This window comes from Budorcas taxicolor, chromosome 19 (genome assembly GCF_023091745.1).
Source record: "Budorcas taxicolor isolate Tak-1 chromosome 19, Takin1.1, whole genome shotgun sequence".
In the NCBI taxonomy this organism is placed as follows: Eukaryota; Metazoa; Chordata; class Mammalia; order Artiodactyla; family Bovidae; genus Budorcas; species Budorcas taxicolor.
The window spans coordinates 34052013-34187078 of NC_068928.1; the positions used below are offsets into that span (position 1 = coordinate 34052013).

The window sequence follows — 135066 nt, forward strand, 5'->3', positions numbered from 1 at the left end:
TAGAGAGGTAGCAGAGCCAGAAATTTGTCACCCCACCTAGAACTGCCCAGGCAAACTCTGTCTCAGGTAACTCTTTTGCAACTCCGGAGTCTATTGGAGGCTTGTAACTTCCAAGTAAAGGTTTGGAGAGAAAAGGGTGGCTAATCAGAGTAAATTTTAGCTCTTAGCAGAATAGCGGTTCCCACCTCCTACCCACCAGTGCTGTGGCGGGCAGCTGTGCATGGGTGTTTAGAGCAGCTTGTATGAGATTGGCAGGAGCCAGGCAGAGGGGAGAACCACATTCTTCAGGAACTGCACATCTGTTCTCTAATCACCGATTGCTGCTTCTGATTACAGATGTGCAGACAGGGCTCTTGTTGCTCCTCCACCTAGTGTTGCAAACCACATCCTCTCTGACTAAAGCGACTTCCAGGGAATGGAAAGGACCAGGCCTTTTTCCCCCTTCCTTTATTTCTTCTCTTTTCCTCATTTTGTGACCCAGACATTGAAAAATAAGACATCCAGGAGTTCCCTGGTGGCTCAGCGGATGAGAGTCCACCTGACAATGCAGAGGACACAGGTTTGATCCCTGATCCAGGAAGATTACTTCATGCTGCTTGGAGCTACTAAGCCGGTGAGCCACAACCACTGAGTCTGTGCCCTAGAGCCTGCCAGCCACAACTACTGAAGCCCGTGTGCCTCGAGTCTGTGCTCTGCAACAAGAGAAGTCGCCACATTGAGAAGCCTGTACATCACAATGAAGAATAACTGCTGCTCACCTCAACTAGAGAAAGCCCATGCATGGCAACAAAGACCCAGTGTAATTTTTAAAAAAAAGAGGATATCCAAAAACAACTGCAGTACAGAGGAAATTAGAAAGTCATTGTGCATGCCCAAGGGAAAACACAGAGGTGGTCTCAGAGGATGGGGAAGATTTAGACAAGCATATTCCATGGACCTGATCTTTGGAACTATCTTTAGTTTTTTAACAAAGGTGTTAAGCCCATGGGAACCATACCATCTTTTGGGGTTTTCATTAAAGTAATCAACTAAAAGAAAACGCTATCCTGAGCTTCCCTGGTGTCCAGTGGTTCACTCTGTTTCCACTGCAGGGAGCACAGGTTCCATTGCTAATTGGGGAAGTCCCGCATACTGCACAGTGCAGCCAAAAATAAAATAAAGCTGTCTTTAATGTCCTTGTCCGGAGAAGGCAATGGCACCCCACTCCAGTACTCTTGCCTGGAAAATCCCATGGACGGAGGAGCCTGGTGGGCTGCAGTCCATGGGGTCGCTACGAGTCGGACACAACTGAAAGACTTCACTTTCACTTTTCACTTTCATGCATTGGAGAAGGAAATGGCAACCCACTCCAGTGTTCTTGCCTGGAGAATCCCAGGACGGGGGAGCCTGGTGGGCTGCCGTCTATGGGGTCACACAGAGTCGGACACGATTGACGCGACTTAGCAGCAGCAGCGGCAGCAATGTCCTTGTCTGCTAGCTTCAGCACCTCTGTCATTCTGGATCTGTTACTAGTCATTAAATTTTTTTCCTAGTTATGGGTCGCCTTTTTCTGCTTCCAGGCATGCCTGCTAATTTTTTATTGGACATTGGACACTGTAGGTGTTACTTTTTTAATATCTGGACTTTGGTGTCTTCTTTTAAAGGGTGTTGGACTGTGCTCTGAAAAGCAGTTAAATTATTCGTGATGTGTTCAGTCTCTTTGAGATTTTAAAAAATAGTTTATTTCAAAATAATTATGGATTCACAGGAAATTTCAAAGATCATGCAGAGTGGGCCCATTGAACCCTTCACCCAGTTTTCTTCCACAACTGTCTGCTGTACAGTATCAAAGTCAGGAAATTAACATTGATACAATGTATGTATAATTTTGTGCCATTTTATCACATGTATAGATTCATATGTGGTTGTCTTCCCTATAATGGTTTTACTTTCCACGGTCCTAAGACACTGAATAAGAAAATTCCCAAAATGAATAATTCATAAGCTTTAAATCGCACACCATTGCGAGCAGCATGATGAAATCTCTCGCCATTTTGCCTGGGATGTGAATCATGCCTTTGTCCTGTGTCAGCTGCCAGACCAGCTGCCGCAGTGTCACAGACCTTGTGTTCAAGTGACCCTTTTTTTTCTTAATAACTGCCCCCAAAGCGTGAGAGTAGTGATGCTGCAACTCAGATCTGCCAAAGAGACACTGTACAGCGCTTCCATTAAGTGAAAAGGTGAAAGTTCTCAACTTAATAAGGAAAGAAAGAAATCATATGCTGAGGTTGCTAACATCTACGGTAAGAAAGACTTCTTTTTTTCAATATTTAGGAATAGTTGATGTACAATATAAGTTTCAGAAGTACACATAGTGATTCACAGTTTTTAAAGGTTATATTCTGCTTAGTCATTATAAAATATTGGTCATTTTCCTTGCACTGTACAATATATCCTTGTAGCTTATTTATTTTATATGTAGTAGTTTTGAACCTGTTAATCTCCTACCCATATCTTGCCCCTCCCCTTTTCCCTCTCCCCACTGGTAACCACTAATTTGTTCTCTGCATCTGTGAGTCTGTTTTAGTTATTGTTGTTATCTTCACTAGTTTTATTTTTTAAAGCCCACATAATTGATATCATACAATGTTTGTCTTTGTCTAACTTAATTCACTTTTCATGATACTCTCCAAGTCCACTATGTTATTGCAAATGGAAAATTTTCATTCTTTTTGTGGCCTAGTGATATTCCACTGTGTATTATACATCTTCATCCATTCCTCTGTCAATGGGCATTTAGGTTGTCGGAGATTTTATTATTTTCCTGTTATTGACTTCTATTTTGGTTTTATTGTGATCAGAGAACACATTCTGATTTCAATTCTTTTAAATTTCTTGAAGTTTGTTTTATGGCCCAGGATGTGGTCCACCTTGGTATTTGTTCGCCATCACTTGAAAGCACGTGTAATCTCCTGTTCTGTTGTTACGTGGCATGTCCTATAAATGTCTGTTGGATCGAGCCGGCTGAGGGCAGCTTTGGATCCTTCAGTATCGTCTCTGGTTTCTGCCTGAGGCTTGTTTCAAAGTTTTGCTAGAGGAGAGTAGATTTGCTTCCATCTGGGGGTAGTTTGGATTTACTACTCAGGTATGCTGGCTCCAGGGTGTCCACCCCATGGCCCCTGCCATCACTGGGGAAGCTCCTCTGGGTGCTCAGAGTTTGAACATCTTTCCCTGTTAACTCTGGGGATTTGTCAGCTCACAATTCCCTGGCTGTTCTGCCTCTTTGAAGAGTTTTTCTCTGTACATGCAAGTCACATACTTGGCAAACTCAAAGGAATTCCACACACAAAGCAATGCCTCATTCTCCCCAGCCCTGACTTCCACCCCCTCCACCTGCCGAGACCACCAGCCTCTGTGCCATCCCCTCATCAAGGATCGTCTCCACACACCCAACCAGGGAAGATCCCACTTTTCCCGGAGTGTCCAAACCCCCAACCCCTGATTGTTCAGTATCTGCAAGGGGCTCTTTGATAGGTTTTGCCCAGTTCCTAGGCAAGGAAGGTTATCAAGGAAGGTTAAGTGCGATCTTTATACCGTATCATGCTTGGAGGAGGAAGTCTGTTTCATATATTTAACATTCTGAAAATAATGCTTTTACGTGGCAACACAGGGAATTGATGACAGTGGAGTTTTAAGTTCCTTTTTGTTTTAAGTGTTGCTAAATAGGGAGAAAGAAAAAGTTACAGAGGCAGCCTGATGTCTAGGAGGAAACAGTGGGTTGAACTCCAGCATCCTGCCTGCTCTTCTGTCCTGCCTACCTCCCTTCCACCTCCTTTTGTCCAGAGAAATCAGACCTGTGAGTCTGATGTGACCCTCCTTGGGGCAGGCTTCCTTACCCTCCACAGGCAGAGTTCATGGGCCTCTTCTTTCCCAGCTCCTCTCCCACCTTGCGCCCCTCCCCCACCCTAGAGTTTCTCTCTCCTTCTCCTCCAACACCTGTGACACTTCACTCAGATGGTCAACACCACCTGGAAGTAGATGAGCTGGTCTGGGAGAATGTGTAGGAGAATGAAGATCATAGATCATATCTGGAGAGCCCACAGCCTGGAGGAAAGCAGAGGAAGAGAGGAGTCCAAAGTGGACGTGATGAAAAATCAGAGAGGTCAAACATCTTCCTCAAGGCCACACAGCACATTGACCTTGCATGCCTCGATGTGCCTTTGCAGCAAAATCAAAGGCGTCCACTCTCACTGAGCTGTGTGGCCTCTCCTAATTGGCTAGCATCCACTCTGAGTAAGACCTCCTCCCCTGGAAGGTAGTGTTTTTATCTACTTACATATGTGTACTCTTGTCACCCAATGTGAGCTGAGACTCCAGGTCCTTGTTCCACTATAGCGTCAGGAAGAGCCGGCAGATTAGGCAGAGAGAAAAAAAGGTCGTAATTCTTGAGTTTCAAATCGTTTGGGAACTTCCTCACAGAGCAAATGGTTTGAGAGAAAAGGGTTTAGTGGCAGAGAGGCCTTGGGGTTACAAAGGCCTCCTCTCCTTGTGATTTAGAGTAGGGAATACACTAGTGAGCCAGATGATTTTCCATTCCACCAAGCCTCTAAAACAAGAGGACTTTCTCTGGGCTGGAGAGAGAAGCAGTCTGGAGCGGAACAGAAGGGCACACCAGGCTCCTGCGAAGGGTTCTGCCCCCCGCTGAGCTGTGGAGCAGGCCAGTGTGGACAGTGGGTGAATGGAGACCCCGGATAGCTTTGGACTGCCTTGGAGCAGGGAGAGGCAAGACCCAGGGGTCTGAGTCTACCCTGTGGAGTAGAGATAGTCAGGGGGCTGGCACCGAAGGAGTGGGCACAGGGGAGAGGGCACAAGGCATTACACAGCCAAAGAGGTAGGAGGGTACACAGCGTGATACACAGAGTAGTCCTTAGGGATCGAGGCCATGAATGCACTGTGGATGCCAATAATGTGTGTAGAAGCAGACACAGGCCCCTGGCCTAGTCCATGCTGGGCACCATGTGACCCTTGAACGTCGATGAAGCAGCAGTAGTGGACAAGGCTGTGGTTGACTGAGATCCTGGAACTGCATGGCTTCCCTCTGCTTGAAAGCCACAGAGTGAATGCATTCATGGCATTATGTGGCTGTCTGGATCTGTCCATGCAAAAGCAAAGAGGTGTTGGGAGTCTGGGTGCAGAAGAATCCTAAAGAAAGCATCCTTTAGGTCCAGCTCTGGGAATCAGTTTACAGTCTCTGGAACTTAGTCAATATGGTGTTGTTACTGTTGTTGTTGTTCAATTGCTAAGTCTCATCCAACTCTTTTTGACTCCATGCAATGCAGCACACCAGGCTTCCCTGTCCTTCACTATCTCCCAGAGTTTGCCCAAATGCATGTCCATTGAGTTGGTGATGCTTCAGTATCAGTCCTTCCAATAAATATTTAGGGTTGATTTCCTTCAGTACAAATGTGGCTAAATGAAAGTCACTCAGTTGTGTTCAACTCTATACAGTCCATGGAATTCTCTAGGCCAGAATACTGGAGTAGGTAGCCTTTCCCTTCTCCAGGGAATCTTTCCAATCCAGGGCTTGAACCCAGGTCTCCCACAGTGCAGGTGGATTCTTCACCAGCTGAGCCACCAGGGGAGTTCCTCAGGGGGACTATCAGATGAACTGGAAATACTGCCCCATTAACTGCCCTTAAAACCAAGCTGGACTCTGTGGGGCTCCCAGGCATGGAGGTCTTTGTGTCCCCCATTTCTTGTAGGTAAGACTTCAGCCTCCCTGACCTTCCTGGAGTTCCAAAAGGCAGATTGGAACAGTTGCTAATTTAGGGAGGAGCAGCCAAGAAACAAGCTAAGGCAAGATTAAAGGAACTCAAGAAGCTCATTGAGATTGGGAGACCCCTGGTCTTGTCTGGCCCCACCTTTGGCCCACTGCCATAAACCCTCATCCAGTTCTCTGAAGTAGACGCACACAGGCTTTTTGAGGAGAAGCCTGGTGTGCCTCCCTTTGCCTGGCAAGGCAATAAAGCTGTCCTTTTTGACTTCATCCAAAACTCTGTCTCTGGGATTTGTTTCAGTGCTAGCGTACAGAGAAGCTGGGCTTTCAGTAACATCCTCAGGACTTGAACAAACCTGTATTCTCCACTGTTTTTTATAAGCAGAATTGTTGCAGGCAAGGGGACTCCTTCCAGGGCCCAAGAGTGGGCTTTTGTCTAACACAAGTGAATTGTCCAAATGGCAGGGTCATAGCCCATATTTTAAGAACTTGGTTATTAGAAGTTGGATACCTTGTTAGGCCTCAGGTATCAGAGTCTCTTGCATGGGTAATCAGCATTGGGTTTAACAGGCTCTGAACCGGGAGCAGATTAGTAGCTTTCCCAAGGACTTCAGCATCCCAGACAGTGGGGTCCACTTGAGAAATAATGTGGGCTGGAATGGAGACCTCCTCTGGTTGGGACTAAGGCAGATTGCATGGCTGGGTGCCTTCTCTGTGAGGGTCTCCAGAGTGGCGTATCATTTGGAATAGAGTGGTCCCTTCCCAGCAAGCAGCTTCATTCTTTCTGGAGCTATTAGTAATTGTCCTCCATTCTTCCCCAGTAGCATACTGGACACCTTCCAACATGAGGGCTCATCTTTCGGTGTCACATCTTTCTGTCTTTTTATACAGTTCATGGGGTTCTCACGGCAAGAATACTGGAGTGGTTTGCCATTCCCTCCTCCAGTGGACCATGTTTTGTCAGAACTCTCCACTATGACCCGTCCGTCTTGGGTGGCCCTGCATGACATGGCTCATACCTTCATTGAGTTATGCAAGCCCCTTCGCTATGACAAGGCACTGATCCCTGAGGTGGGGTGGCACTCAGGCATGAGCAGAGACTGATGTGCAGAGGTAAAACCCTAACAAGCAGCTGCACGGGGTGGGGAAGAGGGGATTCTGAATCGCTTGGTTTGAGGCCATACATCATTCCTGAGAATCAGACCGGATTGTCCAGGGAAACTAGTCAGCACAGAGCAGGCTGCCCCCGTACCTAATAGAAAATAATCTTCCTACCTGCCACATCAAGGGCTGCTGCAGCTCCCCTGGAGAATGACCAGGTGTCCTCTGGGAGCCAGGGAGGGTCCTGGGCCCTGTCAGTCTTCTGGAGCCCTGAGTCCCCTTCAGGACTGAGGGCAGTCCTGCTTCCAGTGATCCTCCTGTTTGTATTTTGGACAGGGTCCTGGTGGCCCTCTTCCCCACGGGTGACATTCATCCTTCCAGTAGCCTTCCTGGCTGCACTTCACACACATCCCTTCTCCACAGGGCAGGGCTCCAATCCAGGCTTCCTGGACCCTGTCCTTCCCATGAGTTTTCACAAGGGAAGGTAGCCCTGAGGTGGTGCAGGCATGGGAGCTGCAGTTTATTTTTCTCCCTGATAGCCCACTAGGACTTCCCTGGTGGCTCAGACAGTAAAGAATCTGCCTGCAACACAGGAGACCTGAGTTCGATCCCTGGGTCTGGAAGATCCCCTGGAGAAGGGAATGGCTACCCACTCCAGTATTCTTGCTTGGAGAACTCCATGGACAGAGGAGCCTGATGGGCTACAGTCCATGGGGTCACAAAAAGTCAGACACACTTTTACTCTTCACTGATAGCCCAAAATGTAAGAAAGGAGTGTGCTGCCAGGGACTTTAGTGGGTGGGGCTCTTCAAGGGATTGTCACAGAGATAAGTCCTATAGGCATTTATTGGCCTGACCCCAGAGTTCCAAAGAATAGCAAGGAGAAATAAGAAAGCCTTCCTAAATGATCAATGCAAAGAAATAGAGGAAAACAATAGAATGGGAAAGACTAGAGATCTCTTCAAGAAAATTAGAGATACCAAGGGAACATTTCATGCAAACATGGGTACAATAAAGAACAGGAATGGTATGGACCTAACAGAAGCAGAAGATATTAAGAAGAGGTGGCAAGAATACACAGAAGAACTATACAAAAAAGATCTTAATGATCCAGATAATCACAATGGTGTGATCACTCACCTAGAGCCAGATATCCTGGAGTGTGAAGTCAAGTGGGCCTTAGGAAGCATCACTACTAATAAAGCTAGTGGAAGTGATGGAATTCCAGCTGAACTATTTCAAATCCTAAAAGATGATGCTGTGAAAGTCCTGCACTCAATATGCCAGCAAATTTGGAAAACTCAGCAGTGGTCACAGGACTGGAAAAGGTCAGTTTTCATTCCAGTCCCAAAGAAAGGCAATGCCAAAGAATGTTCAAACTACCATATAATTGCACTCATCTCACATGCTAGCAAAATAATGCTCAAAATTCTCCAAGCTAAGGTTCAACAGTACTTGAACAGAGAACTTCGAGATGTTCAAGCTGAATTTAGAAAAGGCAGTGGAATAAGAGATCAAATTGCCAACATCTGTTGGATCATTGAAAAAGCAAGAGAATTCCAGAAAAACATCTACTTTTGCTTCATTAACTATGCCAAAGCGTTTCACTATGTGGATCACAACAAATTGTGGAAAATTTTTCAAGAGATGGGAATACCAGACTACCTTACCTGTCTTCTGAGAAATCTGTATGCAGGTCAAGAAGCAACAGTTAGAACTGGACATGGAACAATGGACTGGTTCCAAATTGGGAAAGGAGTACATCAAGGCTGTATATTGTCACCTTCCTTATTTAACTTATATTCAGAGTACATCATGTGAAATGCTGGACTGGATGAAGCTCAAGGTGGAATCAGGATTGCAGGGAGAAATATCAATAACCTCAGATATGCAGATAACACCACTCTTATGGCAGAAAGCAAAGAGGAATTAAAGAGCCTCTTGACAAAAGTGAAAGAAGAGAGTGAAAAAGCTAGCTTAAAACTCAACATTCAAAAAATTAAGATCATGGCATCTGGTTCCATCACTTTATGGCAAATAGATGGGAAACAATGGAAACAGTGACAGACTTTATTTTCTTGGGCTCTAAAATCACTGCAGATGGTGACTATAGCCATGAAATTAAAAGACATTTGCTCCTTGGAAGAAAAGCTATGACAAACCTAAATGTTATGTTAAAAAGCAAAGACATTACCGAAAAAGATCCGTATAGTCGAAGCTATGGTTTTTTTGGTAGTCATGAATGTGAAAGTTGGACCATAAAGACAGCTAAGCACTGAAAAGTTGATGCTTTTGAACTGTGGTGTTGAAGAAGACTTTTGAGAGTCCTTTGGATAGCGAGGAGATCAAAACAGTCAGTCCTAAAGGAAATCAGTCTGAAATATTCATTGGAAGGACTGATGCTGAAGCTGAAACTCCAATACTTTGGCCACCTGATGCGAAGAACTGACTCATTGGAAAAGACCCTGATGCTGGGAGAAATTGCAGGCAGGAGGAGAAAGGGACGACAGAGGATGAGATGGTTAAATGGCATCACTGACTCTATGGAAATGAGTTTGAGCAAGCTCTGGGAGTTGGTGATGGACAGGGAAGTGCTGTCCAGGACTGGTGTGTTGCAGTCCATGGTGTTGCAAAGAGTCGGACATGACTGAGTGACTGAACAAACTGATCAGGTTAGGGGATCGAGGCAGAAGAGGTGTCTAATTAAGCAGGGGAAACTGGGCTTGTAGCCATCAGACCATGAGAAAAGGTTTGTCTTACAAAGACAACAGCGAGGGCCCTGTAAGCACCCAAAATCAGTTTGGTGAGCCTGAGGAGACCCCTGGGGTTAGTCAAGGGGAGGAACAAGAGCCAGAAAAAGTGACTAGAGTCCCAAGTCCTACACCCTTCAGGGAGAGAGGGAGGAGACCTAGGCCCTGTGTCACTAAGCAGATTACCTTCATTTTTGGAGAAAGAAAAATGTAAACAAAGAGACTTCCCTGGCAGCTCAGACGGTAAAGCGTCTGCCTATAATGCAGGAGACCCGGGTTCTATCCCTGGGTCGAGAAGATCCCCTGGAGAAGGAAATGGCAACCCACTCCAGTACTCTTGCCTGGAGAATCCCATGGATGGAGAAGCCTGGTGGGCTACAGTCCATGGGGTCGAAAAGAGTTGGACACGACTGAGCAACTTCACTTTCACTTTTCAAACAAACAGAGCTGCAGGGTAGAGCAGAAGCCAGAAAGTGGAAACAAGACAGGGTCAAAGCCCTCCTTGGGAGGTTGTCCTTGTGCTGTTGAGGATGGACACTTCTTTACATGAGCAGGACAGAGATAACTTCCACCCACTGGGAAAGCTGGCAGGGAGGTGCAAGGACCAGTAAACAGGCTAAGAAACCATAAGGGGATGAGAGAAGGAGGATATGAGAGAAATCCAGGGCAAAGAGAGAAGGTGCCCAGCCAGGACGCTTCCTCAGCCAGAGATTCACAGGCCCCCTGAGGAGGGTGATTGATCACTTCCTCTGCTCGGGGGTTGATAAAGTCTGAGACCCTCACATGTAACCAGGGGTGCAATAGGCTGTGAGCCCTGAGAGGCACTCAGAGAGGGCCGGGCCACAGATGTACTGGGAGACTCCCATTGTCTCCTTATTTGGGCCCCCGATGCCGTTCTGACATTCTGGAACCGGGTCAAGACTAAGATCGAGGAGGGAGGAGGAATCAGACTTGAGGAGCCGTGAGGGGAAACTGACCCAGTCAGGCTGCCAATTGCCACAGTCTTAATTTGGAAGTCCAAGTGGTGGACCCTGTGGATCTTCTCAGGCCCGAAGAACTGGAGTGATGGGGAGAATGACAAACATGAAGAGAAGAGCCTTGGGCTTGGTGGACTCCTTCAGGGCCAGAGAACTGGTCTCCACTAGATCTCCCAGGCAGCATTAGCTGCCACCTAATGGCTACTCAAATCTTCAGGACTAATTCCCAGTCGTCTTCTGCAGTGGGCAGCCACAGCCTAGTAGATCGATCCAGGTTATGCCCTTTGATGTCCCTTTCGTGACTGCCACAAAAGATGTTGCAGGAGAAGGGTGGGGAGGAGTGAACAAGGTCTCTAGAGAGTCACCAAGTGAGGGACCTTAGCTTCACACAGGAAAGAATTTAAGAGTAAAGTGGTTGGAGAAGGGGCAGGATTTCTAGGAACCAGGCCACTGCTCACTTTTTGCCCTCTTATGGTCAGCCTCAAAACTGTCATGCTGCCTGTGTGTGTGTCATTTAGATGCTAATGCATTACATTGAGCATAGACTGAGGCTCAGAGTCTGCTGGAAGTCGACTTTTCCACTATCTTGGACCTGATTGGTTCCAACTAGCTTTTGTTGTATCCTCAAAATCTGCTGTTTAGTTGCTAAGTCATGTCCGACTCTGCGACCCCATGAACTGCTTTTAATTGTTGTGCCCTTCCCCTTCCTACCTGTCTCAAGAGGAATAACAACCTTCTCCTATCTTTATGACAGGAAGTAATTCTGCATCTTAGAAGGAGGTTCTTACACAGTGACAGACACTTGGAGATATGGCTACTGGATCCTTCACATTTCTGTTTTTAAAGTGATGGCTCCCAGGTTCTTGACAAAGACATTCCTGGGTCATAAACTTGACAAAAGGCCTATCTAATCTTCAAATGGATTTATATATGTTTCAAAGAGATGTTGTTAATATCTATCTATAGCATCATTCGGAGAAGGCATTGCCACCCCACTCCAGTACTCTTGCCTGGAAAATCCCATGGACAGAGGAGCCTGGTAGGCTACAGTCCATAGGGTTGTGAAGAGTCAGACACAACTGAGCGACTTTCACTTTTCACTTTCATACATTGGAGAAGGAAATGGCAACCCACTCCAGTGTTCTTGCCTGGAGAATCCCAGGGACCGGGGAGCCTGGTGGGCTGCCGTCTATGGGGTCACACAGAGTCGGACACGACTAAAGTGACTTAGCAGCAGCAGCATAGCATCACTGGCTCAATGGACATGAATTTGAGCAAACTCTGGAAGATAGTGAAGGGCAGGGGATCCTGGCGTGCTGCAGTCCATGGGGTCGCAAAGAGCTGGACATAACTTAGAGACTGAATAGCAACAACAACAGACATAACCAAACCAAGCCTGCATCTGTTCACCTGATGCACGGCAAAGTCAACCTACTGGCACCAAGTGGTACTGAAGGAAAACGCAGCCTTTACTGCAGGACCAAGGTTACTGCAGCTCATGCTCAAAAGACTCAACTCCCCAGTGGCTTTTGGGAAGGCTTTCAAAGACAACATTAGGGGTGAGGGTTCAAGGGTGTGTGATCAGCTCGTGATCATTCTTCTTAGTTGGTGGTGGTAACAGGGTGGCGTTTTGGGAATCTTGGTTATCAATTTTTTGGCTTTAACCAGTGTGGGGTCTACATGTTGGTGGTCAGCATGCTGTTAACTTCTTCCACCTTGTGGGGGTTTCAGTATCTGCACAACAGCTCGAGGATATGGCTCAGGATTTTATATAGAGCCCTTGAAAAGGAACTAAAGGTTCTTGACTTTCTTATGGATCCTTACTCTCTCACTGTCTTTCCCTGGACTTTTCTGAATCAATTTTGAATCCATTCACTGGCACATTTTAGCCACATTTGTTACAATATTTTGGAAATTGCTTGACATTGTAAAAGGTAAAGTGTTGTGGGTACAGTGAGTACTGAAAAATCCAGAGCTGTTAAAGAAAAAAACATTCAATGACACAGTAAGACAGATCTTATTCAGTGGTGGGAGGCGAGGGTGTCGGGGCACATGATTTCAATTGGTGTAGGGACCACTGGCATGGAACCTTGCAGTTTGGGAGAGAGGTTATGCTCAACTCTGAATACAGCAGAGGCAGTGGGAATTTATATAGCAAGGAGCAGGATGAGGTGGGTGGATGGAAAATTGCGAAGGGAAACATCAGGAAACAGGGAATTCTGGCCGAGCTGACTAGGCCTGGGGGATCAGACATCACCAAGGCTGGTAGAAGATGAGGAATCCAATCAGATATGGAGAAGTGGGCTGTTCTGTTTAAACTGACTTAGCAGGATTCTTCCTGAAATCTGACAACACAGAGACAAAAAGGAGTCCAAAAGTCAGCCTTCCTTCAGTTAGAGAATCTTCATCAGCTTGTTCACTATATTGTGCAGACCCTTCATTTTATTATTCTTAACAATGGTTTAATGTTAAAATGTTAACATATTGACAAACTCCAGGAGATAGTGAAGAACAGAGAAGCCTGCCAGGCCTGCTGCAGTTCAAGAAGTGGCAGAAAGTCGGACACGACTTGGTGACTGAATAACAACAACGGTTTTTATTTATTGAGCCCTTGCTGTGTGTCAGGCACAAAGTCAAGTGTTTTAGATATATCTACAAAACCTCCCCACAGCCCTGTCAGGAAGATATAGTTATCTCCAACTCAAAGATGAGAATATGAAACTCAAAAAGCGAAGTGACTGGTCTAGGGTTCCATATGTGCAGAGTAATAGTGTTGGAGTTGGAACCCCCCTTTGTCCTATTTAAATGTCCACTGTGGTAACCTGTAAGTAGGACAATGCAAAAGACAGATATAAGCAACAGAATTCACCTCTTAACCTCTTGTCTTCCCGGAAACCTCAGCCCCTGGCCTGCAGCCCCAGGGGATGGCACTCTGCCCCCTGGCCCAGGTGAGCCAAGACACACCTCGCTGTACTGGGCGAGGCCCGACCCCGCGGTAGCCAATAGCGCTGGCTCCTCTTGGGGGCGGAGCTCTCCCGTTTCCGCGTCCTGATTGGGCTACTCGGGGGCGCTCCAGGATGCGCGATCTGATTGGGTGTCTCTGGGGCGGGGCCGGGGCGGGGCGGGGCGCGCCAAGTTTGGGAGCAGGTCTGGAGCGCAGATCACGTGGAGGCTAGCGCGCGGGTCCCAACTCTGGTGGTGGTGGCAGCAGCCGGGAGCTTGGTGTTTCTGGCTGTGCTTCCTCCCCCGCGGCTTCGAGAAGCGGGATCGGGTGAGTGCAGAGCGCCTTGCTGGCGCCTGGGGTGAGGGGCCGGGGCGCGCGGCTCCAGGTCGAGACCCGTGCGGTTGGGTTGACCGCACCTCGAAGGCTCGGTGCAGGTGCCGGCGGCAGCCTTCCTTGTGGAACTCTAGATATCAGTGCAGCGCGTCACCTTGTCCCAGTATCTTTCCGGCGCGGCTGTGTCCAGGTGTTTCCCTGTAGCCCATTTCGCAGACGGGGAAGGGGAGGCTCAGAGAGGGGGCCCGATGGAGCCCGCGCGGTCCCATTGCACTTGCGGCCGCCCTGGGGATGGTGGTGGGCGGCGAGCCTGGCCTCCCCACCCCTCACCCCGGCCTAGGAGACAAGCGTTGTCCTGTGGGGTTCGTGGCCCAGGGCCCTGAGCGTCGAGGTCCAGGAAGTTAAGCGACCTTTGGTCAACTGAGGCAAGCACAAACGCGATTAGAGCTGGCAGACTGGAAACACCAGTTCACGTTCTTATGGGCTCATAATCTTTTTACTTGACGGAACGGGCAGTGGACGTGGGCGATTATGGTTTTGTTTAGCACTGCTGCTGCCAAGTCGCTTCAGTCGTGTCCGACTCTGCGACCCCATAGACGGCAGCCCACCAGGCTTCCAGGGAGTCAGGGAAAAGAGTTCAGATTCCTTCTGTCACTATTATATGCCACCTATTATATGCCACTATTATATTATAAGTAGGGCACACACACAGACAGTAATCTCCTCAGGACCAACAAGGGGCTGATCCCATTGTGTGACAAAGACCCAGGAAAGATCTGGGGGTGTGGGAAGGATGGTAACCCTGGGAAGTGAATTCACTTACTCGGATTGTTTCCCTGGGCTTGAGGTGTTGATCATGGACAGTGTCACAGGTAAGTGACATTTCTCTAACAGAAACACCAATAGCATGACACAGTGACAGCTGCAGCGGGTTGTGTTTCCCAGGGTGCTTAGAGGTAGTTAAGATGGCCCTAAGGTACCCAAGTCTCTTTAATAATAACAGTAGCTGCTCTCTGTCTCTCTCTTTTTTTAATCTCTTGACCACACCACATAGCATGTGGGACCTTAGTTCCCCAACGAGGGATGGAACTCATGGCCCCTGCAGTGGAAGCATGGAGTCTTAACCACTGGACCACTGGTGATGTCTTGTAGCTGCTGATTGTTGAATAGTCACTCTGCCTGGTCCTGTCTGAGTGCTCTGTGTTGTATACCTCATTTAACTCCAACCAGCTCAGGACTGTGGTCATCCCTGTGTCATGCACAAGGGGACTGAGAAACAGGTGTCCGCAGCTCGTTAGGAAGTGGAGAGCGGGACTCAAACTCTGCAGGCTGGCTCTGCAGTGAGTTCAGTACAGCTCCCTTGGATGTGACCTTCACTGATGGGAAGTGGGGCATAGCGGGGGTCCGACCCATGGAACAGCCACTGCTCTCACGAAAGGAACCTTGATCTTCTCCAGTCGGGTTTCTCTAGTTGTTAGTTTCAGACAGGTATTTCTCAAACAGGTACATTGGGAAACGACATGAGACCTAGGTCCTTGAGCACAGTTTGAAACCTGTGAGCTCTATTCTGCCAAGGTGAGGATCTTATCTCATCCCTGGACTGGACTTTAGGCCCTCGAATCTCATCTCCTCGTCTCTGTTGTGTTCCTCATTTCTGACCCTTGACAACTGAAACCTCTTCCCATTTTCGGGCCTTTGGACTGGTGTTTGCTCTTGCCCCCTGTCTCACAAGCTTGGCTCCTTTCCACTGTTCTGATCTCAGCGCAGGCGCTTTTCATGGCAGGTCTAAACAAGCCCTCTGACTGTTTATTACCCTTCTAACAGTCATCACCAGAGAAAGCAATGGCACCCCACTCCAGTACTCTTGCCTGGAAAATCCCATTAATGGAGGAGCTGCAGTCCATGGGGTCGCGAAGAGTCAGACACGACTGAGCGACTTCACTTTCACTTTTCACTTTCATGCATTGGAGAAGGCAATGGCAACCCACTCCAGTGTTCTTGCCTGGAGAATCCCAGGGACGGGGGAGCCTGGTGGGCTGCCGTCTATGGGGTCGCACAGAGTCGGACACAACTGAAGCGACTTAGCAGCAGCAGCAGCAGCAGTCATCAGTCCCTGATGTTATCTCTTGTGAACTTATTTACTTTTTTAGATCCTGCTTCTCATAATGGCAGGGCCTCTGTCTTGTTGACCCTTGTATTCTGAGCTCCTAACTCAGTGCCTGGGACACAGGTGTCACTTAATAAATATTTGTTAAAGGAACGAATGAATCCATTGTAGGTTAATGATAGTGAAGTAAAGTTCCTAAATGTCAAAAGCTTATTTCTCATTAAATGTAGAATTACTGTATGACCTGGAAATTCCACTTCTGGGTATAAACCCAAAAGAACTGACAGTAGGGACTGGATATTTGTGCACCTGTGTTCACGGCAGTGTTCCTTGCAATAGCCGGGAGATGGGAGCAGCCCAGGCATCAGATGGATGGGTGGATGGATAAACAAGACGTAGTCTCTCTGAACAGTGGACTGTTATCCAGCCTTTAAAAGGAAGGAAACTCTGACACGTGCGCCAACACAGTTGAACTTTGGTGCCATTGTGCTGTGTGAAATAAGCCAGCTACAAAAGGACAGATATTGTGTGACCTCATTTACAGGAGGTCCCTGAAATAGTCAAATTCATAGAGATAGAAACTAGCATAGTTGCTACCCTATGCTGGAAGGGAAGGGAATGGAGCATGTTTAATGGGGACACAGTTTTAGTTTAGGAAGGTGGAAGCATTCTGAAGATGATGGTGGTGGAGCTGCATGACAGCGTGGGTGTTTTTAATGTCACTGAGCTGTGCACTTCTGTCACAGTTCAAAAAAAAAGTGAGAAAAGTGCAAGGTGTCCTGTTTCTCAGCCAACATCCAGACCTGAAGGATAGATGCTCAGTGTATCTTCCGGTCTTCCCTCTGATGTAAAAGAGGACAGTCTCGGGATCTTTGTCTCACTTGTTTGCCAGCTGTCAGGGCATCCCCCCAGGCCCTGCCAGGTTGATGTGTGAGCTAATCATCATATTCAGGATCTCTGCCTTTCTTACTGTAATTTAGAATGCCGCAAGATATGCATTATACTGTAATAGATATTACAGATTTAACTGAAACAAAACAAAGAATACTGAAGTTATTGTTTTAATGAAGAATTCAGACTTATTTGATTTTTGGTTTTTTTTTTTTTAAAGAACTTTAAAAAGAACTCAAGTTGGATGGATTTAATGAATGTGAACCGAGCACTCCATTTGTGGGTGGGGGTAACTTGACCTGAGTGGTAACAGGATGCAGGGTGGGAAACACCCCCAGAGAGCGGCAGCAGGAGCAAGGGGGCCCTGCTAGTCTTGGAGGGGGGCCAACCACACAGACACCCCTCACCCAGGGGTTGAGAAGGAACTGGGACTCCCAAGTTCACATCTTAGATGAGAGGAGGGTTTGTTGGCACTTCCTGGGTGGTCCAGTGGTTAAAACTCTATGCTCCCAATTCAGGGGCACGGGTTTGATCCCAAAAGATCCCACATGCTTTGCGGTGCGGCCATAAAAGAGAGTTTGCTATGAGGGCAAAGGGCTGCGGGTGGCGATGCTGACAGGAGATGCTGAGGCCACAGGTGGAGGTGGAGCGGAGTGGATCTGAGTGCCTCTAGGAGCTGAGGCAGATCTAACTTTCCTGGGAGAGGGGGGAGAAAGCATTCCAAAGGGACTTTAGTTACTTATTTGGTGCTTGAGAAATACTTGCTCTGTGTTGCTTGAATCCTTTTTAACCTTGAGCAGTTGGAATTTCAAAGAAACTTTTCTCTTTGAAAAAACTGTAGGACGAGTGTACCCTTTTGGTCTCTGGTTTTCTGTGGGTTTGCCACCACCTGCTGAGGGCACATGGGAAGCAGCCATTGAGTTCAGAGAAGCCATAGCCAGGTGTCCAGACCACCTCGTCTCCCTGCACCTCTTGGGGGTGTGGCAGAGGCCCTGGCACGGGGGTTGGGGCCACTTCTGCCTCAGATGCATTTGTGGCCAAAAAGTCCTGCACTCACTGCTGGTTTTGCAGGAGTGGCCATGTTTCTGATCCCGTTGTGCTTATGTTAAAATAATGGCTGCTTCAAAAACCGCAGTTTGGGATTTCCTGGCTAAAGCTTCCTGCTGGTAGATATTTGCTTTCCCAGAGATTAAGGAGGCTGCTGTGACTGGGGACTGTGTGGCTGGTTTGTTTAGTGAGTATATGTGTCTAGCAAGTGATACTGCATGTGCGCCTTGTGCAGGAGAACCATGCTCTTCCTGCTGTATCTGCTCTGCACTCTCCCAGCTGCTGTTGATGGCACCTGTGACACCAGATGACCAGCCGGCTTTCCCTCACCCAGCAGTGCTGCCCCACTGGCTGGTGTCGCTCATTTCAGCTCAGTTCTGATATGAGCCAGAGTGAGCACAGACCTACAGGTTAATCCCACCAGACAGCCGCCCTTCCCCACTTCAGATGCCAGTCACAAGTATCAGGTCCCCAAGGGACCCACAGCTTCTGTCCGACTTGGCTCCCAGGACCCTCCTTGAACTCAAACATGTTCTAGAAGAGCTCTCAGAACCCAGGCAGACACTAACTTACGTTCACCAGTTCATTAAAGGATATGACAAAGGACACAGATAAGCAGCCAGAGGAAGAGATGTTCAGGGCGATGGCTGGGAAGGTCACCGTGGAGTTGGGGTGCACCACCCGGAAGCTCCCTGAACCCTGTGAGGGGGTCATTAACTCCAGCCCCTTTCCCTCTCTGGAAGAGTTGAGGGGGCTGGAAATGCTTCTCATCATGGCCTGGTCTTTCTGGGACCAGCCCCAACTTGGTAGCCTCCCACCCCGAGTTGCATCATTGGAACAAGAGATGCTCCTGTCACTGGGAAGTCGCAGGGACCTGTGTGTGTGTATAACTATTTATATTCTCATGGTGCTCTCAGTAGACTGCGTCTGGTGGGCCCCTTCTCAGCCTGGTGTCCTCTGGTCGCCCCCAGCGCTTGTCCTTGTGGGCCCGCTTATCTGTCTGCATTCAGTGTGCTCACTGCTTCCTGCTCACCTTCCCCCAGGAAGCCCCATGAAGGTTCGGTCTGTTTGGGTCTCACTGTGTTCCCAGTCCCGACCTGGGGCTGCTGCTGAGGGGAAGGGCCTCAATAAGTAACTGTTAAGGGAATGAATTTGAAACGAAAGCTTATCTAATTAATAGAAAGTACTGAAAGTTGCCAACCATCGATTAAAGGAGGTCAGTTCCTGTAAACATTTATGCTGTTCCTTTAGCTGAAATACCACTGAGCTCAGACTCTTGTTCTTTGTGGGGATGTATGTGAAGACACAAGCCTGCTGTATTGTGATGATGCCGAGTCCAGGTGTGTACCTCTGCCTGTGGACCTGACCAGAGGCCCAGGGTCAATCCAGAGCGCGTCCTGCAGCCCCAGCCACGGAACACCAGGTGGAGCCTCTGCGGGGTTTGAGACTCTCCTCCAAGGCCAGTGGGCTGTGCAGCCCTCCATTAAGATACTTTTCTGAGTCTCATTTTCACTACTTGAGAAATAGAAAAAGTAGTACATAAGTCAGCAATTCACTTGTTCATTTGGCAAATATTACTCACATATGGCTGCGCTGGGTACTGTGGGAAATTTTTTACAAAGTAACCATCAGCCCTTGCCTTCAGGAAGCTGGCTTAGTTGGGGAGCTAAGCCACAACCAGGAGAAGTTCAGGTAGGAAGAGGGGGTGCTGGGCTCCCCGAGGCTGGAGCAGCCTCGAGGCAAGGAGGGCGGGTCTCCTGAGGAGCCAGTGACCTGCAGGGATCCACAGGTGGTCCCACGTGGTGGATCTGCAGCAGAGTTCTCATGTTCTCCAGGCGGTTCTGGGACAAGGCCCACACGTGTGTCAGTACTTCAGCAACTTGGGAACTGACAGGTGATGATGAGCTGTGACTGAGTTTAATATTTGAAGCTTTTCCATTTTTAGGTGCCTCTGAACCAGCACAATGGCAGCTCCAGTCAACAAGGCACCCAGAGATGCCGATTTGTGGTCCTTGCATGAGAAGATGCTGGCACAGCCCCTGAAGGACAACGATGTCGAGGTGAGGCTGTGGGTGTTCTCACAAGTTTTGCTGTTGGAGGTCCTTGTTCAGGCCTCTGATTCTCACCAGAAATGAGCTGTGTTTGGGACAGCCTTGTGGTTTGGATACAGGACAGGTTTATAGGCAGTGGCTGCAAAGTGGCTGCAAGTCCTTTGAGGGTGCATTTAAATCTGAGTTTCTGTGAAGAGCAGTGTGCTGGCTGCTGCTGAGGAAAGGGGAAGGGGTGGGGTCACTGAGACTTGACCCTCTTCTTACAGTTCAGGGGAGCATTTCTAGAAGCATCTTTTATTTATGTATTTTTACAACAGCTTTACACGTGAGATAAGTGAATGCACTTAACATACAAGTTGCCCATTTAAAGTACACAATTCAATGGTTTTTAATGTATTCATGATTGCTTTTAGAACATTTTAATCCCCCCAAAAGAGACCTCAAACCCATCAGCAATTGCCCCCCTCCATCCCCCAGATTCCCAACCCTCGGCAACCACCAGTCTGTTTTCTGTCTCTGTGGATTCATCTAGGTATCTGTTATTTTAAGGAAAGGAATAAGGAACAAAGTTCAGGAGGGAAACTTGGTGAAATCTAGGGATGAAAATAACAAGATGGCGCAGAATTTTAAAATTCCGTGGGATGCGTGTTTTAAGGATCATCTTTTCTTCCATCGTTTTGTTCTCCTTAATTCACTTTCTATTAATTCCTTCCTAAAAGCTTTGAGGAGTATTTCCTTTGTTCCTCAGGTGCTGTGAGGGTCATCTTATTCTGGTTACACTTGGCTTCTGAGGGCAAAATATGAAAGGATAAGTGTCTCTTCTCTTTGCTCAGTTATTGCTCAGATCAGAGCAGATGTTAAACTGCAGTGTCCCCATTCCTGTTTTCTTCTTGTCAGGTTTACAACATCATTAAGAAGGAGAGTAACCGGCAGAGGGTTGGACTGGAGCTGATCGCCTCCGAGAACTTTGCCAGCCGGGCTGTTCTGGAGGCCCTAGGCTCTTGCCTGAACAACAAGTACTCTGAGGGGTACCCAGGCCAGAGGTATGTGAGTGTCATCCAGGCCAGCCTCCCAGGAAGGGAGTGGACATTTCAGAAAACAGCCAGGTTCTCAATGGCAGGGCTTCCTGTCTCCTCCTCTCTTAACGATTCCTAGCGGGTGGTGGCACCGCTGTTCTGGGGGCAAGATACTTGGGGTCACTTGCACAGTCCCCCTGGGCCTTTCTAGAATAACAACCAGGCCCGAAGGAGCAGCTGCTGGCTGCAGCTGAGCCTCCAGAGGAAGGTTGTGTGAGCAGGGACCCCAAGATGAGACTGACCCACCACACTGGAAACTGGGTCAGTGTTTTAAATGCTGGGTTTACCTACAAGAGATTTCAGTCAGCTTCTCCTCTTGAGAACCAGGAGAAGTCATATTCATTTGTGTTTCTTACAGTTGTCATCAGGCAGAGATGGTGATGACAGAATTTAACACGTGGTTTTTGCAAAATTGCAAAACTTGTGTCCCAGAGGATATAGAAAAGGGAGGGTCACCTGCCATTCTACACTGATTAGAGGGTCATAATTTTTGGACCCCCACACCCATCCCCCTGGAAGGGGGTTGTAGGATCACATGCCCTCCTGAACCTTGTCCTGTTCACAAATTGAGTCCTTCACAATAAACCAGGGATCATGAGTGAGGCGCTTTCCTGAGTCTTCAGTTTTTCAAGTGAATTACTGGAACTGAGGGGGTCATTTGTAGCCAACTGGGGCAGCAATGCTGGTGGCCCAGTGACCAGGGACTTGCCTTTGGCATCTGAAGTGAGGGGCAGTCTTGTGGGTCTGAGCCCTCAGCATGTCGGTCTGCACTGACTCTGGGTGGTCAGTATGGGAACCAGGTGGAATTGTGGGACACCCAGCTTGTGTTCAAACCCCAGGCTGCCTGGGGTCCCAGTGTTTCCAGTTGACCTTGGAGGAGATACTTTGGTGCCTCTTCCCAGAGATGTGGTGCTGCAGTCTTACTGCTTCTTGCTGGGACTGAGGGCATGGTGACCGTGGCACACCACCCCTGCCCCCAGCTCTGTTCCCACAACAACGGCAGGAGAGAGGGGCACCCATTTTCTGGCAGGTCAAGTCGACTTGAAGAGCATGGCTTCCGTCCCAGGCCAAAACTAGTCACAAATAATAAAAAAAACATAAGTGCATGATACATTGTGATATGCAATTATTAAACAAAAAATAAAATTTTATTAGAAATGCAAAGTAAATCCCCCAAAACCAGTAACTCCCTCTCCCAGCCCCTGGAAACCACTGTCCTGCTCCACATGCTATGAATTGATCCCTGGGCAGCTGGCACAGGCCATCACATGGCTGTGACAGTGTCCTCAGGGTTCATCCGAGTTGTGGGGTCAGACCTCCCCACGGATGGCGAGACACAGCCACCTGGGCCTGGTTCAGGGTGCGTGTTCTCACCCTTGCTCCTTCGTCCCACTAGGAGCCTGGCCTCTGTCCTGCATGCAGAAGTGGCGCCAGTGGGCCTATACCTCCCGCCTTCCTCCACAGGTACTATGGTGGGACGGAGTTCATCGATGAGCTAGAGGTCCTCTGTCAGAAGCGAGCGCTGCAGGTCTATGGCCTGGACCCCGAGTGCTGGGGGGTTAACGTCCAGCCTTACTCAGGTAATGGCCAGGTCCAGAAAGGCCTAGGTGGTCCCCTTCCTGCCAGCGTCCTGGGGCTCCCTGAAAAGGGGAGTATAAGCAGGACACCCTGCCAGATGGGGGAGATGAGGTCCCCCATCACCCTCAACTGCCTACTGCACGCATGCCTCCTGGGTACCCCACCCCTATCTCTGAATGTCCCTGCCACTTACTCAGGGGCACCTGGGTCCAGGAGAGGGCATGGCAGCAGCCAGGCTGTTGCGGCCACTTGTGATCAATGGCCTTGTGGGCAGGAGTAATTGTGCCTCTCGGGTCTGTCCACTCCAGGCTCCCCAGCAAATTTCGCAGTGTACACGGCCCTGGTGGAGCCCCATGGCCGCATCATGGGCCTGGACCTGCCGGATGGGGGCCACCTGACCCATGGGTTCATGACTGATAAGAAGAAGATTTCTGCCACGTCCATCTTTTTTGAATCTATGCCTTACAAGGTACGGGTGTGTGTGTCTCCATTCTGTGGCTTGATTCTCAAAGCTTCCTCACTGGCCGTGCCTGTAGGGATAAGGAGCTTCATTTCCAAGGCACCTCAGGAAGTCTCGTCATCACTGTCTCTCATCTCCCTGCTCTGGGGACCCTTGGATGTTCATGGCTCGCTGGAACCCCCCAGGGCATCCTGTCCGAGAGTGATGTACCTAACTGTTTTAAACACTTGTGCCTGTCTTGCCCTCGAGTCCTGGTCAGGGGTGAGGGCTGCAGAGGGGTCTAGGCAAGGGGAGGGAGTCCTCTTACCCTCAACAGATGGGTGTGCTCTGGCCCGTGTGGAGTGGCCCGTGTGGCTGGAGGGAGCAGCGTGAGCCTGGTCTCCGTGACATCCACAGGTGAATCCCGATACCGGCTACATCAACTACGACCAGCTGGAGGAGAACGCCCGCCTCTTCCACCCGAGGCTGATCATTGCAGGTGAGAGCGGGGCAGGGCCCCAGCCCCCACATGGGAGGTGTGCTCTTCCACCACATGCTGGTCCCTGCAGGCTCTGCTGTGCAGCCAGGCTGCTCGGGTCTGAGTATCTCCGTCTCTCTCGGGGCTGTTAGTATTGCCCTGCTTTCCAGAAGCATCTGGACACACTGGCCCCTGTCGAGCTGGAGTGGTAACAGTGGGGAACCTGTCCCCCCGACCCTGTGACACAGGAGCAGAGGGCAGGGTTGCCTTTGGCACAGATGGGATTTCTCGAACCTTAGAGGGAGCAGCCCTGGCTTTCAGGCAGGCACCCCAGGTGGGCAGGGTCGGGGCTCTGCTCTGCACTGGAGCTGACTGCCAGTCAAGGTCTCTCCAAGGGTGACTGCACATCACCCTTGCCATCTCAGGGACTAGCTGCTACTCCCGGAACCTGGACTACGCTCGGCTGCGCAAGATCGCTGACGACAACGGGGCGTACCTCATGGCTGACATGGCACATATCAGCGGGCTGGTGGCGGCCGGCGTGGTGCCTTCCCCCTTCGAGCACTGCCACGTGGTGTCCACCACCACCCACAAGACCCTGCGGGGCTGCCGCGCCGGCATGGTCTTCTACAGGAAGGGTGCGCTTATCCCTGGGGGGTGTCAGGGTCCCGTGAAGAGCAGGGGGCGAGAGCACAGCAGTCCAGGTCATGGGGCAGGAGGGTGGGGAGGGGTCTGGATGATGGAGCCTTTGTTTGGGGTTTCCGTTCCCGAGATGCCAGATGAGGGTCCCACGGTCCTTCAGCCCTTGATGGTACCAGTGACTAAGCTCCATCAACAGAGACAACCCCCTCTGGGGACCGAGTCTTTTTGACCCCTGCAAGACCCCCTTTCCCAGCCCCTGGGTAGGGCTGGACACACCATTGCCCACTGGGCCTCCAGGGCCCTGCTGCTCCTTGGAGGCCCCTCCCCAGCTGCTTTAAGCGTTCCAAGGCCAGCAGCCTTTCCCACCCACCTGGGAGACATTTGTTTTCCCTGCTGTATGTTGGTGATGTTTGACTGACGCAGTCGCAGAGCAGGGCCTGGCTCTGCCTCAGAAGCGCTGTGTGGTCTTGGGCTAGTTGTGCAGCTCCTCTGTGCCTTGTTTCCTCACCTCCAGATCATCGCAATAGCGCCTGTCCCTTGGGATGGCTGTTGTGAGGATTAAATGAATGAGTTTAGGGAAGCTGCTCAGAGCAGCTCCCGGCTCACAAGAAGCTCAGTGGAGATGCTGGCAGCTCCCATCCCTGATCCTTAACTTTTCTCAGAAAGGAAGCTTCTGAGATGAGTGAGCCCCATCTCCAGAGGCATTATCTTAGACGGCTCTTTGAGAAACTGCCCAAGGTGTACTCCTTGTTCCTGTCTTGATGAAGGGACATTTTCATCCTTCCTTTAATCTCTAAAGCTTGGTTCCCCCTCCCCTAACCCCTCAGGAGCAAGCACCCTCCCTGGTCCGTAGTGTCAGCTCCAGGAGTGGGGGATGAGCCGGGTCTGTGTCCAGGCAGGGAGAAGACAGAGGGGACGGCCTGTCCCATGTCCCATGTTGTCCTTCATCCAGGAGTGCACAGTGTGGACCCCAAGACAGGCAAAGAGACTCGCTACAACCTGGAGTCGCTCATCAACTCTGCTGTGTTCCCAGGCCTGCAAGGGGGACCTCACAACCACGCCATTGCTGGTAACGCACCCTACCCCATGGCTTCCCTGCTCTTACCCCCCCGCAGCCTGATCCCCACCTTGCTCACGACCCCACCCAACCCCAGGCAGAAGCAGTTCTCTGGTGGTACACAAGCCTTAGAGAATCTGTGATGACCTCAGAGTTACTTCTCCATCTCTGGAGAAAAGCAGTTGGTGGAAGAGCTGGGGTCAAGGTGTCACTTCCCTTTCAACCCGTGTTTGCAAGGAGGGATGTGGAGGAAGCAGTGAAGGGCGAGTTTTAGGTTTTGGGCTGGGCGGGTTGGCTCCCTTTACACCCCCAGCTCAGCGCCCAGGTGCCCCAGCTCTGAGATGGTGGAGTGCCCATCCACTGGCCACTCTAGCCCTTTCCACATGCTGACTGGAGGCTCATGTGCCAGGACTCGGGAAGGTAGCTTGCATCCTCCTCCATCTTCGGTGCCCCTTTAAGCAGCCCTTGGGATGGAACAAATCCAGAGGAGCCTGGTGGATTGGCCACTCCTCTCCCCACCTCTGCTCTGAAAGCTGCCTCACTTCACATCAAAGCAGTGGCAGCTAAGTGAAGCATGTCCCACATCCACCTTGCTGGGGACAGGGAGCAGCTCTCCCGTGGCGATCTTAGCCTGGAACTTCATGCTGGACAGGGGCTGCCTGAAAAACTCTTGCTCAGAGAGGTCTGGAGAGCCAGCCAGGGAACGGCAGGGTTAAAATGGGATCATTCGGGAGGAGGTGTAACCCTGCCTTGGTGACACTGAGAAGCTTGGATGCCCGAGTGGAAACAGGTGTTTCTTTGACTCACGGTCTGCCTTTCATCTTCTGCCAGGGGTCGCGGTTGCTCTGAAGCAGGCCATGACTCCGGAGTTCAGAGCCTACCAGCGCCAGGTTGTGGCCAACTGCAGGGCTCTGGCTGAGGCCTTGATGGGACTGGGCTACAGAGTGGTCACAGGTACAGCAGGAAGTGAGCCCATGGGGTGGCCCTGCTCCTCATCCCATCTCCGTCAGGGTGTGGCAGTAGGTCGTGGCCTGGGCAGGTGGCCACAGCTCTGGGGTGACTCAGGTTTCCCAGCTCTGGACACATGACCTCTAGATTCGAACCTTGAAACAGCCTTGCGAATCACCGGTCTTGTTTTACAAATGGGCATCTGAGGTTCCTAAAGCCACATGACTGCTGGAGTTGGGGGCAGTGAGGGTAGGGTTGGGAGGATGGGTCGAGGGCCAAGGGTCAGCTTAGGCCATGAGCATCTTTGAAGTCAGTGCCTGGGGATTAAGCAGGGTTCATTCACAGTGAAGATCAGGTGCTTGAGATGCCTGGGAGGCCAGGGGCTGTTCCAGAAAGTTCTTCCATACCCTTACCTACACCACTTTGAAGATATAATCACCTTGGCAGGATTAGGGGTAAAGCACCTGACATGCCAGTTACCCTGGCACCTCCATCGCCTCCTGCCTGCTGCCCTGAGGCCCCTTAGAGGGAGCCTTGAAGATGGATCTAGAGACAAGTGGGAAATTCCCAAGGTGGGTCGTCACCCCGACAGGCTTCCAGGAGCTGGTGGGTTGGGATGCAGCCATGGGCCATCTGGGCTGGCCATATGCCCTCAGCCCCCTCTGCATCCTCAGGTTCCCTTTCTAAACTACTCAGTGCTTCATCTCAAACCCTGAGGCCCTGGGTCTTTAGCAGGTGATGACAGCCCTGCAGGACACGTGGTGGGGTCACCTTCCTGACCTCACCTGCTGTAATCCCCTTGCACCCTGCCACTTCTTTGGAAGAGGGATCCCTGTGCTCAGCACAGGATCACCTTCCATGTCTCCCACCTGGTTTCCAGGGGGTTCTGACAACCACTTGATCCTCGTGGACCTCCGCTCCAAAGGCACAGATGGCGGCAGGGCAGAGAAGGTGCTGGAAGCCTGCTCCATCGCCTGCAACAAGAATACCTGCCCAGGTGAGCATCCTTGGTCCTCTCCTGTCTGGACCTCTTGGGACTGATGGTGACTTGCTCTGGGGACAAGATGTGCTGTGTGGGACAGGAGCCAGGCTCCCCCCCCCCCCACTCCACCCCACCTGCCCCCTCTGATGAGACACTGACTCTGCCCAGCATAGAGCAGGAGAGGGTGCGGGAGGCGGGGGCCCTCTGGAAAACTGGATTTCTCAGCGGCTCATGAATAAGATGTGGGAGATGCATCTCAGATACAGACATGAACGCCTGGTGTCAGGAGCAAGGACCATGTCCAGGAGGTCACTTCCTTGTATTTAAAGTAGTGCAGCTGACACCTGGCTCCACGTCCTGGCTTCTGCCTTCCGCTCTGGCCCCCTTGAGCTGTGTCCGCTTGAGCTGGTATCTTCAGGCCCATTCCTTTTGCCCATGCATCCCTTTTTGGTTCAGTGGGATCAGTGGGGGACAGAGCCCGTTTATCTTGAAGGTGACAAAAGCGCACTACGGCCCAGTGGGCTGCGCCTGGGGACCCCAGCACTGACCTCCCGAGGGCTCTTGGAAGAAGATTTCCGAAAGGTTGCCCATTTCATTCACAGAGGTGAGGGGAGGCATGGCTACTGGCCACGTCGGGCTGTGAGATGGGGTGGGGAGGACTGCTCTGCGTCAGGGCCGGTGATGGGCCAGGGGACAGAGCCTCGCCCAGCAAAATACGTGGGCAGAGAGGGTGGCAGGCGTGGGTGGGAGGCACACTGGGGCCTGAACAGCAGAGCAGTTGGCTGGCCGCTGGGCACGTGGGCAGTGGTGTCTCTCGCTGGCACAGGCATAGAGCTGACCCTGCAGATCCAGGACGCTGTAGGGGTGAAGGCCACCCTGAAGGAGTTCATGGAGAAGCTGGCAGGGGCTGAGGAGCACCAGCGGGCCGTGAAGGCCCTCAGAGCAGAGGTGGAGAGCTTCGCCACCCTATTCCCTCTGCCTGGCCTGCCTGGCTTCTAGAGGAGCGCCTGCCTGCCCAGGGACCCAGCGCCCTGCGGGCCCCACACAGGCCCTCCCAGAGGCCTCTTTTCAGAATTTGGTACCTTTTTTACCTTCTTCACAAATCAACATTTAAAGCTTCTGGGACAAGTTATGAAGGAGTATAAATCTGAACCTCACTTTCTTGCAGCTGCAAATAGTTATCATGGGAAAATGGAATACAATTTAGCCATTCCACCTTAATTATCCAGATGAGTGTGGGCACAGCTGCTGGGAAGACACTGGGACCTTTACCCCCCTCTTGATCCCCTGGGCTTCCTGACACTGCGACAAACAGAAGCACTGAGCTGCAGCTGGGAGAAGCTGCTATGACGCCAGACAAGGGCTCAGCTCTGATGTGGGCAAGGTGGGAGCATCCTGGCCTGTGCTTTCAACCAGAATCCCAAGTCAGGTGATTTTGTTCGGGTGCCACCCAGCTAGGTGGGAGTCTGGCTCTCGCACCTGGGGAGGCGGGGGACGTGTGTGGTTTCCTCTCCCAGTCTGGAACGGGCAAGGTCCAGACGACCATCTCCCTCCCCTGATCAGGAAACCAGAGGTCACCTTCCCAGAGAAACTTTATTTTCCACAAATCTCAAGTGCAAAACATAGATGACCATTTTTAATAAGCACAGTCAATTTTTAACCACAGGAATTATAGTTTTAAAAAATACAACCAATTTTTATATTTCAAAAATATCTCAACTCAAATAAATTAATTTCTTAAAAAGTACACTTTTCATACTATTTGTTTGGCATGACTGGTTAAACTGATGCAGCCACACTGAGAGCTGTGGGCACACACATGTGCAGTGCGCTCGCACCCTGCAGTGCCCACAGCTCACCGGGGGGACCCACGCTCACATATGACAAGGAACATGCAATGATAGAATAGCCGTTAAAAAAGTGACAAATGCGACTTTGTCATGCCCTCTGCTTCTCACTGTGGCCTGAACGCAGCGTGGGTGGGGGCTCCAGCGTAGTGGGCAGGGCAGCCGCCACCTCTGGAGGCTATGGGGTTGTCACACTGCCCAGCCTGAGACAAAGGCGCGTCCCCAGGCTGCCGCACGCCCACCCCACACGCCTGCTCCCTCCTCCCCACAGCAGTGGTAACCAAACCTCCTCAGGTAGGGCCAGTGTGCTCAAACCCTAGCTGAAGCTGGTTTTCCTTCTGGGCAGAAGTAGAGATTTGATGCTTTTCCTTTTTGCAGTCTGTTAATGCCGTGTCTCTTAAAAATTCCAGTTTTAGCAGTTTCTATCACAACACTGGGGAAAAGCCAGAAAGCCAGCTGGTCTGCTTCACAACACGAGCCAAGGCACTTTCTCAAGCCTCCAGGGAGATGGGAAAGGCTGTCCACTAGCCGAGGGCTCCTATCTGTGTGGAGACCACGTGGCAGCGGCAGCATCATGGACTGAGTGGAGAAGCTGGCCAGGCAGGCGACATAAGGCTGGGGACGGGGCGGCAAGCTGCGTGCAGGGTCATCTGGACTGCTTGGCCTCCGGGGATGTGTCACAAGCTGCAGCAGCGCTGGCACTTAGGGGAGAATCTATCAGCCTTCCTGTGACTTGTCACTAGTTTGGGGGTGAAATTTACAATCTCTGCACATGGTAACTGACCTAAAACAAGATGTTAAGAACCAACTGGGAAATGACCCGGGATCAGATTCTACTGAAGGAGCAAGACCCCCAGGGGCTATAAAAGGGTTCGGCGGGTGTGGAGCTTCTGGAAATCTCTTAACTGCCAGCTTGAGCAGGTTCTTCATAACCTGGACTGCTTTAACAAGGTGGGGACTGGGGGGGCGCAGTGTATGTAACAGACTGGAAGTGAAGGTGAAACCAACCTCAAGGTTTCAGTGCCTGGGCCTCCAAGGTGGCACCAGGACTGAAGAAGGAGTGCTGACACCCTGATTTCCTAAGTGTCTTGGTGTTTGAACACTTATTACAGGGCAAACAAGATGAGCTGCTGCACAGGCTACCGCTGCTCAGACTGCGGGTGCGTCTGACACTGCGCAAGTTCCGGAACTATGGCAGGAGAGGGAGGGCCTGGTTCCCAATCGAGATCCTCTAGAGAGAAACATACTTGCTATCAAGGCAGCCTGTGAAACAGCCACACTGCAGTGCTGGCTTTTAACCAAAATTTAAATGTTGGAGTTCAACCACTAGTTAGCAAAGGCTACTTCTCAGTGAAGACACAGCTCAAGGGACTGGCTCCCGGGTGCCCACTCTGTGGCTGCCCCATGGCCAGGCCTGCTCTACACCAGCCAGGCTTGCCCTCCACACCCTGGGGGTCTCCTGACCACTTAAGGTGTAGCTTCTGCACAAATACTCTCCAGAATTGGACTTTTGCTTCAGGGAGGCCAGTGTGACTGACCTGCTGCCCCTCCCAGCTTCCCAAGTAAGAGATGTGAACTGCTGAGTCTGTGCTGATGGCCCAGGAACAAAACAGGTGGGCCAGTGATCACTTTGTATCCGGTCACTGGGGACCCATGGCCCGCCAATCTTCCCTGGATGTAAGGTGTCACAAAAGCTCGTGTCCCAGGAGGCCCAAGTAGATACAATCAGCCACCTACCTGGAAACAAAGTAGCCTCAGAACAGGAGGAGGGGGAGCGGGTAGTCAGCCTTCCTGCCTGCGCCCACACTGCACGTTTAAAAGCTGCCGGGCCATCCCCGGAGACACCTCTGGGGGAACACAGGTGACAGCACAGGTACACAGAGCCAAGAAAACAAGGCAACACAATGCCCCCGAGGGGCCTCAGTCACAGCCCTCCAGCAGGAATGGAGACCCTGAGCAGAAGCCCAGGCAGGGAGAAGCCACGGGACTGAGGCGACACGGAGCCAACACCACGGATGCTGCCCCAGCAGACTTGCACACACACGCTCAGGAGCAACCACCGTGGCTGGTTCAGCTGTGTTTATCACAATGTGGGGAAACGTAAAGCAGTAACACCAAGAGTTCTCTCTACTTCAGGAAAAACGGCATAAGGAAAAAAGGTACGAAAGTCTCAAGATTGCAAAAACCATCCATCTATATACATCAGGGGTAACTGTCAGAGCCTCGGGGGTCCTGGTGGGTGAAGGTGTGGGGGACTCAGCGGGGGGTTGGGGGGTGGTGCAGCAGAGCAAGCTGCCGTAAGGTGCCCATGCTCCAGGCCAGCACGGGCCCTGAGGCAGATCACTGAGACTGCCACACAGCCTTCCTGGAGACCCCAGCCTAGTGGCTGGTTGAGTGGGACCCAGCGGCCGCCAGGCCTGCGACACCCCACGAGGTAGTGAAGTGGTTGCAAAGGTTTGCTGTGGGTGTGAGGCCTGGGGTGACCTCTGCCAACTGAGCTTCAGCCTGTCGGCAGACCCTTTGAAAAAACAGTAGAATCACCTGGCCAGGGAAGGGTGGACAGGGCTGGTTCTTTCTTGAGGAACCCCGTGGCCTTGTCTCCAGGGCTCCCCACCCTCAAGAACAGATCTGAAAATGGGGTGCCAGTGACTCCGCTCACTCCTGCTGAGCTGGGGAGCCCAGAGACAGGCGCCTCCATGCCTGGTCAGGAGGTGAGGCCTGGGCAGGGTGCCTTCAGGGGCCTCCCTGAGTAGGCAGCTCCACGAAGCCGAGTGAAGGGCCTCATCCTGCTTCCCACTGTGTCCTCCAGGCAACAGCTGCCCCCCTGATCTTGCCTGTGTGAGTGTCCAGAGAAGCTGCCCGCAACCAGCGTGGTCCTCCACATGGGCTCTGCCCCGCTGCCCTAATCCACCACCGAGACTCTTCTGTCCCAGCCTCTGGGCCCGACCCCAACCACTCTCCTCCAAGCAACGCTGCCAGAGGGCCAGGCCCTCCACCCTTGCCCAGAGGCACCTGGGAACCATGGCTGCTGCCTTGGTGTCCTTCCCGCTGACAACAGCAGGAGTCTGAACAGCTCAGAGGACCGCTCAGTCACGCCAGCCCCTCCCCAACCCTGGGTCACAGGTCTCAGTCACCAAGGTGGGCTGGACTCAGATCTTGTACAGAAAGCTGGGCACGTAGTCGAACCTGAGGGCAGGCTGGCTGGTCCCACGTGGCTCCTGCGTGTAGTGCAGCCGCAGCAGCTCCGCCAGGTACCGCACCACCTTGACATCCTCGTGCACTAGCCCCAGCGTCAGCTGCAGGAAGCTGGCCTGGCGGCTGGCAGCCAGCTCTGGGGCCTCGCCACCGTGCGTGGGCAGGTGCAGGTGATGGCAGAAGGTGTAGAGGAAGGCCTTGGCACACAGCTGTGCGAGCATGCTCTGCACGTGCAGCAAGTAGGTGCTGCCCCGCCGGATGTGTGTGCGGTGGTCTGCCAGCCGCGGCACCAGGGTGCCCCTGTACAGTGGGCAGCGCAAGGTCTTCCGGTCCAGGTCAAGGATGCTCGTGTAGCGGCTGTAGCGGCTCAGGGCGTGCAGGGCACCGGCACTGGAGGGGGATGCCACCCTGAAACACACAGATCAAGGTCAGGGAGCAGAAGCTGGGGTGGGGCCCCCTCTCAAGAGGCCGGCCCCGGCCAGCCCCACTTGCTGGTGCTCTCTGGAAGGCAAATGTGGTCACGACGATCTTCACAGCTCCTCAGCCCTCACAATGGAGGTCAAATCCTAGTGTGGCCCATGAAGCTCTGATGACCCGCTTTCTGCTGGTCTCTGAGGCCCAGCTGTTACTTCCCTGGGGACTCCCCTGCAGCCATGCCAAGCTTCCTGCTGTGCTTGGCTTATGACAACTCAAACCTCACCCAGCCTCCCTGACCCCCGTGTGCACACATTTCTTCCTCTGTGACCTGGTCAAGTTCCTTCACTTCTGAGCCTTGTCTGTGAGGCAGATGCTGGTCCTAGCTACTGGGTCACCTCAGAGGCCAAGTCCGGGGTGCTCAGGACAGTGCCTGGCTCTTACCCCCAGCCTGGTGCTGACCAGCGTGGTGCCAGGAGCTTCTGAAGACTTGGATCTGTAACTCATGTGCCACCCTGCATGTCAGAGGCGGGAAGGTGGGGGGGGTTCGGTCAGTGAGGGAAGGAGTGCCAGGGGAGGGAGGGTAGGGACTGTCCTGGGTCCAGCTCTCAGATTCCAGACTGACTTAGCACATGGGACCAAGCCCAGTGGACACACAGAGGCACCCTCTGCTTGGACCCTCTAGCACTGACCCTCAGGGGCCTCGATCTGCCTCCTATCTCAGTGTCCAACCTGCCTGCCGGCCTGGCTCACCACCCACCTCAGCTCTAAGCACCCCTGGGGCCAGGGTTCAACATGCATCCCAGGGGGCAGCCCTTTCCTGCTCTGAAGGGCAGCTGCAGGACCCCCGGCCCTAGCCTTGGTTCATCCCCTAAGAGTGCCCCCCACCTCATCGCTGCTCACTGCCTGGGACACCTTTAGAGAAGCCGCAGCAAGGCCAGTCCCCACTCTCCTCCTGGTCTTTCGGTCAACCCTCCAGCGACAGGTGCCCTGGAGGGCAAGGCCCCCAGCCTGTCCACTGTGGCTCACACCCAAGCAGGACCCTCTGGGGGCACATGTCCCAATTCTCAAGCCCTGTGCACTCAGGAACTCTGGGAGGGAGGGCTCACGGCACGAGTCATCAGACAACTTCCAAGGTCTCAGCTGTCACTGTTGACGAGCCTCCCACTTTCCTGGAGGGACCCTCCATGGCTACAAGGCCACGGACCAGGGCCTGGCTCCGCCCCTGCTGCCCAGCCTACCTTCCTCAGGGCAGGTGTTCACCCCATGGGGACATCAGAGCAGCAGACAGGGATCAGACGCAATTGGCCCAACACCCAGCCCACGGAGAGGTCACAGCTGGGGTGGGAGCAGGGCAGCCTGTCACAGGGACGCCCCACTGTGGACACATTTGTAATCCAGCCTTGGGCACAGTGGCTGCCACTTAACAGCCTCAGTAAACATCTGGCAAATGACTGCTCAGTGACACAACCCTCCTATTTCCCCAAAAGGGAGGAGGGCCCTGCCTGGGTGCCCACTGCAAGGGAGCAACTCAAGCATACCCTTCTCTATGGTCCAGGGACTGGACTCCAGCTATCACCCCTCTCAATGCCCGCATGTCGCAGGTGAGCAAAGGCAGGTGTGGGTAGAGGAGCAAGGAGGCGGAGGCTGAGCCCAGAGCACACTCAAGGGCAGGAGTCTCTCAAGCCAGACAAACAGAGTGGAAAACCCCAAAAGGAACTGCTAAAGCACAAGGGAGTGAAGTGGAGACAGAAAGCTTTCAAGAGGCGGAGGAATCAGCTCCCGCAGCCGACAGGACAGTGGAGGGGGAGCCAGGAAGGCTGCCTCTCCCAGCACCGCTACTCTCCTAAGACCCAGACCTCGCCTCAGTCATTTACACCAGAGTGTGAACTAGAGACTCAGCAGGGACCTGAGATCCAGAAGTCCAGTCATTCCCAAACCTTGCTGCAAACCACGCAACTCCACTTCATACCCCAAGCCAACCTGATCAGAATCTCTGCAAGTGGGGCCAAGGAGCCTGGGATTCTAGAAAATGCTCCCAACAGTTTTGATACAACAAGGTACAGACCAGGGTTGGGAACCACTTCGCAACTGAAGTCCCTTTGGAAAGGATCTGCCCAAAGTGACACAGTGAGTTGGTGTGGGGGCCCCCACAGGACCCATGAACCTCACCCCAAGGGATGGCCACCGGACACCTCATCTCTCATGGACAGGGCCCGTCCCACCCCGTGACCAGTTACCTCTGCAGGCCAATAAGCTTCCACTTCTGGAAGTCCGTGATGTGCAAAGGGGAGGAGAGCCAGTGCTTCACGGGTTTGCCATGGCGGCTGTAGCCAGGGACAAAGATGGAGAGTGCAGTCACCAGCTTCCTGACCATGGCCTCCTCTTCCCCCAGGACCACCAGCGTCCTCCCGCTGAGCAGGGAGTAGATGGCTGGGTGGGCAAATGGGTACTGGCGGATGAACTTTAAGGCGTTCTGGCCTGCCCTCTTCTTGTGCCTCTCGGAAGAGGGGCCAGCAGGAGGCATGGAGGAGGGAGTCCTGTCAGAGCTGGTGGAGGCTACGCTGCTCCCATAGCTGGTAGCGTCGGAGTGGTCATCTAGGCTGGTCTTACTGCCGTCTAGCCTGGTCAGCAGGTGGCTCGGGTCCAACTCGTAAGTAGGGAAGCCTTCACAACTATTGTCTCGAGAAGAAGGACTGGCATTTTCCACCGAGAAGTCCACGTGGAACCCTTGGTCCTTCTGCCGGTAGCGCTGTGGGGGAACACTCACGACCCCATCCTCATCGGAGTGTGTGTGGCCTGGGGTGGAGAGTGGCACCAGCAGAGCACCAGCTTCCCTCCCGATGCAGCAGGAGGCATCTGTCTGTAGCGAAGTGAGGCCTGAGCTGCCCTCCTCAGCCTCCCCCAGCTCTGGTGGGCTGATGCCTGCCTGGAAGTGGATGGCCCCCTGGCCACTCTCTATGTAGGACGCCTCCTCGTTAATGGCACTTGGATAGCTGGCCTTGAAGTCGTCGGGGATGAGGGCCTCAGAGGGGCAGGTGCTGAGGACTTCGATGCTGTCCCCGCTGATGGTCCTGTGGCTGACCGCCTTGCTCCGGACCACCTGGGGGCTCAAGGGCACTGTGAGGCTGGACTGGCTCTCAGACTTCGACAGCACAGAGGTGGGTTTCTCTGTGCCCAGAACCTCGATGCTCTCTCCGCTACTAACGCTCCCTTTCATGTCCATCTCCAGGTAGTCCAAGTTCTCCTGGGGGTCAAAACTGCTCGATGCCATCACCGCCGCTTCCCTTGATGCCTCATCCCCAAAGTCCTGCTCCATCTTGATGAGCACGGACTCCACGCTGGATTTGTAGGAGCCTACGCTGATTAACACTTGAGGAACCAAACAGTCTTCTGGAGACTCAGAAGGTGGCCCGTAGTGATGGGGCTTAGAGACTGTGCTCTCCTGTTTTTCAGCCGGTCTGTTGCCGACCTCCACCAAGTCTTCAAAAAGGAAGCTGGTGATGTGTTGCTGCTTCAGGAGTGCTCTGTCAATCTGACTGGTCAGGAGGTAACAAAGGTCCCCTCTGAACATGTGCTCAACATGGCGGAGCTGCGCCAGGGTCTGGGTGAAGTACTCAGTGTCACAGAGCTCCTCCAAGGTCTTGAGCTTCTTGTCGAAACACTTGGTGGACTTTGCTTTGATGAGTTTCGGGGTGTAGGAGGGTCTGCAGGCATAATGGTCGGTGTCAGCAGACTCTTCAGGGTCAGAGGTAGTGGCTGCCTGGCTGGGTGGATCCTGGGTGTGCTCCGATTCCCTAGGACACAAACTGGACCCCCTCAACTTGCGATGAGGGTATGAGCGGATCTGCCTCAGAAGGTCTTGATGTTCGATGATGGACTTCTCTACGCTGGCCAGTTCATTGGCCTTCTCGATGGCCTGAGATGAGTAAAAGCCTTTGTCGTTAGCTTTCTTCTGGATCTCTGTCTCCGTGTGTAGCACTGTCCTGGTGTAATCTAAATCTTTCAGTTTTTTTTCAAGTTCTCCAGCAAAAGCCTTTCTGTTGCCTGTCTTCAAGCACTCTGATGCTTTGGAAAATTCAGCTGAGAGCTCCTGGAACTGCTGCATAATTTTGTGCTGGTCTGCCGAGATATAAGCCATACAAAAGGGTCTCACAAAGCCGCGGGCCTCCAGGTCGTACAGGGTGAGATGGTGCACGTAGGCAAAGGCCCCTTCCTTGGAGTCTCCCAGCACTACCTTGGAGTCCTCCACGAAGTTCAGTTTGGGGTAGGCAGAGCCAGGAGGATGCCCCACGAAGGACGCCTGGTAATCCACAGACATGATCCGCAAAGAGAAGTAATTGAGATCAAAAGTACCAAAAACTTTGGTGTCATTGGGGATGGTCAGTAAGGGCTGGGGTCCCACCTGCTCAGAGAATTCGGAAATAAGGATGAAGTCCCGAGAGAACTTGGCCCCAGACAGTTTGGACCATGGATTGGCTCCTTGGCTGGCAAAGGGAAAAAGCGGCACCGAGTACTCCTCGGGCAGTGCTGGCTCATTGTAAGGCTCCTCCTCGTACTCGTCCTCTTTGGTGAAGGCCACCACGTCAGGGGCGCTGATCATATTTCCAGGTATATGGGAAGAACATGGAGAGGACGTAGCACAGATGCGGAGGCAGCCAACGCGGGGGAGCCAGGCCTCTGGAGGAGGAAGCAAAGTCCCTGCGGAGCAGTCTTCTTTGCGCCCTCAGGAGTCCGCGGCTGCCGGTCATAAACCGGAGGTTCGAGCTCCCGCAGCCCCTCAAAGGTGTGGCTCCTTCAAGGCTTCCGGAGGCCTCAGGAACTCCGCAGGTCAGGAAGACCCAGGAGACTGGTTGCCCTTCGCCTCCTCCCGCGACCGCGGCGGGCGCAGGGCACCCGCAGCGAGGTCACCGGCGCTCCCCCGAGCACACCGCCACGGCAACAGCCCCACCTCTGGACGGTTGCCCAGTGCGGGGCTACGGGCTGCCGCACGGACCAGCCAAGCGTGGCGACTCCCACGGCCCGAAAGCAGAAACCGTCACGGCTCCTCGGACGCCACAACCCGGATCCAGCTACCGCGGCGCCGCCATCTTGCTATCACATGACTCGAGCTGTCGTGCCGCGTGACCCGGAAGCGTCCGCGTCAACTTCCGAACCGGAGAGCTGCGTCTCCCGAGAGCGGAGCGGGAAGGCAGGGAAGTGAGGCTGCCGCGCAGGGCGGCCTGGGAGTTGTAGTTCACGGGGCTGTGCGACTAGCGCTGGCGGAAGTGGCTGGAAGGCGGGCGGAAGTGGGCTGTGCGCGGGATCGCGGGCCTGCTGGAGATTTCCGGTTCCCGGGGCGGGCGCCACAGATGCGCTGGGCCCGGGGATGATCTTTCCGGCCCTCCGCTGCGCTCTTCGGGGGCTGCCGCGGCCCGGTGCTCGGGCCCTGACTCGCGCTGCCATGGAGGTGGCCCTGCGAGGGGTGCGGAAAATCCTTTGCGTGGCCGAGAAGAACGACGCGGCCAAGGGCATAGCCGACCTGCTGTCCGGCGGCCGCATGCGGCGGGTGAGGAGGTCCCCGGGCGGGCGGGACGGGGACGAGCGGCTGCTGCTCCCTCCGGGCGTCCCCGCCGTCGGGGCAGGGCGTCCGGGCGCCTGCTGCGACCGACGGGCGTTTAGAAACGGAGTTAATGTCTAGTTTGTTTGGAGAACTTGGGTCTGCGTTGCGCGGCGGCGGGTGCCAAGCCGGTCTGAGACGCGGAACCGCCGGCCGAACTCCCCCGGCTTGCTCTGGAGCCTGAGCGGTCGTCCGTCTGGGTGCATCCGACGGGGCGACCCGCCCGAGTGCCTGTCCCGCCGGGCGAGGTGGAGATCGGGTCTCTTCTGGACCACGGGAGGCGCAGAGGAGAGAGACGGTGAAAAGGTTTGGAAATGGGGTGACCGGAGGCCTTACAAGCTGTTCAGGACGCTCTCAGTTACAAAAGTGGGCCTCGAAATGGTTTTCTGGACATTTCTCAGTGCGCGGGTGGAAGTCCCTTGCTCTCTTTTCTCTTATATCTCAGGGTCCTCAGGCCTCTGCTTCTCGCCTGTAGATCGTGGGAACTGGAGCAGAGGTTGTACGGGTGCTGGCTGACAGCATCACCTTTTCCCAGAGCTGAGTGTCCTGGTGACCAGCCCCAGACTATGCCGACTCCTAGGGCTCCAGGCTCCTTGAGACTGGCCTGTCTACACAGCTAACTTCCGTATCCTTCGGTCTCCGTTTAAGTGTCTCTTCTTCGGGGAACCTTTTCTTCACGTTTCTTTCCCCCACAAGGGTCAGGGTGCAGTGTGATAAACTGTCACTGTGTCCCTTTCTACTTGGAAGGCACCTCCTGGTTACAGTTCCATAATGTGCTGTGCAAGTTGCTCATCTCATCCGAGTCCCCGCCCCCCTTCCATGGACCCTGAGCTCCGAAGGAAAGAGCTGTGGCTGTTGGGTCCCCTACTGTATCCCTCATACCCGACATGTGTGTGGAGTACAGCAGGCCCTCAGTCAGCACTTCTGGGTGCACATTTGACCTCAGTCTTGAAGCTGTAAAAAGAGATGCAGTGAGAACCACATGTACAAAGGGCAACCACTGGCTTGAAACAGCTTGGCAGGTTCAAAACTGGAAAGATGAGAGTGTGGGGTGCTGGGGGAAGGAGCCAGTGGGCATAGCAAGAGAGGATGAGAGAGCCACGTGTTTCATGGGTGAGTATCAACTGTCTTGAAAGTACAGTTCATCAGTGTTCACTACACCCCCAGTTTTGTCCTCTATTTAGTTCCAGGTTTTATCACACACCAAAAGGAAATGCCGTAGCCATTAAGCAGTCATGCTCCTTTCCCCACTCTTCCCAGCCGTTGGGAGCCACTAATTAATCTGCCCTGCATCCCCAAAGATGTGTCTGTTCTGGATATGTCATATGAAGAGATTCATGGCCTTTTGTGTCAGGCTTCTTCTACTTAGCATTTTTGGAAGCTTCACGTTGTAGCGTGTGTTAGCACTGCATCTCTTTTTACAGCTGAATAATAGTCCATTGTATAGACAGATCATATTTTGTTTATCCTTTCATCAGTTGGTGGGCATTTGAGTTGGTTCCACTTTTTGGCTCTTGGAAATAGAGCTGCTGCAAACGTTCACTTACACACAAATTTTCATTTGAATACCCGTTTTCAGTTCTTTGAGGTAAATTCCTAGCAGTGGTATTGCTGGGTCATAAGTTAATTCTATCTTTAACTGTTTGAGGAACTGCCAAACTATTTTCCACCGTGGCTGAAACATAATGTGTTCTCTCCATTGATGGTCTAGGTTTTTCATATTATGTCAACACTTTTTCTTTTTTGAATTATCACTGTTCTGTATGCATGCTAAGTTGCTTCAGTTGTGTTGTGTCTGAGTCTTTGCAAGTCCCTGGACCGGAGCCCTCCAGGCTCCTCTGTCTGTGGGATTCTCCTGGCAAAAATACTGGAGTAGGTTACCATGCCCTCCTCCAAAGGTTCTTCCCAACCCAGGGATTGAACTCCTTCTCTTAAGTTTCTTGCATGGGTGGGCGGGTTCTTTACCACTAGCACCACCTGGGAATCCCAGATATCACCATCCTCAGTCAGTCTAGTCACTCAGTCATGTCCGACTCTTTGTGACCCCATGGACTGCAGCATGCCAGGCCTCCCTGTCCATCACCAACTCCGAGAGTTTACTCAAACTCATGTCCATTGAGTTGGTGATGCCATCCAACCATCTCATCCTCTGTTGTCACCTTCTCCTCCCGCCTTCAATCTTTCCCAGCCTCACGGTCTTTTCAGGTGAGTCAGTTCTTTGAATCAGGTGGCCAAAGGATTGGAGTTTCAGCTTCAGCATCAGTCCTTCCAGTGAATATTCACGACTGATTTACTTTAGGATGGACTGGTTGGATCTCCTTGCTGTCCAAGGGACTCTCAAGAGTCTTCTCCAACACCACAGTTCAAAAGCATCAATTCTTCGGTACTCAGCTTTCTTTATAGTTGAACTCTCAGTCTGTACATGACTACTGGAAGAACAATAGCTTTGACTAGATGGACCTTTGTTGGAAAAGTAATGTCTCTGCTTTTTTTTAATATGCTGTTTAGGTTGACCATAACTTTTCTTCCAAGGAGCAAGCATCTTTTAATTTCATGGCTGCAGTCATCTTCAGTGTGATTTTGGAGCCCCTCCAAAAAATAAAGTCTGTCACTGTTTCCCCATCTATTTGCCATGAAGTGATGGGACCAGATGCCATGATCTTAGTTTTCTGAATGTTGAGTTTTAAGTCAGCTTTTTCACTCTCCTATTTCACTTTCATCAAGAGGCTCTTTAGTTCTTCTTTGCTTTCTGCCATAAGGGTGATGTCATCTGCATATTTGAGGTTATTGATTTCTTCTGGCGATCTTGATTCCAGCTTGTGCTTCATCCAATCCAGCATTTCTCATGATGTACTCTGCATATAAGTTAAATAAACACGGTGACAGTATACAGCCTTGATGTACTCCTTTCCTGATTTGGAACCAGTCTGTTGTTCCATGTCTAGTTCTAATTGTTGCTTCTTGACCTGCATACAGATTTCTCAGGAAGCAGGTCAGGTGGTCTGATAGTCCCATCTCTTGAATTTTCCAGTTTGTTGTGATCCACACAATCAAAGGCTTTGGCATAGTCAAAACCATCACCATACTAGTGGGTGTGAAATATCTTGTGGTTTTAGTTAGTGCTTCTCAAGTGACTGATGACACTGAGCATCTTTTCATATGCTGCTTAGCCACTGTGTCGCCTTTGAAGAAATGTCTGTCCATGTCTTTTGCCCAGCTTTGAGTTGTCTTTTTGTTATTGAGCTGTGAGTTCTTTTTATATTCAGGATACTAGGTCCTTCTTAGATGTATGACTTGCAGATGTTATCATCCATTCTGTGGGTGGTTTTCTCTCTTGATAGTGTTCTTTGATACAGAAAAGTTTAATTTTGATGAAGTCTAGTTTATCTAATTTTCCTTTTGTTGGTTATACTTTTACTGTCATGTCTAAGAAACCATTGGCAAACTGAAGATCATGAAGGTTTGCCCCTGTGTTTTCTTCTAAGAGTTTTAGCTCTTATATTCAGGTCATTGATCCATTTTGGGTTAATTTTTCTGTGTGATGTAAAGTAACCTGTTTTGTGAAGTCTTTCCTCAGGCTCCTCTCCATCCATTTCTATCTCTGTTTCCAGATGCATTTTCACAGTTCTTGATGCTGGGGATCTCTGTCCTGGATCACGTCCTCCAGCTGCTTGTCCCTCTCTCCCCTGTGTGTCACTCTCTAAGACAGAGATGGGTCTGTTCACTTATTTAGCCGTCACACAGGGGTTTCTTCCCATGACGTAATCCCTGCCTTTCAGGGATGTAAATTCTGAAGGAGGAGCCCAGACATCCACACTCAGAGCTCAGAATCAGGGGATGGCCTTTGCAGCTTAGTAATAGAAAAGAATGGAAGTAACAAGTAACGGCACCAGGGGGTAAAATCAAGTTGTAGTTATGATAGGTAATTAGATACTCATCATGGAAAAGACTCGTACGTAGAAACATATATATGTTTGAGAGAAGTTCACGATTAAAATAAAATCTTTTTTTTCCTCAACAGTAGTGCTTAAACGGTAGTAACTACTGAAGATAGTTCAGAGAACATAAATGTGTATAAGCAGAGCAGCCCCACTTCCGACAGTAACCACTGTTAGTAACTCATAGATCTTTGAGGATTTATATTCAGAAGAAGTCCTGTAAATTCAGTGGCAGCAACGTTATCATTTCCTGCAGAGTGCTTAGAACAGGGACTGCTCTGGCGTCTGGGGGAAGTTTGTTTGTTTTCTCTAATTTTGATGACATGGATGGCTCTGCAGAGAGATCACTGAAGCCACCTTCTTGGTCTGTATACGCGGTTTTCTTCTTTCTCTAGGCTCCAGAACTCTGCTGGAATTTAAGCAGCCCACTCCTGAGCACCTCACCCAGACAATGGAATCTTGCATAATTGAGAGCTGTCCTCAGCTGGGAATTTAGGGGAGTCGGTCAGGGGCAAGTTTGAATTGCCAGCAAAACGTTTTAGTTCCTCAGGACCGTCCACTGGCAGAGACTGCCTGGAAGAGCCTTGCCCTGGGGCGCACACATCTTATTAGACAGGTCATCCTCCGGAAGAGGATTAGAACACAGTTTCCAGACTGTTCCCAGGGGAGTGAGGACCATGGACACACACGACGGGGGCTGGGCTGGGGCCAGGCTGTTGGCTGGACTCAGCCTGTGGCAGCCAGAGAGCCTGGGCCTTGGTACGTATCAGAGCCCATGCAGGAGTTTGTCTGAGAAGCTTTAATGCGTTCTTAGAAAGAGGTAGAAATGCTGCTGATTCAACTATTTCTCTTCTCTGGACTAAACGGGCTTAACCAGCAGTTGCAGTTTGTAGGAAATGGCAACCCACTCCAGTATTCTTGACTGGAGAATCTCAGGGACAGAGGAGCCTGGTGGGCTGCTGTCTATGGGGTTGCACAAAGTCAGACATGACTGAAGCGACTTAGCAGCAGCGGCACTAGACCCAGTGAACTCGAGTATCAGATATGAAAATAAATTCCCACTTTAAGTTTGCCATTGTGCCTTGAAGGGATCTGCACTCATTCCATACAGAAAATTCATGTGAGGCTGGGGGAGAATGTTCTAGACACACTCCTTCTTGGTGCTTGCAGGTTCCCAGAGTCCCACTTTGCCTGTGTCTTGTCTTCTGTGCTGTGTTGGTGTGAAACTCACACATGTAGTTACTTTTAACACCTTTCTGAAGGCTGGGATCTTCTCTGAGAGGGTCTCATTCACGGAAAAGTACAGCTAAAGAGGCGGGTGTAGGCTGGTTCCCAGCCCTGACTGGGACTCACAGCTTCGCTGGATTTCAAAGCCAGAGGGACCTTATAGATGACTTTACTCAGAATAAAGTGAGATTCAGAAAGGTGAATGACTTGCCCACGGTCCCCAGTTTATTGGTGCAGTTGTATGGCTGGGAAGTAGAGATGTGTGTGAAGAACAGAGAATTGATGAGACACGTCATAATCCTGTCTGGAGTAATTGTCACGTGATCTTGGACAAGTCCAGTCTCACCTGTAGAAACATGTTCACTGACCACAGTGGACATGACCAGGTCCCTGCTTTTCCCTGAGTGTGGAGGGGCCACTTCATAAATGGGCCTAGTGATCTCACCTCATATTTATCTCTAGGAAGTTCTGTTGCATTTTTAATATTCTGCAGGAGTTTGCTTGATCCTTATGTGAGGACTCAGTTTGTCTTTTATGTGCTTTATAGATTTTTTCTATTTTTGTTTTGCTTTCTAGAGGGAAGGACTTTCAAGATTCAACAAGATCTATGAGTTTGATTATCATCTGTGTGGCCAGGTAGGTGCTGCAGGGCTTCTATCCTGTGGCTGAAGGGTGCTTTTGGATCCACGTACTGTCTTGCTGTACATTCCTTGGGGTGTTAATGATGGCTGAAAAGAGAGCTTGTGTTTTAGAATTATTTAATCAAGGAAAATTAGCCTGACCATTGTAGACAATACAATGTCTTTTAAGAAAAACTGTTTCTATGACCTAAAGATCACTGGTGACAGGTTGTCATTTTATAATTCTTAAGGAAGTCTATTTTTTATAAAACGTGGTCCCCATGTTAGCTGTCTATGACAAGAGACAAGCTAGTATACCGTCGTTTAAATATAAAAGGCATCATGGAGCCAGAATTAGAATGGTATTCATATCACTATGGCTTTGGCTTTGAAGAGCTGTATTTGTTTATTTCTTTTCAATCTGCTGGTTTGGGGAGTGTGTGTGTGTGTGTGTGTGTGTGTTTAGCTTCACAGCAGAGCTGAGAGGAGGGTACAGAGGTTTCCCACACACACCCTGCCTCAACACAGCCCCCCAACAACCCCCTCGGATGGCACCTTTGTTACAGTTGACAGGATACATGAGATCATCTTTACCCAGAGTCCCAAGTTGACATTAGGGTTCACCCCGCTCTCGTGCATTCTGTGGGTTTGCATGAATGTGTACCTGTACCCACTGTTATGACCCCATGCAGAGTATTCTCACTGCCGCCAAAGCCCCTGTGCTCCGCCCATTCATCCTCCCTTCCCCCCACCCCCCGACAACCGCTTTTTTTCTCTTTGATAGAAGTTATACAAGTTCCCTACTTTGACTTGGCAAATCTAATTGCTAAAAGGCTGATGTAAAGTGGATAACCAACAAAGACCTATTGTGTATCACGTGGAACTCTACCCAATATTATGTGCCAGCCTGCATGGGATGGGGCTTTGGCAGGGAAATGGATACACGTCTGTGTGTGGCTGAGTCCCTTCCCCATTCACCTGAACTGTCACAACATTGTTAAATTGGCTGTACCCCAATTCAAAATAAAAAGTTTAAAAAACAAGGCTAATGTGAATTTTGTCCTCATTCAGAACGTCACCATGGTAATGACCTCAGTCTCAGGACACTTGCTGGCCCATGATTTCCGGATGCAGTTTCGCAAATGGTCAGTTCAATCCCTGGGGGCAGAACATTCTGATTATTACAGTGACCTGTAAAGCATCACGGGAAGTCTGAGGCATGTCAGTGTTAGGTAACTTACAGCAGTAAGATGACTGAGTCCATTCGGCTACTGTAGCAAAACACAGGCGGTGGGTGTCTTGTGCAGGACAGAAACACATTTCTCCCACTTACAGAGTCCAGAGGTTGGAGTGCCGGCCAGGGTCCTTTATAAGAGCTCAAGGGGCCTCCAGGAGGCCCCACCTTCTGGCAACGTCCCAAAGTTGTTGGGATTCCAGCCTGTGAATCTAGGAAGACACAAACAGCAGATACCATGGCAGTGACCTAGGATTAACTTGTTTGCTGTGAATTTTCACCACATGCTTAGAATAAATACACACTTTCAGGTGTGTTCCCCAAAATACCCAGACCCCTGACCGAGCAGGGATTGAACCAGGGCTGTATAGTGAAAATGCCAAGTCCTAGCCATTGGACAACTCGGGAACTCTCCACCCAGACCTTGGGTTGCATTTACCCTGTTGTGGATATGCAGGAAAGAGCTCCAGAATTTCTTCTCAGCAGATCCTGTTAATCCCCAGGGGAAGTGCTTCTCCGAAGGTCACAGTCTCACTCATGTCCTCTGGCTTTTTCTCGGGGCCTATGTCTGGGGGGGACGCACCACCAGGGCTCTGGGATGGCTTTCTCGCTCCTGCGCTGAGTTAGGATTTTGTGTTTTCCTTTCCAGGCAGAGCTGCAATCCTCTTGTCCTCTTTGAAGCAGAAATTGAAAAGTACTGCCCAGAGAATTTTGTAGACATCAAGGTAGGATCTTGGGAGACGTGTGGCCCTGCAGTTGAATAACCACCACGTAATTAAACGGAGAGATTTCTGTATTTTGATGGCATTAGAACTGAGGTTTTCCACTAAACAAGGCACCATGGTTTAAAACATTCCCGTCCATTCTGTAGAGGTGAAGCCACTTCGGCTAAGTGGCCTAGGGCCCGGGTGAGCGTTTTTGTGGACTGTGGCCGCCGAGGAGATCTTGGGGATGAGCGTGCTTCAGTCAGAGCAGCTCCTGCTGTCGCCGCACTGGAGGGAGAGCCTGCAGCCCCTGAGTGGCCATCTGGTCCTGAGCTCTGGTTTCTCAGGCTGTTGGGGCACCTGTCCTTGGTCCACTCCCGACTAGGGGCCCTTCTTGGGATGAATCTCAATTCAGGGTTGATTTTTTTTTTTTTTTAACCCAGGACATGGTCAGAACTCCTAGAGCTGAAAGTGTGTGTTAGAGCCAAGTTTCAGGGCTCCTCACATGGGTATCATGATATAAACCCCATCTTCTATGAGCTCCCGGGCAGGCTGGCTGCTCTGGTGACCTAGCCTCCTCAGTGCACCCGGTGGGGACAGGCCTCACTGAGCTGGCATCTCGAGGAGCCTTGGCAGCGTTGGGCAGGTCCAGTGCAGAGCTGTCGGGTGGTTGCTCTGCAGGTCCTGCTCTTACCCTCTTATCCCAACCGGGCATTTCAGAAAACTCTGGAGCGAGAGGCCCGGCAATGCCAGGCCCTGGTGATCTGGACCGACTGTGACAGAGAGGGTGAAAACATTGGGTTTGAGGTCATCCACGTGTGCAAGGCCGGTGAGTATCTGAGGCCACAGTGGGTGGTGCTCAGCCCAGGTCACCCTGCCAGACTCACCAGCCGTGTGTCAGGGGCTCGGCCACCACAGCCCGGGGCTTGTTGCCCGTTTGGTCCAAGCTGTACGATACCTGGAAGTTAAATAACCATTGACATCCACTAAATGATTTCAGGTAAGGGAGAGGGTGACTTGAAGGCCACTGCTGGGCTTCAGACAGTGGGGCTGCTTTTCCCTAAAGGCTCAAGACAGCAAGGGACATGGGCGTTCTCGCGAGGCTCACCAGGCTGCTTCAGCTGGTGGCTGAGATGCATTCAGCCCCTGTTACTGACAGCTCTCAGCCTGGCCACCACAAGGCTTCCCTCTTAGGCGGCATGTGGCTAATTTAACTGAACCAGTGAAGCTGGACACCACAGCCTCTTGGACTGGTTCACCCCCGCCAGGGTTCAGGGTGGTTTGGGAGCAGCGAGCCCTTGTAACCAGCCCTGCCCTGTGCCCCTTTTGTTTCGCAGTGAAGCCCAGCCTGCAGGTGCTGCGAGCCCGTTTCTCTGAGATCACTGCCCGCGCCGTCCAGACGGCATGTGAAAACCTCACGGAGCCCGACCAGAGAGTGAGCGACGCCGTGGATGTGAGGCAGGAGTTGGACCTGCGGATCGGTGAGGAGGGGGCTGTGGGGGTGGGGGGCCAGGGCTCAGGCGCGCATCCAGCTGTGACCTTGCCATCTGCGGTGTCTCCTTCCGTCCGTCCTCTCTGCCAGGGGCGGCCTTCACCAGGTTCCAGACGCTGCGGCTGCAGAAGATCTTCCCCGAGGTGCTGGCGGAGCAGCTTATCAGCTACGGCAGCTGCCAGTTCCCCACCCTGGGGTTCGTGGTGGAGAGGTTCAAAGCCATTCAGGCGTTTGTGCCGGAAGTCTTCCACAAGATCCGAGGTTTGGGCCAGGACCTGTGGGGCAGCTCGGCTGCTGGTCCAGGGGGTGGTTTGTGCCTTGCCATCTTTGCCCCCTTGTCATGTGTCTGAGGTGGCTCTTGCTCTCCCTGTGATGGGCCTCTCTCCCCAAGTCATGGCCTTCCTGTGTCCCCGACAGTGACTCATGACCACAGGGACGGCGTGGTGGAGTTCAGCTGGAAGAGGCATCGTCTCTTCAACCACACGGCGTGTCTCGTCCTCTACCAGCTGTGCATGGAGGTGAGAAGGTCTAAGAAGGTGGTGATCTGGGACGACTGTCCTGGGACTTCCCAAGCTGCTCTTCTCTGTCCCGTGTCCCATGGGACTGCAGTTTCCAGCATGCATCTCAGGGCATTAGCTTTTGGCACCAGTAAGACCCCATGAAAACAGTTTTGATGTGGAAGGAAAGACTTGTGGAACTTTCATGTGAAACCAGGAGTATTAATAAATGTGTAGCTGGAATCTGTCCCCAAACAGTGTACTCTCACCAGAGGCAGATAAGGACCCGCTAGGCCAGCCAGGAACCACAGATCCTGGAGCTGGAAGCTGGGGAACTGGGTCGAAGCAGGTCCTCTGCAGGCCCTGATAGCTGGGGAAGATGCTTGGCCGGTCACGGTGACGTCAGCTTTCCCTATCTTCCCAGGATCCCAGGGCGACGGTGGTAGAGGTCAGGTCCAAAGCCAAGAGCAAGTGGAGGCCTCAAGCTTTGGACACTGTGGTATGTTCTGGATGGGAGTTGGTGGGGGGAGCCCTGGCATCCGTGGGGAGCACTGGCTTCTGCTGCAGAAGGTGCCCAGGGGCATCTGTCTTCCTGGTGCCATGCAGGAAGGAAACAGACCCCAGAGCAGGACCTGCTCGAGCAGCTAATAAACATGACGTAACTGCTCCGTGCAGGGTGTGGGGAACAAGCAGGGAGAGAAGTCATCGACCCGTCCTTAGGTGGTTGCTGCTGCGGTTTTGGTGTTGTCCTCTGTTTTCCCTGTCTTTTTTAAGCGTTGTTATTGGAGTAGCTAGTTTTTTCCACCGAAGTGGAAAAGCATTTTCTTTGTTTCTGCAAAATCTGTGTAAATCTCGTTTTGTATACCCAGTTTTTGAACCTGCCCCCAAATAGGGCATCTCAAATTTTGTGACTCCAGGAAAAGCTGCCTAGCAGGATGCCTTAGGGTGCCGCTTCCCAGTCCCCACTCTCCAGGAGAGTCCAGGGTGTGTTCACTCTGAAGGTGGAGCCTGTGGGACAGCAGGGGCAGTGGGGGTTACAGGCTGTGTGCAGTGGACCTGAGTGCATCATCCCTTGCTGGTTGACATGCTCAGACGTGTGGCCAGCATTGTTTTCAGAGGCCTCCCCCCACCCCACCAAGGGACAGGATAGCTGGTGACCCCCTGAATGCCTGCACAGATGTTTGTCACCAGGGGAGGCCCCAAGATCTGGATGGTGTCCCCAGAGTGCAGGTCCCAGACTGCGGCAGCGGAATAAGTCCTTTAGCCATTGTTGGAAATGCAGTTCCTGGCCCCGCCCCTGTCCAGCCCTCCTTGTCAGATCCCCTACTGCCTGTGCCTAGGAGTGTGTCCACTCCTGTACCCACTCATTTTGGCTTCTGCACTCAGAGCCCGACAACCCCTGGGCGGTGGCCTGAATGCCCGACGGGCCCGGAATCCTTTCCCAGCACAGCCTTTTACATGTGTGTGACGCAGCCAGGGTGATGGCCGAGGGGTGCTGAAGAAGAGGGTGTGGATGTTGTGTTCTCTGACCCATGCTCTGCCACACGTCTGACAGGAGCTGGAGAAGCTGGCATCTCGGAAGTTGAGGATAAATGCTAAAGAAACCATGAGGATTGCAGAAAAGCTCTACACCCAAGGGTAAGCCTGAGTGCTCATTTGGGAAGAGAGTCTGATGCATCTAAATCAGGGTGAAGCATCTTAGAACTTGAGCTCATGGGGAAGCCAGACTGTCTAGATGTCACCAGCTCTCCATGGAGAGATTTTGGCCTTGTCTTTTTTTCTGATGGAAAAGGCATGTCAGAGTCACTTACAACCTAAAATAAGAACCCACAGAGTATGTTCAGATCCCGCTGCTGACCTCTCATAGACGGGCCACGGGGACCCTGGCAGGGGCGGGCAGCACATTTGGCGCTTGTGTGCCTGTGGGAGGGCGGGGCTGGAGTGGGCGGCCTGGAACCAGCTCTGACCCCTGGGAGTGACCCACAGGAGTGCCTGCTGCTCCTCCCCTTGGGACCTCATCTCGGGACTTCCCCAGCGTTGGGCACCACGATGTCTTGGATCAGATGGGCTGCTACTGGGGTCACCAGTGTCCTTAGGTCAGTTCAGTTGTTTCTCGACCACTTCAGCTGTTTCTCATTGTGTGTGTTTGGCCTTCTTTAGGTACATCAGCTATCCTCGAACTGAAACGAACATTTTCCCCAAAGACCTAGACCTGGCGGCACTGGTGGAGCAGCAGATCCCGGATCCACGCTGGGGGGCCTTTGCTCGAAACATTCTAGAGCGCGGTGGCCCCACCCCACGCAATGGAAATAAGTCTGACCAAGCACACCCTCCCATCCACCCCACCAAATACACTGACAGCCTGCAGGTGGGTATTCCTGGCCGACTGCCACGGGACCCACAAGGAGGTCAGGGCTCAGGCCTGGGTTCAATCTGCTCTGTGGGCTCTGACTTCAGGAACAGCGTGACTGAAAATTTGTCTTCATTGTGGGGAAGAGATGTCATATCAACACTCTCTTCCCACAGTCTGCGCCTGGTTTCACTGAGGGATCCCACAGGGGCTGTGGCCCATCCAGGCCCTGCCGCACGCTGTCCCCTTCCTCCACTGCTTCCCTGACCCTCCCGCGGACCAAGCGGCCCTTCGCTGAGCCGTCACACAGCCCCCACCTTCTCCCCCCGAGACCGGGCTGGTCGTGCAGCATGCTGTCTGATGGTCGTGTGTGTGTGCTGTATTTGCTGGGTTTGCTTTGAAGGATTGTATTCGACAGTCATTTGCACAGTGGCTGTGTGTGTGGATGTCACGTCTCCCTTGCAGATGTTCTTAGAGGAGGATTTGGGATCTGAGTGGGAATGTCTTACAGGCTCCTGCCAGGGGGCCTCACTGTGTCTCTAGTTACTAAAAGGGCAGAGGTTGCCGTGAACCCTGTGTTTATGGTAGGTCTGGGGCTGCCTGAGTGTCTTCACTCTGCATGTCCTGCATACACGGGCCCTCTTGGAAATTTGCTTTCACCTTTTTTCCTGCTCAGACAGGCTTTACATCAGAGGAGTTGGTTTCCAGTCTTGAGGGAAGGGGACTCCACTTGTGAAGTGTATGGGCCTGAACCCACAAGCAGCGGGGATTTGCCTGCCCTGCACAAGGGTGTGGAGCTCTGGGCTGGGAGGCAGCACTGGCCAGACAGCGTCTGGAGGAGCTTGGGTTCCTCTTCTGCCCGCAGGGGGATGAACAGCGACTGTACGAGCTCATCGTCCGCCACTTCCTGGCCTGCTGCTCCCAGGATGCCCAGGGCCAGGAGACCACTGTGGAGATCGACATCGCGCAGGAGCGCTTCGTGGCCCATGGCCTCATGATCCTGGCCCGGAACTATCTGGATGTGTACCCGTATGATCGCTGGAGTGACAAGGTGACGCATCTGGGCGGGGGACCGTCCTAGTCCTGGCTCGGGCCAGGTGGGCTGACCGTTGCGTCTCTGCCCCTGTAGACCCTCCCTGTCTATGAGGAAGGCACCTGCTTTCAGCCCAGCACTGTGGAGATGGTGGACGGGGAGACCAGTCCCCCCCAGCTGCTCACCGAGGCTGACCTCATTGCCCTCATGGAGAAGCACGGCATTGGTCAGTAGCTGGTCGTCATGGGAACTGGTACTTCTTAGGGGAAGGGAGGCTGTCTTCTCCTCCATACTTTGTAGCTGAAGGGTGGCTCAGGAGCAGTGAAGAACTTGCCTCAGGGCACAGAGTGTGTCAGCCGTGAACCCCTGGGTCCAGGTGACACCACAGTTGGCACCCTTGGCTGCAGCCCTGTGCGTCCACATGTGGACACAGGTGCTCCCCATCACTCGGGCTCACCTGGGCCACGCTGACCAGTGTTCTTGGCCCTCACAGGGATTTGTTGTGTTTTGTTTTACATTTAGCAAGGTACCAACGTTTAAAACTGAAGACCCACGTAAAAACGGGTACCTTCATCTTCAGGAGCATCAGGGGTTGGCAGCTTGGCAGCCGAGAGTGGTGGTGGTTTTCTGGCACTAACACTTGGCTTTGTTCACCTGCTCAGCACGTGCAGGGCCCTTGTGCGATCTGAGTCTGCCTCTTGGGTTCTCCATGGATGACCACGTGCTTAGCTTCTGTTAAAGTATTTCCCGTAGCTGTATAAAACTCAGATTTTTTTTTTTTTTTTAAGAAACTGGGCCAGAATACTTTTTCCTATTAGTCCTGTGGCCCAGGCTTTACAGGTGGGTCCCTTGTGACTGACCTGCTGCCCGTCAGTTTTCACAGTTCTAAGGGCAGCTGAGTCCAGGGCAACCAGCGCCACAAGGGGTGGGGTTATAGGGAGAGGTGGAGCGGGGCAGGGCCCCAGCCCTCACTGCAGAGGGAGGTGGGGGAGGAGCTTACAGGGGTTTACAGAGGGACGTGACTGCTGGAGTGAGTCGGTGTGAAGGAGAGGTGAGGTTGCTGACGAGGCTTCTGCACGGCTGGCTCTGAGTGGAGGTGTGTCCCCTGGAGTAGGAAGTCCAGGCAGAGGAAGGGGCCTGTGGGCCTGGGGGCTAAGGATGAGCCTGAGTGACGGGAGTGGCCTGCAGGTACGGACGCCACGCACGCCGAGCACATTGAGACCATCAAGGCCCGGATGTATGTTGGGCTTACACCAGACAAGCGCTTTCTCCCTGGGCACCTGGGCATGGGGCTCGTGGAAGGTGAGGAGCTGGGGGCTTTGGGGGGGGTGGTCATGAAGCCCCACAGTGTGTCCAGGCCACACGACACCACTCTTATCCACAGGCTATGACTCCATGGGCTACGAGATGTCCAAGCCTGACCTGCGGGCCGAGCTGGAGGCTGACCTGAAGCTCATCTGCGAGGGGAAGAAGGACAAGCTGGTGGTCCTGCATCAGCAGGTGCAGAAGTACAAGCAGGTGTTCATCGAAGCCGTGGCCAAAGCCAGGAAGTGAGTGCTGGGCGGCCCGCTAGGCCCTGGGGATGGGCTCCGTGCACTGTGGCCTTGCCGGGCACTCGGCCCGCCTGCAGTCTCCCCTCTCTCCTCCCCTCTTTTGGCTCCTCACCCCGGAGCCTTGTCAGCCTCGCAGCTGCAACCAGGAGGGTCTGGTCCAGTCGTTCTGGGCTTTAGACACGCCATCTCCATCCCATCCTGAGTTAGCAGGTGGCGGTTTGCCTGTGGGTGCACCAGGTGTGGGCGTGTGCCCTGTTTTCTTGGGCCTTCGGGGGTGCCCGTCGCCGGTAGCGTGTCTATGTATTCTGTTGGAAATAACATTTTTTTACCCCACGCCAATTTTGAAAAGAAATGTATGAGCCATTTAGACTTGATTCCAGACCAACTCGAGTGTGTGCGTGGCCGAAGGTCTGCTTGCTATGGGGCAGGTGGTGAGGCAGGGGCACCTGCCTGCAGTTGAATTACTCCCAGGAGCGGCCACCTCGGGAGCAGGCCGAGTGGCCCACACTGTCCCATTTGTGGGAGAATGCTGTGTGAGTCACACGTGCATGGTGGGTGCCTAACTTGAAATGCTCTCCGTTTTCTTCAGGTTGGATGAGGCCTTGTCCCAGTACTTTGGGGCGGCTGCAGAGGTGGCCCCACAGGAAGCCCTGCCGGCTGTGTCCGAGCCCATCAGGAAGTGTCCGCAGTGCGGCCGGGACATGGTTCTCAAGACCAGGAAGAGCGGCGGGTCGGTGTCTGGCTATGCCTCACCCCCACCCCCGCCCGGGACCCAGTACTGCCGTGCGGGCCCATCCTTTGGTTCTGTGTCCTGTTGAAAAGCAGGCCTGCTTCACCAGTTCCCGGACCTGGTGCTGGTGCTGAAATGGTGGCCTCAGAGGTGTGAGGCCTTGTGGGAATTGAGGGCTGGTGGAGGCAGGGCTTGTCCCCCGGGGATGGACAATGCTCCATGTGTGGACGGTGGCACAGGCCTCCTGATCAGTGACCCACTGAGCCGGTCTGCTCCTCACAGAGCTGCAGGAGGGTGAGGCCTGCATTCTTTGAGGCATGTCCAACTCGGGGCTCGGAGGGCACCCTGGGCAGCCAGGCCCCACTTCAGTCTGGGCGCTGGTGGCGGCTTGGTGGTTTCTCATCAGGAGACAGCATCAGCAGTGATTGAGGGGGTTTCAGGGACACAAGTACAGGCTGGGCCTCCCATCACTTGGTGTCACGGACCGTGTCTCCCGGAGCTTGAGTATCACCTGTGATCAGACAGGTGTCTCCACCGATGGCACCGTCCCAGGGTCGGGGACGCCCATCTGACCCGGCCTTGCTCCCCAGGTTTTACCTCAGTTGCACGGGCTTCCCTGAGTGTCGGTCGGCTGTCTGGTTCCCAGACAGCGTGCTGGAGGCCAGCAGGGATGCGAGCGTGTGCCCAGTGTGTCAGCCACGCCCCGTTTACAGGTGAGATGGATGCCCAGGACTGGTCCTTGGACCTTTGGTCACGTGTCAGAAATCACAAGGATCTCAGAGAACTTATGTTTATGAAGATTTACCACATTTTCAAAGTGAAAGCAGGTTTTAAAATATTTGTTAATTTGTAACAATTGCATACTAACAGATAGGTCTTTAGGATAAAATTTATTTATTTTCAAAGCAAAAAAATGAGAACAGGTTGTGTTGCGATGTTGCCAGAGTAACATCTGGCTTAACAGTAGAACAGAGCCCGCGTGCTGCTGGGCGCCATTACCAAGCCATACACCAAGAGGCCCTGGACCTTGCTGCACTGGGGCCCGAGGACGGGCACTTTTCAGAGGCACCTTGGTGTGGGCGGTTGACTGGGTCCTAGGGCTCACCCCCTGCCAGCCCCCTCCTTCCTCTTGTGACGACTGGAGGGCCAGGTGGCTGTGCCTTATGTGGCTTCCCTGGGGTGGGGGTGTGGGACAGCCCCCTGTGGACCCAGGGGAAGACTCTTAAGGATTGAGTGCCTTGTCATCTTCTGTCCTCACAGATTGAAGTTCAAGTTTAAACGAGGCAGCCTGCCCCCAACCATGCCCCTGGAATTTGTCGGCTGCATCGGCGGGTGTGACGAGACCCTGAGGGAGATCCTGGCCCTCAGATTCTCACAGGGCGCCCCCCGAGTCGGCCAGCCTGCCAGCCAGACCTCCGGCTACCTGCAGGCTAGCCAGTCCCTGAACAGAATGGACAATGGCCAGCAGGGCCAGCCCCGGCCCCCTGTCACCAGGCCCTCGAAGGCTTTGACCAGGACGCTGCCCCCACCCGCCGTTGAGAGCGAGAGCAACTCGGTGACCTGCAACTGTGGCCGGGAGGCCCTGCTGCTCACCGTCCGGAAGGAGGGGCCCAACCAAGGCCGCCAGTTCTACAAGTGCAGCGGCGGGGGCTGCAGCTTCTTTCTGTGGGCTGACAGCGGCCACCCGGGAGCCGGGCCTCCCTCCTCAGTGTCCAGACCTCCAGGCGGCCCCCTGGGACGCCCACCAGGCTCCGGGACTCTCCTGGGTGGGTCCAGCAGGTCCGGCAGTGGTGGCAGCGCTGGCGCGTCCTGCCTGTGTGGCCAGCCGGCTGTCACACGCACCGTGCAGAAGGAGGGGCCCAACCAGGGCCGCCAGTTCCACACATGTGCCCAGCCCCGTGAGCAGCAGTGCGGCTTCTTCCAGTGGGTGGATGAGAACGTGGCCCCAGGTGAGGGGGTGGGGCTGCCCTCCCTACCAGGACTTCACACCCTCGAGGTCACGGGCAGCCTGCTCTGCCCAGGCAGATGCCCTGGCACTGAACAGCACTCCATGCACAGCTGCTCTTGTCTCCGTTGGGTGGTGGTTGTGCTCGTGCCTCCCAGACGGACCATGAGGCCCACACTGGCCACGTGGCCTGTTGGGATCCCCACAGCCGGGCCTGACCTGGGAGCCCTTCCTACCTTTGTGAAGCTGGCAGGGTCTGTGTCGGGGCCTGGTGTAGTAAGACAGAAGCCCTCCCTGACGTTTGGAACCTGCCCCAGGTTATGCAGTTTGGGTCGGCCCCCTGCAGATGGGTGTGGGGAGGACCACTGCCTGGACGGAGGGTCAAGGTAGATGAGGTACCTGAAGGTACCTGGCCATCCTGGGACACGGCAGATACCTGGTCGTGTGTCTGAGAGAGACCAAATGGCCTTGTGGTGAGCCCGGTTGTATGTCCTTGAACCATTGGGTGTGGTTTCTCGGCCTGTTTCTTAAGTAAGATAGGCTCCTTCTCCGTTTCCCTTGTTCCTGTTAACCTACAGCTGTGATCCTGACACATATGTGGCAGGTGTGCACACACAGGAAGAGCCCAGAGCCTGGGTGCAGGCCAGGGGTTGGAGACACCACTGTTCCAAGGGACCCACGTCTGCCTTGTAGGCAGCAGTCTGTAGGAGGCATCAGGGCTGGACCACCTCCTGCACGGCGGGCGTCAGGGTCTCCTGTTGGGAGGAGGTGGTATCTTTGGTCCTGGGTGACAGGGAAGTCCATGCTGTGAGGCTCCTGAGGGATGGGGAGGGTCCAGAGCTTGGGCTTCTCGCATGGCAGGTGGGAGCAAGTGTTGGTTACAGCCGGCTTGTCTTTGTTGCATTCACACGCGATGAGGCGGCTTTCCTAATAGGTCCCCATCTCTGCCCATGAGGTGACATGGGCCCCTAACTGAGACCATGGTGGCAAGGCTCTTGGAGGGCATTCCCGTCTGCACTCAGCAACCTCCCATTCTCCCCACAGGGACCTTCGGAGGCCCCCTCTGGCCAGGAAGCAGGGGAGGAACCCAGGGGCTGGAGGCCAGAAGCAAAAGGGCTCGGGCCGGCTCCTCAGACACAGGGTCTGCAGCCAAGAAACCCCGGAAGTGCAGCCTTTGCCACCAGCCTGGACATACCCGTCCCTTCTGTCCTCAGAACAGATGAGGCAGCATCAGGCTGAGGGGGCCACCTGACCTTCTTCTCTGCCCTTATGTCTTAGGAAGCAAGTTGTTTCTCAGGGGCCACCAGCGGCTCTTGGGGTTTGGCCTGTGTGTTGAATCCAGGCCCAGATCGATCTCTCTGCTGGACAGTGGCCCTGTGTGCGGGACCCAGGAACAGCCGTGTCTACGGCTGAGAAGCCACAGAGGCTGCCTTCTGTGACTCACGGGCTGTGCTGTCAGCGCCTTGGTGGAGATTGGCCCTGTCTGCAAGGGGCTTCCATCCACAGATGGCCTGAGAAAGGGTGGGATGCCAGGGAGAGACTCCTGTTTGGAGGTTGTGTCTGCGGAAGGTTTTTGCCTCTTTATTAAGAAGCTGCAGCCAGGACACCCCACAGCTCAGGTGCCTCAGTAAAGAATCCAGCCCCTTGACCCTGGCAGGTGATGGTGTAGTGTCTGGAGAAGTTTGGCAGGACACTGGGCAGTGTTGACCTCCCTGGCCTCCGCTAGCTCCACCACTGTCCTTTGGGGCAGAGAAGAACTGGTGCACATGCTGCTGTTCCGGCCTCCCAAGAACCATGGAGCTGAGCGGGAGTCGGTGGACTTTGCTCTGCAGCTCAGATGATAAGCAGAAGTAAGCTGAGCATGACTGAGTTGTATGGCTGGTGAAGCAGCAACCTGTTCTGGGACTCCTGGCCCCAAACACTTCCTTCAGAGCAGCCCTCGCACTGGGACTGGACAGCGGGCTGTGCAGAATTGCTCCTGGAGCGTCTGGTTGCTGGGTGTTGGTCTTAGCCCAATGGCCCAGCCCACTCTGTCCCTTTGGTTTTCACCTGGGCTGACCATCTCACATGAAGAGCCGCGGCCCCCTCTGCTTCCCTCTCGGCGCCTTGTCTCCTGCGGTGGCCCTCATGGTCATGCATCGGTGGGTGTTTTTCTGACTGAGCTAGTCTGCCGTGTTCACTTGTCATCAGTTGATGGACACGGGGGTGTTTCCACCATCTGGCTGTTGGGAGCATTATAGCTGTGAACTTCTGTGTGCAAGTTATTTGAACACCTGTATTTTTTGGGATCCACACCTAAGAGTGGGGTTGCTGGGTCATTTAATTCTATGCACTAAGCTCTCCACAGCAGCTGCACCATTTTACCTTCTCACCAGAGTTCCCCTTTCTCCACGTCCTTGCTGTCGTGTCCTTGCTCATATTGCCATCCTCGTGGGCCTGAGGTGGTATCTCGTGGCTTTGACTTGCATATTCCCAGTGACCACTGATGTTGGGCATGCTTTCACCACTCACGTGGCCTTTCATGTTTCTTTGGAGAAATGAAAGGTCTTTTCAAGACCTTTGCCTGTTTTTCAGTGGGGTTGTTTGTGCTTTTGCTGTGGCTGCAGTCTCCATGGGGAACCCCTGTGCCCACCAGGACGAGAATTGCCGGGTGGGACTGGGGGTCCTGGGCTGGGCCTTCACAGGGTGGTTGGGTTCTGGGCGCAGGGTTGCTGTCAGCCCAGGTGGTGAGACCATCACACACAGATGGGCAGACACTGTGAGGGAGCTTTACACACAGGCCTCCCAGGACGCTGGGCAGAGGCCCCGCTACCCTCAGGGTGCATTGGCCACCTTCCCCGCCAAGACCTGTGTCTCGGGTTCCTGAGCTGCGTCTGTGTTCAGCTCACAGGTGGGAGGGGCCTGCTCCGCAGGGCAGGGGTGCACCATCCTGTCTCCACCAGTATTCATGCTGCGCAGGGGTGCAGGGTTGGCCTGGAAAGTTCCCTGAGGTCATACAGGCAGGCGAGCCTGAGGCCCACGAGCTGAACTGCTGGCTCAGGAAGTGGGTGGCTTTGCTGAGAACACTCGGAGCAGCGTCCAGGCCCCGTGGTAGCCTTGGGAGCACTGGGCTGGTGACACCAGCTTTGGTGTCTGTCCTCAGTGAACTGAGTGCCACCAAACGGTCATGTTACTGGGGTTTTTAACTTTTTAATTTTTTAAAATTTGGACAGTATTTAAAAGACTATCCTGATTATAAAAGAATACACTTAAAAATGGAAATGCGTCAGATGTATGCGACTTAAACCAGGCTGAAGGCTGCTCATCCTGGAGGGGACCAGGCTGGGGGCAGCAGTGGTCCTGGATTAGAGGCGAGGGCTTCCCCCTCCCATCCAGCTCCAGCCTGGCCTGTCAGGGCCCTTGGACCTTGACTACAACCCCGTCTGGAGGCTTGGTGAGATCCCCAGGGACCTGAGTGTGGCTGTGCCTAGCAGGCCACAGTCCAGCCTCAGCGAGAGAGTGCCCATGCAGACTTCCATCAGGGCTTTTTCTGTTTAGTAATTGCTCAGCCTGAAACCCCTGGCTGGGTTGGCTCTGGATGTGATGCACTGTCCTGAGGGGTTGCTCGCAAGTTAATCCATGAAAGGACTTATCTCGTCTGGACAGACTTTGCGGAGGCCCCCAACTTTGATGGACACCAACTTTGACGGACACTGGACTGTCGGTCTCGGTCACTGGTTTGAGGGCGCTTTGCTCTGTGCCAGCACTGGGTTAACACCCCACCTTGACCTGTGAAGTAGGTATTCTGGAACCCTCATCTTACAGGGAGGAGGCCAAGGCGACCCCACCCCCAGCCTGTCCTGTTGCTACCATCATAGTTGCTCACCGCCGAAGGCACTCAGGCCAAGCAGCTCCTGAACCATGTGACCTAACTGCTTGGGGAAACCAGTCTCCTGCCCTCTGCCTCTCCAGAGCCACTGAGCCCATGGGAACACCTGGGAGGCAGGCCCCTCCTGATCCGCAGAGGCCACTGGCCCTGCAACCGGAGTGCCCAAGAGCACCTCCAGCCTTGTCCCCACGTCCCAGCTGGGAGGGGGTTGCCTCAGGACACATGGGACAAGGAGGAGGGGCCTGGCACAGCTGTGGGGGCCTCACCCCAAGCCCATGTGGCCCCAAGCCCTCCCTGGCTCGTCTGCCACATGGGGTTACATGGGAGCCACAGCTCCCACAGGGACACCTAGACACGCCTGCGTCCCCGTCTGTACAAAGCAGGGAGCCTGCCCTGAGAGAGACTTGAGGATGTCTCTCTGCATGTGGACCACTGCTGGCCGAAGGGGCCCCGGGAGCCCCGCCCATCCGGGAGATTACAGGGCTCCAGAGGTCAGGCTTTTTGGAAGAAAGAAAACCCTGGCCAGCTGGTGCCTGTTACTAAAGCTAGATGCCACTTCAGGTCAGTCTCCTAGTTCCAGGTTGAGCCCAAGCCCCTCTGGCCAAGCTCACAGAGCCTCAAATGGCTGCATGGAAGAGCCCAACACGCGTCTCACAGACTTTTTTGAGTTTTTTATTCTCATTCACAGTCCTTGTGGCATAGCTTTACTTTAGCAGGAAGGATACCAGAGAGGAGAGATGCCTGGGAGGGGAGGCAGACAACACCCCCCTGGCCCAAGCCCCCACCAGCTCCAGGGAGAGCACAGGGTCAGCTAGGACAGCTGGTGTTGGCACAGTGGGGGCCGGGCTGGCAGCAGCCAGGGGCACCCTAGGCTCTGGGCCAGGCGAGCAGCACAGACAGCCTTGGCTCCCCCAGTGAGGACAGGGCCCGCCCAGGGCCTCCGAGGCTAGAGCGGAAGGGCCTTCCCCCAGGTTAGCCCCGGCTAGTCCAGGCTAGAGAGCAAACCAGGCACATAGCACAGAAAACAGGCCTGAGGGTCAGCCAAAAGCTACGTTCTGAGGATACCAGGTGACTCCAGCCCCGGGGGGGTTACCAAACAGTGTCCACGGCCAAGCACCAGCAGCCTGGAGATGCCCGCACCCAGAGGAAGCATGACACCCTTGGGACAGAAAATGACAGTGGCCTCATCCCTGCCTGGGACTCATGGCAGCTCCTGCAAGCCGAAGGCGGCCCACACACCCTCGTTCCAGCTAAAAGCAGTGGTCTGTTGCCCAGCTGCATCCGCCCTCTAGAGCAGCCCCTCGGGGGCCTGTAGGCCACGGTACAGTGCAAAGCCCAAGTCGTCAATCTCTTCCTCCCGCAGGCCATCCAGGAGGTTCACACCGCGGTTGAAGTGGCTGGGAAGGCTGGCCTGCTCCAGGCTGCTGAGAAGCAGCTCCAGAGCCTGCAGGAAGTGCTCCCCCAGGGCCTCCTCAGCCCAGTCAGCCTCCTGCTCACCCAGGTGCAGAACCACCTGAGCCAGGCGGTCCCGGCCCAGCCGCCACAGAGCTGAGTGACTGCGGCAGATAGCGCAGAGCAGCAGCAGCAGCCGCCGGCGGGTCCCAGTGTCCTGCTCATCCAGGGCCCGCAGCCGGGCAGCCTCAGCTGGGTACCAGTCCTGCAGCCAAAGGTTCCCAGCTAACCCGTCCAAGGGCCAGGCCAGCAAAAGGTCTCCATCCTGGGCTCCAGCCACCGCCAGCAGCACGGCCACGGTGAGCTCCAGGCACTCGTGCTGCACCTCCAGCAGCAGCTCATCTGAGGCCACACGTGGCCGGATCAAACACCCGAGGAGGCTGCCGATGGCTGGCCAGTTGACGGAGGCGATCAGGGCCTTCCGGAGCAGCTCCAGCAGGACCCGGGAGGAGAGGTAGCCGCCCACCAGGAAGCGGTCCCAGGGGCTGCTCCCACGGGGGCGGAACTCCAGCTGAGTCCTACGCACAGCCCAGCAGCGAGGGTCTTGGGCTACAGTGTCCGAGCCGGCCACCAGGCTCCACAGGCCTGGCTCCAGTGCCAGGGGCACCAGGAGCCGCACAGGGTCGGCAGTCCCCGCCTGCAGCCCCTCATAGAGTGGCCCGCCGGGCACAAGCGCCCCAAAGGGCAGGTCTGGGAACTTGTTCCGCAGATAGGCCTGTAGTTCCAGGGCAATGTCACCCGCCAGCTGCTTGGCCAGAGACACGTGAGCCCCTGGCACAGTCACGTGGTCCCGCTCAAAAGCCAGCAGTTTCTCCTGGAACGTCAGACACAGCGGTGGTGCTGGCGAGCTAAGCTGAGGCGACGTCTGGGGCCCTGCGTCAGCAGACCCTTCTGAAGAAGGAAGGAACCGGGGGCCGGTCAGAGGGGTTGTAATGGGACCTGAGATGGCACTGAGCTCAGTGACGAATTCTCACCGTCGGAGACCCCTCCCAACACCCTGAGGCTGAAACCCAAGGTCTCAGTTCCCCAGGTGAGGGCCCCGCCATCACAATGCTGCCACCTCGCTCTGGTGCCAGCCTCCATGGTCTCACGTTCTGGTGGCTGGAGCCTCGGCACCACGCAGGAGGGAGAAGGCGCCCAACACACAAGGGAGCCCGCAGGGAGCAGGGGCCTGAGCAGGCCACACGGTCACCAGGGCAGGGCCTGGGCTACATCTCCCAAAGGTAACCGCCGAAGTGGGACCCACCCAGGTCAGAGTGGAAGGGGTGCCGCTCACCTGGGGCAGAGAGTGAGGGAGCTGGAGGCGGCACCGGCTGGCTGAGCGCAGCGGGCGGGGGCTGGGGCTGGAGGCGTGGCGTGGCCTTGAGCAGGCTCAGGTCCTGCCAGCTGTCCTCCAGGCATGGGGCGTCCCCCTTGGCGGCGTCCTCATCCCGGGGGCTGGTGGCCCTGTCAATGAGCTGCAGGCAGAGGGACACAGGTGAGGGCATCTGAGGCCTGGGCGGCCACGGCAGAGCCAACCAGGCGGAGGGGCGGGGGCAGGTGCAGTCTCAGGCAGTCCCACCTCCCCAGCCCTGCTGTGGAGTCCATGTCAGTGGGCCAGGCCAGCCTTACCCGCTTCACGGCCAGGGTGGCAATGCCCAGCACCGCAGCTCCGCCCACTCCCAGCACCAGGCGGGCATTGGCCAGGAGGAAGTCTACAGCGCCTCCCAGCACCTCGCCGTCACGCCGCTTGCTCCTATTCTGGGAGAACTCCGCCATGGTCAGTCTGCCTGTAAGGGAGCCAGGGTGCAGGGGCCACTCAGTGAGGGGCCGGCCTGGCATCCAGCAGGTGATCTATGGTCAGAGTTGGGGTCACAAGGGGGCTTCCAGAGAATTTCCGATGAGAAAGGGGCCACCTGCAGGTTTTCTTGGGAGGAGACTGGGAGCTGGCCCAGAGACCTCCCCCAACCAAAACCTACAAACAACCCACCTGTATGACAAGGGGCTCACAGAGAAAGACCCTAAGACCCATGGCAGGTCAGAGAAGGGAGACAATCTCCCTGATCCCACCTTCCAGACCCCCTGATGTCGCTAAAGACCATGAGGTGGGTCTTATCAGCACCATCCCCATTTACAAAGAAATAGGTTGCGGACCACACAATGAGTGGTGGGGACTCAGACCCACCCTATGACCAGGTCCCAGAAGCAGCCTTATCCTGGTTCCTAACCCGGCCCTGCAGGAGAAAAACAAGGCCCAGAGAAGACCATGGCTTGGGGACCCAGGCAGCCTGCACTGGACAGCCTCAGGCCTTTGAGGGAACCTCAGTGAAATTCAGGGGGCCACAGTTACCCCCAAATCTCAGCAGGACAGCCCCCAGAGGCAGGGCCACCAAGTCAGAGAACAGGACAAGTGAGATGCCCCAGGATGCCCTGGGGGGCAAGCGCTGGCTGTCAACAGGTATGTGTCAGACAAGGCTGAAGGCTCCACTATGGGGACAGGGTGTAAGGGGTCTCTAAAGACCACAACAGGGCCGGTCCAGTGCCCTGGACAAGGGCCTCTAAGGCTCGGGACAATAGTGGGTGGGGAGGGGTCTCAGCTGCTGAGAGCCCAGGCCACAGCAGGTGAGCTGAGGGCCTGAGTGTGCCAGATACTCTTAGCTTGTCTGTAAGATGGAGCAGGTGCCACGAGAAACCATTAGACATGCAGAACCCAGAAGTACAGATGGCTGGGACCTCAGGCATCTTTGCCAGGCCCTGCAGGCTGAGCCCCAGCTCTCAGGCCCTGAGCACTGAGGGGGTGTGTGACCAAGGGACAAGCCCAAGGGACCAGTCAGATGGCCAGGCAGAACTGTCACCCTGAGGATGCCTGAACAGATGACGCTGAGCTCAGAGCCAACTCAGCCCCAATGACTTCTGGCTGCCCTGCTCCCAGCGGGTGCCGGAGCCCGGTTGCCAGGTGGGGCCTGCAGCCCCGCACCCACCCCCCTTTCCCAAGCTAAAAATAGGAAAGACAGCGGAGGGGGTTGACCCAGCATGGCCCAGCGGCGGCTTCCTTCATCAGGACTGCCAACCGCCTCCAAACTGTAAAGCGCTCAAAGCCCCTGCCTGTCTGACCTGGGGCCCGCAGACCCTAACCAGGGAAGGGGAGAGGGAAAGGCCACGCCTCCCCTAGCCTCCTCCAAGCCCCGGCCGCGAGGACACCGAGGCCCGGGGAACGCCGGGATGGGCCCAAGAAGCGACCAGAACTCGGCTCGAGCCGGTTCTCTCCCGGCCGGAACCGCGCGGCCGATAAAGGCCACGCCCCGTGCCCCGGCCGTACCTGCGTCGCGGCTTCGGCGCCCCGGCCAGGGGACTCAGGGGGCCGCTCGGGCAGCGCCCCGGGGCCGCCTGGGAATGGAACGTGCAGGACCCGGGAGTCGAACGCCGAGGCCTGGGGCGGGCGCGGGCCCCCAGGCTCGCAGACGGACAGGCCCCGATTCCAATCAGAGCGCTCAAGGCCCGTGCCCACGTGCGGCCCTGAGGCGGCCTCGGCCAATGGCGGCCGAGCGCCCCTCGGGGCGTGGCTCCTCGGCAAGCTCCGCCTTAAAGGCGCAGAGCCACGCTCCAGGACTCGGCAGGTGGGAACGTGAGCTCCTTCCGGGCAAAGGAAGCATCCGGTGGAGCTCCTGGTCACTGTAGTCTGCGGCCGCCTCTCCCGTGAAGGGTATACTGGTCCTGTCACTTACTGGGACCGCTATGTGCCGGCCCAGGGAGGCCTCCCTAGAGGGGCAAGCGGGCACGTAACCGCGCACCCGGGCTGGCCTCCGACCCAGGACGCCTAACAGTGTGGGCACTGGCCCCGGAGCGTCTCCCGGAGGCTCGTGGCTCCGGACGAGGACACGGGCGTCCTACTGCCACTGCCGCCCGAACCACCCAGGTCCCCGGCGTTGACCAGCTCAGGAACAGCCGCCGGCCGAGAAGGCCCTTCGGGGCACCGGGACACAGCGCTCCTCGAGGCCCCGCGCCCCAGGGCTGGCCCCGAGCGGCCCCGGGCTGAGGGGCGGGGCCGACGCGCTCCCCGCCCCGCCGGCTCCGCGGTCCCCGCCCCGAGCGCCGGGCCCCGCCCGCGGTCCTCTCCCCTCAGCCCAGCGCCGCCATGGAGGGCACCGGGGTGCTGCCGTTCGTGCGCGGCGTGGACCTCAGCGGCAACGACTTCAAGGTGAGCCTCTGGGCGACGGCCGGGACCCCCAGCCCGCCCCTCCGCTTCCTGCGCGCCCGGGACCGCGGACGGGCTTGCCCGGACCCCGCCCCGGCCCGACGTCCCAGGCCTCCGCCCGGCGCCCGCGAAAACAGCCCAGGCCGGGCGGGGCGGGCGGGCGCGCGTAGGGTCCCGGAGCTGCGCCAGGGCGCGCGGGGTCTGCCCACCGGCTGGGTCCTGGCGCCTGGCCCCAGCAGGCCGGCCGGGGGTCCCGGTCGGAGCTCGAGCTCGCGCCTCCCCAGCCCTCCCCGCCCCTGTGAGGTCACAGCCCAAGCCGGGCCCTGACTCATGGTTACGCCGCCGGCTCTGCGCTACCCGCACCCGCCACCCCCATCCTGTGTGGTCTTAGGCAAGTCACTTCCCCTCTCGGAGCCTCGTCTTCTCGTCTGGTGGAGAGGCTTACCTTGAAACCCCTGGAGGCGGGGATTAGTTGTGGAGGACGTGTTGGGCAGGTGGGCGAGGCCCTGGGTGCCATTTGTCTGAGCAGCTTCCGAACTGACGGACCAGGGCGGCTGGGAACACCAGCCCAGCCTCGGGGCGGGGCAGTGGTTCTTGAGAACTGAGAATGAGGCCGGAGGGCTGGTGACCAGAGAGGAGGCCCTGAGAGATGGCCTGGTTCCAGGAGGGTCCTCAGGGTGGATGAGTGGGCCGACCCTGGCTGGCGTCAGTGGAGCATCAGCCTGGGTCTGCAGGGTCCAGTGGTCCAGGCAGTGGCTGGGGTCAGGGCAGAGGAGACAGGCCCTTTCTTCCTGTATTTACCCACACTTGCCACCGTGCACACTCCTCTGCCTCCATCCCCACCGTCCTCACCTGGAGTCCCCAAGTGTCCTCTTCAGTCTAGGAGAGTGAGTCACCAGCAGGGAATGTGGCAGTAGGGAGAAGGGGCACTAGCCCAGAGCACTGAAGGCATTAACCTCCCCAGGCTTCTGGCCACAGGGCTGGGGTCCTGAGGTGGGCATTTGAGTCTGGGGGACGAATGGGTGAGTGAACTAATGAATAAGCTATGCCTGTGTGGGAAAGGGTGGGGAGTTGGGGCCTCATGCAGGGGGTGGGTGGCAGGGCACAGGTGGGGCCTTGGCAGAGGCACAAAGTGCAGTTCAACAAATTGCACAGGCAGGGCCTGGATGCAAGGCAAAAACATTGAGTTGATCCGACCTCACAGCTGACTCTGGGGTGGCATCTAGAATAAGCCTTCCTGGGCCAAGAAGCCAGCAGGGGAGGCGGGTCTTAGGTCAGCAGCCATCCTAATCACCAGTGGGTTCTCAGGACGCTTTTGTCATCAGGGGGCTTTCATCAGCCCTATTCTACGGGTGAGAAAACTGAGACAAAGTGGCCAAGTGATGTGTCTGGGGTCACACACACAACTAGAAGTGACTATTGCCCCCAAAGGCTCCCACGGGCAGTGGGGGCCACAAGGTGGCAGAGCAAGGGTACCATGTCCCAGACCAGCCTCACTGTGACGTACCCGCAGGGTGGCTACTTCCCTGAGAACGTCAAGGCCATGACCAGCCTGCGATGGCTGAAGCTAAACCGCACCGGCCTTTGCTACCTGCCAGAGGAGTTGGCCTCCCTGCAGAAGCTGGTAAGAAGCTTTGGGCAGGAAGGGGAGGGTCCAGGTGGATGGGGCTAGCCAGGTGGACAGAGCCTGTGCAGGACATTGCCTGTCACAAGCAGAACTGGTGGAGAGAGGATGAGCACCCTGTCCTGGGAGGTATGCAAGAAGACTAGGTGTGTGAAGGAAGAAAGGTGCAAGAGTGGACTGGACCTGGGTGGCCTAGGGTGCCTGGGTAGGGCAAGGCTGTGGTAGCAGATAGGGGCTCTGTGGGAAGATACCTGGGTGGGGCAAGGCCCTGGTGGTGGATGGGGGCTCTATGGGAGGGTCCTTGGACAGGGGAAGGCTGTGGTGCCAGTGGAGGCTCTGTGGACGCCCAGCCCACCCTGCTGAGCCTCTACACCCTGTGCTGGCCCAGGAACACCTGTCAGTGAGCCACAACAACCTAACCACGCTGCATGGGGAGCTGTCCAGCCTACCATCGCTGCGGGTGAGTGCTGCCCAAGACTGCAGAAGTCAAGGTGGGGACTGGGGGCAAGGCCAGCCCCTCTGTCCACCCTGGTGTCAGGGGTTTGTGGGGAGAGAGCATGCAGTAATGACCTGAGTTGAGTAACACGTAGGAGAAAAGGTGAAAAAACCTAAGTCTGATCCATTTTGAACTGCTGTGATAGCTGATCCTGGCCGAGCAGCACTCCAGCTATTTCTCAAGGGTCTTTCATGTGATCCCGACCTCCACCAAGTTCACAGATGAGGACACTGACCAAGGGGGCAGGTCACTTGCCTGTGGTTTATCCCCAGTGATAAAGCTGGGGCAGGGCAGGGCAGGGGAGGTGGTCTGGGTGGGTCATTCCCCCTGCTGTTCTCCATGGAACCTCCCGTCCCAGATGTTCAGGCCATTCCAGTGGTCGTTCCCATTTAAGGTTGGAGCCCTGAGATGCGAAGGGCACACCTCTGGAGTCGGATTAAAGCTGAGCTCTGCACTTTCCGAGATGGCCCTTCAGTGACCACCGTTAAGTGGCAGAGTGTCACCACGCAGACACTGGGCAGAGAGGGAGCCGCAGTGGTGGCTCCTGTTTCTCCTTCTGTCACTTGTGGCCATGGTGCCTTCCCCTGGTCCGTTCTGCCCCCCTCGGCCATCCTGCCCTAATGTCCTGCACCATGAAAGCCTGAGCAGGTTTCAGCCCTAAGGGCACAGAAGACAGGCTTGCTGTGTGTCTACACTCTGATGCTTTTGGTGCAGCCTTCTTCCATCTGTGCCAGAAACTCTGACTCAGAGCTCCATCCCTATCTTGCTCTATGGAACTGGGAGGAAGAGGGGTTATTCCATCAGAAACAGTTCCCTGTGTTTCTGTGCGCTGGGCTGTGGGGCATGTTTGAGTTGGGCTTTGAAGTGTGAATAGGAGCTCATTGGAAGAGTAGGAAGGGCTTGCCCAGTAGAGGGACTACAAGCAAAGGCCAGAGTGGAAGAGCACTCAGGATTGGCCTCCCATGGGCTGACAGAGAAGGTAGCCTTCCCTGACCTCTGCTTCTCCTTGGAGTGGAAGCCAGGGCTAATGGACTCTTGTGGTTTATCCCCAGGCCATTGTGGCTCGAGCCAACAGTCTGAAGAATTCAGGAGTCCCTGATGATATCTTCAAGCTGGACGATCTCTCAGTCCTGGTCAGTGGTCACCCACCACCTGGCAGTGAACCCTACTATTCAGTGACCCTCCCCCCACCGCCCTGGTCCCTGGGGCCATGGTTTTCCTATTGTACAAATGAAGGAACTGGAGACGTCCGATGGACAGTGCCTTGCCCAAGGTTGCTCAGTTCCCTGACTTAGGCCCCTTCCTCCCAGGGTCCCGCTGTCTCCCTTTGGCCTGGAAACCTCCTGCTCTGCTGCCCTCTCAGCACCCACCCCAACCCTTGAGCGTGGTGCAGGCCTGGCGGGGTGGGGCCAGCCCTGCTACCCCTGACCCGGCCTCACCCCCTCCCCAGGACTTGAGCTACAACCAGTTGACAGAGTGCCCGCGGGAGCTGGAGAACGCCAAGAACATGCTGGTGCTGAACCTCAGCCACAACAGGTGCCGCGTGCCGGGATAGGCTGGGGAGATGGCTGACCCCAGAAGCGGAGCGCAGCCCTGACCTCTGGCCCTCTGCCCACAGCATCGACACCATCCCCAACCAGCTCTTCATCAACCTCACTGACCTGCTGTACCTGGACCTCAGCGAGAACCGCCTGGAGAGCCTGCCCCCCCAGATGCGCCGGCTCGTGCACCTGCAGACGCTTGTGCTCAATGGCAACCCGCTGCTGCATGCCCAGCTCCGGTGGGCGCCCGCCCTCCCCACTGGCCTAGCTGGGTCGACACCCGCCTGCCTAGCTGTCAACACCAGGCATCCTGCCTGCCCCGCCCACACCGACCTCGGGCCCTGCCCCTGGCCTGAGGCAGTGTCTCCCCACATCCCCCCACAGGCAGCTCCCAGCACTGACAGCCTTGCAGACCTTGCACCTGCGGAACACACAGCGCACCCAGAGCAACCTGCCCACCAGCCTGGAGGGCCTGAGCCACCTCGCAGGTGGGTGGTTCCCGGGAGCCCTCAGCCCCTTCCTTCCTCAGGAGGAGGCTGCTGGACCCTGCTTCCCTAAAAGCCTCTAGGGGGAGGGGTGCCTCCAGGGGGAGGGGTGTGGTTCCCACCGATCATGTGCCTGAGGCCACAGAGCCGGAGTAGCCAGGCTTCACATAGCTGCCTTGGAGCCGCTAGGGGCCCCAGCTGACATGCTCACCTGTGCGCAGATGTGGACCTGTCCTGCAATGATCTGACGCGTGTACCCGAGTGCCTGTATGCCCTGCCTGGCTTGCGGCGCCTCAACCTCAGCAGCAACCAGATCGCCGAGCTATCCCTGTGCATCGACCAGTGGGTGCACCTGGAGACCTTGAACCTGTCCCGGAACCAGCTGACCTCGCTGCCTGTGTGTGCAGGTCTGGGGAGGGTGGGGCGGCCACAGGCCATCTTGGCACCCACCTCTGACCCCACATCTGCTGTCCTGTACAGTCGGCCATCTGCAAACTGACCAAGCTGAAGAGGCTGTACCTGAATTCCAACAAGCTGGACTTCGACGGGCTACCCTCAGGCATTGGCAAGCTGTCCAGCCTGGAGGAGTTCATGGCCGCCAACAACAAGCTGGAGCTGATCCCTGAGAGCCTCTGCAGGTGCTGGGCTGAAGCCGGGCCTCCCCTGCCCCCGTGGTCTCTGTGCATTGTACAGAACACTAGGGGTTGAGTTGCATTTGTGGATAAAGACACTGGGCTCATGCCAGTGGGTTCCCCAAGCACCCTGCAGGGACAAGGGGTGAGGCCAGAGGAACTGTGCTGCTGCCTCCTTTGAGACGCTGTGCTGCCTTTGTCTGCTCCCCGAGGTCACAGCATCCACTAGCATAGTCCCCGGCAGTGAGAACAGAGGACCCCTGGCAGCTTCTGAGCTACTTCGAGGGCAGAGCGTGGTTTTTGATGCCCTTTTGCTCGTGTCCAGGGGTCTCTGGTTCTCAGAAGGCCATAGTGGAGGATGCTTCCCTGTAGGAGCCACAGAAAGGGCCTCCAGTCACTCAGCCACAAAGGAACTCACCCCGCCCCCAGGCTTCTGGGCGCTTTGGAGCTGGCTGGTTTCTTAACTGGCCGGGCTGCTTAGGCCCTCTGGTCCTACTTGCCTCCCCAAGCCAGGACTGGAAGGCCCCTGTCTGCCTACTCCTGAGGCCCAACTGTGTCCTCACAGGTGCACAAAGCTGAGGAAGCTGGTCCTAAACAAGAACCGCCTGGTGACCCTCCCAGAGGCCATCCACTTCCTGACGGAGATTGAGGTCGGGCGGGCAGCTGGCACTGGGGGGTGGGGTCAGACCCCCAGGAAAGACCAAGCAATGCGGTCCTGGGGAGAGGGCAGCAGGGGCTTCTGGAGGGGTGGCTGGTGCCAGGGTGGGGAGAGGGTGACGTGCATCCGGCATCCACATTACACTTGGCATTGTCACTTAAGCCTCACAGCCAGCCTGTGAGGCCGCTCTTCACAGATGGGGAAGCCAGGCCCACAGGGGCGGCAGGGTGGGGACCTGGGCCCTTTGGCCCTGGTGGTGCAGAGGTGAAGATGGGGTTTGGGGGCACTGAGGGGGAACCAGGGCTCAGCGCTCACTCTGCTCACCCACGAGGCAGGTCCTGGACGTGCGGGAGAACCCCAGCCTGGTCATGCCCCCCAAGCCTGTGGACCGTGCCGCCGAGTGGTACAACATCGACTTCTCGCTGCAGAACCAGCTGCGGCTGGCGGGTGCCTCCCCTGCCACGGTGGCCGCGGCAGCCGCTGGTGAGCATAGGATGCCTCTCTGGGCCTTAACTTACGCATCTGTAAACAGGGTGGGATGTTCTCTCTGGATCGGGGTTGTGGGATTGGCCCCTGGTTGGCTGGATGCCCTGGGAATGAAGGGGTCGGAGCCAGCCGGGTCAGCCATGTGTCCCTCCACTCAGCAGGGAGTGGGCCCAAGGACCCCCTGGCTCGCAAGATGCGGCTTCGGAGGCGCAAGGACTCGGCCCAGGACGACCAGGCCAAGCAGGTGCTGAAGGGCATGTCAGATGTGGCCCAGGAGAAAAACAGAAAGCAGGAGGTAATTCGGCTGGACCAGGGCTCGGCTCTGCTCGGCAGGGACCCAGGTCCGGTGGGAGCGGCGACAAGGGCAGAAGGGTTCTACTCCACCAGAGCTGGGCATGGGCAGAGTCAAGCCAATGTTGTGCCCGCCCCCACCAGGAGAGCGCTGAGGCTGGAGCGCCTGGTGGCAAGGTGCGGCGCTGGGACCAGGGCCTGGAGAAGCCACGCCTTGACTACTCAGAGTTCTTCACCGAGGACGTGGGCCAGCTGCCTGGCTTGACCATCTGGCAGATCGAGAACTTTGTGCCTGTGCTGGTGGAGGAAGACCTCCACGGCAAGTTCTACGAGGCAGACTGCTACATCGTGCTCAAGGTGCGAGTCTGGATGCTGTGAGGGGCTGTGGGGGCATCTCTTGGGTCGCTCTGGATGGGGTGGGAGGGGAGAGCTCTGCAGCGCGTGGCGGTGCCGCTGGCAGGGGCTGACCCAGACGCTGCCCCGGCCTCCAGACCTTTCTGGATGACAGCGGTTCTCTGAACTGGGAGATCTACTATTGGATCGGCGGGGAGGCCACACTCGACAAGAAGGCTTGCTCTGCCATCCACGCCGTCAATCTGCGCAACTACCTGGGTGCCGAGTGCCGCACAGTGCGCGAGGAGATGGGCGACGAGAGCGAGGAGTTCCTGCAGGTGCGGGGGCGGGGCGGGGCTGACAGGGATGTGTCCAGTGTGGGGACAGATGGGGTGAGGTCAGAGGAGTGAGATGAGACCGCCGGTTGGGTGCTGGGCCAGGTGAAGATGAGGAGGCCAGGCTGGTTTGGGAATCCGCGTGGTGGGGGTGTAGCCAGGAGAGACGGGAAATTGAAGCAAGAGTTGCAAAGGGACTGGCTGCCAAGGAGGTGGGGCCAAGGGCAGGGCCAGAGTCATCCAGTGAGCTGGGCCAGTGAGGGGTGCTGGCCTGCCACCAGCTGGTTACATGCAGACACCTGCACAAGATTGTGGGTACTTTTACCTAAGTTTGCCATGTTCTGTAAACCTGCCGTCCTGTCTCCTGATACGCTTGTATCTTACCATACTGTGTCTTGCACAGGAGCAAATGGGTTCATGGTTGTCTGTATACTAACACCCCAAGTGTGTTTGTCTGCAGGCATAGATCTTATATTGTTTTTTAACATTGTCACAGATTCATAGCATTTGATCCATCTGTACACAACTCTGCTTCTCCTGACAGGTGGTATTTGGTGGGGGTAGGGGGGCAGCTCAGTAAAAGGTCACGTACCCTCTCACAGGTATTTGACAACGACATCTCCTACATTGAGGGTGGAACAGCCAGTGGCTTCTACACTGTGGAGGACACGCACTATGTGACCAGGTGAGGCTTGTGTGTGAGCGGCACTGAGCTGGACTCAGTTGGGAAGGATGGGGGAGGGCATTGGGGTAAATCTGCCCTTGGTGCCCCCCCAAGCCACTTCTGCTCTGGCCCCCAGGATGTACCGCGTATATGGGAAGAAGAATATCAAGCTGGAGCCCGTGCCTCTCAAAGGGGCCTCCCTGGACCCAAGGTGAGCCCCATGATGTGAGGTGGCGTGCTTAACCCCGTACCTTCTCCCCACCAGTGTGGGGGGACAAAGCTGGGCTCTAGATAAGAGGCCACCCAGCCCTTGTCCCACATTGCTTGGCAGGAGGCCAGCAAGGAGGGATTTGGGGTGAGGTCAGAGGTACAGGGGGAGTTATTGCATGTGGCCCATTGCAGCCCCTCCCACCCCTTCTGTCCAGGTTTGTTTTCCTGCTGGACAGAGGGCTGGACATCTACGTGTGGCGAGGGGCCCAGGCCACGCTGAGCAGCACTACCAAGGCCAGGTAAGAGGACTGCACCCTGCCCAGACATCCTGGGTGCTTTGTGCAAAGGAACATGGTCACCTGAGGAGGTATGGGCCTTACTAAGGCTTTGCATCTGCCCTCAGGCTCTTTGCAGAGAAAATTAACAAGAATGAGCGAAAAGGGAAGGCAGAGATCTCACTGCTGGTACAGGGCCAGGAGCCCCCAGAGTTCTGGGAAGCGCTGGGTGGGGAGCCCTCTGAGATCAAGAAGCATGTGCCTGATGACTTTTGGCCACCCCAGCCCAAGCTGTATAAGGTAAGTTTCATCAGTGGTCAGGATATGGGCAGGCCTTTGCACCACTGCGGTGGCTGTGGTCTCATTCTGGACTTTGGTGGGGAGAGGGTGCCACCTCCTGGGCAGGAAGTGCCAGGGTCTGAGAGGGGCCATGGAAACTAGCATCAGGCTCTGTGGTTCCAGGAAGGTGGGACTGGAGAGGAAGGCCGAGAAGCACATGGGTGCCTGGCTTGAGCACCTGGTCTTGACTCTGTGGGTGACAGGAAGATGGGGGTGTTGTGGGCAGGAAAAGGACCAGTTAGAAAATCTGTAAGGACCCAGAGAGGGAAGGCAGGTTTAACAACCCTTCCGCTGGTAGGATTTCCTGGAAAGGAGGTTGGGGTACAGGGAGACTAGTCTGGAGAGGAGCAGGCTGTAGACTTGAGCACAGTGGCCAGCCTGACCAGGGGCTGCTGAGTTGGTCTTGTGTTCCCCAGACCCACCCTAGTTAAACCCACCTCTTGCTCCTGCCAGGTAGGCCTGGGCCTGGGCTACCTGGAGCTGCCACAGATCAACTACAAGCTCTCTGTGGAACATAAGAAGAGGCCCAAAGTGGAACTGATGCCTCGGATGCGACTGGTGAGACTCACAGGGAGTTGGGCCCCTGGGCCAAGATCCCTCCCTGCTGGATGACCCTGGCCTTGACCTCCAGCCTTTGGGGCCCCGCAGCTGCAGAGCCTGCTGGACACTCGCTGCGTGTACATCCTGGACTGTTGGTCCGACGTGTTCATCTGGCTCGGCCGCAAGTCCCCACGCCTGGTGCGTGCTGCAGCCCTCAAGCTGGGCCAGGAACTGTGCGGGATGCTCCACCGACCACGCCACGCCATGGTCAGCCGCAGCCTCGAGGGCACTGAGGCACAGGTGCGGATGAATGTAGCCGCCATCGGAGGCTTCCTGCCCGAGGTCTTGCGACCGCATTCTTGCCCTGACGCCCCATGAACAGGTTACAGACTTTGTACACCCCTGCACGGCTTCCAGGACTGCTGCCGGCCCAGCCCCGTTCCTACCCGCCCCTCCCACTCCTAGGCCACACCCCTCCAGCCCGCCCCTTCCGGCCCCGCCCCGCTCCAGGTCCCAGGCCCCGCCCTGCTCCGCGGACCCCGTCTCCTCCGGCTGTAATTTCTCAGGTGTTCAAGGCCAAGTTCAAGAACTGGGACGACGTGTTGAGTGTGGACTACACGCGCAATGCAGAGGCCATGCAGCAGGGCCCGGGGCTCTCGGGGAAGGTGAAACGTGATGCCGAGAAGAAAGACCAGATGAAGGCAGACCTCACGGCGCTCTTCCTGCCGCGGCAGCCGCCAATGGCTCTGGCCGAGGTGGGCGCGGGCCCCGGGCCGCGGGACGGGAGGGCCGGCTGTGCCGGTCCCACCGTGACGGGTGGGTTCGTACGCAGGCCGAGCAGCTGATGGAGGAGTGGAACGAGGACCTGGACGGCATGGAGGGCTTCGTGCTCGAGGGCAAGAAGTTCGCTCGGCTGCCGGAAGAGGAGTTCGGCCACTTCTACACGCAGGATTGCTACGTCTTCCTCTGCAGGTAGACGGCCTTCCTCTGCAGGTAGACGACCCTCCCCCGGTGCTGGGGCCTCGGTTCAGGCCTGCCCACCGCCCTATGACCCTGCAGGTACTGGGTCCCCGTGGAGTACGAGGAGGAGGAGAAGGCGGGGACCGAGGACAAGGAGGGCAAGGAGGCGGCAGCGGAGGCGGAGGAGAAGCAGCCCGAGGAGGACTTCCAGTGCATCGTGTACTTCTGGCAGGGCCGCGAGGCCTCCAACATGGGCTGGCTGACCTTCACCTTCAGCCTGCAGAAGAAGTTCGAGAGCCTCTTCCCTGGCAAGCTGGAGGTGTGGGGGCCCTGCCCCAGAGCCCTGGGCAGGGGGCGTTCCTGGGGAGGCTTGCCCCACTGGGAGCAGGGTGGGGGTCCAGGGAGCTGCCCCTGATGGTTCCACACCTGCAGGTGGTGCGCATGACGCAGCAGCAGGAGAACCCCAAGTTCCTGTCCCATTTCAAGAGGAAGTTCATTATACACCGGGGCAAGAGGAAGGCTGCCCAGGGCACCCTGCAGCCCAGCCTGTACCAGATCCGCACCAACGGCAGCGCCCTCTGCACCCGGTGCCTGGCTGCGGGGCGGGGCGTGGGTACACAGGGGGCGGGCCTGGCTGCTCCCAGCTGACCCCTCCCTCACTTTCCCCGCCCCTCCCCCAGGTGCATCCAAATCAACACGGACTCTAGCCTCCTCAACTCGGAGTTCTGCTTCATCCTCAAGGTGGGGTCTTGTGTGGCTGGGACTCGGGGGCAGGATGGGGAGCAGAGTGGGCCTGACCTGACCCACACACACCCAGGTTCCTTTTGAGAGCGAGGACAACCAGGGAATTGTGTACGCGTGGGTGGGCCGGGCGTCAGACCCCGACGAGGCCAAGCTGGCAGAGGACATCCTGAACAGCATGTTTGAGACCTCCTACAGCAAGCAGGTGACCGGGGTTGGAGCAGGTGGTCAGGTGACAGGGAGGGGGCACTCGGGGGCCAGGCAGGGGGTGGTGACCAGGTGGGGGCAGGCAAGCTGTGATCCCTGAGCTGACCAGCCTTCTCCCTGCAGGTCATCAACGAGGGCGAGGAGCCCGAGAACTTCTTCTGGGTGGGCATCGGTGCACAGAAGCCCTATGACGACGACGCTGAGTACATGAAGCACACGCGGCTCTTCCGGTGAGGTCACCCCGCCACTGCTCCCAGCGTCCTCAGTCCTGGCCCTGCTGCCATGACCCTCAGCCTCTCCCTGACCCTTGACTTCCCCCAGATGCTCCAATGAGAAGGGCTACTTCGCGGTGACTGAGAAGTGCTCTGATTTCTGCCAAGATGACCTGGCAGACGACGACATCATGCTTTTAGATAACGGCCAAGAGGTGAGACACCCCCCTCCCCCCCGACTCTCCCCATGCTGGGAGCCTGACTGTCCCTAAAGAGGCATTCTGAGGCTGGGAGACCGCGTACCCTGCTGTCCCCACAGGTCTACATGTGGGTGGGATCCCAGACCAGCCAGGTGGAGATCAAGCTGAGCCTGAAGGCCTGCCAGGTGAGCAGGGGAGGAGCCGAGGCTGGGCCTGGCGGAGGGGCCGAGGCTGGGGCTGCCCTTAACAACCCCCTGCCTGCCCCCCAGGTGTACATCCAGCACATGCGCTCCAAGGAGCACGAGCGGCCCCGCCGCCTGCGCCTCGTGCGCAAGGGCAACGAGCAGCACGCCTTCACCCGCTGTTTCCACGCCTGGAGCACCTTCCGCCAGGCCCTGGCCTAAGGCCACCGCACTCCATCTCTATGGAGGGATAAGTGCCCCAGTGCCACCGTCCCCAGCGCCACCAGTGGGGTGACCCTAACCAGTGTCCTCAGGGGTCTGGCAAGGCAATCTCCCTCCACTCTGAGCTCACGTGTGACTCCCCCTCTTCTGCCAGGGATAAAGCAGGTGTGGCTGCCCTTTAAGAGATATTAAATGCTTTTATTTTCAATATTAAAAATCAGTATTTTTAATTTTAAAATGCTAATTTAACAAAAATGACAGAAAAAAAGCCCCCCAGAGTACAATCTACAGGAGACCCATCCTGACCCCCCACCACACACACACGCGCGCACACAAGGCCAGGCCTCGGTCCTGGTTCCCAAATGGAGCTCTCACACACATACTTGCACGCAGCAGGGGGGTCGAGGGGGTGCTGGCCCAGGAGCAAGTACCAAAATAGTTTTAGAAATGACTGTGGTGCCCGGCACAGGCGTTAGAAAAATACTCTTTGTAAAAGGAGAAGGGGGGACGGCACATGGCCTGGGAGGTGGTAGCCGTGAGCCCTGCGGCCTCCCCTGTGGCGCCTGACCTTCCGGGTGGCCTCTGCCTGCAGGCAGGGCCCAGTGGAGTCCTGAGGCTCAGGGCCAGGCTGGCAAGCCCCACAGAACCCCGAAGTTAGCAGGTGCAGGTCTGCATGAAGAACCAGGCCCCTGGCTCCAGCTCCGAGCAGGGCAGGGTGACCTGGCAGTTCTGGCCTCCCTAGCAGAGAGAAACAAGATCAGCAGAAGGCCAGGGAGGTCCAACGGGGCAGGCAGCCTGGCCACACGTGTCTCACCACCAGTCTCCAACTGCCTGAACCCCGAGGCAAGGGAGGGGGCAGCAGTGACCCCGGCACAAAAGGAGCCACAGGGTCTGTGTCGGGAGAGGCTGGGGAGGTACTGACTCGGGACCAGGCCACGCACCTGCAGCCTCATTTGATCAGGATGGCACAGGCTCGAGCCTCCTCTTCTGACAGGTTCCGCAGGTTCTTCTCAGATTCCTCTGAGGAGCTGCAGGGAGGGGCAGCGGTCAGCAGATCTGGGGTCAGGCCCTCCTCGGTCCTTCATGCCCAGCTGGGGTATGAGGTTGGCTGAAGGGTTGGGGAGGGAAGTTGGGAGCGACCAGCCCCTCCTGTGGACCCAGCCAGCTCCTCACCCCAGGAAATCCTTTACATCCTCCACCGTCATGTCCCCCGTTGTGTCCAGTGTGGTGTCGGCACTGGTGGCCGAGTCAATGGACATAGGTGAGAGCATGGCCTCAGGTGGCTCTAGGGTGTCTGCAGGGAGGAAGTGAACAGGGTCCTCCTAGGGCTCCAAGGCCCCGTCCACACTTGACCTGGTCCCAAACCAGCCCACGGTGGACCATGGCACCAACCAACGCCTCCCCAGACCCTCTGGAGAGCTGCCTCCTGCAGAGCACCCCCACCGCCATGAGACAAGCTGCCCAGCTAATGCGTGGCCTTCTCACCAGCCTCCTTGCAGATGGGATCGGGGCTTCCATCACGGCTCTGTGGGGCCAGGATGATGCCCGGGGTCCCGTTAGCCTGGCTCAGCTTGGGCGACTCTCGGGACCTGTGGCTGCAGAGATGGGCTGTGCCTCAGACCCTAGGCAGGCATCTCATGGCTTGAGAGCCAGACCCCCGCCCTCCCATTCCTGAGCCCTGGGGCCAGAGGGATGACCGGGGAGGGCCACCCTGCTGCTTGCTCAGTTGGGGGATGGAATGAGCCCAGCCTTGGTCCCAGCGCTGCAACCCCTAGCCAGGGGCTACCCCTTCATGCACCTGACACGGGTGGCATCACAGGGCCAACGGACGTCCAGAGAGCAGAGTGGCTCGGTGATGTTCCGGGCACTCAAGGAGAAGCGCTCAAACTCCGAGGGAGAAATCAGGTAAAACCCTAGGAGGGGGCAGGAAGCACAGTAAAGGGCCATGTCCCTGCCTCCCGGAAGGCCTGACTATAGCCGCCTGCCCGCCTCACCCTGGCCGTGCCGCGTGAACACGCAGGAGGCGATGCCGCTGATGTCCTCTTTGCGGATGCAGGCATAGTGCACCTGGGGCCGCAGGCCCGGCACAGAGAACACGTGCACGTCACCCAGGTTAGTGAGGCAGGCCAGGCAGGTCTCCGCGTAGTCCTCGCAGGCCACGCTGGCAAAGGTAGCCAGGGCCACTTTGCGCACGCGGCAGCCCTCATGGGCTGTCAGCTTGAACTTGGTCTTGGCGCTCACCTTGGGTAGCGTGAACACCTGGAGGTGGGTGGGGGGTGGGTGCTAAGCGGACCTGGGCCAGTACACACCCGTGTCCCCAGTCTAGCCTGGCCCCCACCACCTCCTCCACCCGGAGCTGCCACCCTGACCACAGCTCCACAGCCCAGAAACCTCCCAGGCCCCTCCACCTGTGGCAAAGCCAGTCACGCTGGGTGGTCAAGTTGGAAGCCAGTACCCCACACCACAAGCTCCTGCCAGACCACCCAAGGGAGTGCTCAAGGATCCTGAGGGGCACCAGGGTTCCCCAAGGTGCCTCTGCCACGGCTGGAGGCTCTCAGGAGGTCCCAGTGAGCAGGGATGGATGCAGGCCAAGGGTCCGAGGGTGTCCAGGAGACGAGAACCCCAAGGGGTCTTGGAGACTAATCACCTTGAACTGCTCCTCGGACGCGATGAGCACAGCGTGGCCACCCTGCATGTCAGGCGCCTGTGCAAGGTCCCGCGAGGCCTCGTAGGGCTCCGGCAGTGGACGGCCGCGCCCATCCAGCACCGCGATGGCCACCACCGGGGCACGGTGCATCAGCTGCACCTCCTTGCCCAGCACAGCCTCCACTGCCCGCTCTGGCCGCTTCTCACCACCCGCCACTGCCGCTGGGACCTCCAGTGCATAGGCAAACACGGAGCCCGAGTTGGTGCCTGCCCACATGGTGGGGCCATGGTGGGCCGCTGCGGGGAGACAGGCTGGTGAGGCGGGTGTGTGCCACCCCTCCCCTCTGGTGCCCTGGGATCCTGGACTGTCTCTCCTACATCCCTGGTGACTCCGGCCGGCCCCTGCAGGCACAGGAGTGACCTCTAGGGTCCCTCCACAGGCACATCAAACTGGACCCTGACCTTTTCAGACCTCTCCCAGCATCCCAGTGACGCAGCTCATCACCAGTCCCGCAAAGACTTAGACTCGGGCCCCACCCTCAGAGCACCCAGGCACCAAGTCCTGGGCCCATCCAGGATGCACACCACACAGTTCAACTCCCTTAGGAAAGGGAAGGCTCTTGAGTAGACAGTGAGCTAAAAACACTGGGGTGCGGGTGGACCGGGCAGTCACACTGTGCACCCTCAATGGCCTGGTGGCCTCAGCAACAATCTTAGTTGGGATGGAGGGGATACCTGAGCAACAAACAGGTGAGCAACAGGAAGCCACGCTTCTCAGGGAGACAGTGGAACCAGGTCACCTCCCACCCCCTCCCCAGGCTGCCACATGTAGACAGTAGGAAGATCCCCCAGACAAAGGGGCCCTCAACAAATGACATTAGAAGTGGGGGGCTCCCCTCCCAGATGGAGGAGGAAAGAAGCAGAGATACCACGCGCACACGAGCTGGACGCTGACCCCATCCCAACTCTGAGAAGGCATTTCCGAGATGAATGGGGTCCCCTGTGGGCCGAGGGTGACAGGCAACAGTAGCCAGCCATCAGTAGCCACACTCCGGGCTTTGACACAGGCCCTATGCCAGAAGTGACGTCCGCCAGACACACCCTGAGCTGCCCAGTGACCTTCGTTATGTTTAAATCGTGTTTACAAGATACACGATGTATGTAGAACAGGTGGGGAGTCGGTGCAGGGCTGAAATGCCCCATTACCAAGTTAAATTGATCAGCAGCTCTGTCCATAAACCCCAATGCACCACTGCCCTAGGCAGGACCTGCCGGAGCTCTGCCCACTTGGGGTCAAAACCAGCTCTTTCCAGGCCTGCCCTCTGCTCCAGTCATACTGCCCAGGCGAGTCACATCCGCCTAGGCCTTGGCGCTGCAGCCCGTAGTTTCCCCAGATCCTGGGCTCCCTTCTCTGCCCAGGTCTAAGGCCCGTCCCACCCACTCACCGAGCCTCACCCTGGTTGTTCCAGGGGCTGCTGGGGGTCAGGGCACCCTGTCGCCAGCACACCCTGGTACTCAGGAGGCACACAGTGTTTTTCAGCCTTCCAGAAGGCACAGGTCCACCCCATCACCCATTTCCCAGAGGACTAAGGACACACCACCCTTGGCTGCCCACCCCGCCCAGTCTCACCATCTCGAAGGAAGGTGTCTGCAAAGTAGAGACAGCGCACAACACCCGAGAGGGAGTCGTCGGCTGAGCGGGGCTCAATGCGGCGCTGCACGGGCGTAACCTCCACATCCTGGGGACCGGCCTGCTCCGCCAGCTGTGCGTTGGCCTCCTGCAACTGGAGGGGCGCAAGGTTGGGCCACCATCCTGCCCCCGCCCCCATCACCCTGACCGCCTTGCCTGCCGCCCCACCTTGCTGCCGGCGACCATGCGCTTCTTGCCCGATGCACGGCTCTTGCGGATGCGCCGGAAGGACTGGCGCAGCGACTTCTTGAGCGACTTCACACGGGACAGTGGCCCCTCCATGGCCAGGGAGTCGCTGGGGTGCAGGGTGCACCTGGGGGTGTAGGCTGGCCATCAGGGAAGCACAAGTCCAGCAGCCGAGGGGCAGACCTCCCCCAGGGGGGCCCTGCGAGGCTGGCAGTGCCCCCGTGAACCTCAGGAGGGGCTTGCTCACACCCACCTGGCCAGCACGGGGCTCCTGCGCAGGTAGTCAAAGAGGCCAAAGCCGTGACTGGTCCCGAAGGCCACGAGGCCCCACTCAGCGTGGAGTGTGACGGCTGTGACGGCGGCTGGTGGCAGGCACTGGATGAGAGCGCGGGGCTGGAAGCCGGCTGGCCAGGGCAGCGGTCCCAGGCGCGGGCTCAGCCGCTCATGGCCTTTCCATGTGAAGCCCTCGCGGTCCTGCAGCAGGTCCAGGCTGGCCACGCCCACCGCCTGCTCTGCCGGCGTGTCACTCAACTCCAGCACCAGCACCTGGTTGGGGGGGCAGTCAGCTTGGAGGACAGGGCACCCCGACCCGGCCCGAGCCAGTGACACCACTGCCAGGGTGCTTCCAGGAGTGTCTGGAGAGCATCCTCTAAATAAGCACTGACTGGTGCCTACTGTATACCAGGGCCCTCACTGAGTAACACCATGGAGACCAAAACCTGCAGGCCCCGCCCTCCCAGGGTTCACTTAACACAAATGCTCCTGCCCCGGCCCCAACCCTGTGAGGGTCCCAAGGCCCCAGCTGGCCTCCCCCGTTTCCACCTCTGGGTTTCTGCCAGGCCGACTGCTCTAGCACCCTACCGGACCCGCCAGAAGCCCTCGAGCCCCGCAGCCCTGGCAACACCTCGGCCGCACCTGACCCGCAGTGCCGGCCACTATCATCTGGGCCGTGTACTTGCAGAGCGCCACCTTCTGCACGCCGAGCCGCGGGTCATCGCTGTAGGGGTCGAAGCAGCCCACCTGCGGGGGTGGGAGGGGAACTGGTGACAAGGCAGAGCCCAGACCAGGCTCCCCGGGCCAGGAAGGGGTGGGGGGCTCGCACCTTGCGGAAGGGTGGCCAGTCGTCCTCGGCGGCCTGGGCCAAGCTGTCCGCGTGCTCGCAGTCCGTCTGGAAGAGGCCGGCAGTGCTGAGCTTGTAGAGCGGTCGCAGGGCCACACCAGAGGCGTCCCAGAAGCGCACCGTGCCGTCCTCATGGCTGCGGAGAGGCAGCATCAGGCCCAGGGCCCCACCCCACCCCTTCACGTCCATTCAGCCAGCAACCGCTCACTGGGCCCCCAGCACCTAGGCCAAACACTGACTAGACTCCTACTGCATACAGCAAACAGGAAGCACCAACTGTATAGGGCAAGCAGGTACTGAGCACCTACTGTATGCCAGGCCACAGCGCCTGGGCCCTTCCCCGCAGAGAGGGTGAGAAGGTGCAGAAATATCACTGGAAATAATGAGAAAAGGTGTGGAGAAGTGACTCAGAGGACAGAGGACCATGGGGGTTCTGCCCCCAGGGGCCTCCAGGACACGTGACCAGAGATGCCCCAGAGCAGAGGAGTGTGCTAGGGCAGGAGCATTTCACCTGGGGAGGCCAGGAGGAAGCAGGGAAGGAGCAGATGAAGCTGGGGGTGCGGCCCAGGACATAGCCATAGAGCCCGGGTCAGGGCCCCGAGTCGGTGGCGGCAGCCCAGAGCCAGGGCGGGAAAAGCTGAAAGTCTGCGGGCTGGCCGGGACACCTCCAGAGGCCTGAGGGTCCCGGCACAGGCAGACGGCAGGGGCTGGGCAAGAAGGTGGGGCCTGAGTCACCGGGCACGTCGGCGCCCGCCAGGCCCAGGCTGGGCTCTCCGGCACCTGCCCTGGGCAGCTCAGCGTGGGCTGGCCCAGATTTTCCGGTCCCGGGGCAGGCTGAGTGGGTGGAGCTGTTTCATCAAGAAGGAGGGATGGGCCTTAAACCAGAGTCTAGGGAGGCTTCACCTGATGCACCCGGTGGAAGAGGGTGACCTGGTCCCACCAGGGGCCAGGCCTGAGTCAGTGGGCAGGTCAGCACCCGCCAGGCCCAGGACAGGCCTTCTTGCACCTGCGCAGGTGCCACCAGACCCTGCTCGCCCACACACACACGCTCACACACCCGTCACAACTGGGCTGGAGAGGTGTCACCTACCCGGTCAGCAGCAGGCCTCGCTGGGATGGCTCCTGAGCCAGGTTCCGGCCCCCAGTGATGGGCCAGCTCTGGGGGATGGAGACGGGTGTAAGCTGAAGTCACGCCAGGTGCCACGTGCAGGACGCAAAGGCCAAGCAGGTGTCCCACTTACACCTGCCACATCCCCTCCTCGGGCCCAGCCTGCAGTATACCCCCAGGGGACCCCTGCCCCACCTTCCCCCCCAGCACACACCGAGGCCCCGGAGGCCGGCTGGGGGCTCTGCTGCTCCCCGGCGCTCACGATGCGGGCCCACAGCTTGGCAGGGACATTGGCGACATGGGCCGAGCAGGTGATGGCGGAAGAGTGCAGGGGGGCCAGGTACGGGGCGGGTACAGCCGGCCAGCCGGGTGTCTGCAGGTCCAGCACCACCAGCTCCTCTTCGAGCAGCACAGCGAGGGCCTGGGGCTCATCGAACTCTGCAGGACAGGGTGGGTGAGCGCAGCCGCAAAGACGTGCGGGGCTGGGTCCTTGGGGGGGTTGGGTACGCACCATCCTCAGGCCGCGTGCTGTGCACCGTGAAGAAGTCGATGACGCGGGAGGTGAAGTCCAGTGTCACCAGGGTTTCAGCCTGGAGCACGCTCACGCAGTGGCGGTCACCGTAGCTGGCGCGGGGCATGCCACCGCTGAAGATGACGAAGTGCTCACTGCTCAGGGTGAGAAAGCCGCATGAGCAGCTGGTGGGGCTCCGGGAGAGCCTACCCCCACGACCCTACCCCCAGGCAGGCCCCACCTACCCAGACGCACAGCTTCGCCACAGGACCTTATTGATGGCTTTGCAGGGGAAGGGGCCTGTGGGGGGACAGCATTGGCCTCACTTGCAGGCTCTCAGGCAGGGACCTGAGGGCCCTGGATCGCATTTCTCACCACTGCCCCATCCCCCTCCTGCCTCCATCATCCCCACTGGGTGGCTGTTCCCTGCATCCCAAGGGGAAGGCACGCTACCCAGCGTGGGGCAGAGGGGGTGGTCTCACCTTTGGCCTGGTCCTGCCACCTTCCACACATGCCCCCTGAAGTTCCCCCACTGAGGCATTGGAGCTTGGGGTCACAGCCAACCCTACACAGGTCCCCCACACTCACCGTAGGGCGTGGTGGCCACCGTGGGCTGCACTGTTGGGGAGTCACCGGTGTCCGCGGCCCAGATGGCGTAGCTGCCGTCGCTGTGCGAGCTAACCACTGTGTGGCCACTGCGCTCCCAGCACACGCTCTCCAGCTGCTGTGGGGCGGGAGAAAGGCGTGAGCTTGGCGGCCATGAGCAGAGGCCCCAGGTGGCCGCCAGCCTCACCCACACACCTGGTTCCCCAGGAAGATGCGCTCGGCACAGCGAGCGGCCTGGTTCCAGATGACCAGCAGGCCCCGGCTGTAGCCGATGAGGATCTTGGTGGGGTCCCGCAGGTGTCCCTGGAGTGACTCCACGGGGCCCAGCGCCTTCCCACATCGGTAGTCATCAGGCACGCTGAAGGTGGCAGAGGGAGTGAGCGGACGGGGTGGCCAGTGGGGGGGGTGGGGGGCTGGGGGAGGGGGCAAAGGGAAGCTGGGTGGCCTCTCACCTTCGCAGAACCTCGTCTGGGCCCAGGGTCTGCCCCTCGAGCAGCGTCAGGGTGGGAACATCCAGGAAGAAGATGCTTCCGCTCTCGGTGCCCAGGGCAGCCATGTCACCCACAGCCACCAGCAGGACCACTGTGATGTGGGCGAGGCTGGGCAGGCCGCTGTGGGGCCGAGGGGAAGCAGGTGAGGGTGGGAGCCTGCACACTTGCTGGGGATGGCACGGGGCCCGTGACTGTCAGCTCACTACAGCCCCTCTGGACTTGCTGGGCCCTGGTCATGCAGGGGGCTGGCGCCCAGGAAGGCCACAGTGGTGGCTGCAGACACCATAGCCAGCTCACTCAATTATTCACCAGGACGTCGGCAGGGAGAGGGATAAAAATAGGTCCCCAGGTCTTGGAGACAGGCCCTGGAGCTCTTCCCCCGACCCAGAGGGGATGGCGGCAGGAACCAGGTCCTGCCTAGGCAGGGACCACAAGCTCCAGGACTCTGCCTCCAAGCCCCACCAGGAAGCCCCATGTCTTCAGACATCTCCCTAACCCTGGAGGGGGCCTCCGATCACTCCCCTGCAAGAGCTGGAACACCCCGATCCACGCTGGGTCCAAGCCCAAGCAGGACAAGCCTATTTCTGAGCTGGATGGGCATCTTGTGTCCTGGTCAGACTTGCTGCAGCCATTCCAACAAGGGCTTGCGGGCCAGGAACCACAAGGCCCCTTCCTCTCCCCCTGAGCGTTGACGCCCATGCTGTTGCCCCCCGGGGCGTCCCGCCAGCACCTCATAACCAAGGGAAACCCTTCTTGTTATGACCTGCCCTCTCCTCCTTGCACAGTAGGGCCCATTGTCCCGCCCCTGTCTAAGGGTTCAGAGGACCGGTGCTACGGTCAGTTCCTGCCCCAGATGCCCCCCTCACTGCAGGGGCACAGGGCCACTCCCCAGGCTCTGGGACACACCCTCCCCAACCCAGGGCCTCCTGGGCCCCGGCAGTGCCAGGGCACAGACCCTCCCTGCTGACCATGGGCTCACCTGGGACTCCCGTTGGACGCCCACAAAGTCCACCGAGCAGCTCTCTGGACCCAGGCCCAGGCCGACATGTACCACCCCACCCCGAGTCCCAGCCCTGGGGCAGCTTCCTGTCCCCACTGCACCTTCACAGGCCCCTCACTACATCTGGCAGCCACAGCCGGCCAAGCCCCTCGGTACCTGGCGCCGTCAAAGCCAGGCCGACTGGGTGCCTGGAGGTGGAGGGCCTCTTCCAGGTGGGCGCAGCTGTCATGGTGGACAATCTCCCACAGGTGGAGGCTGTCGTCATCCAGCAGGGTCAGGACTCGACCCTGGCGGGTAAGACCAGGACTAAGCTGACTGGGGTCGGGGACGGGGCAGGGGGTTTCTGGGGGCCGGCAGCGGGGCCAAGGCTCACCTGACCAGGCAGGAAATGCATCTGGGTGACAGTGGCCGCATCTCGGTGCAGACCCGTGAACTCCACGCCAGGGGCACCGTAGCTGAGGGTGACGGGTCAAGGGTGGAAAGCAGGCACAGGCCAGGACACCAACACCAGGGATCCCCTAGCCCCGCCTCCCCAGGACCACTGCATCAGGCCCCCGGTGACACGGGGAGGGGTGTCACCTAGCCCTGTCCAGGGGCCCTCCCAGGTCTGGGGGCTCCTCTCTGGAAGAAGCACTGCACTCAGGATGCAGACCCATTCAGTCCTGCAAGTCAGTGCTGCGTATGGCCTTCCCTTCCTCATCTGTTAAACCGGCCAGTGACTTGCTCGCCTGCCTCCTGGGGCAGACACAGGACACCTAAGAACGCAAGTTCTCCCGTCACACCTGGCCCGGGCCCAGCTCAAGGCCCTGTGTCAGCCTCACGGGTCTGTGGGCGCAAGAGGTGGCCTGGCACATTGGCATCATGGGCAGAGATGCCAGGCCCAGGAAGCCGGGGGCAGAGCAGAGTCCAGGCTGCCTCTCCACAACCACAGGCCGCTGCCAGCTGCAGGCCAGGAAATCCATGTCCTCGTGGGGCTGGCAGCCCCCACTGAGTTGGGAGAGGCCCCAGGGACTTGGAGAGGTGGATGCCTGACTATAAGTGCCCGGTGTGAGCGCCAGCATCCCAGCAACCTCAGGCTTCACCGTGGACGGCGGGCCGAGGGGCCCCAAGGGGGAGGACTAGGCTGGGGTCAGCAACGTTGCTGGGAGACAAGGCAGGAGCCGTTGCTTGGAGCTGGAGCCGGGAGAACACAGACAACGGGACAAAAGAGGGGCAGGAGTGCTGGGCGGGAACCAGGTCGCCAGGGAGATGGGCCAGACTGGGGGGTGGAATGGCCCCTGTGGGCAGCCTCAGTTTCCTAACCCAGGGCATGGGTAGGAGTGGTCTGGGGTCGGGGGGCTTGTCCTCCTCTGAGGCCATCTGGCTGCCCATCCTTTGTCAGCATGAGGGGCTGGTGCACTAGAAAGACCCCACCACCTGCAGAGACACACTGTGCCGGGGAGAAGGGGCCATGGGACCACGGCTCCCACAGGCAGGCAGCAGCTGGAGGCAGGAGCAGCAGGCAGGGAGGGGCCTCCTGGGCAGGCAGCAGCCTGGGGCAGACGACCAGGGGACCGTCTCCTCCCTGTCCCACCGATGCCTCGGTGTCCACGGAAGAGGAGGGGGCACCTAGACCCAGCCCCTCCACTTGGTCCCTGGAGCTGGCAAACTCACAACTGCCCAGCCGGTGCCCCGAGTCCCAGATGGGGAGATCCCATCCCACCCTGTGGTGGCCAGCCAGACCCTGCACCTGGGCCCCACCTGGGGGACTCACCTCTTGCAGTGGGGGTGGGCTGCTCCACAGCAGGAAGGAGGCATCCAGCTGCCAACCTCCCCCACCCCGCCCCCTCCCCTTGGAGCTCTCAGGAAAATGGCCCTTTGTGCGGCTCACAGGCCCATTGTGCGGGGCCAGCATCCAGGTGGGGGCTGCGCTGCGCTTGCCACGCCGAGCCTGGCACTGCCCCCAGCCCTCGGCTGGACATACGTGTCTTCAGGCCGGCACACATGTGTGCACCCGGTTTCAAGGGTAAGGCCTGCTGTGACCCTGGTCCCCCCGCCACCCTTGCTGGGGACCGTGTGCTGCCAGCCCCGGCCCACCTCCCCAGTCACAGCTGCTGGGACAACAGGAGGGTTGCCGAGGTAACTGGCTGCAGCGATGGGCAGCTGTGGACCCCTTCGTCTCTGAGGCGCCGCCTCAGGGCAGCAGCTGCACGACCTCCACCAGGGGCCCGGCCCAGCGCCCCGCACATTAGCCACAACCCCAAAGGATACATCTTGATGGCCCCAGACCGGGTGCCGATGGCCATGATACGAAGCTCAGGGTCAAAGGCCAGCGCACTGGGCTGGTTGGGGAAGCCATGCTCCACGGTCTGCAGGGAGGTGGGGGTGTTTGCAAGGCACAGCCCCCACCCGAGGCCCACCCAAGGCAGTCTCCAGCTCTGTCCCTGCTGCATGCCCGGCCCCCCAACCTCAGTGTCCTCAGCTGCGAGATGGATGACCACACTTCCAGCGGGTGAGGAAGGGCCTGAGCCCTGGCCCCACCACAGGCCTTGCCAGCCAAGACCCATCCCACTTGACACTTGGGTCCACGACAACAAACAGAATGGGGCTCGCAAGGGAGGATGCACGGGCACAGATGCAAACCCCAGCTGCCCCACAGGGTAGGCTCTGCACCCCACTCACCCAGGCAGACTGAAGTGGGGTGCAGTCCTTGGTACCCCCCACACACAGGCTCTGCATGGCGGTCAGAGACCAGCACCCAAGGTTGGCTAGGCAGAGGCTCTTGACTCCCCTGAACCAGGGCTGCTCCCCACTCCCAGCCCCCGAGACAGGAAGAGGGGGGCCCAGACAGAGGGTGCTACCTGCCCAGTCCCTGAAGGTGTCACGCACCCCCCAGACTCAGGTTCCGATCTGGAAACTGGGGGACATGGTTCCCACCCATCCCTGGTCAGGGTAGTAGGCAGTGCTGCACACTGGGGGTGTCAATGGAACAGCTCCCACCGGATTCCCTGCTCCTGGCAAAGCCCTGGTTCCTCCACCCGCCCACCGACACAAGGAACCCCTAATCAACCCCGAGGCCTGGTTAGGAGCCCTCCCCAGGGGCTGCACCTCTGGGCCCCCAGCCCCCAATACCAAGGTGGGATACCACATGTGGCTGCCAGTTCCTCCTGAGCACTGCGTCATCAACACACAGGTTTTATAAGAACCCCTAGTCCCCTGAGGCCTGTGTCTTTCTCCAGCCCCAGCCCATCCAGGCAAGGACTGAGTTGTCTGAGCAGCTGGCTCGGCCCTGGGCAAGTCACAGCACTGTGCGAGCCTCAGCTTCCCATCCAGGCACTGGGGAGCCCACCTGAGGACAGAGTGGACCACTGGACCAGGGAGGGGTGGCAAACACTGGCACCGCCGTGCCCACACTGGATCTGACCAGGTCCTGGGGCCTGCTCCTCTGTTCAGGACCCTCGGGGACCCCCAGCTCACTCCAAGTCAAAAGCCTAGTCCTTACCACCTGGCCCTCTCCGACCTCCCTTCCATGGACCCCTGGCTGCTGGCCTTCCGCTCTCCTCCAGTCCACCATGGAAGCTTCCTGCCTCAGGACCAGAACACCCACCACAATCCCTTTACCTGGCATGTGCCCTCCCCACTGTGGAGCCTTCCCCCACCTCAGGAGACAACCGCTGGCTCAGCAGCCGCCCCTCTACACCCTCACCTGCCTGACTTCCTCCACGGCACTGACCACCAGCCCAGCCATTGCCAGCTGCACACCCCACTCCCTGTTTCATCTTCTCGCTGTCTCCCCAGCTAGGACACTGGCCCCTCAAGGCAATATGTGTTAAGATGACACAGAGTGGACACACAACAGGCAACCAGGGGCAGGGCTGGGATTTGGACCCAAGACAGTCCAAAGTCCATACTCACCCTGACCACCCTCCACCCCCGGCCACTTGGGAATCTGAGGCTTTTTGTTTTTGCTTGTTGGTGTTGCCACGCGGCATGTGGGATCTTAGTTCCTGGACCAGGGATCGAACCCGAGCCCCAGGAAGTGGAAGCACAGTCTTCACCACTGGACCACCAGGGAAGTCCCTGGGACCTATTTTCTAGTGATCACCTGCCAGTCCCTCTAGTGACCCTCTGCTTAAGTCCACCCCCCTCCTACCACTGCTGCCCACTCAGAATGCGGCCTTGCCCGCCTTAGCATGGAGCCCAGCTTCTGCCACCAGGGGTCAGATGGGGGAGCGCCTTCCCTCCACCTTTCTGGGGACCCAGCTTCACACCTCGACTCCCTGGCTGAGGAAGTGACACCTTAGCATGACACCTGCCCCACCACGCTGTCCTCTCACCTCGAGGGGCTCACCCTCAGTCACTCAGCATAGGAAGGGGCCACCTGGGAACCCCTGAGCACTAGCCTCCCCTCTGGGCCCCTTGGCCGGCAAGCCAGAGGATCCTGGCACCCTCTATTGCCACCTGGGAAACCCTATCTGCCCTGAGAAACGTCCCGGCCTCGGCCAGTGCAGGAACAGTGCCCAAAGAGCGTCTCCCTGGACCAGGGTCTCCTGCCAGCCGCTCAGGAACTACAGCAGCCCCTCCAAGGGGCCCTGGCTCTCAAGCTGAAGTCAAATCCCACTGACGAGGGCGCACAAAGACCAAGTCCCCGTTCATTCCGTCTCTGGCCAAGTCGTCAGTTCTGTGAACCTCAACTTTGTCACCCTCTTGTGAGCATAACGACTCGAAGCCCCAAGAGCAGCAAGGGGGCCTGTGATCAGAGGGCTTGGGTGTAAAACTGAAGCCAGAAGTGACACCCCTGGGGGCAGTTAGCAAGGGGCAGGCCGGGCCTCTCAACCACACACCAGCGTAGGGAGGCGGGGCTGAAGGCAGCCCCTTTCCCGTGGCCCCTCTGGCCCTACCCAGGAAAGAAAGGAAGGAGCAGCCCTCCACCCCCACCTCCGCCAAGGCTCCAGAAGCGATGGGTCGGCTGCCCCCGCGACAGAGTCCGCAGCAGGGAAGACAGTGGCCCCATTTCATCGCAAGGGAAACTGAGACCCCAGGATTCGAAGTGCAGTTGGTTACACGGCCAGGCATCCCCCCTGGAGCCGCGGGCAGGCCGGGCACAGCTCAGGCGGGAGTCCCAGGCAGTGGGGGAAGGGAGGAGGAACCGGGAAGGGATTTCCCAGCCCCACCCCCCGACATCTGCCCCCACTCAGCACTCCTCCCCAGCAGCCTGGGTGCGAAAGCAAAACAAATCGGGCCCAAGGGCCGCGCAGGGGCGCCGAGGTCCCCAAGAAAGAGATAAAGAGGCAGCGAGTGGAACCAGAGCTACAGTTGAGAGCCGCACGGAGGCGGAGAGGCCCCTCGGGGAGAGGGCAGCGAAGTCCGAGGCGCGGAGACATGAGCTGGGGAAGCGGAGGGCAGGGATGCAGGCGCACGGCTCGGGCGGAGCGGAGCTGGGCGGCCCGGCCCGGCGTGCGCCCCCTCCCCCGGCCCGACGTGGCTCCGGCCAGGCCCCCGCCCCCAGCCAGCTGCCCCCGGCCCGCCGCCGCACCTTATGGAAGGCGAAGAGCTCCTGCTTGAGCTTCTCGCGCTGCGGGTCTGCGCCCTGCCTGCGGAACCGAAACTTCATCATCTTGCGCCCGGCCGCCCGCCGCCGCCCGCAGGATGCGCCGCGCGGCCCCGCCGGTCCTGAGGCGCGGGCGGGCGGGAGCCAGGCGCGGGCGCGGCGGGGCAGGGCCTGCACGGGGCGGGGCTGTCCGACGGACGCGCCGCTCAGCCAATGGACGACCCTCACGCCGCCCGCCCCCGCCCCTGCCTGGCACTCAGTGGGCGCTCGCGAGCACGCCCCACCGCGCGTGCGCCTTGGCGCGGGGCCTGCCGGGACTTGTAGTCCGCAAGCGGGGCTTCGGCGTGGAAGGCAGGGGACTGGTTTTTGAGCGGCAGCGCGCGTTCCCCAACGCGGAGGAGGTTTTTCCCTTCCTGCCAGGAGCCAGCGATGAGCACACCCAGGTTGAGACAGCCCCGTCCTTAAAGCCAAGAAAGCTCTGACCCGGGCCACTCCCTAGCCCCCAGCCTCAGTTTCCCCATCTGCGCTACTGGCCCAGTGATGGCTCAGTTGTATTATGTTTGACAGGTTTCCCGGGACCCCACGTGGACCATACCTCAGCGGGCCAGAATACCGCCCACGCCATGCTCTTGTCCCAGGTGGGTGGTCGGTCGGGAATGCCCTCCTCCGTCCCCAGCCCCTGGGGAACTACTGCACCTCCAGGATCCTACATTAAGAAGCTCAGGTGGCCTCACGGGGGATTCTTAGGCGCACCACCAGCTGAAGAGAAGGATGGAGACCCAGTTGGGAGTAGAGACCTTTCCTTGGGAGCTGGCATTTGGTCCTGAGATTGGATCCGGCCTTCTCCAAGATGGAGGGAGGGCCTCCCTGCGCAGAGAACTGTTAAACAAAGTTGCACCCCCTCGACTCTGAGAGAGGATGGCCTATCCCCCAACCACCTCCCAGGCTTCCTTTTCTCATCTGGACAATGGCCTGAAGGCTGAACCTTCCCTTCCAAGGCTGAGAATAGGCTGCTCTGGGCTCAGGGTCCCAGAAGCTTAGGTGGGGCTCACAGACTTGGCCCAGACCCCACCAGCTGTGTCAAAAGAGGCGTGCCTGACTTGTGACCCCAGGCATCTGCCAAGGCACAGGCCCAACCCCCGCACCCCACCCATGTCAGCCCTGCTCAGCCCTTCCTTGGGGTTGGATCTGGAAAAAGGATGAGCTGGGGAGCAGGGAGGTGAGAGGAGGGAAGATGATAAGAACAAGGCTTGAGTGTCCACAGATGTGGCAAGCACTGTTCACAACCCTCTCCTGGTTTCAGCTGATTAAGTGCTCTCAACAGTCCTGGGAGGGAGGAAAGCCCGGTGTTCTAGAGGAGGAAGCTAAGACAGATGGTCACAGGCAAAGGGGCAAGCTGGCTGCACTGAGAAGCATCAGGCCTCTCCGGCCACTGCCTACATCCAACTCAGGTGCTCTGAGGCCTGGGTTCTGGTGCCTGCCCTCCCACCCTTGGCTGATTTTGACTGCCTGAGCCCTAAGTGGCCTCTTCTGCAAAGTGAAGGCCTCACACAGAGAAGTGTTAGGAAGGTGTTAATTCACATCCTTAGTCGCCTTTAGAAGCTGTGCGACCTAGAGCAAGACATTTAAGCTGTGTCTCAGGTTTCCTCATTTGTAAAAAATGTGGGTAATCCTAGTACCTGCCTTTGTTTTTGTTGTTCAGTGGCTCAGTCATGTCCGACTCTGTGACCCCATGGACTGCAGCATGCCAGGCTGCCCTGTTCTTCACCATCTCCTGGAGCCTGCTCAAACTCATGTCCATTGAGTTGGTGATATCATCCATCTCGTCCCCTTCTCCTCCTGCGTTCAATCTTTCCCAGCATCAGAGTCTTTTCTAATGAGACGGCTCTTCACATCAGGTGGCCAAAGGACTGGAGCTTCAGCATCAGTCCTCCCAATGAATATTCAGGGTTGATTTCCTTTAGGATTGACTGGTTTGATCCCCTTGCAGTCCAAGGGACTCTCGAGTGTTCTCCAACACCACAGTTCAAAAGCATCAATTCTGTGGTGCTCAGCCTCTACCTGCCTTAGAGGGTCATTATGAACAAGAGGTGAATTAGTATTTGTAAAGCCCTGAGACCAGACTGTGCCAGGCAGACAGGAAGTGTCATGTGGGAGTCAGCTGTCATTAGAGTTCTTGGTAATTGCTGTTTGAGCTCCGCCCCTCGGTCACCCGGGTCCTTGCCCTTTCTCAGTCTCCAGTCTAGAGGGACACAGAACTGAGTGAAGATCACAGCAACCCGGAGTTTGCTGTGCTCTACTGGGAATGCCGGGGGTGTTGGGAGTCCAGAAGAGGCATCTGACCCGGAGTAGGTGTTGTGGAGAGGGGCAGTTCAACAGTAGAGAAGGCAGGAGGGAGAGAGAGGAGGGCCCCAGGCAAGCAGCGGTTCCCAGAATGCCAGAGCTCCCCGACACCTGTGTGAATGCCCGTGGAGTGGGGCCTGAGTCTGGACTTTTAAAACAGCTCTTTACCAGGTGATTCTGAGGCCCCAGCTTGGCCCCATCCGATCTGGTTATAAAGGAGTTAAATGGGTAAACTGAGACATGGGGCAGGGTTAGGAGAGGCACAGGGCAGGTCTGGGGTACCAAGGACTGCTTGTGCCTCCCCTACCCCGAGAGCCTGAGCCCAGCCTGTGATCACCACGGTTGCCCTGGGGCAGCAGGGCCAAGCCTGCTCAGAGCAGGAAGCAGAGTCAGGGGAGCTGAGGTAAGGGCATGCACACAGGGTCTTCTTGACCTCGGGTGACCCCCGTACCTGTCCTGGAGGTGGGGGAGCAGGATGGCACCTGAGTCAGCACCGGAAGGGAAAGCTGGTCCGTCCTGCAGCCTCCCAGCCTCAGGTCAGCCTCGGGCCAGGGACGGGCTGGGACTTCTCGGCATTTCCTGGGTGGGGTGGCCTCTCCCTACACCCTCCTCCTCCTCCTCGGCCATCCCAGGGCCCTGCCCAGCTCTGAGGTGGGACCTAGATCTGGCTTCAGATCCCAAGACATCCTCTTGCTAGCTGGGTACCCTCTGGTAAGCCATCTTACCTGGCCATCAGTTTCCCCATCTGTAAAACGCAGTAAGGACTCAGTGAGATGATTTAAGCTGGAGTGGAACTCAAGGCTGGGCAGAATCTGTCCCTGGTGAGCCGGCTCAGAACTGGCCACTTCTCCAGTCTTCACAGGTACCAGGCGGGCTTCTTCCTCAGAAGACCTGCACTTGCTGTTTCCTTGCCTGAGATGCTTTGCCAAATCCCTCCCCTCCTTTTAGTCTTTCCTGGCGGTTCAGATGGTAAAGAATCTGCCTACAGTGGAAGACGGGTTCTAGTCCTGAGTTCAGAAGATCCCCAGGAGAAGGGAATGGCAACTCACTCCAGTGTTCTTGCTTGGAGAATTCCACAGACAGAGAAACCCAGCAGACTACAGTCCATGGGGTTGCAAACAGCTGGACACAACTGAGCAACTTTCACTTTACTTTTCTCCTCCTTTTAGTCCTGACTTGATGACACTTGTTCAAGGAACCCACTCCCCGCCTCATGCCACCAGGGCCTCTAGATTTCTGACGCCTCCCCAGCCTGTTCCTCTCTGCCTGCCTCTTCTTACCCACCGTCTATATATATTATTTGTCTCCCAGTTTAAGAATGAGCTCCCTGAGGGCTTGGTTTTGAATGCTGTTGTTCACAGCTGTGTCCCCAGTGCCTAGAACAGTGCCTGCCACACAGCAGATACTCAACACATTTATAAAATACATGAATTAATCTTAAAAAGTCAGAAAGCAAGTGTGACAAACTGTTAACACATGTGGGTGGTAATGTGGCTTCTCTTAAGTATTTTTCAGTGTGGTTGAAATGTTGCATTAAAAATATAAAATGCAAATAACCCACACTGGGAGTCAAAGGTCATAGGACTTGGTGGTTGATGGATGTGGGGAGAGTAGGGGTGTCCCAGAGCCAGGCTGACATGCATCCAGGGTGTCCTCAGAGGCAGGCATCGCAATATTCTGCATTTGTGCTTTATCTGCTCGGATCTTTGCGGTGACACTGGAGGTAGTCACAAGGACAACCCTCTTTATAGACAGGAAATGGAAGCTAAGGTCCAAGGCCACCTGCTGAGACGGCAGGGATAAGGGGTGGTGGGAAAGCCCCCCAGGGAGGCCGAACAGGGGCAGCCCAGGATGGGAGGACGGTCTGGAGAGCCTGGCTGCAGGAGGCGGGACCGCCTTCCAGGAGCTGGCCCAGATCCCGGCTAAGGCCACGACCCTCCTCCGCTGCCCAAACCACACAAGCAGCTTCTTCCTGGCGGCTCCCCCAGGGGCCTGGCAGGCCCCAGGATTCCAGGAGTGGAATCTGGGCTGGGGGTGGGGCGGGCGGGCAGGGCCGGAGGTAGATGATGATGAGGGTTCTAGCGGGGTTGGGGGGCTGACTGAGAGTCCTGGGAGCCCAAGCTGGGGTAGCCCTCATCCTTTATGGTGGGTTTCAGCCCGGATAGGGGAGGAGCAGCAGCTCTGGGTCCATCAGCCCACAGAGGGTGAGCAGTGTGCGGGTCCCCAGAGAAGGAAGGCCTGGCAGGGGAGGTGGGGGCAGACCCAGCCTGTCCTCCTTTTACAGGGGAGTGACCCCCCAAGGTCATGTAGGGGACCACACAAGGGTCTTCGGACCTCCAGCCCAGGGCTCCCTCTCCAGCCCTGACACTGGTCCTGAGCCAGGTCTGCATTGTGCTTTTGTTGGCTCAGCTGGCTCATAGGAAGGACCTGGGGGATTGGGTGTACCTGCCCTCTCCCTGTAGGGGTGTCAGGTTTGAGGTTCCAGGGGACTGTCACAGACCTGTTGGAAGGTGGAGTTCTGTGCTTTGTCTCTCTCTGTGGCTCCAAGTTCTAATCCTGCTCTGCCACTTCATCTTTCTGGGCCTCAGTTTACTCATCTGCAAGATGGGGGCGAATGTTAATTCCTACCATTTATTACCACTGAACACTTGATCTGTGCCAGGCACCATAGTCATTCCTTTCATCCTATGCCTGTTTTACATAGGAAGGAACCAAGATCAGAGAGGTTAAGTAATCCACCCAGAGCTAGTACATGGCAATGTCAGGATTTGAGCCTGGGCCCCAAGTAAGATATGTCAGAGTTTGAGATGAGAATTAAATCAGGCAGATCATAAAGGGCCTCACTCACAATGAGTCCAGAGAGGGTGGGAGTTAGGGAGTTAGGTTCTGGGTCCCAGCCTGGAGTGGCAGCACTGGGTCACGGAGAACTCTCTGGAGGTCCATGGAGCCGGGGTAACCCTGACCCACAAGCCCTTGGGCCACCCTGCATACCCACCCCTGGGGCCTTGGCTGAGCCAGGCAGCAGCAGCAGGGAGCCCTCCTTGTTCCCCTGGGGCCTCAGCTCCCCTTCTACACTGAAGGAGGGCTGCCCCCCCACCCCCACCCACTCGAGGCACCAACACTGGGGCTCTGCTGCCACTCTGTGGGCACCAGTGGAAGTGCGCCAGGGAGCACCCAGTTGGAGGGCCCTAGCCTCTGAGATCTCTTAATCCGCTCCTGCTACTTACCACTCAGCCCTGCAGCCCGCGGGACTCTAGATCTGCCCAAGTGCTCCACTGCTCAAAACCCTCCATGTGAAGCCGCTCCCAACAGCCAATTATTACCTTTAACGAATTTTTGTCAGTTGTCAGACACAGCTGTTACTTAAAAAGTTAAAAACAAAGGTAAAGTTCAGAACTAAGCACTTCCTTTCTTAATTAATTTTTCTCGTCTGCTGCCCTTCCTTCACTAACAGCATCTGTGTGATGGGAACACCGTAGTAATGCTCACAGCCACCCCGTTGACAGCTGAAGTCTACCCGAAGGGAGTACTGGTGGCTGAACTGGTAAAGGCTACCCCTGCCACGCAAGAGACCCCGGTTCCTTTCCTGGGTTGGGAAGATCTCCTGGAGAAGGGATAGGCTACCCACTCCAGTATTCTGGCCTGGAGGATTCCGTGGACTGTATAGTCCATGGGGTTGCAAGGAGTAGGACATGGCTGAGCGACTTTCACACCACAGAAACAGGCCACCACCACAGCCAGACTGGTTTTCATTTTCTAGACCAGTGCCACCCAATAGAAACACAATGCAAGCCACATATGTAATTTTAAATTCCCTAGTAGCCAGACTTAAAACAGTAACAGGTTAAAATTAAATAGCATATTTTTATTTAACCCAGGTAGGTCCAAAATACTATCATTTCAATGTAATCAGTAGAAAGTAACTAATAACATTTTCTTACATCCTTTTTTTGCACCAACTCTTCAGATTCTGGTGTATATTTGACATTTCAAGTTCCTCTCAGTTCAAACCAGCCACATTTCAGCCAGGCTGTCCAGTGGCTGCCAAGCAGCTGCCATGTTAGACAGCACAGGTTTAAACTTAAGACTCAATGAAGAAGGTATTGATGATGCAGATTAAATTGGAAAATAGTGGTGACTGAAACATTTCAACCCAAGTAAGTTTGTTCAATGATGAGAGGTCATAGGTCATGTATCAAATTTAGTGACACATTTATTGGGAAGAGAGGTGTAGCAGGCTGAACAATGGCCCCCGTAGGTTATTAGACCTTAATCCCCAGAATGTAAATTGTTTTACATTTCTTTTAACCTTGCAGATGTGATTATAGCTCTTTACATGGGGAGATTATTTTTGGTTATTCAGATGGGCTCTAATGAGGGAGAGGCAGAGGAAGTGTGGGACACAGAAGAGGAGGTGGCCATGTGGCCACAGAGGCAGAGACTGGAGTTGCGTGCCCACAAGTTAAGCAACGTCGACAGCCATGAGGCACTGTTGAAGAAGACAGCTGAATCTGAATGGGCAGATCCTAGCCCAAGGGTAGTGATTTTGGGTTTCTGACCTCCAAACTGTGAGGAAATCGATGTCTGTTGTTTTAAGCTACCAGGTTTGTGGCTGTTTGTTGCTGCAGCCACAGGAAAGCAACGCAGGCAGATGGAGTACAACTCCATTCACCATACCGTGGCTGAGTTACCACGGGTGAGCTCCAGATACAAGAATTCTACAACAAATACAAGCATCCTGTGAGCAACAACTGACTAAACAGAGCTTACAAGTGCTGTGTGCTCCGTTATTGGTAATGTAGGTGCTGCGCACCTATCAGCACGACCTACAGAAACCTCACGTGTGTGTGACACACACCAGATGGTCTCATACCCTCAGCAGGCAGACACGCAGATGTTTTCTGAATGAATGGATGTGACGTCAGGCCTCAGTTTCCCTCACCACAGAACAGGATTGTGGAAATGGGATGGGCTGCCCAGATGGGAGGGGCTGGAGTCAGATGTTAGAGCACCTACTGTATGCAGGGTAGGGCAGGGGCAGAGATGGGACTCGGCCCATGGCCCAGACACTGACAGTCTGATTCAGGGAACTGGATATAGGGCCCCCCACCTGCCTGGGGACAGTCTCAGAGATGGCATGCAACGGAACCACTGTACAGGGACAGAAACCAGAGCCAGAGACATAGCAGGACCTCCAAGGGCTGGACACCCCGTCCTCCGGCCTCATCCCTCAATCCTGCAAGGCAAAGGACCTCAGTACTCAGGGACTGGGAAGGACCCAGGTCTGGCTTTGTCGCAGTGGCAGTGGGGAGTCTCTCACAGTCCTCCACAGAAGTGCCCATCCTGTGACCCCCGAGTCAGGGAGCTGCCCCTCCCATGTGCTCTGGATGACCGTCCTCTCAGCTCCAGAGCTCGGCCAGGGCCCATGTGCTCAGCCCAGTAGCTACCCCTGCAGGCTCAACTGGCCACAGACCACAGGGAAGCTCTGCTTACCTCATCTCCACTTCACATCCTGTCACCAACCAGCAGGCCTGAGCCCTGGCCCCTCACTTGCTTGCTCCCTATAGACTCTCCTCTCCCTGTTACATGAGGAACTGTGTGGCTTGCAGGTATTCACAGCAAGAATTCGGCCAAGCAGAGTGACTCTGCTTGGTCCAGGATCTGAAGGGACTAGAAGCCCCTGGGCCCCAGCAACTGCACCCTCAGCTCTACACACTCACCCCAAAAGCAGGGGCTCAAAGGGCTGTGCTCATCACAGGGCCACAGTGAGGGCTTGGCCAGCACACACCAGGAATTTGACAGTTTGTTCAATGAACAAAACTTCTAGTGCATTTGCTACAAAGGCGAGGCTCTCCCTGCCTTTGCTCATGCTATTCCTCCTCCACTGGCCTGCAGCCTCTCTGATCACTCCAAAAGACAGGCACCTGCTACTCAGCAGAGCAAGATCCCGGCTCCTGTTGGTCCATGGTGCCCACAACGGGCATCTGGACACATGGGTTACAAAGTCCATCCTCACTGCAGTCTGAGAAAGACAGTGGGCGAGCCAGTCCTTAGCCCTGGGTTAGCAACTGCTCACCTCCTCTGGAGCCCTGGTGGGCAATGGACTCTGCCCTCCCACCCGCTTCAGGGTTTCAGGGCAAAACAAAGGGATTAAGGAAGAAAGGCAAATCCTCTCTTACAACAGCATCAGACAACTGTTTCAAAATATATTAGATTTGGTTTTTATTGTAGAGCACACATATCAGGGCAAAGTGCTGCACACACAACTACAAATCATTTTTGGGAAAAAAGCTGTAAAAAAAATACAACTGCAACTGCTTTAGTTACGAAGTCCCAACTTGAGGAATCCACGCTGGCAAAGGAGTTCTGGCCCCAAAAGGGGCTTCTTGATGGTGGCTGCCCAGCTCTCTGCAGCCTCCTTTTGGACCAGCCCCTGCACAGGGCAGCCTGGGGACTGGGAAGGGCTCTGCTCTCAGTGGGCCTGGGTCTTAGGCCTGCTGGCAAGGAGACATTCCTAAGGAACCACGATCAGCAAAACCTTGCAGCCCTCAAGGATGAGTGGGTGGAAACTGCCAAAAACTTCACTTTTTTCCCCTTTTGTTATTTTTTAAAAGCCCCTTTCCCAGGTCTGATGCCCGAGGTGGAGGAGGTTCCCACCCCATCTGTAGGCCCAACCTCTGGCCCTGGACGCATGCTGCAGGAGGGCCCTTCCTAGGGGGATGACACAGGGAGAAGGCCCATGCTGGTCGATGGACGAGAAAAGAAAAGGAAAGGAAAAAGCCAGGAGGCCAAAGGAAAAAAATGAAAACTCAGAACACAAGAAAACAAAACCCTACCACACACCACCACAATTTTCCATACCCCAAACGCTAGACCTGGAAGGACACCAGTCCCTCCAGCTAGAAACAACTCCTAAAACTGCCCAACATAGCAAGTCTAAAACTATTCCGTACAATCGCAAGCATATGCTTGAAAGGAGCGACCAGCAAAGAGGCGGGCTCCCAGCAAGAGGTCAGGACCACTGCAGCCGGTTCCTTGGCAGCCGGGGACCCGTGGGCAGAGCAGGCCAGAGGGCGTGCAAGAAGCCCGAGGTCTCAGCCAGTAACAGCTCTACAGGCAGCAGGGGCTGACACCATCCAGGCTTCTGCTTGTCATCTCCCCAACAGCGGCAGGAGGGGTATCCACTTGAGCTGCTGGGCCTGGAGAGCAGGTGAGCGGTAGGAAGGCAGCAGGCCCCCTGCAAAGCCAGCAGGACCTCACCCCAGTGCAGACATAGGTGGGAGGAGAGGGAGGAGACAGAACTTCATTTACAACACTGAGAAGATTTACATTTAAAGCAAAACAAGAATTTTCTTAACCAAAACATTTCACTGTTTTTAAATAACCCAGCCTGACACAGCCCTCCACGCCTCTACTGGCCCCTCCAGTGTGCGCTTCTGTGCCTACAGATGCCAACAGCCTTTCCATCCAGGAGGAAACCCAGAACAAGAGAACCAGGTCCTGGCCAATCCCGTTCTTCAGCCTTAACAGGCAACAAACCAAGGAGAAAAAAATAGAATCAAAAAAAAAAGGGGGGGAACCCTCAAAACAGAACAAAAGGAGGGGCAGCTAGTGAGGATCACGCGAGTCCGGAGGCGCTGCCTTAGTGCCGCCGCATCTTCACCTTGCGGGCGGGGCTGCCCGCCGCCTCCGAGCAGTCCTCCCCAGGCTCGTAGGACTTGCGCCGGTAGTTCTCGGAGCTGAAGCGGCCCGCCCGCCGGTGTGCGGGCAACAGCACAGACCGCCGGTTCTCCTCCTTGTCCATCTCCAGAATGCGAGGCCTGTGGGGAGGCATCAGGGAGGCATTACCCAGCCACCCCCGCTGGCTGGTTCCCTGTGGGGTGGCACTGGCAGAAGCACTGCCCCGTGCCCTGGCCCCACGAGGTGCCAGTGCCCCAAACCCAGTTTCTGAGACACGCCCCAGTCACCCGTGGGTCTGCTGGGCTCTGACTCTGTACCCCAGGACACTGCCAAGGTTGCCGGACACAAGGTGGCCTTCCCATCGCAGCCTTGAGACCCTGCCTGGTCCTGCTGCCTCCCTGGCTTCTCAGTCCTCCTCAACGCCCACTCTCCCTCTCTGCTCACCAGCCCCACTACCCGAGGAACTACCAAGCTCTTCCTGGCTTGGGGTTTCAGCCTACATGGCACCTTCTGACCGTACTGCCCTTCCTACATACCATCCCATCCTCCAGTCTTGGTGTAAACAGCTTCCTCAGAACCCTACTGGGAGGAAACCCTGCTCCGCAAACTTCCAAGTCCCTCACTTCCCCTCCAACTCCCACAGAACCCACAGGAGCACCTTAGCGTGTCCTGAGCAAGGGGAGGCCTGCAGCATCCCCACAGGAAGGTAGTCAGGGCTTAGCTGGGAACACCACCAACTACAGCAAAGCAGACAGAAGGCTCCGAAAAAGTGGGCGATGGCAGGCTCCAAACCACCTACCCCAGACCACCCACCCATCTCACTCTGCAGTCAGGCAGTGGCACCGCTCTGCTGGCCTGCATTGAGGGACCACAGCTGAGTACCTGTGGGCAGCATCGGGGTCTGCCTTGCGGTGGGACCGCTTGGGTTTCAGAGCAGGGTCCCTGTTGTTTCCCGACAGACGATCTGAGGCATAGCTGGGCGGCAGCACGGAGCTGCTCAGGGACTTGGTTTCCAATCGGGGTGCATCTAATCTCGTCCTGCAAAGGAAACGCATGTGGGGTCACCCGCGGGGCTCTGGGGAGGACATGGCCCCATCAGACCAACTCTGGCCAGGCTAGGTGAGGCCAGCACTCTCTGTTCTATGCTCCGGTCTCCTCGTGGGTTAACTAGGGACTGGTCCAGCTGACTTGCAAAGACCCTGCTGCCCCAGGGAAAAGGACCCCAGGGCTCTCTCGGCCAGATGGGGCGGCCCCACCTCACCCCTCTCAGGCCTAGAGACCCTCCGGGGACGTGTGCTGCACCTGCCAGAGGACTGGGGTCCCACACTCCCAGACATGCCCACCCCTGCCTGGAGACCCAACAGGCAGGTCCCCAGGTCCAGCGTGTGGAAGGGCTGGAAGTGAACAGAGGCAGAGCCCAAGGAGGCCTAGGCCCAGCTCCACATTCACGCATGGCTCTGGTCCCACCACAGCTACCTGGTAGCCTTTGCTGGTTCCTGAACACCGACCAACCCAAGGCCAGAGGGCTTCTGAAGGCAAAGCCCCCACCGAGCACTGGACACAGTGCCTAGTCAAGGACGCAGGAAGAAAGGATGGAGAAGGTGGGTGGGGGGCAGCCCAGGGCAGCGATCCAACTCCTTTATGATGTCAGGCCGGGGGAAGCTGGTGTGGGAAGCCTCCGAGAAGCCCGAGGTCTTTTGCGTGATCAGAGACAGCCAGCAAGTCAGGTGGAGAGAGAAGCTGGGGGCGCAGCTGGCAGGAGGCCCTGAAGGCACCTTTGCCATGGGCTGCTGGGCACAAAGGACAACTGGGTCCTGAAGAAGGTGCTGTGGCCAGGCAGGGCTCAAAGGACAGCCTCCCGAGAACACTGGGGGAAGAGAGCAGAGGGAAACATGAGAGCTGCCTTGGGTTCTTGGGAACAACTGCATCCAGTCCTCACAATAGACAGGAAAACTGGGTCAGTGAGGAGGGAGGTCATGTGTCCCAGAAGTCTTGAGAGAGAGCGCTAGTCTAGGTGTGACTCCAGGCCTGGCAAGCAGGAGCCACAGGGCTCCAAACCTGGGCTGGGGTAACTCTCTAGAGGTCAGCAGGGGATGCCTCTGCAGCAGGGAACCAGTATTCTCATGTCATCAGACCCAAACTGGTGGACAGGCAGGCAGGGCCAGTGTCCCTGTCCCTTTGCTTTGGTCTCTTATATGGAGAAGCCAGAAGAACCTGGCTGCACTGACTGGCCCACCAGTCTCAGCCTCCCCTCTGGGGACCCCGGGCGACAGGATCTGGTAACAAGAGGAAGATGCAGCCCTGAGGCTACCCTTAGAGTCAAGCTAGTCACATCCCTCCCCTTCTGAGCAAAGGCTTCTCTCAGTTCTCAGGGTCCAGAGACCCAAGACAAGCTTCCTCCTTCAAGGCCAGGGGCACGGGGAAGAAGTGGCGCTGGGAGCACATCCCCGGGCAGGAAAGCCCGTGTGGGCAGAACTGAGGGCCCAGGACCGCCAGGTAGTTTCGTCAGGTGAGCGCGGACGGCCAGGGGAGAGTCTGGCCCACACCTCTGGGGCTAGAAGGCACAACCCACCACGCAGGCAGGGCTGGCAGTCACTGAGCCTGTGGGCCCCACCCTTCCTGAGCTGCTGGGACTACCACGGCCGGCCTGAACAGTGGGGGGCCCTCACCGTGGGCCCACGACCACTGGGGCTGTGGGGAGACAGGTGGGACCAGCTGAGAGTGGACACCAACCAGGGCCACGGGCCAGGTCTCTCTCTAGCTGCCTGAAAGGAGGAGAAGAGGAAAGGGCAGCTTTCCACACCCGCACTCCACCACTGTCATATCAGCCCACAGGGAGGGGGTGATCAGAGGTGGCTCTACCAGGAGCCAGTCTCCCGACCCACTCTGGGGATCTATGAGATTGGGGCCCTGAAGGCTCCTGACACTCCCTACAGGTTATGACAAGTACATCTCACAACCGATGGAGGAGCTCTACTTCCAACAGCCACCAAGCTGCAGGAAGCCAGGCTAGAGCCAGACCCCCAGCCCAGAGCCCACCAGCAGTGCACCTTCAGAACCCACCCCTCTTACAGGGCACAGGCCAGGATTCAGTGCACAGAGCCACAAGCTTGGAAGCAGAAAGTCCAGTTCTAGCAGTGAGGCCTGGGCCTCCTCCAGTGGTAGCAGAAACAAAGACCCTCCTTATATATCTGAGTCAACGTCCAGGGGTCACAGCAGGACACCCCAGGTATGTCAGGAGAGTTCCCGGGACAAAGCATAGATTGGGTGTAGGTATGGGGGAAGCCAGAACCAACGGAGCATGGCCAAACATTAATGGAACATGTTAACATGTGACCTGAGGGGAAGTGAGAGGGCTGATTGTCCCAGGCACTGCCCTCAGATTGGGGAAGAACGCAAAATCAGAGACCCAGTCAGTGGACTCAGTCCACAGCTGCTATCCGGGTGGCCCTGAGGCCCCAGTGGGCCCTCCTCACTGGGGCAGAGCTGAGAGCAGTTCCTGGAGGCGGACCACGGCTTCTTAGAGATGGGGAAACAGTCTGTTCTTCAGGCCCCGCTGCCAACCACCTGCAACTTCTGGCCCCAACCCGACCTGTGCCACAAAGCCTGGCCTTTCCAAGGGGGCAAGGAGACTGGGGTACCGAGGCAGGTGTGTCTGAGTGTTCCTCATCTTCGAGTGCCCTGTCCCTCCCCCAGCAGTCCTCAGACAGGTGCTGCAGCAGCCTGCTGTGGTCAGGGGGCCACAAGGATACCTGAGCAGTTCCCCAAAAAGAGAAGCAGCCCAAGCACATACGTTGTCCTGGGCTTCCAGCAGACTGGCCCCCAGACCCAGGCCTATAGAACATCCAGGCCGAGGGCAGCTTCCTCCAGTCGTGCAGCCTGGCTACCACCACACCACACCACACGAACCTAAGCAGAGCCCCAGGAGGCAAGGCTCCACAGAGCCCAGCCACACCACAGGGCCCCGATGACGGGCGCACAGTGATCCCCCAGTTGAAGCTCTGGTAAGGGCTTCCTGCCCCCCTCCCTCAAGACACAGGCCTCCCTGCACCTGAGCACAGCATCCTTGCCATGACCCCAACCCGTCAGTTGGGAAACCTGCACTGGGCAGACTAGGAAACAGCAACATGCCAGGAGGCTGGGGGCACTGAGGGGCTGACCGACCTGCAGCTGCGACCTCACCCCACATCCTGGAGGGTAGCCCCCTTGCCACTTAAAATACCCTCAGCCCCCAGTTCTCTACTAGTACAGCAGAGGCAAGAAAGCCCTTCTGTATAAGGCTCCAGGCTCTCAACTCACAGCACCCACCCCAGGGTGGGGCTCAGGGTGCTCCACTGTGCAAACCATCGCCGGCCACAAGAGCCAGCACCAGGAAACCAGGGTCCAAGGCCGCACTCAGCCATTTACTGGTTGTGACCCCAACACATTTTAACACTGAGCTGCAGCCTGAGGAACGCACTCAGGGAGGCTCTCCTTAGGTCACTCCCAGCCTCCAGGCAAGAAACTACGACACCACGTCCTAAGTGAAGATTCAGCATCACCCACCTGCAAAGGAGCCGTGTTTTGCTGAATCAGAAAGCACCTGGTCACCGCCTGCCCATCTTCCCCATGAGGCCTTAAGAAAGACTACCCTAGTGCTGACCAGCCTGAAGTGGTGACAGAGCCCCCAGGCCCACCTTCAGCAGCCTGTGTGATCTTTATCCAAACCCAAGAGAAGGCAGGGCTGGCTCCCCTACCTACCTACAGGGAACAGGGCAGGGATCAGTGCCCATAGCCCACCCGAAGGGGCCTTACTCAAGGACACTCACCAAGGCCACATCTGTGACCCCTGGCAGCACCTAAGCCAGCATGCTCCCCTCTCCATCAGGTCGCCAGCTTGTCCTTTTCCACTTGGTGCTGCTCCTCACTGGCCAGAGCTGTCCTCTGGACCACCTCAGTGCCAGGGCCCAGATGAACAGGGCTCTCCCAGGCTCCTTTGCTTTCCGAGTGTCAAAATGGCTGACCTTTGAGTCTTGAAGGACAGCTAGATTAACCAACTTTCAGTGTGTAGACGTGGGTCATTTGGGTGGGGAGTGGGGTGGCTGTGGATCAGAAGGTGAATGTGTTCAAAGGGAGAGTAATCCCAACAGAGGCCACTGCTTCAAGAGCCTGGGACATCAGCTCACAGGCCATCCTTGGAGCTGCGGGTCCTTTAATGGCAGCGAGGGAGCAGACAACAGCTAAGACACTAAAAGAGGACCTGACTCTCACTCAGCAGGTGACAGCACGGCCCTGCCTCTTCTCTGCTCCCCAAGTTGGCTGCTTACAGTTGGGCACTGCATGCCTCAGCAGCCCTGCACATCCACCCACCCCTTTCTGCCCCTTTTCCAAGGTCTGTGCTTCTGTCCTCCAAACCAGTCCCTGGCTGGCTCCTGGGCCCACTCAGGTCAGAAGGTCAAAGAGCCCCAGTCATCCACAACGGCCACTCTCCAAGGTCAGAACACTGGCAAGGGCTCAGCTGGCCAAAGAGTGCAGACTCCTAGCCCACCAAGCCCGAGCACACAGCTCAGGCAGCCAGGTACAGGAGCCACCGCGCAAGGAAGGATGACTTGGACTCTAGCCACTTTCCCCCGCACCTCCAGTGAAGAGCTCCCTGGACAGGCTATCATGATGGGCTGGGAGGGACAATGGGAAGCATCGTGTTGGTTCCACTCCCCCCCACGCCCGGTTCCCAGACCAATCCTATCTCCGGAACTCTTGGAGGTCCCAGGCACATCTGACAAGAAATCACTGGGGAGGGAGGCCAGAAAGGAGCGACACTCAGCTGCCTCATTTTCAGGTCATGGATTCTGGAATATACTCGGAACCACAGGAAACCCAAGCATAAGACAGATGAAAAACCTTCTTCCGATGGATTCTGGGAATATCCTTAGGCCAGAGGAGAGAGGCTGCCAGGCTGACTGCTGTCTGGTGCTCCCCTTGGTGCCCAGGGCTCTGCCTGCACCGCAGGACCATCCACAGCTCCATTCTACAGACGATAAGACTCAATGTTCTGATTTGGCAAAGTGGCAGAGCCATGCCAAAAAGACATCACCATCACAACACTCTGGAGTTCTGGACCCAAAGGGCCAAGATGGTGAAGTTATAAACTGAAGTTAGAAAGAAAGATGGTAGGCCAGAAAGTGAGGATGTACAGTGGCCAAAGGGGAAACAAGCTGAGCATAGAATAGATACCACGAGTCCATGCTGCCATCAGGAAACAAGAGAACGAAGAAGTAAACAAGGGGGACAGAACAATCTCCTGCAGAAGATCCCAAGTGGGCTTCAAGGAGGTGGCACTCACCCCCAACTCCTCACGTGTGGGCCAGCTATAGCAACATCCTCGCTGAGAGGACAGCGTGGACAGGGGGCAGCAGTGAATGTAGAGGTAGAAACCCAACATCACCTTAGCCAGGCGCCTGAGGCCAGTGCAGACAATGGAAGGCCCTGTGCCCGGGATGTGATGTGACGAGAAGGGCACCACCCCTCTGCGGCCTCCTTGCCAAGCCCACAACCAGTGTGACCACGAGGCAACACCGCCTACTCCCCAGCTGAGGGCCTTCTGCCATATACCTGGCTGGTCAGTGTTACCACGAGTAAGGTCAGTGTTATTACGAGTTAGGCAAGTCTGAAAAGGTATCACAGCAGGCGTGACACAGAAGCGACATGACCACCATATGTCCTTCTGGGACAGAAGAGGACGTGAGGAGGAACCGGGACGTGTGAAAAAGGATGGACTTGAGTTAATCATCCAGGTCATTACTGGCTTCCCGACTGTGATGAACGTGCCACACTGACGTGAGACGTCACCAGGAGGGGACCGAGTGCGCTCTGCTGTCTGCATGCCTCTGTAATCTAAATCTGTTCTAAAAAATAAGGTTAATTAAAAAAAAATTAGGCAAGTTATAGGACATTCTGTTCCAGCTTGGGTCTAGGCACTGGCCCCGCCCTGCTCACTGATTTCCACACAACCTGAGCAATCAGCCAGCCTCTCAAGATGCCAGCCTCCATCCAGGGAGAACTGTCTTGACCCAATGTCTGCACGGCTCAGTCCAAGCACCACTTGAGCACACACACACAGAAGTGCTGGAGATGCCAGGACTGGCCATGTTGATCATTGCTTCCCTGACCCCCGGCCAAAGAGGAGGGACAGCCACAAGGCACACGCCTGCTGAACACATGGCCAGCCACTTACCTTCGTCCCCTCTCCTCATTCCCTTCTCCTCACAGAAGTGAAAACTCAGGCAACTTTACAGCAAGCTGCTGAGGCACACCTAAAAATATTCAGTGAGACGCACACCCAACAGATCGGAACCAAGGAGGAAGGGAAAGGAAGAGGTGGGAGAGGCAGGGTCTGGAGGAATACTCCCCAAACCCTGTCTTAAGACCCAGGCCACAAACCCTGGGAGTGTGTGCTTTTGCTCAGCTCTCACACTGAGAGCACTGACAGAGGGAGCCAGACACCAGGGCACTCACTTCCTGAGGATGATGACCGCTCTGCGCTCCTTGATGTCCTGAGGCCGGATGCAGTGGGTGATTTCATCAGCAGCGTATCCACTGAAAAGAAATAGCATGTGAGCATGGATGGACAACCAAAGATCCCAGGGGTGAGGGAGCAGAAATAGGGGCCTGGTCTTATGGCCACACTCTGCCCCCTTACTTAAGAGGTCCAAGGATCTACACGGAAGGAAATAATGTGTTAAGATTCATGATATTTCTGCCCAGAAATCATTAAGGGAAAACCTGGGATGAGGTAAAGGTGGGTCTTGAAGCAGAAGCCCAGAAGGAAATCTCCTTGCACAAGCAAGAAGCCCTTTCAAAGGGCCCCCAAGAGGGCACACCTTGAGTGGCTTTGGAGGCAGGCAGAGTGACTCAGGCCAGACCATAGGGAGAAGAACTGCATCCCCTCCCCCCACCCCACCCCTGGGCTGGCAGAGGAGACCAAAGCAGACGCTGACAGCACTGAGTCACCAGAGAGAACTACGGCAAAAAGAGAATTTGTCTACTTGGGAAAAAAAACTTTCCATAGCCTTCTTTTTAGGGGATCCAAAACCTTGATGACAGCTGTATTTGGAATGTTTTAAGAATTCCCATCACATTCAAGTATCTATTTATTTTCATCAAGCTACATGATTTTTAAAACTGCTCAGACCAGTGAGTGTGGGTAGATGACTGTCCTCCTCACAGCTAATGGCTCTCCAACTTGGAACTCTGGAAGCAAACTCAGCTCCCTGAACACATGCCCTCACTGGGGGCCTGGCAGCCAAAAGGCACCCCCACCCGGAGTTACCCAACTAAGCACAGGGAGTGCCACAACCAGAAAGACTCTCAGCCACAGGCCTCCTCCTCCTGCTCAGGGTCCCCTGGCCTGCCCCCCGACCAATCCTGTGTTCAGCAGCCAGTCAGCTCCTTCTCAGCTGTCAGATACAGGGCAGGCCTCTGAAGGACTTCTCAAAATGGCCAGGCTGCCCCAACTTGGGCAAGAACTGGATGCAAGAGCAAATGAAGTCCAAGAAAGAACCACGCCTGATACGAAGATCTGATTTGAAGCCATGTTGAAGGTGGAGGAAAGGACCCTTATGTTAGGAATTTTCCCCTCTGAGCTGTTCCTCAACCAGTTTTTCAATTTTCTCTGTAAATAACAGTCCCATGAGAAATTACAGACAAATATCCACAGTCAAATTAATCTGAAAACACTGATGAGTTTAAAAAAGCATTGGTACGTTAAAGGATCTGAGAATTACTACCGCAAAAGAATCTGCTGACTTCATTTAACTGAGCACTGACCAAAGAACGTTCTCTCAAATAACACCTATTAATATCTGGAGGCCCAGAGAGAAATGCCATACAGGATGGCATAGCTGAAGGGACCTGGGAAGAACCTGAGCTCTGTCACCTCAGCTGAGTTGCACGTTGGGTTGAACCCTCAGTGCCTCCATGTGCAGGGACAGCAGTAGGTTCTCAGGTGCTGGTGTGGTTGTGTTCTATGACTTATGACTCCTTAGTGGTGACTTATGGTAAGATTTTAAAAAGAGATCAGTGCCTCCTCTTGTCCAGCAGAATTATGTCCTAGGTCTTCCTGGTTGGCACCCTGGAGAGGAGTAGTGGGAGGCCCACTTGCAGGACGACTGTGAGAATTCAGTTAGACAATGTGGGGTGCCTGGCACCCCACATTTACCAAGCAGCTGACACCAGCCAGAGGCCCTGAACCACCTAGATCCAGGCTCTGCCTGCAGCAGAGGCCTCCTGGGCCCCCTCCCAGAGCTGGGAGTTCTAGACCTCGTCCTGTGCTTTCTTGTCACTCCACTTTGGGGAAGCACAGGTACGGGCTGTGAGACAGTCCCATGTAAATCCAGGACTTTCCAAAAAGCAATCTAAGGCACATCTCTATGGCCAAGATCTGCAGTACTGGCTGCAGGCAACCTTCCTTGTGCTAACAGGAAGGACCTAACTTGTGCTAACAGGTTAGTGGTACTAACCCGTCTGACTTGGCTACAGGAGCTGCCAAGGGCCCTGACTTCCCATCTTCAACAAGGAATTGCATCCCATAACACAGAAGCTGCAAATCCAGATGCTGATCAAATTTTACCTGTCCCCACCTCCCAAAGGCTTCAGAAAGAAGAGCAAGCCAGGCCAGGTTCCTGCCACCCAGCCCAACCTCAGAACGAGGACAGAGGCAGTACTGCACGGACTCCACCTCAACAGCTCACTAGCACTGGTTTTCCTGAACTTCTAGCAGCTGTGACACAACCTACTGACCCCTCCTCAGTATCAGGCTCCACTGAAGTGGGAGGCTCAAAGTCCTGATCAATGGAAGCTCTTCAGTCTGAATTTCAGCAGAAATGGTTCAGCAGAGACCAAAGGAGGTTATTTACTGCCAAGGAACCTACTGGCTACAAGAGAAACTGAAAGTCTCATTCCACCAACCTGAAATTTAATATGCCCTGGGTCCAGTCCTACCCTTGGCGTGAAGAAAAGTGCTGGCGCCTCCTGCCCTTTTGTTTTCACAGGGAAGGGAGAGGAGGAAGCACCTTGGGATGGTATGTGCCTGGACAGGGCCCTCACGGCCCTCTCTACACAGCAGTAACCAGTGCACCACCAGCACACACAGCCAGAGCCTGGCTGCCACCCACCACGCTGTACCTTAGAGTGATTCTTCAAGAGTCTCTTCTCCCTTGGGAAGCTCTGCTCAACCCTCTAGGCTGGGTTTCCCCAAACTGCTCACCCAAGTCTCTTGACTACTACTGTTCGGGCTTGTGGCAATTGTCTTCCCTACAAGACAAAGCTCTGCAAAGGCCTTCCACATCTCTACATGCTAAATGACATCTGTGTTGAGCTCAATGTTTCTGCTGCTTTGAAGACTCAGAGATTGCGCTGTTAGTCCTTCCTCAGAGGATTAGGTGCAGGTCAAAGAAGGAGTCTGGAAGACTCTTTATAAGGGACTGTACAGGACTGCACGCCTCTCCTCAAGGAGACAGTCTTGCACACAGATTTATTAAGGCACAGTTCCAAGGTGGCTGCCATTGCCCATCTACTAGTTTTGCTCAGGGCAGACAGAACCAGAGATGGAGGTACTGCCTGATGACAGCCTCCCTCCAACAGGGACTAGCTGCTTTGGCAGCCCTCATGAACCTGCCTCACCTGTGAGAGGGCTACAAAGACCTCCCTGAGGCTTAGGGAGTGGGGAGGGGAGGGGCAGCAGGCCAGCCTCCTGGGCACAGGAGCAGAACTGTGAACTCAGGCTCAAGTTATGACCACACCTGAACCCCCTAGAAGACACACAGCCAGTACGATGAAGCAGTCCTGGGGCTTTCTGAATCCAGAATGAAGGCAGTCAACCCGCTCCAAGTCCCAGTTCTATACACATCAAGGTATAAATAGAACACAGCTGAGCACAGAAGCAGCTCATCTCCAGAGGCTCCACCAAAACCTCAAGCTTCAGTACTGTGAAAGAGAGTCAATCTTTCATAACAGCTCTAGGATGTCAATAGCCCTACAATGCGGAGGCAAACTAAGGGCCAGCGAGATTAAGTAATCTGCCCAAAGGCAAACAGCTAAAGTGGTGGCACTGAAACTCTAATCAAACTCTTGGGTTTCAGTGTCACCACTACGCTGATTTTTGCTTTTTGGGTGGGAGCGTGGTGGGGAGGGAGAGGAAGAAAAGCCCATCTGTGTTTCCCAGTGACAAGGTCCAGTCTGTCTGGGGGGGGCTCACTGACCTCAGCAAAGAGTACAGGTGTTCCCACCACTCTCAGAGAAGAAGTGCGCAAAGGTGAACCCCTGCCTCTGAGTAGCTAGCATCAGCTACACACCAACTGCCCAGCTGAAAACGGCTCTCTAGAGCTTCTCCTGAGCTTCATGACTGAGACTGTCACCAGCCCACCTGCTTCCTTCCCTTTGCTGTCCTCTGCCTTCTAGTCAGGCCTGGGAGAACCAAGGCCAGCCAACACCCCTGGCCCAGAACTCCTCCTGAGAATAAACAGCCCTGACTTCCTCCTGAGGTCCCTCCCCATCTCATGGAATCAGAAGACTCCACACAAGAGATGTGGCCCAGACCTATCTGCCCTACATTCCCGACTATTTTAAGCCAGAAAGCTAAATTTTGCTTTCAACCAGCTTAACAAAATCAGTCCTCTGCCCAGAACTGACAGGGTGCCCACTCCACCCAACATCAACTGTTATCTGGAGGTCACAGGCTGGGCTCACCGCAGCATGTCTTGTGGCCGGGCAACCCTGCTACCTCAGACAGGCCTGGGTCTTCGGGCATGTGGCCACCACAACCACAATCCAAGAGGCAGTGATTAAAAATAGCGCAAGTAAGCAATTAGCCTTGTAATTATTCCAGTTAATCCAACTGAAATCTGTTTTAATCTGCCATTTACTATACAGAGAACAGGAGAAGGAATATGGGATTAACTGACATATAAAAAGAAGAGATAAAAGATATTTATTTCCTTAGAAAACCACGTTAAGAGAGGACTTATTGAGGCCCAACATGGAAAGGTTACAAAAGCACTTCCAGAAGGGTCTGTGAAGCGTTGCTCTAAATGCCCACATTTGGACACTGCTGAATCAATGTTTGCCACACACTGAAATCCATGCCGACAACTGTTAAATACAAACTGTACTCCTGCCACTTTGCCTTGGACGGGTACACCCCCCCAATGCCATGAACAACACAAGTCTGAGTCAGATGAGAGCGACTAGAACTCTCCCCATCTGTAGAGAACCACTGTCTTCACCAGCCCCTTCCTATGGGCAGCTCACAGCTCTGGGCTGGGATACACACTGGGAAGTGAATGCAAGCTCCTCTCCCACCAACCTGGGGGAAGAGCCCAAGCAGGACTTGAAGAGGCACCACCAACAGGCAGGTGTTCACCCACCCGCACAGCAAGCAAGTTGAGAAAGCTAAGCGAGCAGGTGCTGGAGGGCTTAAATTAGTGGGGGTGTCCAGAGCCCAAGAGTAGTGGCTTTCCACTGGGGAACATTTTACCCGCAGGAGACATACGGCAACATCTACAGACGTTCTTCGCTGTCACAGAAGGTGCTTCCAGCCCTAGTGGACAGAAGGTGGGGATCTTGCTAGACATTCCACACCACACAGGACAGCCCCCAGCAACAAGTAATGAACCAGCCCAGATGCCAACAGCACTGCTGCCAAGAAGCTTGGACCTAGAGCTTCATCGAGGCAGCCGCACCAGAGCCCCCGTCCTCAGGTTCAGGTTGGCTCTGAGGACTATAATGAGCGCCATCTGCCCCTAGTCAGCCTCGAGCCATAGCTCCTCACCTACAGCCACTTCCTAAGCACTCACTCCACTCACACCTTCTCTGCTTGGCTTACTCCCAGTCATCTCCAAGTCACCCTTCAAGCTGCCGCTTACTTCCTCCTGAAAGCTTTCACCCTCCAGAGTGGATAGTTACCTTCCTGGCCGGTCACTGTCTGTGGCCTCCCCCGGGACAAGAGCTCCATGAGGGGAAGAACCCTGTTAAAGGCTCTCCCACAAGAAGCAGGGGAACACTTGTCACCCAGTGCTGGGCCCTCTAGGAGACACTAAATCACGAGATTTAGTTCTAACAGGCCTTGGAAGTTGACATCAACCCCACTTACAGGCGTAAAAGCCAGCTCGGAGAACACCCACAAGGTGCCAAAGCAAATGAGAGGACAGCTGGGTTCAAAGCCCTGGGGCAGCACTTTTCAGGACTGGGCTGAGCCTCCCACCGTGACTCCTCAGCCAAGTCAGAACCCAGGAGGAAGGGACTGGGAAAACCTCAGGACTGTATACTCTTCTAAGGAAAAGATGAAGAAAATTTTCCTGGTGATGCAATCCTGCTGCTGATCATTAACAGACCTGCACTTTAAGAACTTGAAACTTCTCTTCAGTACAGGGAGTGCGTGTGTGGGAGGAAAGGGGACTCTCAAAGTCACAAACTGCCTCTTGTGCCCCTACCCTTTACACATCAGATCACTGTGAGACCTTGAGCTGACAACCCAGAGATTCCGTGATTATGTGAGACACTAGTATCCCATGAAGATACCAAATGGCCCTTGAGTGAAACCCTTTTAGGACAGAGAGCCCTTCAGTGAAGTCAGGCACCAAACTGCCTCACAACAGCAGGCCACCTGAGAGAGTCTGCCCTGGAAATCCCATCCTACAGGGTTCCACTAAGACTTCAATCTGGAAGCACCACACAGACCTGAGAAGCTCGGGGTCTAGGTGACAAGTGGGCACCCGAGAGGTAAGTGGCTGGCCCTCTGTCTTCTGATGCACAATGAAGCCGAAGCGCTGCTTCTGCTGCTAACTTTCCCAAGTTTCCCTTGGGGAGACCTTGGTATCACTCAGCTCTGCTGACATTCCTAGAATGGAAAGCAGCCTCTGCTGCTCCCCTCAATGAACACAGAAGACTTGCCTCATGATGTTAAGAGAACTCCAGCAACCCTGTTTCTACCCATAACCATGGCCTATGGCACTGACTGAACTTCAGAGATAAAGTGGCTCACAACAAAACCACAGTGTGTCCTGATCCTGTACTAGAATCTGGTGGTCAACCAAGCTGCTCTGAATAGCCGCAATCTAGATCTCCTAAGAGGTTTTGGGGATTACTTAAGTTCATCGCTAGATGTGCTTGTTTCAGTACGGGAAAGAGGCAGCTTTCAAATACATTTTCTGCTTCATAGAAACAGCAAAGGTGTTCCAGCAGGCCATCTCCTCCTGGGGACCAGGGAACTGAGGTAATTCTCAGCAGGATCCCGGAATGAAAACAGGCCAAGAGCCCAAGTTGTGCTGACACAACTACACAGCCCAACACCATGTAAAAAGACAAGCTTTACTGTGTTTCATCTGGTCCTGATTACAGGCACCACATCTTACAAAGCAGCAGTGGGCTCTCCTGCAGCCAAGGGGGGCTGCGTTTTAAGTCTGTTCTCCTGGCCCAACCACTGATGTGTTCAGCTCCAGGGCAGCCACTCCCCCTCCTGGGAATGGAGAGCGCCATCAGTTAAATCCTCTTGGGGCCTTCCTCTGTGAGGATCTCCTCTATTAAGGAATCCACGAACACGTTCTCTGACAGACCAGAAACGGCAGACTTGGGGTGACTGTTGGGCAGTAATTCCAACAAATTTTCTTAAAAAAAACACACACACTTGGAGCTGGAGACCTCAAATGGAAAAGTGACTTGTTCAAATGAGGAACGTTATGAGACTCTTAAAATTAGCCTTCTGGAAAAATGCCTTTAGACTAGTTCTCGGCTCAAGTCATCGATCTCAACAAAAGTGCCCTGGGATAGTTTTCTAGCTCCACCGCTCTTACTGCCCGCGTTTCATACGCAGACCCCATTTCCCCATCCCCACCCCCGCCCCGCCCCGCACACAAAAGCCCGCGTCAGAGCTTGAAAGCGGAGGCTCCCGTGGCCGCCCCCTCCTCCCAGGCGGTTACCTGAGCACAGTCACGCTCCCCCTGCGCACCGGCAGGGAAAGCACGGGCTCCGACACCCGGATAGGCTTGAACTGGAACTTGCAGCCAAAGCAGAGCGCAGAGTCGCTGAAGAAGGACACGGACACGATGGGGCGCTCGAAGATGTGGATGGGGTCCACGTGGGACACGATGCAACCGCCGGGCTGGTAGTCGTTGATGACGGCGCTGTTGACGAAGCCCTCGGGGATGACGCGGTGCTCTACCAGCTTCTGGATGACCAGCTGGTGCACCCACTCGGGGATCTCGTCCACGTCGCCGGGCGGGTAGAGGCGCTCCTGGCCAGGCCCGCGCTTCTGCAGCTGCGCGCCGTACGTGTAGCCCTCGCCGAAGAAGTACTTGTTGCGCAGCGGGGCCCGGTCCACCGTGTGCTCGTTGTACAGGCCCTTCTCGGCGCGGGACACCACCTCATCGATGCGGGCCTCGATCTTGGCGCACTCGTCCTGGCTGAACAGGCGCATCTGACGGATGCCGCTCTTCACCTTGCGTGCCTCCTCCTCCTTCTGCAGCTGCTGCTCCTCGAAGTCGCTGCGCTCGGGGTCCGAGTCCTCCGGGTACTTGCGCTTGGCTCCGGACGCCGCGTAGGGCTCGGCCGCGGCAGCGGCGGCGGCGGCAGCAGCCACGGCGGCGGCGGCGGCCGCCGCGGCCTCCCGACTGCCCGCCTTGTAGTTGTCCCGGGACGTCATGGACTTGAGCTTCTCCCGCAGGTCCGTGTAGCCGCTGGCGGCCGCCATGGCCCGCGCCGCTGCTCTAGGGCCCTCCGCTGCGGGCGGGGCGGCCGGGCATGGCTCTGGGGGACGCGCCCGGGCCCCTGGCCGCAGGGGCCCTCAGCGCCAAGCCCTCGAGCGAGGCCGCGCGGCCCGGCTGGGGCGTCGAGGGGTGGCCTCACGGGCTGCGGGTCATGCGGCGGCGGGGGCGACGGGACTCCCTCCTCCTCCGCGTCCGGGGGGGCAGGAGCGCCGGCAGGGCCTCATGCCGCGCAGGGCGGCCACGGAGGCTCGGCCCGACTCCCGGCCGGACCCTCAGACGCCCGGCCCGGCCCGCACTTTAAAGCGCTCCTCACGACGTCACGGCCGCCCGCCCGACGTCCTCCAGCGCCGCTCCTCAGCGGGCTGCTCCGAGCGCACGCGCAGTACAGCCGGCCACCGCGGCTCCGCGCGCACAGAGCATGCGCGTGCGTGCGGCCGGGTCAGCGGAGAGGTAGGCGCACGCGCAGACGAAAGCCGCTCGCCGCCCGCCGCCCCTCCCCCACCCACTGAAGGGGTCCGCGAACGCCCCAAACAGCAGCCTGCCTCCTTGCCGCGCCACCCACGCGGCCGAAGAGCTCCCTCCACAGGAATGCGCTCACGCCACCAACGCTGTCGCCACGCTGCGTCACGGCATCGTCCGAACGACCAAAATCGCCTCAGCCCCCAGCGCGCAATCACCGGGGAACCGCCACAAGCAAGCCTGCCCGGGCACCGCCCCTTTGGCGCTTCTGAGTCTGTCATTGGGCCACCCGCCACGGGCCGGGCGGGACCAGACGGCAGCTTCCGGAAGCCGGTTGGCGCGCGTGCCTGTCCATCCGACGGTCGCCTTGGCTACTGCGTCCGTCCCCCTAATTAGCCGCGAGCGGGATACAAGGACCCCCTGAAGGATGACCGGGTGGCTAAAAGAGTGCCTGAGTGGAGACGTGACCGAAGTGAAGCCCTTTGCGCGCAAGGGGACACTCGGATTGCTGGGTCGAGAGCCCCGGCCGAGCCCCCTGTCCGACGGCCGCCGCCGCAGATGCCACCCCCCGCCCTCCGCTGCCCCGCGTGGACGTTGCCCGAGTCACGTCCAGGCGGCGGCGCGTGCGCGGCCCTCCTGGGCAGGGTGCCCCGGGGATGGCGGGGAGCCGGGACTGGAGCACGCACCTTGGACCCGGGAGTCGCCGCTCTACCGGGCGCCTAGCCCTTTGTTCAGACCCTCCAGGCCCCGCCTGACCCGCAGGCCTGCTCGCGTGGTCACGCTCTTGGGCCCAGTCCCTCCCACCCGCGCCTTCATTGTGGTTTTTGGAGGCTCGGTTCACCCCTCTAGCAACATCCCCAGATTTTCTCTGGGATGAAATGCATCTTGGGTTTCGTAGTCTCTCCTTTCTGACCGTTGTGCGCCCGCCCCATTGTCCCTGCGCCCTCTCCACCCACCGTCTCCGCTTGTCAGGGCCTGAGCTCCGGACCCTGCGACCCGGCAGTCGTGTTTTTGGACTTTTACCTCCGGCTTAGGACCCCGACAAGCTCTGGAGGCGGGAATGACATCAGTGCCCACACGTGTGGTGGGTGCGCAGCTGCGATGCAGTCCCATATCCTGTCCATTAAGCAGAGAGGACCACTCGCCTCCATTTGGGGCCTGTTTCCACGTCCTAAACTGAGGGCCTAACGGTCTCTGCTGTGAAGTGGGGCCTGTAGTGGGGTAACTTGGCAAGGCCAGGACAGCAGGGCCAGTGGGATGGGAAGGCCTGGACACCTGGGACTCTGGCCCTAACCCCCTAGCGAGCAGCAGCAGGTGTAAGGCACGGAGCCTGTAGGGAATGGCTTCTGGCCCTATTCTGACTCAAGCTGGTGGGCATCACTTGTAGTAGTGGCAGGAAGGCAGATACATGTGGTGTGAAGGTGGCCAGTGGGCAAGGCCAGAGCCAGGGAGCTAGGCTCGGGCTCCAGTCGTGTCTGAGCCATTCTAGGTGAAGGCTTGGGTAGGGCCCCTTTACCTGCATACTGGCAGTGTGGCTGCAAGGGCTCAGGCCCTTCAGAAGCCCAGCACCCACCTCTCAACCACCCTCCAAGAGGGGTCATTGGACTCTGCTCACACACCTGGTGGCAGGGAGTTCACTACCTCAGTTGTCAGAAAGTCCTGCCAGAACCCCCCAGTGCTACACTCTGGGCAAATGTGGGAGTCACCTCCTCTTCCAGGGCTCCCAGATACCCCTTCTGGGTGGCTTTCCCATCCTCTGCAGTCAGGGCCCTTCTCTCTCCCATCTGAGCCTCAATGGGAAAAGAGAAGCTCTGGAACAAGACTGCCTGTGTTTGCTTCTAGGCCAGACCAGTTAGTTGCCCCTTTCATCTCTGGGGTCTCAGTTACCCCAGGAAGACAGGACAAGAGTGTGTCAGGCTTCCACGCCTCCCAGGCATGTCTCCTGTTATCACCCCACACCAGGCCAGGCACCTGGGGCTGGGTTCCTTCGGTTCTTGCTGTCCCCACGACCACCTGGAGTTCCTGTCTTCCTGGGTCTGGGAAATACAGAGTGATCTGACTCTCCTGCCACCCCTGAGTTTTTCCACTGTACCTCTTCGGGTCGTTAGCTCTGACAAGGGGTCGACCTGCTGCTGCTGCCACAGAAGCACCAGAAGACCTGTAAAAACAGGAGCCTCACCCTTAAGGCCCAGATCCTGAAATTCCAAAGCTCCAGTGTTCTGGTTGTCTGATTCTATGCAACAAACCTCTCAAAACTCAGACCTGTCACCACCCAGCACATGAATCTGCAGTGCCCAGGGTTGGGCCCGGGGGCTCCTCCCTGTCCCATGCACTTCAGCTGGGGCCTCACTCACATGGCCTGCTTGCATGCTACAACCCAAGAGGCCTCTCACCTGGGCAGAGCCACTAACTGAGCGACTGTGAGCAACTCCCAGTGCCTGGCATTTGCCTGGTACACAGTGGGTGCTTAATAGGTACTGAATGAATAAATAAATCCTTCCTCTGACACTATGGCTCCAGCCGATTATGACCCCACACACCCCTCCAGTCTTCCTCTCCCAAGCCTAGTGCTCCACTCCCCAACAAGTTCCTCAAAGCACTAGCACTCTCCATCAACATTCATTCAATTATTCTTTCATTCACATGACAAATATTTTGTAAGCACCTACTCTGTGTTAGGCATTGTCTTAGGCTTTGAAGGATACAGTAGGGAATAAACACTGTTTTCTCTGTTTAGAATGTTCATTTTCCTCTCCTCCATCTATTCCTAGCAAACTCCTACTTATCCTTCAAAACCCAACCACAACATCCCATTCTCTGGGAAGCCGTTTCCCAGACTTCTGCCTCCTCAGCCACTGACATGTGGGACATCCCTCTCTCTCTACCACTCTCAAGTCTTGTGTGGCCCATCCCATGACAAGGACCTGGGGTTGGGACTACCCAAAGTGGGGGAAGGTTGGGAGACAGGGGCCTGCAGGGAGAGGTAAGGATGGATGTCTCTGCTGACAGCTCTGTTCAGAAGCATAACGGGGCTTCCAACTCCTGCCGCCTCCCTCAGGCTCATTTTCGAGTCACTCAACAACTGTATTCCAGAAAAGAATACAGAGAATTCCAGAAAAACATTTGCTTCATTGACTACACTAAAGCCTTAGACTGTGTGTATCACAACAAACCGTAGAAAATTCTTCACGAGATAGCAATACCAGAACACCTTACCTGCCTCCTGAGAAACCTGTATGTAAGTCAAGAACCAACAGTCAGAACCGGACATGGAACAACGAACTGGTTCCACATTGGGAAAGGAGTATGTCAAGGTTGTATATTGTCACCCTGTTTATTTAACTTACGTGCAGAATACATCATGCAAAATGCTGGGCTGGATGAAGCACAAGCTGGAATCAAGATTGCTGAGAAAAATATCAGTAACCTCAGATATGCAGATGACACCACCCTTATGGCAGAAAGCAAAGAGGAACCAAAGAGCCTCTTGATGAAAGTGAAAGGAGAGTGAAAAAGCTGGCTTAAAACTCAACAGTCAGAAAACTAAGATCATGGCATCAGTCCCAGCACTTCATGGCAAATAGATGGGGAAACACTCATCTCAAAGTAATGTCAAACTAATGTCAAAATTCTCCAACCTACGCTTCAACAGTACTTGAACAGAGAACTTCCAGACGTTCAAGCTGGATTTAGAAAAGGCAAAGGAACTAGAGGTCAAATTGCCAACATCTGTTGGATCATCGAAAAAGCAACAGAGTTCCAGAAAAACAACTACTTCTGCTTTATTGACTACGCCAAAGACTCTGACTGTGTGGATCACAACAAACTGGGAAATTCTTCAAGAGATGGGAATACCAGACCATCTTACCTGCTTCCCAAGAAATCTGTATGCAGGTCAAGAAGCAACAGTTAGAACCAGACATGGTAAAATAGACTGGTTCCAAATTGGGAAGGGAGTAGGTCAAGGCTGTATATTGTCACTCTGCTTATTTAACTTATATGCAGAGTACATCATGTGAAATGCCGGGCTGGATGAAGCACAAGCTGGAATCAAGATTGCCAGGAGAAATATCAATAACATCAGATACGCAGTTGACACCAACGTTACGGCAGAAAGCGAAGAACTAAAGAGCCTCTTGATAAAAGTGAAAGAGGAGAGTGAAAAAGTTGGCTTAAAACTCAACATTCAGAAAACTAAGATCATGGTATCCAGTCCCATCACTTCATGGCAAATAAATGGGGAAATAATGGAAACAGTGACAGACTTTATTTTGGGGGGCTCCAACATCACTGCAAATGGTGACTGCAGCCATGAAATTAAAAGATGCTTGCTCCTTGGAAGAAAAGCTATGACCAACCTAGAAAGTGGAGTGAAGTGAAAGTCATTCAGTCGTGTCCGACTCTTTGTGACCACATGAACTGTATAGTCCATGGAATTCTCCAGGACAGAATACTGGAGTGGGTAACCTTTCCCTTCTCCAGGGGATCTTCCCAATCCAGGGATTGAACCCAGGTCTTCCGCATTGCAGGCGGATTCTTTACCAGCTGAGCCACAAGGGAAGCCCTATCTAGACAGCATATTAAAAAGCAGAGACATTACTTTGCCGACAAAGATCAGTCTAGTCAAAGGTATGGTTTTTCCAGTAGTCATGTATAGATGTGAGAGTTGGACTAGGAAGAAAGCTGAGCACCGAAGAATTGATGTTTTTGAACTGTGGTATTGGAGAAGACTCTTGAGAGTCCCTTGGACTGCAAGGAGATCCAACCAATCAATCGTAAAGGAAATCAGTCCTGAATATTCATTGGAAGGACTGATGCTGAAGCTGAAACTCTAATCTTTTGGTCAGCTGATGCAAAAAACTGACTCACTGGAAAAGACCCTGATGCTGAGAAAGACTGAAGGCGGGAGGTGCAGGGGATGACAGAGGATGAGATGGTTGGATGGTATCACTGACTCGATGGACATGAGTTTGAGCAAGCTCCGGGAGTTGGTGATGGACAGGGAAGCCTGGCATGCTGCAGTCCATGGGGTCACAGAGTTGAACACAACTGAGCGACTGAACAGCAACTATATGGAGAAAAGGCTGCCAGATGAACCTTTTATTTGTGCTGAAATGACCAAGAGCCATGAATCCAAGCTCAGCAGCAGTACAGAGGGCACCTGGAATAGGGGGGGACAAATGAGGGGCTAGGACAGGGAGATGGAGCAGATTTGAACATCAGACCCCAGGAGAAGTAAAAGCAGATTCAGTTTGCCTAGGCTTCTGGTCTGGGGCTACCATGCCGCAGCAGGGGTCAGGGCAGGGCCACAGTGGTAGGTGGCAGGAGGGCCGATTGGTCAGTCCCTGGAAGTTCCTCCTGCTATCTGACCCCAGGTTTGCATGCTGTAACTCCATCCCAACTCTCAGGTTCCTGGGGACTTGGGCTTCTCCCCCTACTGCCTCTTGGTCTCTCCAAAGGTTCTGGCCCAGTAGCTCCTCTAGGACCATACAGCCAGCCTCCTGCCAGCGGGGGCCTGGGGGCTGGGTCAGAGTAGTGTGATCTCGCTGGGGGGCAGCGTGAGCCGCTTCTCGCAAGCACTGAGGAGGTTCTCCACATGCACGGCCACCACCCGACACAGCTCCAGGCCCTGCAGGAGAGACATGAGTCCACACTGCGCAGCTCTCCCGGGGAGAGACATGGCTGGGAGAGAGGTGGAGGCCAGACTCTCCCTTGACTGGGGTCCCACCCTCGTCCCCACCTCCTCAGGGCCCCAGGAGAAGCTCTGGCAGCTGGAAAGGAATTCTGCGCTGCAGGCGGGAAGCAGTGAGCCAGGTGGAGACCCACACATTCACCAGCTCTGCTGCATGTAACCTGGGTCAGTTACCACACCTCCGTCACCCTCAGCGGCCTTGTCCCTGGGGTCTCGGTTTCCCAGGGCCTGCCTCACAGGGTCGTGGCAAGGATGACATGAGACTTCAAGACATGTAAATCCTTCACATTTAAAAACTATTAGCCCTGTCAATAAATGAGCTGCCACAGTTACCACCTGGTACCCACGGCCTAGAATGAACTGGGCCCCAGCCTCAGGGCTCCCATGGGTGGGGGGAAGGGAGTGCTGCAACCAAGTAGAGAAGCCAGAAAGGCTGCCTCTTCCTCCTCCTCCTCCATCCAGCTACCTCCTAAGCATCCACTACACACTGGGCACTGTGCTACGAACACCGTGTGGACACCGCCCTGCCCTCTTGCGGCTCCCATTCTAATGGGGAGAAGGACAACCTCAGAACTAATAACGAAGTGACTTCCAAGCCATATGAGACCTACTGAGGCAGAGAGAGTGAATTATCAGGAGGATCAGGGGAGGCTTTAAGAAGGAGGTGATGTTTGTGCTGAAACTGGAATTAAGGGAGGGAAGAAGCCCTGTGATGCAGGGGGAGTGTGTCCCAGGCAGAGGGGACAGCGAGTGCAATAGGAGGGTGTTCTGGGGCAGGGAGCAGGCAAGGCGGGGTGGGGGAGCTGAGGTCACAGAGCTAAAAAGAGGAGGGGGCAGAGACAAGAAGGACTGCTGGGCTGGGGCCCAAGCCTGCGAGCATTGGAGGTTGAGGGCAGAGGCCTACTGGCCTCCAAGGGTGACACCAAGGGAGAGAAATAGGAGGCTGTCTCGCAGAGCAGCTGTGAAAGCCTCCCCTGGGGAGAGGGCCCAGCCTTGCACCAGTTAGAGGTCGTCCAGAGAAGGGGGCTCCAGAAGGGGCCCAGGAAGCAACAGATGGGCAGGTCTGAAGAGGTGGGGTCTTTGGCGGAGTCCAGGAAACAGGCTGAGTCCAGGTGAGGCCAGGATCAGTGTGACCTCAGCAGGAACAGGACTGGGGGGCAGTGGAAAGCAGACTGATCCCCAGTCGCAGGCTCCCCAAGGAGCATGGCAAGGGGCCGTGCTCCAGCCTTGACCCTCAGGGGCAGGGCTAGGGTGGTGGGAGCCCCTGTCTCGTGCCCTGGAAAGCAGCCCAACTAATATAGGCCCTGCCTTGGGGTGGGGGAATTCTGGGCCCACATCTTGAGGGGTGCAGTGGGCTGGCAAGGACAGACAGGTGGGCCCAGCCCCATTCATCCCCTTCTCTGGACTTCAGCCCCCTCTCCAGCAGGTGAGAACTCTGGTCTGGCCCTGCCCCGGGGGCTGCGAGACGTGGACCTAGCTGACCTAGACGACTTGGCTTTTGAGAAGAACCCTCTCTATCTGTCAAGCCCTGGCCCCACAGTCCAGCCTCCAAGCTTTAGCCCAGGTGAACTGCCCATGTCCCTGCCCTTCTAGCAACCTTCTATGGCTCCCAAGTGCCCTCGGGAGGAGGCCCAGGTTCTTAGCTTTATACTCAAGGACCCTTAGGACCTCCCCAGTTTCCCATTGAATACCTCATTCTTCTGCAAACAACCTGGGCCCTCATTTCTAGGATCCCACCATCAAGATACCTCTCCAAGACCACCCCGAGACCCACAGGTCTGTGTAGTGTGGGCTTAGCTCTGTCCCCTGCGCTGGACTGGACACTCCCCAGAACTTGGCCAGGCCGAGGAGAGCCTAGTATGCAGAATTCGGGAGTGGGGGGCTGGGCAACTCCCCTGGGGGCCCACCTGCTCCAGCTGCAGCTGCACGGTATGCTGGGCAGTGACATCGCCGAGCGCGACCTCCACATAGGGGCAGCTAGAGCCGGCTGTGGGCCGCTGGGTCCGTGTCGACTGGATCTCCTTCAGGGGGAACTTCACCATCAGCTCCTGGGTGGGATGGGGGACAGATAGGCTTGGGGATGGGACAGTCAGTCTCACCTACCGGTACCCCTGTCCTAAAGGACAGATACGCAGGGGGCAAGGCACCCCGGTTGCAGCACTCGTCCCCCAGTGACCGGCTGTGTGACCCGGAGCAACCAGCTTTACCTCTCTGGACCTCAGCTTCTCACCTGTAACATTACTTCAACAATGATGCACGTGCGTGCAGCGTGCCAGGCACCGCTCTAAGTGCTGGAGCTCCAGGTAATGCCAGTGTGCCCTGACCTTCCTGCCTCTTCACACCCACCCCTCTGGCTGGGAGCGTTCTTTCTGGCCCCAGGAGCTAACACAGAGCTTCCCCGGCTCGCCTCAGGAGAAGCCAGAGTGATGAGAGCCAGCGGCCCCCTGTGACAGATGGACAGAGCAGACGGATACCCCAGCTTTCCCACCCACAGAACGGGGCGTCCTCTGAGGCTGGTGCTCCCCACTGGACTGAGTCCCCGTGCCCACAGTGGGAACCTGGATGCTCACAGGCCCTGCCCTGGTTGTGTCCCCCTGGCTGTGACCTCCTCCTGGTCTCTCTTCCTCGCTCCATTGTTTCCACACAAGCCACTTGCCCTGGAGCCCTCGTGTCAAGGTCCACTTCCTGAGGAAGAACTAAGAATGGGGGCAGCAGGTTCCTTTTGTTCTGGATTGCATTGTGTCCCCAAATCCTGACCCACCCCCTCAGAACCTGGAGACAGGTCTTTGAAGAGGGGAGTCAGGCTAGGGTGGGCTCCCATCCCACGGGTCCTTAGGAAGAGGACCTTGGGATTCATGGACCCCAGATAAAGGGCCATATGAGGACTCAGCCAGGATGGCCATCTACAAGCAAGGAGGGAGGCCTCAGAGGAAGCTGACCCTGCTGGCACCTTGATCTTGTCCATCCGGCCTCCAGACTCACAGAAACGGTTTCTTGGCTGAGGCTCTGGCAGAGCCACACAGGCTCTGCAGGTCAGCGTACTTCCTGTTTGCCTGGACAACAGCCTGCGTCATCTTCCCAGGTGAGGAAGATGGGGGCGGAGCCTCACCCAAGGTCACGCAGGTGTGAGCAGTGGAGCTGGACGTCCCTGGGGGCAGGGGTGGGGCAGGGCCGGGCTGAGCCACTCACGTGGGTCTCAGTGCTGAGAAAGTTGAGGCCGTTGTGGTTGACAGCGAGGATGCAGGGGGCTGGCACAGCCGCGGTGCTGCAGCTTTGGACCAGGAAGAAGGAGGAGCCGAACATGGGTGAGGCGCTGAGGAGGCCTGGGGGTGGTGGTCAGGCGACAAGGGCTCATCAGTGCATAAGCCCACCCCTCCCCCACAGCCCATCCAGCACAGGAGCCCCCAGCCTGGTGCCCCTCCTGCCAGTGCTGCCGCTCACCCTGCACCTTGCTCCATCCCCGCTGGGCCCCCCAGCCTAGGTGGGGCCTTGGAAGGCCTTTAGAAACCTGACACCAAAGATGCTTTTGTGCAAAGGAAAAGGCCTCCTCACCACCCTCCTCAGCCAGGTCCCCACGACTCCCTCACCAGCCCAACTCCTTCTCACCCAGAAACTGGGCGCGAGCCTGGTGGGGGCTGAGTGCCTGCATCTGCTGCCGGTGCTGACCAAGCAGGTGGAGCCATGTCGAGCTGGCCTCGGTGCGGTACAGCTGGGCTGGGATGTACCCCTGGGCCTCCCGCCTGGCGGGCAGGGAAAAGCTGGCTGACCATCAGGGCTTCCACCAAACCTCCTGATGGCTGAACGCTAGGGGAGTGCGGACGACAGGGTGGGGACAGGAGGTGGTACAAGCGGGGCTGGGCACACAGCACGTGCTCAGTAACCGCTGGCCAACACCACTGGGCTCCTTGCTTGCTGACAAGGGAACGCAGGCTCTGAGGAGTTCACCAGCTCACACAGGGTCTTTGTAGTCCCTGGCCCCTGAGGAGTAGCCCAGGCCAGAGGGGTAAGAAGGAAGCAAAGGGTGGGGGAAGCATCAGGGCAGCGAAGCAAACCCCAGCAGTGGTCAGCAGAACAGAGCAGTGGGCTCCAGATGACCCCCAGGACCCTCAACTCCTACCTGTCTAGGCCTCCCCTGACCATATGCTGGCGGCCCTAAGGCAGCCCTGGCCTCAGGACATCTGAAAAATGCCAACAAGTACCAGTCTGGGCTGAACACTGGGATAGGGAGGGATGTCAGGGGAACCCCTAAAAGACTCTCCAGGCTACATCTTTCCTTCTCTGCACTGCTAGGTAAGAGCCTGGCCTCTGGACCCTCCCCAGGTCTGAATCCTGGTCGCCCCACTCTGGGGAAGCCATATCCCCTCTCTGGGGCTGAGTTTCCTCATCTGCAAGAGGGGACATTAGAGTGCAGTTTGGGGCATCTGCCAGAGCGATGCGTGCAGATGCCACGCAGAGAGTAAGGGCGCCACAACTGTCTCCATCCGGGCCTGGTGACACCTGTATGTGCTTCCTCCACTTTCCCTTCCATCATAGCATCAGAAGGGTGTGAGTGTTGCACCCTTACAGCGGGACATACCGTCCACACACTGCCTTTCTTATTCACAGCAGGGGCTCTCAAAGTGTGGTCGAGGGCCTGGCAAAGTCACTTCCGTAACAATGTGAGCGGTTATCTGCCTCCCCCTCGTTCTCTCACAAGTGCAGGTGCAGAGGCCACATGACCTGTGCGGTCACAACAGACTGACCGAGAAGCAGGGACGGGTATCCAGCTGTCAGCTATTAAGCCAGATGGTACAGATTTGCAAAGGGTAAACCAGTGCAGCAGCTCTCCCTGGAACTCTTGGCAAAATACACTTGTGTTTTCATGACTTATTTATATTAACACGTAATGTTACCTTACACTATTTGTATTATAATTATCATAGGTCCACATTTATCTTAACATTAATATGTAGTGTCCTTGTTTTTCATTAATAAATTAGTATTTTAAGTTGTTTCTGTTTTCATTTTGAATAGTGTAAATATATCAATAGATACGACCCACAGACACAGCAGCTCTTTGGAGCCCAAGTTTCAAGAGGAAAAAGATGGAGAGTGTGGGGACGACCGAGGTCCCGTCGCTTTGAGAACATCAGTTTAAAGGCCACCTGACACCCCACAATTTAAGGCATCCTCTGCTGTTGGAGATTGTTGACGCCATCACAGTGGACATTCCTGTGGCCAACGCTCTCTGCAGGGCCGAGTGTACTTCCTGGGCCACAGTGTATGTGTCCTGAATGCATTTTATCACTTGTTTGCTCTGAGCTATTAATACCAGTTGGAAGTGACCTGTCCTGCTGGGAGGCAGGGTCCTAGCTGGACAGGCTGCGCTGAGGGGGGGTGGGCAGCTCAGGGGTGGGGCAGGGGTGGGAGGGCGCTTACGCGCTGGGCAGGTAGAAGTGGTCCTTGGCCCGGTGCTGCAGCGCAGCCAGCTTGGACACCTGCTGAAGCTGCTGCTCGCTGGGCCGGCCAGCCGGCACGCTGCTGAAAAGGCCCTTCAGGTAGTCGGGCAGCACCTACAGGGGTGGGAAGAATGTAGGCGAGGGGCTGCAGAAGGCCAGGCACACTACCGGGGAGGTCCAGACACAGATGCTGAGCTGTGCCAGGGTCATGCTTCTGGGGAGGGGGGTGGTCACTTTCCTGGGCTTCGGGGAGCAGTGACAGAAGCACCTGGACGGTGAGCGGGGAGGGCCGTGGCTTGGAAGCCACAGGAACTGGGGAAGCGCTGGCCCCTGCTCTGCAGAGTGCAGGACCCAGGGGTCATGTTTCCACAAGTCCCAGGGGTGCTGCTGGCTGGCCCACAGGCACAAGAGCCCAGTGACAGGCCTTGGACACAGAATGGCCGCAGCTTCGGGCGCCAGCTTCTGAGAAGCATGCTGTCTCTACCCAGCATGTCTGCGAGGGTCCGCACACGAGGGAGACCCCGACTTTGTCAGGACCACTGCCCTGAGATGACGTAGTCCAAAAGGGGAGTGACAGCGCCCCATTGTGAAAAGGCCTGGCAAAGTCTCAGAGCGGGGGACTTCCCTGCTGGTCTAGTGTTTAAGAATCTGCCTTCCAAGTTAGGGGACACGGGTTCAATTCCTGATCGGAGAGTTAAGATCCCACATGCCTCGTGAGAACTAAGCCTGCAGGCTGAAACCAAGACCGAACATAGTCAAATAAATAAAAATTGAAAAACAAAAAACAATGCTACTGAGCACGGGACAGGCGAGGTGCTCAGCGCTGGAGGGGAGCAGGAGGAAGGAGGTCAGAATGGCCTGAAAACGTGTCACCTGGGCAGCCTGGCTGGAGGGGCCCGGACCAGCAGCGACACAGGAAAAGCAGGCTGGCCCGGGTGACAGAGGCCTGTGAATTAGGAAGTGAGGGTGACAATGACACGCCCACATGGGGACCAGAGGCCTCGGGGCTGGAATCACGAAGGCCTCGGATGCCAAGCCCGGGGGAGCCCGGAGACTCCGGAGCCGGCCACAAGCCCGGACCTGGTTGTAGTGCATGGTCACGTAGAGCTCGTTGTCGAACTTGAGCGGCTGGTCCCAGAGCACACGTCGGAACCACAGTGCATAGCCACCGTCCACCTGCGCCATCTCCGAGGCCACGTCCAGGATGTAGGCGTGCCGGCTGAGCGGACACACGTGCTGGCCTGCGGGGAGCGCGGGCAAACATGGCGAGCCCCCTCCCTGCTCTGGGGCATGGCTTCCTTGGTGAACAGGACGGGGGGCCCTGATTTGTGGAAATTGTGCCCCCAGGTGGGAATAACGCTCAAAGCTCAGCTCGCCTGGGCCTAGGGAGGTGCCCCACCCAGGTGCTGCTCAGAGAACACCCAGCCTCTCTTCCCTCTCTAGAGGAGGCTGTACCCAGAGAAGCACAAGAGGCCTTAGGTCCTCTTCTGTAGGACTCCTATGGGGAGACCCCTGCTGGGCTCTCTGGGGGCGAGGGGAGGATGCGGGTCTGGCACTGAGTGGGTCTCGGCCATAAGTTTTTATTTCCTGAAGTGACATTTCTGCTCCCTGTCCCACACCTTTGAAAAATTTTACTGAAAACAGGGATGTGGCATGATGATAAAGTGCTGGCTCTGACCCTGGGCAAGTCCCTTGGGCTCCGTGGCAGGCTGAGAAACAGCCTGACCTCAAAATGCTCCCGTCCTAATCCCCACCTGCCATGAACGCACACCTTCATGGAGAGGAGACGTGGAGTGTGATTAAGGGTCTTGAGAGGGGAGATAATCACAGGGACCTAAGTGGACCCACCACAGTCTCGAGGGGCCTATGAGAAGGAGGCAGGAGAGTCACAAAAAGAGACTGGAAGAGGCTACGCTGCGGGCTTTGAAGATGGAGGAAAGGGCCATGAGCCAAGGGACTTGGGTGCCTGTGGAAGCTGGAAAAGGCGAGAAACAGACTCCTAGAGCCTCAGAAGGACTCAGCCCTGGGGACGTTCCGACTTTCAGAACCATAAGATCATACACGTGTGCTGTTTGAAGTCACCAAGTGATTTGTTATGGCAGCAACAGGAGACTAATACAGGCTCCCTGGGCCTTGGTTTTCCCATCTGTAAACGGGGAGGACAACACATTTCATTTCATGGGGTCCTGGTGGGATAGTTGATGGGATTAAGTGCTGTCAGCTGTCGCCTCTGCTCCTGAGCTTCCTTACTAAGATTACTTTGTTACCGCCTTCTCCACCCCCATGTCATGCTGGACTCAGGCAGGGCTGAGGACATGTGTTTCAGAGCTGAGTAGCCCGAGAGCCAGCTGGAGTTGGGTGAGACTGACCGGCCGGTGGCAGAAGCTCAGCCATGTTCTAGAGCAGGTGGGCTGCAGGGGGAAAGGGTTTGGCCTCATGGAGAAGGGCCAGGTGAGGCCGAGGATGGGGCTCCTCTCAGCCGCTATGAGGACAGCGGAGGCAGGAAAAAGTACTTGCACGTGTGGGTTACAGGAGCCACATTCTGTTAAGTCCTGCCCTCCCAGAGGGCAGGGCCTACTGAGCACTCTGGGGGGCAGATGGCGGCGTGGGGGAGCCCTGTCTTCCACCATCTCGCGGCCTGACAGACCAGATGAGCTCACACAGATCGAAGTGGGGTGGTGGGGGTCAGATGCGGGGCTGGGGGTTCTTGGTGCAGAGGCTCCTGCACCCGGGCGGGGGGCTTTTTGGAGGAAGTGGCATCTAATCGGGGCCTCACAGTCGGGATGGGGGCCATGGGCCCAGTTTGCCTCATCCTCTGGCTGCTCACCTCTGTTGGTTACAACAAAGATGACGTACTCATCAAAGGCCTCGGGGCGGGTCAGAGCCATCTCAGCACAAAGCTCTTCCACTACGTCCAGGGCCACCTGTGGATGGGGGAAGTGAGAGGCTGGGCCAGGCAGGTGACCTCTGCCCTGAGCCCTCCCTGGCCCCCCTGCAGAGGCTAGGCTCCCAGGGCCCTGGGTCAGCCCCACACAGGGAAGGACGCAGCTTCCGGAGTTGTGGGTCCCAAGTCCGCCCATCTCTCATTTGCAGCCTGACTCTGAGCTGAAGGCCACCCACCTCCCCTAGGCTCTGGATTGGGCTGCAACAGAGAGCTAAGTCCTGACTCATGGGGGAGGTAGGGGGTGGCTCAGCACCCTTGGGGTCCCACTCCCCAGACACTCCTTCACTCACAGTGCATGTCTTTATCTTAAGATGGCGCTCCAGGCCCCCGGGGAGAAGAAACAGCTGCCTCTTGGAACTGCGGCCGGCCTAGGGGAAGGTGCGGAGAGAGGAGAGGCTGGGATCTCACCAGGGTCTCACCCAGCCCTGGTCCCCTCCGCCCGCGTTGTTCCCGGCCGGCACAGGGGTCTCTGGGTAGGCCGTCCCCCTCCCCAAGCCCCGCCTACACTCACCAACATGGCCCGCAGCTCCATGCTGCCTGGGAGCTCCAGGCGGCCGCCAAACCGCAGCGTCTTCTTCAGGTTCTGCTCACAGGCCTTGGCAATCCCTGAAGAGACTGGGGTTAGCGGGGCTGGGGCAGGCCCAGCAGAAGAGCTCCTCTGGCCCCAGCCCCAAGCCCCCTTGGTGGGGGCTGCTCTCCCTCCAGTGGCCGCAGAGACCATTCAGAGGGCAGTGACTGACCCAAGGTTAAGAGCCAGAGTACAAGGGCTGGGTTTGAACCCACATCCTTTCGGAGGCCCGCACGCCTCAGTTATCCATGAGTCCCCGGAGACAGCTGGTGCCGGGGGCTCGTCCCTGGGGGCTGTGTCCAGAGTCTCCATGCAAGAGACCGCATCGTCTGCTTCTCCATTTCTCTGGCTAAGCGGTGCCCTCGCCCCGCTCTGGGGAGGGGCCAAGTCAGAGAGTTTGGGGGCACATTCAACCCCCTTCCCTGGAGCTGATGCAGGGGTGTTTGTTGATTGACTCAAAGAGGAGGCTTCAGAGGCAGAGAGGATGAAGTCTCCTATCTCCTCCATGGCTGCCATGGTAACCACAGGTGCCCTGACCTCTCTCTTAGGGGGACCCAGGGGTTCCTCTGGAAGCTAGACTTTGGGTGAGGCTGAGGAGCAGCCCCTTTCCTCTAAATTCCACAGGGAAAAGGCCAAGACCCTGCCACCAGCCATGGCGCCCTCTCAAGATCCTTGTTGATTCTCAAAGACCAGAGAAAGGGCCATGCCGCCGCCTCCTCCTCTCCCACATGCCACACATCATCTCCGGTCTTTATGCCTGCTACTGAATTCATCTAGAAATCCCTCCTCTGTGCTCAGTACCTGGAGCAACACTTCCTCCGGGAAGCCATCCCTGATATGTCATCCTCCCTGTCATATCAGACAACCTATGGCATCAGCCCCTGTGGGACCTCTGCCAACGTTTGGGGACAGGATTGATATTAATAAGCACTCCCTGGGCAAGAAGGGCTAGGCCCTCCTGCTGGCTGCCCAGCCAGCCCTCGTATGGTGCAGATAAGCCCCTGGCCCTGGGTCCCCACTCGCTTGCCCCTCACCCTGGAAGGGCAGGCCTGGGGTCCGGCTCACGTCTTGGAGGAAGTGGGTGAGGTGCGGCTGGAGGACCTCAGAGCAGCTGTGGTAGGCAGCCACGATGTACAGCAGCCTCCAACCTCGCTGGCAGCTGTCCCTGCGAGCACACATGGGCTCCATCGCAGTGGCCACTGCTCTGCAGCCACACCAGGAGTCTCCCTGCCCACCAGGCTCTTCTCCTGAGGATGCCCCTGCCTCTGCCCAGTGAAAGCAGGGCCGCTAGGCACAGAGTCAGACCAAAGGTGCATTCTGTTGGGAATTCTGAGTGGGAGGGAGTGTGGGAGGGAAGGGAGGGGGTGAAGCCCCTGACATACCCATTGTGCACAGAGAACTAGTCTTCCTGGGGTGGGGGGGCATCTCTCTGGGCGACGGTCCCTGAAGGGGGGCCAGGGACCCTGTGCAGAGCTGGTGGCAAGTAAGACTGGGTGGGAGGGGCAGGAGGATGCGCTGAGTGGTTCTGAAATTCCTGGGAGACGCGAGCAGGTAGACAGGAGGGTGGCCCAGTGCTAACAAGAGCAGCATAGGCTTTGGGCCCCGCCATGTGCTAGTCACGTGCGAGACACGGACGCTTACCTTTGTGCTGCCCTGGATCTGGGGTTTCACTTGTGGGAACCTCTGGTGTCTGGGCGCAGCACTTGGGCTTCCTTTGGGAAGCCACCCACCCCTCCCCAGGTCCCTGTGCGTATGAGAGCCAGGGGACTTCCCAAGTGGCTCTAGTGGTAAAGAACCCGCCTGCCAGCACAGTAGACATGAGTCACGGGTTCAGTCCCTGAGTTGGAAGATCCCCTGGGGGAGGGCATGGCAACCCACTCCAGTATTCTTGCCTGGAAAATCCCACAGACAGAGGAGCCTGGCGGGCTACAGTCAATGGGGTCACAAAGAGTCAGACACGACTGAAGTGACTTTAGCGTGCACATATGTACCCATGAGAGCCAGGACTGGCCAGTTAGAACCCTGAAGCCTCTGGCTAAAGTGACTGGTTCATGTCAGTGGACATGAACTTGGGCAAACCCTGGGAGATGGTGAAGGACAGGGAAGCCTGGCGTGCCTCAGTCCATGGGGTTGCAAAGAGTCAGACATTACTTGGCGACTGAACAACAATAAAAAATGGGAGCCAGGCTTGGCAAGTTAAGAGTTCATCCTCCCTCTGGCTATGGTGATTGGTCTGGGAACAGGTACATGATCCAGGTCTAGCCAATCAGAGCTCTGTGGTTGGCTCAGAGATGCCCATGGGACCAAGACAGGCCAATAAGGCTGGATTTGGGAATTTTTGCTGCAAATATTCAATCAGTCTTGCTTTGCCTGGGATTGCTGAGCTGGGGAATGTCCCCCCAGAGCTATCATCTTGCCAGTCTATGAGATATATTGTTTGGGAGTAATATCAACACATAGAAAATCAGGTCCAGGGTACAGAGAAAGACTGCTTCCTGATGACACCTAGATCCAGCTATGCCTAAAGTCCTCTGTTAAACTTTTCAGTTACCTGACCCCTTTTTTGCTTAAACCCGACTGAACTGGGTTTCTGTCACTTGCAACCAAGAACCTGGACTCACCCATTATCAGTGCATTTGACAGATGAGACTGAAGC

The 135066-nt window shown here is 56.4% G+C and overlaps 8 protein-coding genes across 12 annotated transcripts in view; 3 read left to right on the forward strand and 5 right to left on the reverse strand.

The window, feature by feature from the left end:
• Window positions 1-2082: 2082 nt before the first annotated feature.
• Window positions 2083-28838, forward strand: SHMT1 (serine hydroxymethyltransferase 1). Of its 4 annotated transcripts, XR_008200995.1 has the most exons (13): window positions 2083-2282; window positions 19851-19965; window positions 20854-20999; window positions 22497-22612; window positions 22919-23079; window positions 23467-23548; window positions 23953-24165; window positions 25122-25238; window positions 26058-26180; window positions 27055-27171; window positions 27650-27760; window positions 27983-28234; window positions 28325-28838. XR_008200995.1 is itself a non-coding variant. In XM_052657090.1 (12 exons), exons 2-12 carry the CDS (start codon window positions 19870-19872, stop codon window positions 28153-28155), a joined length of 1455 nt encoding a protein of 484 aa, XP_052513050.1. In that variant the 5' UTR covers window positions 2083-2282; window positions 19851-19869; the 3' UTR covers window positions 28156-28838. The 4 variants fall into 4 exon arrangements, 3 of the variants coding, with proteins under 3 accessions (XP_052513050.1, XP_052513052.1, XP_052513051.1); XM_052657090.1 differs by having other exon boundaries at window positions 27983-28838; XM_052657091.1 differs by lacking the exon at window positions 2083-2282 and adding an exon at window positions 13726-13854 and having other exon boundaries at window positions 27983-28838.
• Window positions 28758-37675, reverse strand: SMCR8 (SMCR8-C9orf72 complex subunit). Its single transcript, XM_052657089.1, has 2 exons — window positions 34853-37675; window positions 28758-32606 (listed from the first exon to the last, which is right to left on the reverse strand). The coding sequence occupies exons 1-2, from the start codon at window positions 37213-37215 to the stop codon at window positions 32153-32155; spliced, it is 2817 nt and encodes a 938-aa protein (XP_052513049.1). The 5' UTR covers window positions 37216-37675; the 3' UTR covers window positions 28758-32152.
• A 285-nt stretch (window positions 37676-37960) lies between these two features.
• On the forward strand, window positions 37961-58140 carry TOP3A (DNA topoisomerase III alpha). Its single transcript, XM_052658006.1, has 19 exons — window positions 37961-38160; window positions 43953-44012; window positions 45068-45141; window positions 45880-45955; window positions 46655-46763; window positions 47272-47415; window positions 47517-47687; window positions 47844-47944; window positions 48348-48422; window positions 49479-49561; window positions 50084-50291; window positions 51139-51324; window positions 51403-51532; window positions 52495-52608; window positions 52691-52856; window positions 53449-53589; window positions 54180-54302; window positions 54850-55538; window positions 56579-58140. The coding sequence occupies exons 1-19, from the start codon at window positions 37981-37983 to the stop codon at window positions 56755-56757; spliced, it is 3009 nt and encodes a 1002-aa protein (XP_052513966.1). The 5' UTR covers window positions 37961-37980; the 3' UTR covers window positions 56758-58140.
• A 1920-nt stretch (window positions 58141-60060) lies between these two features.
• Window positions 60061-64248, reverse strand: MIEF2 (mitochondrial elongation factor 2). Its single transcript, XM_052658369.1, has 4 exons — window positions 64153-64248; window positions 62466-62623; window positions 62131-62311; window positions 60061-61745 (listed from the first exon to the last, which is right to left on the reverse strand). Exons 2-4 carry the CDS (start codon window positions 62610-62612, stop codon window positions 60691-60693), a joined length of 1383 nt encoding a protein of 460 aa, XP_052514329.1. The 5' UTR covers window positions 62613-62623; window positions 64153-64248; the 3' UTR covers window positions 60061-60690.
• Window positions 64249-64907: 659 nt separating this feature from the next.
• On the forward strand, window positions 64908-76878 carry FLII (FLII actin remodeling protein). Its single transcript, XM_052658365.1, has 30 exons — window positions 64908-65031; window positions 66542-66652; window positions 67041-67112; window positions 68201-68281; window positions 68599-68684; window positions 68767-68928; window positions 69074-69177; window positions 69396-69571; window positions 69655-69812; window positions 70372-70456; window positions 70800-70947; window positions 71109-71245; window positions 71386-71598; window positions 71733-71912; window positions 72512-72594; window positions 72710-72784; window positions 72999-73082; window positions 73187-73358; window positions 73851-73955; window positions 74046-74237; window positions 74504-74692; window positions 74770-74909; window positions 74997-75216; window positions 75330-75484; window positions 75578-75638; window positions 75715-75843; window positions 75969-76075; window positions 76167-76272; window positions 76377-76442; window positions 76527-76878. Exons 1-30 carry the CDS (start codon window positions 64969-64971, stop codon window positions 76659-76661), a joined length of 3795 nt encoding a protein of 1264 aa, XP_052514325.1. The 5' UTR covers window positions 64908-64968; the 3' UTR covers window positions 76662-76878.
• LLGL1 (LLGL scribble cell polarity complex component 1) lies at window positions 76845-91667 on the reverse strand. Of its 2 annotated transcripts, none has more exons than XM_052658368.1 (22): window positions 91535-91667; window positions 88270-88367; window positions 86393-86474; window positions 86176-86306; window positions 84981-85139; window positions 84724-84886; window positions 84511-84643; window positions 84168-84222; window positions 83923-84077; window positions 83626-83849; window positions 83394-83461; window positions 82286-82439; window positions 82099-82203; window positions 81437-81729; window positions 81166-81310; window positions 80938-81091; window positions 79309-79604; window positions 78656-78920; window positions 78460-78574; window positions 78147-78256; window positions 77835-77955; window positions 76845-77689 (listed from the first exon to the last, which is right to left on the reverse strand). In XM_052658368.1, exons 1-22 carry the CDS (start codon window positions 91613-91615, stop codon window positions 77611-77613), a joined length of 3186 nt encoding a protein of 1061 aa, XP_052514328.1. In that variant the 5' UTR covers window positions 91616-91667; the 3' UTR covers window positions 76845-77610. The 2 variants fall into 2 exon arrangements, with proteins under 2 accessions (XP_052514328.1, XP_052514327.1); XM_052658367.1 differs by having other exon boundaries at window positions 84511-84646.
• An 8422-nt stretch (window positions 91668-100089) lies between these two features.
• On the reverse strand, window positions 100090-117995 carry ALKBH5 (alkB homolog 5, RNA demethylase). Its single transcript, XM_052658934.1, has 4 exons — window positions 116524-117995; window positions 109067-109147; window positions 102455-102610; window positions 100090-101712 (listed from the first exon to the last, which is right to left on the reverse strand). Exons 1-4 carry the CDS (start codon window positions 117291-117293, stop codon window positions 101535-101537), a joined length of 1185 nt encoding a protein of 394 aa, XP_052514894.1. The 5' UTR covers window positions 117294-117995; the 3' UTR covers window positions 100090-101534.
• A 5096-nt stretch (window positions 117996-123091) lies between these two features.
• Window positions 123092-135066, reverse strand: part of MYO15A (myosin XVA) — a 46020-nt gene continuing 34045 nt past the window's right edge. The window contains 10 exon segments of the mRNA XM_052657293.1: window positions 123092-123397; window positions 125368-125508; window positions 126650-126783; window positions 127067-127200; window positions 128879-129012; window positions 129979-130139; window positions 131726-131822; window positions 132133-132210; window positions 132354-132448; window positions 133445-133575. Of these exon segments, the coding sequence (XP_052513253.1) occupies window positions 123296-123397; window positions 125368-125508; window positions 126650-126783; window positions 127067-127200; window positions 128879-129012; window positions 129979-130139; window positions 131726-131822; window positions 132133-132210; window positions 132354-132448; window positions 133445-133575 (1207 nt within the window). The 3' untranslated portion in view covers window positions 123092-123295.

Excerpts from the sequence above, each read along its gene's own strand:
- SHMT1 (XM_052657090.1), top strand. The coding sequence starts at position 19,870 with ATGGCAGCTCCAGTCAACAAGGCACCCAGAGATGCCGATTTGTGGTCC. Across the intron at positions 21,000-22,496 it reads GAGGGGTACCCAGGCCAGAG|GTACTATGGTGGGACGGAGT; the intron begins GTATGTGAGTGT and ends CTTCCTCCACAG. Across the intron at positions 26,181-27,054 it reads GGGCTACAGAGTGGTCACAG|GGGGTTCTGACAACCACTTG; the intron begins GTACAGCAGGAA and ends CCTGGTTTCCAG.
- SMCR8 (XM_052657089.1), bottom strand. The coding sequence starts at position 37,215 with ATGATCAGCGCCCCTGACGTGGTGGCCTTCACCAAAGAGGACGAGTAC. Across the intron at positions 32,607-34,852 it reads AAGCTTATTGGCCTGCAGAG|GGTGGCATCCCCCTCCAGTG; the intron begins GTAACTGGTCAC and ends TGTGTGTTTCAG.
- TOP3A (XM_052658006.1), top strand. The coding sequence starts at position 37,981 with ATGATCTTTCCGGCCCTCCGCTGCGCTCTTCGGGGGCTGCCGCGGCCC. Across the intron at positions 51,533-52,494 it reads CATGGAGAAGCACGGCATTG|GTACGGACGCCACGCACGCC; the intron begins GTCAGTAGCTGG and ends AGTGGCCTGCAG. Across the intron at positions 55,539-56,578 it reads GGATGAGAACGTGGCCCCAG|GGACCTTCGGAGGCCCCCTC; the intron begins GTGAGGGGGTGG and ends TTCTCCCCACAG.
- MIEF2 (XM_052658369.1), bottom strand. The coding sequence starts at position 62,612 with ATGGCGGAGTTCTCCCAGAATAGGAGCAAGCGGCGTGACGGCGAGGTG. Across the intron at positions 62,312-62,465 it reads CCACCCTGGCCGTGAAGCGG|CTCATTGACAGGGCCACCAG; the intron begins GTAAGGCTGGCC and ends CTCTGCCTGCAG. Across the intron at positions 61,746-62,130 it reads TCCCTCACTCTCTGCCCCAG|AAGGGTCTGCTGACGCAGGG; the intron begins GTGAGCGGCACC and ends TTCCTTCTTCAG.
- FLII (XM_052658365.1), top strand. The coding sequence starts at position 64,969 with ATGGAGGGCACCGGGGTGCTGCCGTTCGTGCGCGGCGTGGACCTCAGC. Across the intron at positions 71,599-71,732 it reads ACTGCTACATCGTGCTCAAG|ACCTTTCTGGATGACAGCGG; the intron begins GTGCGAGTCTGG and ends CCCGGCCTCCAG. Across the intron at positions 71,913-72,511 it reads AGAGCGAGGAGTTCCTGCAG|GTATTTGACAACGACATCTC; the intron begins GTGCGGGGGCGG and ends ACCCTCTCACAG.
- LLGL1 (XM_052658367.1), bottom strand. The coding sequence starts at position 91,615 with ATGATGAAGTTTCGGTTCCGCAGGCAGGGCGCAGACCCGCAGCGCGAG. Across the intron at positions 84,078-84,167 it reads TGGCGAAGCTGTGCGTCTGG|TGAGCACTTCGTCATCTTCA; the intron begins GTAGGTGGGGCC and ends CACCCTGAGCAG. Across the intron at positions 83,850-83,922 it reads CAGCACGCGGCCTGAGGATG|AGTTCGATGAGCCCCAGGCC; the intron begins GTGCGTACCCAA and ends CCTGTCCTGCAG.
- ALKBH5 (XM_052658934.1), bottom strand. The coding sequence starts at position 117,293 with ATGGCGGCCGCCAGCGGCTACACGGACCTGCGGGAGAAGCTCAAGTCC. Across the intron at positions 109,148-116,523 it reads GGGAGCGTGACTGTGCTCAG|TGGATACGCTGCTGATGAAA; the intron begins GTAACCGCCTGG and ends ATTTCTTTTCAG. Across the intron at positions 102,611-109,066 it reads GCGGTCATCATCCTCAGGAA|GACGAGATTAGATGCACCCC; the intron begins GTGAGTGCCCTG and ends TTTCCTTTGCAG.